Source organism: Miniopterus schreibersii (genome assembly GCF_964146895.1).
Source record: "Miniopterus schreibersii genome assembly, chromosome: 15".
Lineage (NCBI taxonomy): Eukaryota > Metazoa > Chordata > Mammalia > Chiroptera > Miniopteridae > Miniopterus > Miniopterus schreibersii.
The window spans coordinates 895,819-1,039,997 of NC_138115.1; the positions used below are offsets into that span (position 1 = coordinate 895,819).

The following is a 144,179-nucleotide window of genomic DNA, read 5'->3' on the forward strand; positions in this document are numbered from 1 at the left end:
AACTCCCAGATCTAAGCAGAGTGGTTTTTATTTTAAATTTTGTTTGTTTGTGTTAATATATTTTTCTGAATCCTAGTTAATATCCAAGATTCATGAAAAACTGGAGGTTGAAAAGTCTTTTGAGGTTATCCAGTCCACTGCCTGAGGAGATGACTTGCACCCCTTGTCCACTCATATTTAAAAACAGGAAATAAATGTTATTTCCTGGACTATTTTAGATATCAGTAATAACACGAAATAAGATGAGAGGAAATACACGTAGGCAAAGAGATTAATCGGAGAGGCACTGGGAGAGCATTAGGAGCATCGACTACAGGGGGAGGTACAAAGAAGAGAACGAAGGGAGACAGGACAGAGGGCCTCAAACCAGTCTAGGCTGGGACCTCAGGAGAGGGGACGGGGGCGCGGGGGCCCGCAGCGCGGGAGCGCGGGCGGCGCCGGGTCGTCACCGGGAGGCGCGGGTCGGCGCGGGGTCGTCACCGGGAGGCGCGGGTCGGCGCGGGGTCGCCGCGGGGTCGTCACCGGGAGGCGCGGGTCGGCGCGGGGTCGCCGCGGGGTCGTCACCGGGAGGCGCGGGTCGGCGCGGGTCGGCGCGGGGTCGTCACCGGGAGGCGCGGGTCGGCGCGGGTCGCCGCGGGGTCGTCACCGGGAGGCGCGGTCGCCGCGGGGTCGGCGCGGGGTCGTCACCGGAAGGCGCGGGTCGGCGCGGGTCGCCGCGGGGTCGTCACCGGGGGGCGCGGGTCGGCGCGGGGTCGCCGCGGGGTCGTCACCGGGAGGCGCGGTCGCCGCGGGGTCGCCGCGGGGTCGTCACCGGGGGGCGCGGGTCGGCGCGGGTCGGCGCGGGACGCGCTGCTTACCCCGAGTCGGTCCCCGCAGTTCACAGGGCGGGGTAAGGGATGAGTAGGACGCACTCTCGCAAACAAGAAGACTCTATTCAAATAAGGAGTTATAGGAGAAAGGCCAAAGGAGAGACGCGTGGAGGGGAGAAAGGGGGGGCAGAGCTGCTGCCCACAGGCCGGAGCCCAGGGGACGCGCAGAGGGAGGCGGCGGGTGCGCCGCGCCGAGCAGCGACGACCGGCCAGGCGCGTTCTCAGAGCTCCCCGCAATCCGAGGTGACCTCACAGCACCTCCAGCGTTAGCCTCACTTTCCAGAAAAGACGTGAGCGCAGAGAGGTTTTGGGACCTTCCCGCGTCTTACAGCGGGGAGGCGGCCGAGAAGAGATTCACACGCCGGCGTCCCCCGGGACGCCAATGCCGCCGACGGCGTCTCCCAGGCCCTCGCCGGAGCTGGGCGCGTCCGCGACCGACGCGGGCCCGGAGCCTCCCGGCCGCGCCCGGCCTCGCTCGCTGCTCCCGCTGCTCCCGAACAGCGTCCCGTCTCCAAGGAGACAGGGGTGGGCGGGACTTCCTCTCCGCGCACGAGCACTTCCGCCGTGAGGCGGAAGAGCAATGACTTACCGGAGGACTGCTGGCGCGTGGGGCGTCTTGGGGCGTCTGAGCGGTGGGACCGGCGACGATGCTGACCCCCGCGTTCGACCTCAGCCAGGACCCCGACTTCCTGACCCTGGCCATCCGCGTGCCCTACGCTCGAGTGTCCGAGTTCGACGTGTACTTCCAGGGGGTGGACTTCAGGTTCTACGCCAAGCCCTACTTCCTCAGGCGAGTCCCGCCCGGTCTGGCCGGGGAGCGGGTTTTGGGGTTCCCTCTCTCACCGAGCGTGTTTTGGGGTTCCTTCCGTCACCGAGCGGGTTTTAGGGTTCCTTCCCTCCCTGAGCGTGTTTTGGGGTTCCTTCCGTCACCGAGCGTGTTTTGGGGTTCCTTCCCTCCCTGAGCGGGTTTTGGGGTTTCTTCCCTCCCTGAGCGGGTTTTGGGGTTCTCACTCACCGAGCGGGTTTCGTGGCGGGGTAAAGCGTGGCCTTTGGACCCTGTCGCCTTCCCAGGTCCGCTGCCGGTCGCCTCGGGCGGGGGCGGGGGCGGGGCGCTCCCTAGGTGGCGCGGTCCGTCGCCTCCGGGTCGCCGAGCCCTCCCGGGACCCGCCTTCCTCGGCCCCTTCGCGCCCGGGAGCCGCGGCCTCCGGCCGCCTCGCCCTCGGCCCCCGGGCTGGCTCGGCCCCGGGCTGGCGCGCGGCCGGTGGGCGGGCTCCGGGGCGCCCGGGAGCCGCGTTCCGCGGATGGCGCGGCCCGGCCCTTCCGCCCGGTCGCCGGCGAGCCCTGGTTCTCCGCTTCGCAGGAGGGAAATCCCTCCCCTTACCGCCCCCCCAAGTTCAGGGCCCCCCCCCCCGCCCCGGTCTTCCCAGCGGCCTCCCCGTCGGTCGGGCTGTTCCCGCGGCCGGAGCCCCTTTGGTCCTAACAACACCGCGGAGGCGCCGCACTTCTCTTTTTTTGCTCATCTGTTTCTTTGATTTATTTATCAAGTGCATGGTATATACCAGGCTCTGTTTTCTTTTCTTTTTTCTTTTTAAAAAATATATCTTTATTGATTTCAGAGAGAGGAAAGGAGAGGGAGAGAGAGATAGAAACATCAATGATAAGAGAGTCATTGATCGGCTGCCTCCCGCAACCCGGGCATGTGCCCTGACCGGGAATCGAACCCCGATCGTCTGGATCCTAGGTCCACGCTTTGCCGCTGAGCCACGCCCGGCCGGGCCAGGCTCTGTTTTCAACATTGGGGATGTAGTGGTGCCTCATGGAGTTTACATTGTAGCGGGGAAAGAATAATAATTAAAAAATCAAGTGAACATAACTACAAATTGTAGGAAGAGCTCTGAAGGGAAATAAACTGCGCTGATAGAGAATAAAAGGGAGCCTGTGTTTATATAAAGTTGCCAAGGAAAGCCTTTCTGGACGGGTGATATTTAACACAGATGATGATGCTGTTAGCAAACGTTTGCTGAATTTTTACTCCAGGTTGGTGCTTTATATGAGTGATCCCATTTGATTTTAGGGAAGTCCTGCAAAGTAGGTTCTATTATTTACCCCTGGTACAGATGAGGGATCAGAGGCTCAGAGAAAAGTTCTTAAGTGAGATAGGATTATGAAATAAAATGAATACAGTAAAATAAAAATTTCAAAGTAAAAATCACTCATGCTTAAGCTGGGGAGTTTTGATGAAGACAAAATAAGAGGTAATGTGTGAAACAATCTAAAGATCCATTCCTTGGGTAGCGGAGGCTTGGAAGTTGGGCCCATCTGAGTCTCAGCACACTTAGAGCTCTGTGACTTTGGGCAAGCTATTCAGCCTCATTTTCCTAATTTGTAAAATGGAACTCATGTTTAGTGGTCTTAAAGAGTTGATATGAGGATTGAGATAATTCATTCATAGTCCTTATTACCATGCCTGCTATTTATCCATGTGTTAAATAATCAGGAGGTATTATTATTATTATTTTAAAATATATCTTTATTGATTTCAGAGAGAGGAAGGGAGAGGGAGAGAGAGAGAGAAACATCAATGGTGAGAGAATCATTGGTCAGCTGCCTCCCCCATGCCCCCGACTGGGGATGGAGCCTGCAACCCCAGCATGAGCCCTGACCAGAATCAACCCCTGATCTCCTGGATGCTAGGTCGATGCTCAACAGCTAAGCCTCGCCTGCCAGGCCTGGTGGTGTTATTATTAAGGGCCTGCTGTTCCAGTTATCTGTTGCTACATAACCAAGAAAACTTAATGGTGTAAAACAACAGTCACTAACTCCCTGTCTTGGTTTTTGTGTGTCAGGAACTTTGTGAGGGCTTGGCTGAGCTCTCCTGGCTTGCTGTTTTTAATTCAGTTGTGGCCATATGGTGGCTAGATCTGGAACAGCCGAAGCAACTGGAGACTGGTGGGGTGAGGTGGGGAGGATCTCTCTTCCTGTAGTCTCAGGGCCTCCCTGTGTGATCTTTTTGCATGGTCTATTTTGTGATTTCTTCAGGGAGTTGGGCTACTAACAGGGTAGCTGAAAGTTTTGAAAGTGAGTATTCCAGAGAGCAAGGCAGAATCCATACCATCTTTTATGACTTAATCTCCAAAATCAGTGTCACTTCTGCTTTATTGTATTGGTTAAAACAGTTCCAGAAGCCCACTTTTAAAGGGAGGGTACATAGGCCCCCCACTGTTGGGAGGAATGATGTGAGATGGGCCATCTTTAAAAATACAGTTTGCTACAGTATATCAAAGGTGAATAAAATCTCACCCCTCTCCTTGAGGAATTGAGAGTCTAGCAGAGGAGGCCGATCTGTGAACAAATATGATTTCACTATTACATAGTAAGAATTTATACTTACAAGGAGTCTAGGAGAAAGGAGCTGATAATAATAGTTCACATCTTTTAAATGCTTACTTACTGTACCAGCCATTAAGCTCTTTGTATTATCATTTCCTTCTCATAGTAACCCTGGGATAGATTCTGTTATTTTTACCTTTTTACAGATGAGAATATGAGCCTTGAAGTTAATTAACTCGTATAAAGAAAATTACAGAGCTGGTAAATAGCAGAGCTGGGATGCAATTCAGATTCTGATAGTAAAGTTAGTATTTGTAACAATTATAACTAATTTATCCATAAACTGACTCCTTATACTGGGTTTAGAAGGGATCTTGTCTTGGAAAGTTCATTGTAGCTCCAGGAAACCGTTGGGATCAATAGTAACTAAGTTGTGAAGCCCTGGGCCCTTTGGGGTCTGCCAAGTGTTATTATTATTACTGTTACTGTTATTGTTAGAATAGGACGCAAGGGAGGGGGGTGGGAATAAAGGGGCTCAGGTTTTAAGTTTGGAATGGAAGGGTGCTGGCTTGATGTGCCTTACTAGTGAGTTTAAGTTAATTCAGTTAGTGTCGGCAGTCAGAAACTTGTTCAAATAGAAAAGTGACAATCAGTGTTCTGTTTTAGAAAAATTCTTTTGGGGCCTCAGTGGAAGACTGAATCAGAGTAAAACTGGAAACAGGGAGATCAGTTCATTTCCTTTAGTGTGAAAGAAAGAGAAATCCCCACATATTAATTATGGGATTTGAGAAAAATACTCTTGCTTTCTGCTTTTTTTAAGTAGTAATTTGCCCAATACAATTTGTTTATTGTCTCCATCCCCCTTTTTGGAAGCCAGTTAATCTACTTTTATTGAGCCCCTGCTGTGTCAGGCACCAGGTATATAAATACTCATTAGGGAGATGGAAGTACTGTAACAGTAGTGATAATTAATATTTATTGTGGCTTTTCTTTTTAAGTATCTGTTTTGTTGGTGACTAGTGGGTATTCAGACAGCTGAGTCATCTCTGATTTCTTTTTTCTTAGCTAGGAAAGAAATATAAGTTACTTAGTTTGTAAAATGTTAAAGAAATGCTGAGGGATTGCCTTTTAAAATGGTTGATAGATTTCAATGTATACTGTCATTGATGGCCACTTACTATACTTTGTAATTTAAGGACTTCATGAGACCTTATATTAAATCTGCAGATTGACCCTTCCTGGAAGAATTGTAGAGAATGGGAGTGAACATGGGTCCTATGATGCAGATAAAGGTATTTACTTTGGAGATTTTGTTAGTTTTGTCCTTTGGATTCTTCATGTTAGAGTAACTATGTAAAAATCTTTCAAGATACTGTGAGGACCTTTTAGGTGTATTGCAAGTGCAGTCTGTTCCTGTCACTAAAGTTTTTCAGTTTCCAGTGCTGTTATCATGGATTTCTTAACAATGACAATTTAGTCTTTTAAAGTATTTCACAATATTCTTCACAGTAAAGTTAAACACTCTGGTTCTATTTACTTATAATAGTTTTTATTTCCTATTTCCTCTACATTTATTAAATGTTTAAAAGTAAAAGTTAGAATGTGTGAGGCAATAGAAGATACAGATGATTTTAGCTGTGAATCAAATCTTTCTTGTACAGTTTCCAACTTAAAATTTAATAATATGTGGATGAGAAAGAAGCTGTCCATAGGTGTCATTTAAAGGCTGATTAAATTTTCTTTTTGTGATTGATTAAGTCCTTCACTTCAGCTAGCCATAAAACTACTTATTTTCCCATTATAGAAACCCCTGTATTTTACTTTGTTACTGGATATGAATAAGAATATACTGTGTACTCTTATGTAATTTATTCAGTGAATATTTATTTATTTATTTTTAAAAATATAGCTATTGATTTCAGAGAGAGGAAAGGAGAGGGAGAGAGAGAGAGACAAACATCAATAATGAGAGAGTCATTGATCGGCTGCAGCCCATAACCCGGGCATGTGCCCTGACCGGGAATCAACCCCGATCGCCTGGATCCTAGGTCGATGCTCAACTGCTGAGCCACGCCCGGCCGGGCTTCAGTGAATATTTATTTATTTACCTTGATGAACTAGGGTAACGGAGGAAAGATGGGATGAAAATGTTAAATGACAAAGTTCTAACCAAAAGTGCAATGTAATTAATGTGATAAGGAAGTATAATGAAACTGCCTTCCTAGGTTGTAAATCTTCTTTTAATTGTAGATAAGTTGTTACTACATTTTAAAAAGACACAGGAGTTTAGGAAGGTTGCTGTATGTGGAAATATTTTGGGTTAAGTTGTATTTAATATATTAGGATAAGGTTCAGTACAGTGAAAGAGGTAAAATGTTTTAAAATGTAAGAGTATTAAATAATGTAATGAATTCATAGCAGAGCTGAGATGAAGTTTGATAAACCCAGTCAAGGAAAGAAAAGAAGTACATAGGTATAATTTGTGTGTGCTTTAGACAGACTTTAGGAATGTAGCTCTTGAGATAGTAAAGAACTTTATTAAGCCATAACTGCTTTTTTTGTATTTTTGAAATTGCTGTTATTCTCTATAGGATAATGTATCCTGATTTTTTGCCTTCCTAGTCCAGAAATAAATTTTATAAGTAGCTACTGGTTAATTCTAAGCTGTTACCTTCTCACACCACTGAGTTTTGGACATTTTGACTTAGACTTTTAATATTATTAATAATTAGTTAAGGTGATACCGCAAAGACTAAAGCATTCTTTAGCTTAAACAGATTAATTTATAGCAGTGACAGCTGAATCAGTGGTTCTGAAAAGCCTTCTTGGAACCTTTTCTATTTTGGTTTTTATTCACTATATGAAAGGCATAATTTTGGAGCTCTATAACAGAATTATACTTAAACAAGATATGTATTACATAGATATAGTTGTGAATTCTTTGAATATTTTAATCTTGCTAAGCATAAAACAAATTTATCTTTAAGGAATTTTTACCATTCAGTTGCCCAAAGAAACTCCTGGCCAGCATTTTGAGGGGTTGAACATGTTAACTGCGCTTCTGGCACCAAGAAAATCCAGGACTGCAAAACCACTTGTGGAGGAAATAGGTATGTTTATTGCAGTTGGAAGAAAATAAAGAAAAGCAGAATATTTATAATGCTGTCTGTTTCCAGGGGAGGGTGATTTAGCAAACAGGAGATTGGAGAAAATACTTCAGGTGACAAGATAAGGAGGTTATGTGAAAATAGCTCATTTGGTAACATATAATTTAAAGACATAAAGAACTCCCCTGAACCAGTTGGTCAGTCATATTTTTGGACCAATCGAAACAGCATCTTTGTCTTTAACAGAATATTGACCACTTGAACTAAGATTAGAAGTGTACAATTCAGTGAGTTACAGGAAGTGAACACCGCCTAAGTCAAGAAATGGAACATTTCCAACACCCTGGAATCCTACCTGTGTCTCTTCTCACTCACTTCTCCCTCTTCCTCTCCAGGATGCCCACTGTCCTCATTGCTGCCTGTTTTTGAATTCTGTGTATATGTATCTCACATAGTATGTGTTCTTTTTTGTCTGGCTTCTTTCACTTAACATTTTTGTGAGATTTATGCATGTATGGCTGAGGTCTCTGCTTTCATTGTACTTATTTTTTATTCATCCTATCATTGATGGACTCTGGGTTGGATCCATTCTTTTGGCTATTTAGAATATGCATATTCTTTTACTCTCTTTTGGTGCAACATAGGCAGTCATTTTTCCTCCCATTTTATTCTTCCCATGTTGTACCTAGGAAATCCAGTATTTAAAAAAATTAATATTTAACACATTTAGGTGCTTCTGAGGGAGGAGTAGAAGATGATGACGAAGACTTTGATTGGGAAATTGAACAGTCCCCCTATGAAGAGGTATCAGAAAGTGCTCTGAACCTGCAGAGCCGCTATGGATTTGGAGGCCTACGATCAGGAGTATTTCAGCGATTACAGGTATGCTGTCTTCCTGAAAGACCTGGGTACCTAGGGTTTTACCACATGGATAATGTAATCTCAGTTTTTCTCATACTGGGTGTTTGTTTGTGAACATTGCAGGAGGTGACCTATTTAGAGCACAAAGCTCAGCTCCTTGTACTCACACATGACAGAGGTGTTTGCTCCCTTTCATTGCATTGGCTGCTATGCTCAGTCCCAGTGCACTTACAGGTGGAAGACAGTCTTTCTTTTTTTGTTCTCTACTTCCGTCAGTGATCTAGACATTAGGTTTTTAAAATACAAAATGGCCCTCCCTCCTCATACTTCCTGGAAAGCTTTGTGTTTTATATAAAAGTCATGTCTCTTCTGTTTTATAGATAAATGTTCCTGGTGAGAGTGAGTTTGTGTTGTTTGGTCAAATTGTTTAGTTTCTGGTGTACAGTAGGCACATTTGTTTCTCTACTCTTGGTGGGGATTGAATGTATTCTCTTGTTGAAACCCGATTATATGTGTCAGTTAGGCTAAATAGGAATGATATCACTTTCTCAAATAATGTAGGAAATTCTACTTCATTTTAGGTTATCTAGGGAGATTGAAATAAATGAAATCGAGAGGAGAGATTTTGGATTACTTTGTAATGTTGTTTTGTAGAAAATGTATTCCTACAGAGAAACAGCAAGATGGCAGTGTAGGTAACAGGGGTACCTGCTGCCTTCCACAACCACCTCAAAATTAAAACTAAAATACAGAATGACCATCACTCAGATCCTCCCAAAATCTAGCCGAACAGAAGTCCTACAACTAGGGAACTGGAGAAGCACATCCAGACGGGTAGGAGGGGTTGAGACATGGGGCTGAATGGGGGAGACTTGGCCATGGGCCCACACCCAGGTGCGAGGTTTAAAACCAGGAGGGATATCTCAGCAGTAGAGGTTTCTCAGAGGAGTGAGGGGTCCTAGCCCCACAACAGGCCCCCCAGCCCAGGGTTCCAGGGCTGGGAAGAGACATCCCTATAACTTTGGGCTGTGAAAACCAGCGGGGACAGTGGCTAAGTGACATGGAGGCTGCGGGAGTCCCAGGGAGCTCTTGTTAAAGGGCCGTGCATGCACTCAGACACGCTCCCTCTGAGCTCCAGTGCTGGGCAGTGGCTTGAAAGGACTTGGGACATTAGGAGAGGAGTTAATGTGCCTGAAATTGGGGCAAGAGGTAAAGGGGCAGCTTTCTCCCAGACAGAAGAGCTGGCAGAGGTCATTGCTCCTTTGACGAGCCCTCTGCCCCACAGAGCCAGCAGGCAGGAGCCATGTTTGAATATTCAGCACCCGACTCACACCTTTGGCCCTGCCCAGGTGATTCCTGGAGACCCCGCCCCTCCCTACTTGTCAGCTCATCCAAGCCATTTCCAGTAGCTTTTCTATGCAAGTGACCTCTCTAGCCTTATGCTGAGGACTTCCCTAAAATTTCTCAAGCAAGCAGCAGCTGGCCTCAGTGTGACCCATACATCTTGATAAGTGGCCCCAGGCCTGGCACTAGTGGCAGCCTGCATTGATTCATAGCTTGGCCTCTCCTAGACACCTCCAAGCCCAGCACAAGTAGCAGCCAACGACAGTTTGCTATGTGTAGCTCATGCTGCGTTGCTCTGGGCAAGGCACAGGCAGAGGCTGACTTTGCACCTCCCGGGAAGCCCCAGAGACAGTGCACCTGGTGGTCAGACTTTACCATGCTGGTTTACAACCCTACCACATCCATGAGTGACACACTCAAGGGGCACACTTGGTGAACACCAAAACTCCACTGAAGTAAATCCTGCTCCATAGGGGTATCTCCAGCACAGCAGCTCTTTGGCTATAGTTGCAGCTGGGCCTCGCAGCCAGTTGGCCTGAGGGTCAATTCCTCCCAGTGACACCAACAACAACCAAGACTCAACTACAACAGGACAGTGCATGCAGCCTACACAGGGTAGCATCTAGAAGGCCCAGCTTAGGTGACTGGGGAGGCTGAGCCACTGGACCCTACAGGACACCTACTACACAAAGCCACTCTTCTAATTCCAGGAGACATAGCAGCTCTTCCTAATACATAGAAACAGATACCTGGAAGCAGCCAAAATGTGGAGGCAAAGAAACATGTCACAAAGGAAAAAACAGGAAAAAAATCTTCAGAAAAGTAACTAAATGAAATAGAGCCAAGCAAGCTACTAGATACAGAGTTCAGAATAATGGTTATAAGGATGCTCAAGGATATTAGTAAGACAATTAAGGAAACTAATGAGATCATCAGTGACATAATAAAGTACCAATTTGAAATGAAGGCTACATGAACTGAAATGAAGAATAATTTACAAGGAATCGACAGTAGAGTTGAGGGCACTGAGAATCAAATCAGCAATTTGGAGCATGAGGAAACAAAAAACACCCAACCAGAAGAGCAAAAAGAAAAAAGAATTCAGAAATATGAAGATAATATAAGGAACCTCTGGGACAACTTCAAGTGGCCCAACCTTCGCATTATGGGGTGCCAGAAGGAGAAGAAAGAGAGCAAGAAATTGAAAACCTATTTGAAAAAAATAATGACAGAAAACATCCCCTTCCTGATGAAAGAAGTGGAGTTACAAGTCCAGGAAGCACAAAGAGTTCCAAACAAGAGGAACCCAAAGAGACCCACAGCAAGACACATCATAATTAAAATGCCAAAGATTAAAGACAAAGAGAATCTTAAAAGCAGCAAGAGAAAAGCAGTTAGTTACCTACAAGGGAGCATCCATATGAACTTCAGCTGATTTCTCAATAGAAACTTTGCAGGCCAGAAGGGAGTGGCAAGAAATATTCAAAGTGATGAAAAACAAGGAACTACAACCAAGATTGCTCTACCCAGCTAAGCTATCATTTAGAACTGAGAGTCAGATAAAGAGTTTCACAGATAAAGAAAAACCTAAAGGAGTTTATCACCACCAGACCAGCACTACTGGAAATGTTGAAGGGTCTCCTTTAAGAAGAAGCTAATGAACAAAAGAATCTGACAAACAAAATAGACCCAGAGACATTGAAGCATGCAACAGACGGTCCTGTCTCAGAGGGAAGGGGGGTAGGAGGGTGGGAAGAGATTGACCAAGAAGTCATATGCATATATGCATAACCCAAAGACAGACAATAATGGGGTGAAGGCCTAGGGAGGGGGTGGGAGTGAGGTGGAAGGGGTCAATGGGGGGAAAAAAATGAGATACCTATAGTACTTTCAACAATAAAGATAAATTTAAAGAAAATTAAAAAAAGGAAAAAGAAAATGTATTCCTAGAATGCTGTATGCTGAAATTGTCGGTGAGCCACTAACTTAGGGTCTTAACTTTTTTAAAATGAGAGAAATAGCAATGAAGAGGTTTTTTTTAACTTCACCCGTCTGGGTAGAAGATGTTAAACCTGTTTCGAATTTGGTTTATTGCCTGCCTGGTGTGACTCAGTGGTTGAGCATCGACCTGTGATTCAGGAGATCGAGGTTTGATTCCTGGTCAGGGTGCATGCCTGGGTTTCCGGCTTGATCCCCAGCAGAGGTTGTGCAGGAGGCAGCTGATTAGTGACTCTCTCCCACTGTTGATGTTTTCATCTCTCTGTCCCTCTCCCTTCCACTCTCTGAAATCAATAAAAACATAAAAAAATAGTAGTAAAATAGAATGTGATTTATTATAATAAGACATTTGAGTCTACCAAGGAAAGGTAAATGACCTATGCTGTAGTCCCACTTCTACCTGTGTTTAGATTTGGGATACCAGACCAATTACTTGACTACAGGAAAGTTTCATCTCCTCTTAGTAAACTGGAGATAACTTTGTTCACCTTTTTATAAGGCCATCTAGAAAATCTAAGGAGATGCTACATTGTGTTAACTCTTTGAAAATAGCCATAAGATGCTAGAAACACCTCTGTCCTTGAAAAATACAAAATGCTTTCAAGATTCCTTAAAGGGAACAAAATTGGGGTTTACTTAGCAAATAATGCTGATGAACTGTATTTCTTCTAAAACCTGTAACAGACACTTTTCTGCTGAAGTATGATCTCTTTGTTCTCTCTTCCTAATTACATTCCCTTCTCATCTTTGAGGTAGTAAGAATGGAGTCAGTTTTGTCTACAGCAGAAAATACAATGAATGAACCTCAGTTGTTTGGCTGAGAGCTGGTTTGTGGTCTGTTTTGGGCTTGCCTGTCTAAACCTATTAATGAATGTACAAGTCACACAGGCTAAGTACAGATTTAAATTCAGATTGAAAGTGTTTTTTGAGGCCAGGGAACCTGTTTTTTTAATTGCTGCTGCTGTTGAGGGAAGACCTTTGAAAGGGATGTCTGCTGGAACGCCGAGAAGATGCAGGAATGCTGTAATATAAACCTCAACCAAGTCCCTGTTAAGTCCAAAGTTTTCGCGTCTATTAAAATGTTTACTAAATAAGTAATTTAGGTTGATTTAAGAAAAAAGTTGTTAGGAAATATTCTTTATATCTTTCTGAGTATCTTAACTAATGTACCAAATCTCTAGGTACCTATCACCCAACTTAAAAAATAAAACATTACCAGAATAGTTGAAGCCCCTGTGTGTCCCTTCCTGGTTATATCCCTCTGTTTTCGCACAGAAATGAATCATTGAATTTAATGTTTATTATTTCTAAGCATTTAGCTCGATTGTCTAAAATCATTAAACTGTTCTTCAGATTTTAATGGAATGAACATTGTTATTCTAAGCAGTTTGAATTAATAATTCCCCTCAATGTAGGGGGAAAAAAGCTGTGCATATGACAAAACTCTAAGGGGTGATACAATAGTAATGCCACTAGTCATAAAGATATATAACTCCATGTGTGTAATACTGGGATCACAAAAAATTCTGAAACAAAGTTTTTTTTATATTTAGGTTGGTGGTAAAACCTGGTATGAACTGATGAGTCTTTTAATAGTTTTTTCCCCCAACTTAGTGTTCATATTTAAAAAATTTGTTGTGGAAACAGTAATGAAATTGAATGTGGGGTGCTGACCCAGACTTCTTAGAGGGGTTTATATAAAATATGGCATGTATGTATACCATCTTGCTTTTCTAAACTCTTCAAAGAGTTGAACCCTAAAGCTCATTTTTTTCCAGGGGATTTGGGTCACAGACTTGCACCTCCAGTGTTTACACAGCAGTGGCTGACAGCTCTTAAGTCTGTCCCGGTGCCAGACACTGTGCTGGGCTGTTGTGCCTGTTCAGCTTTATGTTATTGTTCCATCATGGCATCATTGCTATGATAGCTGCACATTTTACCAGTGGACCCTCCAATAGATATAGGTAATCTTTAAAGAATATCATGTTTTCTTACACGAATTAAATTTGAAGACTTTTGTGTCCTTCATAACAATGAAGAAATGTCAGAACTTTAGAAAATCATGTGAACAGAGATGCCAAGAATTGAAGGCTGCCCTGTTTGCCCAACTGGTGTGGCTCAGTGGTTGAGTGTTGACCCATGAACCTAGAGGTGACAGTTTGATTCCTGGTCAGGGCACATGCCCAGGTTGGGAGCTTGATCCCTAGTAGGAGGCATGTAGGAGGCAGTCAATCGATGCTTCTCTCTCTTCTTTGTTGTTTCTATGTCTGCCTTACTCTCCCTTCCTCTCTCTGAAATCAAAGATATATTTAAAAAAAATAAAAGGCTACCCCCTTTGAGATATTCACATAGATGTGTTTTATAAGATAGTGCTACAAAAATCTTACATAATTGGTATTACTTACAGAGTTCTTTTGCATTTACAGGTGCTGTATTTGTGACATTTATACCATGTGATTAAATACTGAGTGATCATGTAAGATTAACCAAATGACCCTTTCCCTGTGACTCAAGTAGCTAAAAGAAACGATTACTGCCCTAGCTGGTTTGGCTCAGTGGTTAGAGTGTTGGCCCACAGAATGAAGGGTCCCGGGTTCTATTCCAGCCAAGGGCATGTACCTCAGTTGCAGGCTTGATCCCCAGCCCAGTCGATGTGTCTGTCTCACATCGATGTTTCCCTCTCTTCTTCTCTCTCCCCTTTCCACTCCCTGAAAAGCAATGGAGAAAATATCCTTGGGTGAGGATTAAAATAAAAAAATAAAAATTAAAAGAAAAACATTTACTGCATAAATAAGAGCGTTATGAGCGTCTGTTCTCATTTAAAATGATGTATTTAAGAAACATCATTTTCTCAAATAGTGATTTCTCTTAAGTTTAGAGTTTATGTAGCTCTACCTTTGGATGAGAAAAATCTGTAAAGTTTTGTTAACTACTCATATTTTACTAGTATTTTTAGTCTCTTTTTTTCCCTCTTAAATGAAAAATAGCTCTATTTTCTCTTATGGTAAAAGCAACGTGTAGCCCGGCCGGCATGGCTCAGTGGTTGACCTATGAATCAGGAGGTCACGGTTCGATTCGCAGTCAGGGCACATGCCTGGGTTGTGGGCTCGATCCCCAATAGGGGGTATTCAGGAGGCAGCCCATCAATGACTCTGTCATCATTACATTTCTTTCTCCCTTCTCCCTTCCTCTCTCTGAAATCAATTTAAAAAAACCATATTAATGCCTTAGCCTTTTTGGCCCAGTGATTAGAGCGTTGGCTTGGGGACTGAAGGGTCCTGAGTTCGATTCCGACCAAAGGCACGTATCTCAGTTGCAGGCTCGATCCTTGGACCTGGTCGGGTTGCCTGCGGGAGGCCACCATTTATGTGTCTCTCTCACATCTGTGTCTCTCTTCCTCTCCCCCTCTCTCTGAAAAGCAATGGAAAAAATATCCTTGGGTGAGGATTAAAAAATATATATATATTTTTTAAAAAGCAATGCAAAGGCATTATAAAAATATAATATAACAAAGAATATAAAACATACGTAATTCCAATACCAGGTATCTTCTGTTAATTGACAAATTAACTCTTTATGGTGGGTAGTATAATCTTCCATGTGTTGTTTTTTTTCTCCAACCATTTTCACAGGATTTGCTTGTGAACTTTTGTGTTTTACACTGATAAGAGGAAAATAAAAATATTTTTGCTGAAACAAATTCTTTCAGCATAACTCCCTTCTCTCCCCACATATATCCCCTTCTTCCTTTCCTTTCTGAAATTGCTCCCAGCCACCAGGGTACACAGCCTTTGGAAATCTTCCTTGGTTGCCCACAGTCAGGGCTTCACAGCTTCTGGCGGTGGCGGCTGCTAGCAGCAACAGCCCTGGAGTCTCTGGCACCCATCCAGTCATCACCAGGACTGCTGCTGGCAGCAGCTCCAGTTTGCTGGCCCTTTCCTTCCCTCAGCTGCACCAGGGACCTGAGGCCATTGTTTTCAGATCCACTGGTCAGATGTGCACACAGTTCTTCATTTTCTCTCTGGATAGTCTAGCATGATTTAAATCCTACATGATCTTTTCTTGGCAATGCCCATCTTTAAATACTTTTTTTTTTTTTTAAATCACGTTTGTCTTGCTGTAGTTTAACACTTCTCCTCTCTTCTTCCTTCCCTCTGGTTAATTGATGCTTCAGGTTTCTCTACCCCAAGCTAACTGCTTTTTAGCTTGTTCCAATTTTTCTTGAGGGTCTGCTTAGAGCAGCGCTACTGCATATGATTGTGCCTAGGACAAGCCTGGGCTGGGCTGGCGCTGCTGTGGACATTCACATTCTGTTGGGCATTCGTTGCATAGCTGTATGTGGAGGCCCTGAGTCCGGACGCAAGGGAAGAAGGAGAAAGGGAGCGAGGATGTCTGTTTCTTAACCATTTATCATCCCCGTGAGAACAAGGACCTTGTCTGTGTTTTTATTTCTAGATCTTCAGCACCCAGCATAGTGTGTAGCCCAGAGCAGGCCTTCATGCCTTATATGCTGCATGAATGATTTGATACTGAACACCAGGCAGAGTGCTGGGGATACCATGAGGAATGGGAGAGACCAGACCTCTGCCCTCATGGAACATTCTTTTGGGTAGCTAGACTGTCATTATGCAAACAACAAATAGACAAGATGATTTCAGAAAGTGCAAGTGAAGGAAAAGGGTGGTGTGGTGTGAGACGCTCGGGTGCTAAGTCGTTTGACCAGGGCGTCTAGGGATGGCCCCTTGGAGGACGTGGCATTTGCGCTGAGTCCTGAATGATGAGAAGGCTCCTTACTGTAAGTGCTTAGAGTTCCAGAAGTGGAAATAAGTCTGGTGTGTGGGAAGGTAGGAGGTGAGGTTGAAGAGCAAGATGGGCTTGATTATATAGAATTTTGAGCTGTGGTGAGAATCTGAGTTTGTTCTCAGTGTGGTTAGTGTTTAAAATGCCTGGGGTTACTTCAATCCATTTATCCTCCGAAGTGTAGAATCATCTACAAAGACTCAGATTATACACTATTTATGACCTTATATTTGGTCCAGGTGAAATAATGAAGTAGGACATTTTAATCCCAATTTTTTTCCTTTGGTAGTAGCAAGTGAGGAAACTGAAGGGGAGGGCATATTTATATGCTCAGTAGGAAGTCAGCCAGTAACTGGAACAGCAATGGAATAGGGAGACAAAGAGAAAAGAAACATTATTGAATGTATCAAGCCCTGTACTTGACTTCACTGAATCCTCATGATAACCTGTGGTAGAAAGAATGACACCCCCTACCCCCTAGATGTCCACATGCTAATCCCAGGAACATGTGAATGTGTATTGTGTTACCTTATGTGGCAAAAGGGGCTTTATAGATTTAAGTCAAGGGCCTTTAGATGGGGCGATTATCATGGGTTATCCTGGTGGACCCAATCTAATCACATGGTCCTCATAAGAGGGAGGCAAGAGTCAACGTGAACAAAGTGATGGCATGTGATGATGGAAGCTGAGGGAGGAAAGACATTGTGATACTGGGCAATGGGCCAAGGATGAGCACAGACTGCTTCTAACATGGGAAAGCAGAGAACAGATTCTCCCCTGGAACCTTTAGAAAGAACCAGGGTTTGGGTCTGGTCTTCAGCACTATTAGAGAAAAAATGTGTATTGTGTTAAACTACTAAGTTTGTGCTAATTTCTTAGAGCAGAAAGGAAACTAATACCCAGCCCCATAATGGAGTCACTAGACTCATTTTAACAGTAAGGAAGCTTAGAGGTTCGGAGAGGTTGTACAGTTAGACTGGAGCTGGGTTTTAAATTCAGGCTTATCTGTTTTGTGTGTTTGTTTTGTATTTTTAGATTCTACATATAAGTGAAACCATGTGTTATTTCTCATTTTCTGTCTGACTCATATAAACAGAGACCAAAGAGGTGATTACTAGAGGGGAAGGGGTAGAGAGATGGATAAAAAAGGTGAGGGCTTTATAGTCAGTAATACTGTTATAAGTTTGCTTGGTGACAGATGATTACGAGAAATAGTGGGATGATCACATTGTAAGATAAAATGTCGAATCACTGTATTGTACACCTGAAACTAATACAACCAGTAATATAAGATTGTATACCAACTATACTTACATAAAAAAGTAAAAAATAAAAAAAAATCCAGGTTTGTCTAACATCAAAGTCATGCTTTTTCTACTTCATCAGGTTGCTTTCAGGATGTGTGTGTGTGTGTATGCAGGGACCTTCTTGGGGCTACAAGGAATGAAAGCAGTGACTCAAGGATGTTGGGTAGAGGGACTTGGGGTCCATGGGCAGGAAATGGCTCTCAAAGTATTCATCTAGCTGAGGCAAGTCTTACAGGTACAGTATAACTCCTCCTTCAACACCTCCAGCAATGCTCTTTCCAGCTCTGTGGCTGGAGGAGCTAATTTTCAGCAGACAAGGAAGATTGGGAAGAGTGGAGGAAGAGTCTACGTTGCCCTGCTGAGGAAGAGATGCTTCTGGTGGATTAAACTCGAACTTTGAAAGTATTTCCCATGGTAACATTGCGAAGTGCTTATTAAATAATTTGTCTTAAGTACTCTGTGTTCAAGTTTATTATGAGTTGAATAAATTTGTGGGTTGCCCTGAGAATCTAACTACATTTATAATAGTATTTCTATAGGAAAATACATTCTAAGTGCCCAAAAAGTAAATTGCAAAAGAGCTTTTGGAATACACATTTTTATAAGTTTGGGACAGACAGATTTGTGGTTATTACTCAGAATGTTTATTTAGAAGTATTAAGATGTTCTGGATGTAACTTCCAAAAAGGTCTCTGGGCCCTTATATTGCATTTGAATGTGCTTAGATTAAATGTTGATACTACTTAAGCTAAATGGATTGTGGTAGGGATGAGAGAACTTTTTATTATGCAGACATTTTGGTTATGTGGGGATTCTGTACCCTAGTTTCTCCCTGGGTAATTCAGCATAGCTCATTTCATTGTAGGGATTTTGCATTACCATAGTGGACTTTAAGTCTGATTGTTAGGCACTATCCTGTATTCTACTTACAAAATCTGATTTAATAGTTTGCTGCACATCTCTTTACCAAATTATTTCCCTTGATTTCTTTTCAGCTAATATTCTTTAAGCTTTTTCTAATTTCTATACTTCTCACTTGGGGTTGGTAGTAGAAATGGGAGGTTGAAGAAAGAAAAAAGGTATAGTTTTAGAAATACTTTGTATGGTATAGGTTTCTTTACTTTGTAATTCTGATTAAAAGAAAAAAGACCATATGGTATCCTAGGCAGTTTTCCTAATATACCTATTTTCTATAGAATTTGCCTTAGGAAACATCCTACATATAAATATGTATGCATCTAGGTGAAGATGGTTATAGTAAAGTAAAATATTACTTAGAATTAGATTTTTAATTTTTCAGATGGGAAGTCCTATACATCAAAATTGCTCTTAAAAATTCTTTAATCTGCTCATAAAGCAGAATGTATAGTGTTGTGTGTTTTATATAGTGCTCCTCGAGACCAGCTGAGCTAGAAATAGGAAAAAAACGAGAGGAAAGTCTGTGTGTAGATAGATGACTGATACTCAGATCATTCTGTTTGTTAAAAAATGATTAAAGAAGACGATTTAGGTGTACGGACAATTTGCACACTTCCTGAAGCAGACAGTCTTCATTTGGAGAACTGCGAAGTGGGGTGGAACCTTTTATAGAAGGAGGATAAAGAACAAGGAGGAGGAAAGTAGAAAACACCTGATTGGGGAGGCACATAGTCACCCCTGCTTTGGACTGGAAGGAATAAGAATCTAAGGACAGTGCAGAGCTGGCTTGACATTTGGGGATTGGCTGACTGAGTGAATACAATGCATTCCTGGCCAAGCAGAGTGTTTACAGGGACACGAAAGCTGTCGCCTGAGTTTTGGTTCGCTCACGTGGCACCGGGGTAGGCGCTCCTCCATCTTGAGTCTACAGACTGACTTCAACTTGCTTCTAATGACTTTCAAACCCTGTCGGAGTAAATGGGGAGTAAAGGAGAATTGAATGTTCCTGCCAGCTTACAGGCTTTATTCTATTCTGTTTTTTATGTTAACCTTTTATAGCCTTAATAGATCTTAAAATGTTTGTCCCAAGGGTTAAATGAGATAATTGTTTCCTGGCAAGTAGTAGGTGTTGAACAAACATTTGCTAGATTTGAATCAAAATGTCACAGGTAGTATCACAGCTTACTGATCAATCAGATTCTTCCTGTGTTTTGGCATTTTGTGCAAAATAGATTTGTCAGTTCTAAAATAAGAGAGCAATTATTCTTTCTTGGTGTCCTTAGGAAGAATTCAGTGAAATCATTGATATTAAGGATCCAGATTTTACTCCTGCAGCTGCACGAAGGCAGAAACGCCTGGCTGCTGAGCTGGCCAAATTTGATCCTGATCATTATCTGTGAGTACTGAGTTTTTTGACGATTAAGTAATTTACTTGATATTTATTTATAAATTTTCAGTGTCTTTTTAACTATGCTAGACATGTGCTTTTTGGATTCTGGAAATTAGTGATGGCTTAGGGCCTAATTGACATTTGTATTAATTTACCACTCTAAAAACCTCTGTGATGTTTGTAGAATGTTGCTGCTTAGCAGTTCATTCCAGCAGAGAACTCTTTGTTTTTTCTCCAGCCTTAAAGATAGAACCCTGAATCTGAGCATGTTTGCACTTTAAGTAGGCTTTTTGTTGTGATTAACTGTCTTTATGAATTTGAATCTACATTTACTGCATTTCTTGGCTGATTCAGGGTTTTCCTAACAGTTTCATCTACAGCATCAGTAATCAAGTTTCAAATTAATAAATAATTAATTTTTGTAGTAGGATATAAGTAATCTAATTTTTGCTGTATTTATTACCCACCTGCATTAATTGTATCTTTAGCCATAGTGCATCTCTGTCAGGCTTAAATTTGCCCAAGGGACTTATCTAATAAATAGGTAGGTAAATAATCACTTGAGGAGAGACTGGATGTGTCTCATTGGCTATGAAAGCAACACTTCTTCCAAGGAAACTAGTGTCACCTGGCCTCTATGGATGCTGGGCTGTCCTATTGTAAGTTGACTTAGCCCTCAATTATTATTCTTCCTAAGCTCTGCCCAACAACTTCTAAACTGATATATATTCAGCTATATTCCCATATAGTTTTTATATTTCTTTAATTCTTTAAGCTTATCAAGTGCCCTCATGTGATTATTTCAGTTTTCACAACAGCTGGGGAAAGGAGGTAAAGGGACTTGCCCAAGATCACACCACTACTAAGTAGCTTGGCCAGGACTTGAAAAAGTGTCTTTCCATTTATAGTTTTGTATTTTTTTCATTTATACTGTTTCAGTTTAAATAGTCCCAACTGCTTTTGCTCTTATGATTAACATTGTATCTCCTGTGACATAGTTGGAGACCAATTGGAATGGCAGAAATATATCTTGTGATGTGCAAATGCATTGAGTGATGTGTCGTGATAAATGGTTGAACATTTCCACATCCTAAGGAAAACTGGTTAAGAGCAGAGTGTGTTATATTTTGGAGGACATCTGAGAGACTCAAACCCATTTACATTGCTGTTTCTAATTACCTTTTATCTCTCCAATTGTGGTCTTATAGGTCCACTGAAGAGTAATTTCAGGAAACCTGTTTAAATTTAGTCATGAACAAGCTTGAAGAGTGGGATCATCAGTTAAAGGCTCTTTGTGACTTTTCTGATAGCCATGAGACTTTAGCTATTGTGTTGCTCGTTTTTTAAATTAAACTTATTGGCATGACTTTTGTTAGTAAGATTATATGTTTCAAATGAACAATTCCGTGACACCTGTACTGCGCTGTGTTTACGGCCGAGTCCCAGCCCTCTCTGTCACGTGTGTCTACCCCTCTCCTCTCCCTCCTCCCCCTTCCTCTGGCAGCCACTACTGTCCTCTGTGCCTATTTTGTTTCTGTTCATTTGTTGCTTCCTGATTTATAACCCACGTGTGAGTGAAAGCATGTGGTTCTTTTCCTTTTTCGTTTGACCTGTATCACTTAGCGTAATGCTCTCAAGATCCATCTGTGTTGTCACAAAGAGGAATCTCATCCTTTCTTATGACTAAAATTTTTTTTTAAAAATATATCTATTGATTTCATAGAGAGGAAGGGAGACGGATAGAGAGACAGAAACATCAATGAGAGAGTCATTGATTGGCTGCCTCCTGCATGCCCCCAACTGGGGATGGAGCCCTCAATCCGGGCATGTGCCCTGACTGGGAATCGAACCCCGATGCCCTGGATCCTGGGTCGACGCTCAACCGCTGAGCCACGCCCGGCCGGGCATGACTAAAATTTCATTGTATACATGTCCCACATCTTCTTTATCCAGTCATACATCAGAGGACACCTAGGTGGTCTGCATGTCTTGGCCACTGTGAATAATGCTGCAACAAACATAGAGGTACATATATCTTTATGAATAAATGTTTTCAAATTTTTTGAATGAATACCCAGGAGAGGGCTTGCTGGGTCATATGGTAACCGCTGTCTTCTTATTTTTTTGAGAAGCCTCCATACTGTTTTCCATAGTGACTGTACCAGCCTGCATTCCTATCAGCAGTGAATGAGGGTTTCTTTTTCTGCACATCCTCTCCGACACTTGTCACGCCTTGTCCTGTTGATAACAGCCATTCTAACAGATGTGCGGTGGTATCTCATGGTGGTGGTGGTAGTTTTTTTGATCCTTACCTGAGGCTTTTTTTAAAATTGATTTTAGAGGGGAAGGGAGGGGGAGGAGAGAGAGAGAGAGAGAAAAACATCGATGTGAGAGAGAAACATCAATTGGTTGCCTCCCTTATACACCCTGAACCGGGATCAAACCCAAAACCTGGGTATGTGTGTGCTCATGGGAATTGAACCCTTGACCTTTCAGTGTACAGCACGTTGCTCTAACCAGCTGAGCTCCACTGGCCAGGGCCCATTGTGGTTTTGATTTGCATTTCCCTAATAGCTAGTGAAGCTGAACATCTTCTGTCTGTTGGCCATTTATATGTCTTTAGAGAAGGGTTTGTTCAGTTCCTCTGCCCATTTTTTAATTGGGATGTTTGTTTTTGTTGTTGTTGAGTTTTATGCATTCTTTATATATTTTAGATATTAGCCCCTATTGGTGGTATTATTGCAAATATCCCATTCAATTAGTTGCCTTTTGTTTTGTTAATGGTTTCTTTTGCTGTGCATACGCTTTTTAGTTTGATTTGCTCTCACTTCCTTTGCCTTTGGGGTCAAATTCATAATATTCTTTCTATGACTAAGGTCCATCAGTTTACTACCTATGTTTCCTTCTATGTAATTTATTGTTTCAGATCTTATATTTAGGTCTCTGATTATTTTGAGTTATTTTTTTTATATGGGAACAGACAGCAATCTGGTTTCATTCTTTTGCATGTGGCTTTCCAATTATGCCAGCACCATTTATTAAAGAGGCTTTTTTTTCTCTGTTGGGTGTTTTTGACTCTTTTGTCAAAAACTAATTGCCCAAATACATGTGGGTTTATTTCTGGGCTCTCAATTCCAGTTCATTGGTTTATGTGTCTGTTTGTTTGTTTTTTGCCAATACCATACTCTTTTGATTATTGTAACTTTGTAATATAATTGGAAGTCAGAGAATGTGATGCCTCCAGCTTTGGTCTTTTTTCTCAGGATTGCTTTTGCTATTTGAGGTCTTTCATGGTTCTATACACATTTGATGATTGTTTTTGTTCTATTTCTTTGAGAAATGCCATTGGGATTTTGATGGGGATTGCATTAAATCTGTATATTGCTTTGGCTAATATGGCCATTTTAACTGTGTTGATTTTTCCAATCCATGAACATGAAATATCTTTCCATTTCTTTGTGTGTCATCTTCAGTTTCTTTCAATAATGTCTTGTAGTTTTCAATGTATCGGTCCTTCACATTCTTTGCTAAGTTTATCCCTAGGTATTTTATTCTTTTTGTTGCAATTGCAAATGGATTTTTCCCCCCTGAAATTTTATTGTTAGTATATAGAAATACAATGGATTTTTGTGCATTGATTTTGTATCCTGTTACTTTATTTGTTTATTGTTTGTAATAGTTCTTCTGTGGAGTCTTTAGGTTTTTCTATGTAAAGAATCGTGTCATCTGCAAAAAGTGACAGTCTTACTTCTCCATTCCCAATTTGGGTGCATTTTTTTTTTTTTTTCTCATGCTGATTGCTCTGGCTAGGACCTCCAATACTATATTGAATAACAGTGGTGAGAGTGGACATCCTTGTCTTGTTCCCGACCTTAGAGAGAAAGCTTTCAGTTTTTCACCATAAATTATATTAGCTGAGGGTTTGTCATATATGACCTTCATTATGTTGAGGTACTTTCCTTCTACACCACTTTTATTGAGTGTTTTAATTATAAATGGATGTTGTATCTTGTCAGATGCTTTCTCTGTGTCTGTTGATAAGGTCATATAATTTTTATCTTTTATTTTCTTGATTTGCGTATGTTGAACCATCCTTGCTGTGCCCCTGGAATAAACCTACTTTATCTTCTTACTATAGTGTTGTATTAGATTTGCTACTATTTTGTTTAGAATTTGTGCATCTGTATTCATCAGAGATATTGGTCTTTAGTTTTTTTTGTGTTTGTTATCCTTGCCAGGTTTTACGTCATAAAATCAGAATATTGCCTCTTCAATTTTTTGGAAGAGTTTGAGAAGTATAGGTATTAAATCTTCTTCAGATGTTTGGTAGAATTTACTAGTGAAGCCGTCTCGTCCTGGACTTTTACTTCATGGGGGGGGTCTTTGATGACTGTTTCAATTTTCTCACTGTTGACTGGTCTATTTAGATTTTCCAGTTCTTCATGATTCAGTCTAGGAAGGTTATGTATTTCTACAGACCTGTCCATTTCTTCCCAGTTATGGAATTTGGTAGCACATAGCCTTTCATGGTGTTCTCATATAGTCCTTTGTATTTCTCTGTGGTCTGTGGTAACTTGTCCTCTCGTTTCTGATACTTTTTGAGTCTTTTCTCTTTTTTCCTTAGTGAGTCTAGCCAAAGGTTTGTAAATTTTATTAATCTTTAAGAACCAGCTCTTTGTTGCATTAATTTTTTTCAATTGTCTTTTTGTTTTCTATTTTATTTAAGTCCTCTCTAATGCTCATTATTTCCTTCCTTCTACTGAATTTGGGCCTTGTTTGTTCTTTTTATAGTTCTTTAAAGTGAAATGTTACATTGTTTATTTGAGATTTTTGTTGTTTCTTGAGGAAGGCCTGTAATGATAGGCCTGTAACTTCTGTCTTACTACTGCTTTTGTTGTAACCCCCAAATTTTGCTATATTGTATTGTTATTCTATATTTTCTCTATCTTTTGATCTTTATTTCTTCTTTGACCCAGTCCTTGTTTAGTAGCATGTTTTTTTTTCTTTAATCCTCACCCGAGGATATGCTTATTGATTTTAGAGAGAAGGGAAGGGAAAGAAAGAGGGAGAAGGGGGGGGAAGAGAGAGAAACATCGATGTGAGAGAGAACATCGATTGGTTGCCTTCTGTACATGCCCCAACCGAGGACTGAACCTGCAACCTAGGTATGTTCCCTGACCAGGAATTGGGTATATGGGCCAATGCTCCAACCAACTGAGCTCTACTGTCCAGGGCAATAGCATGTTGTTTAATCTTCACTTTTTTCTGTTTTTTCGTTGTGTTTTTTTTTCATTTTCTTCTTTCAATTTCTTATTTGAAAGCATTGTGGTTGGAGAATATGCTTGGTATGATTACAATCTTCTGGGGCTAGTTTTGTGCCCAACATATGGTCTGTCCTTGAGAGTGTTCCATGTGCACTAGAGAAGAGTATATAATCTGATGTTCTGGGATGAAAAGCTCTTAAATATCCATGATTTCCAGTTGATCTAATGTGTTATTTAAGGTCAATATTTCCTTATTAGTTTTCTGTTTGAATGATCTATCCATTGCTGTGAATGGGATATTTAGGTCCTCTACTGTAATTGTGTTTTTGTCAGTTTCTCCCATTAGTTTATTACTAGTTGCTTTATATATTTTGGTGCTTCTTGATTGGACCCTGCCACTCACCCACACCCACACCCACACCCACATACACACACACATAGAGAGAGAGAGACAGCGAGAGAGAGAGTGAGCAAGTGCTATGTCTTCTTGATGCATTGGCCCCATTCTATCATTATAAAATGTTCATCTTTTTCTCTTCTTACCTTTTTTTATCTTGAAATCTGTTTTGTCAGATATAAGTGTGGCTATACCCACTTTTCTTTGTATGCCATTTGCTTGGAGTATCATTTTATACCTCTTCACTTTGAGTCTCTGTTTGTCCTTGCAACTGACATGTGTCTCCTGAAGGCAGCATATAGTTGGGTTTTAGGCTTTGATCCAATCCACTACTTGTGCCTTTTAATTGATGAGTTAAGTCTTTTTGCATTAAAGGTGATTATTGATATGTAAGCATTTTCTATAGCCATTTTATCTTTTTTTTTTTTCTGATATCTTTATTCTTCCAGTTTTCTTGTGTTTCTGTCTTGTTTTAGTTTGGTGTTATTCTATGAGTTGTTTTTTTACGTTATGTGTCTCAGTTCTAGGTTTTATTCTGCGGTTGTAACTAGGTTTATGTAAAAGTTAGTGTCACACGTGCACTGGTCCTTTTCCTTCTGATTGCATCTTCCTTTCTCTGCAAATTCAGACCTTTACCTCCTTCCTTTTTATGTTTTTGTTGTCAGAATTATCCCTTTTTGTACTGTGAGTTCATTTCTAAATTGCAGTAGCTCTTGTCTTTTTTAAAAATGTTTTTACCTCTGTTAACCTGTATTTAAGTGTATATTATCATGTTCTGAACAAGGGTTGCTATTTCCTGCTTTTGTCTGTCTGTCTGTTATCTTACTCAGTTTTGTATTCTGTTGTCGTTTTGTTTTAGGTAGAATACCCTTCAGTATTTCCTGTAATGCAGGTCTTCTGGTGGTAAATTCCCTCAACTTCTGTATGTCCGGAAAAGTCCTTATTTCTCCTTTAGACTTAAAGAATATCTTTGCTGGATATATTATTCTTGGCCAGTAAATTTTCTTTTTCAGTAATTTGAATATTTGGTTCCAATCTTTTCTAGCTTGTAGGATTTTTACTAAAAAAACCAAAAACAATAATATTGTAATGGAATTTCCTTTATAGGTTACCAGCTTTTTCCTGGCTGCCTTGAGAATTTTTTGTCATTAATTTTTGACAGTTTTAATATGTTGTTCCATGGAAAGCCTAAAAAGGATTGAGATAATTAGGTGTTCTGTTTGCTTCTTGGACTTGAGAATCCAGTTTTTTCCATAGGTTTTAGAAGTTCTCATTGATGATTTGTTTGAACAGGCTCACTGTTCCCTTCTCCTCTTATCCTTTTGGTATATCCATTGTTCTTATATTGCTTTTCTGATGGAGTCAGATAGCTCTTGTAGAGCTCTTTCTTTTTTCAGTATTCTAAATTTTCTACTCATGTGTTTATTTTTCTTTGTTGGTGGAGTTAAGATTCTTTCCTTTGTTGTAACTTTACCAGATTCTGTGATACTTGCAAACCTAATACAATTGCTAGGCTTCAGTCCATTGTGTGTTCAGTTTCACTTCATCCCATGCCACTGTAGGGCAGGGGGTGGGACTTCAGGGTAAGACTGGTCTTCTCTGTACCTTCCATTTTAAGAGATCATTAATGTCAAATATCCTTTTAGTTAGTTGTTTACTTTTCATTTTATGATGATTGCTAACCACAAAGAAAGTAAATGTAGTGCTCAGTCTCTTTGAAATGAATTTTAGTTAATCTGTATTTCTAATGCAAATGAAAACCAGCCAAAGTCTGTATAACAAGCCCACCTGACATTGGGTGTTTTTTCCAGAGCCGACTTTTTTGAAGATGAGACAGTTGAACAGGTTTTGAAGTATAATCCTTGGTGGACTGATACACATTCAAAAATGATGACCTTTATGGGAAAGAGTCAGGAGCAAGAAAATCATGCTGCATTAGGTAAGAAACTAAAAAATAGGTTCATTTTTTTACCGCCTCATAGAGTGGAGATACTTTTTTGGTTTGGTAATTTTGGAAATGGGGTCTTCAACCTGGGCTGGAAAATGCCACTCAATATTAGACTTATTTGTCTAAATTCTTCTGAAGTATGTTTTACTTTTGAATCATTGGAGTCCTTTTAAAAATTTTTATTTGTTTATTTATTTAGTAAAATTAGGGGACTAGCACATAGGACATTTTTATGTCGTTGCTGAGGAATCTGCTTGAGGGATCTGAATATTCCTTTGTGGGAAGGGCATTTTAGTGTTAGCAATGGTGTGAGAAGACCCAGTTTTTATTCCCTTTTTTCTGTTGAATGAATTTGATATGTCCTCTCCAGTTTCTTTACAAATGGTTTTGTGTAGAAGTTGGAATAGTTACCCTCATACCTGCACCTTACAGAGAACAGGTGGACCAGTTTTTACCAATGAAAGCTGAGCTGGGGGGTCATGAGTCATAGGAGATGGCTATGCCATATTTAACATCAAGCCAATGTTATCCACAAAGAGTCCTTTCTTAGATGGTCATTTTATTACCACCCTCTCTAAGTGGGAGGTTGGTATATAAGGTCTATAAATTAGAATTATAACAGCTTCAGATAGATCAGGAGTAGATCAGGCCCATGTTTTCTGTCATACTAATTTGCCTTTTATTTATCTATTAAAAATAAAATTTCGCCCGGCCAGGCGTGGCTCAGCGGTTGAGCGTCCACCTAGGATCCAGGCGATCGGGGCTCGATTCCCGGTCAGGGCACATGCCCGGGTTGCGGGCTTGATCAATGACCCTCTCATCGTTGATGTTTCTCTCTCTCTCTCTCCCTCTCCTTTCCTCTCTCTGAAATCAATAAATATATATAAAAAAATAAAAAATAAAAAAATAAAATTTCAGTGTTTAAATAAAAGGAATACACACACACACACACACACAACACACACACACACACACACACACACATATTAAATGGAATATAGAGAATCTCCCCACTCCAAACTCCTCTTCTTGAAAGTAATTACTGTTAATAATTTTGGGGTATATTTTTAATGTATATACTCACATCTAAATAGTTGCTTTAAGAAATTGATATACATAAAATTCTCTTCTTACCTTGCTTTTCTCAAGTTTGTGGTTTATGTTGTATATCTTTTATATTAGCACTTACAATTCTATCTGATACTTTTAATGTCTGCCTAGAATTCTATTGTATATTTGTATCATGATTGATAGACATTTGGGCTGTTTATTACTGATGGAAATTTGGGTTGTTTATAGTTTTTTGGAGTGGCCTCCTTTGATTACTAAATCCGAAGTTGCTGTAGGGTCTCTGTTGTATGACAGTATTTTGATTTTCTGCATAGCAATACAATAGTCTGTTATTCTGTATTTAGTGTCTAGGGTAGTGCCTATTACATAATAGGTACTCAATGAATAGTTACAGAAAAAATAAATATTGTAGGAAATATTTTTGTAGTTAGGTTCTGTTAGAGTTTAGGTGATTTCTACCAGATTGAAAAATTGCTATTGTAATCTTTTAGAATTGACTCTACTGCACCACAGAAACTCATTTATAAATAATGACTCTTGTTACATTGTTTTGAAAAAATTCTTGGTTTTATATTTGATTTGGGTTTAAAAATCTTCCAGAAACTTCCCACATTGTATAGACATATTTTCAGGAATAAGATTGCTAGCACAATATAGGTAGTAACTGTATATGCCATGTAGATCTGCTCCGAAAGTTTGTCCAAACTTAGATCATCGAGGCTATCTACTAGTCTAAATCAGCTTCCCCAGTTTTAGTAGTGTTTTAATGAGGTGGTGGTTGCGCAGTTACGTTTTCTGCCCACAAGGGTGAGCTAGTTGCCCCTCAAAACAAGAGAAGGCATTAATACCTTTGATTTAAATTCTAATTTGCTCTACTTTGATCAGTGGTGGCTTGTTCTAGGTCCTCTTTTCTGTGTCAGCTGTGCTATGAGTTAGTTTTCTATGTGTAATTTTAACAGATTAATCCAGGCTCTTTATTTAACCACTGCCCTCCTGACCCTTCATCTTCATCTGACCCAGGGCACATATCCACTCTGGTGCTTCAAGAATAATCATAATCTGCTAAGCTAGTGTGGTGATTCATTCTAAAAGTCACCTTTAAAAATAGCAAGGGCTTGTGATCTAAGAAGAACTTGAGTTCTGTGTTGTATAGAAAACGCCTCTTCTAAATATGCCAAATACAGGATTAAGGATATACTGTAAACTAAATATAGGGCTTGAGGTTTAACACCTTGGTCCACCACAGGCTAGCTGTGCGGTCTTGCTGTGGAAATCCTCTACCTTCCTCACAGAGTTGTCTTCAGTGTTGAATAAGATGATGTATTTAAAATCCTTAGCATATTGTAATTGTTAGAAATTATTATAGAGTAAATTCAATGGCAGGAGAGCCAGGAATTGAATGGCTTCTCTGTGAAATTGCAGTTTTTGTACATTCACAAAGCTTTAAGAGGGAGTTCTTTGTTAATGAGATTTTTTCTTTGTTCAAGTATTTGAGCCCCCCCTGAATTGGAGGAATAAATTGAAGTATGCTAAACCAGAATAAAATATGGGAGAAAATAAATAAACCAAGAAATAAACTTTCAGGTTCTCAAGGGCCTGCTGCTGCTCCGGTTTTCCCTCCTCTTCCTCTTTTCTCTCCATCCCCAGCCTCCTTCCTCTTCTGTGCTCCCTCATCAGATGTTGCCAGGCAGATGTACCTAGTGTACCTGTGAGGGGACCTTTGACTCATCCTCATAAAATATTAAGCTACAGTTGTTTTGAATTCCAGATAAGCCTTTTGCCTCTGTTATCAGTCTCATCATTTTCATCACAGCCCTTAGTTACAATGTGGAGACTTTTATTAATATCTTCAGTTTTGTCATGATTCTGATCTTCCTCCCCAAAGGCTTGTAACTGGAAGTGTTAAATGCTATGCTCCCACTAACCTCCGGTTTCATGAGGATGGATTTTTCACATTTCCCATGTTGTCTTTCAGTGGTTAACTTCAGCCCAAGAATTTTTGCACATGGCTGCTCATTATGACACCACATAGCATTTAGAGTCAATGAACTTCCTAACAGGGACATCCTGTGAATGTCTGTAGAGCTGTCAGTCAACTGGAAAGTTGTAACCACTGCAGGCTAGCCATTTAGACTGGGGCTTCGAATGCATCACATTTTCTTCTGGTTCCCTTGATGTTTCCAGAAAATGTACAATTTAATAGATTTGCACTCCTCTGAGAGGAGCCAGATCATGGATGATTTAGTTGTTGGCCCACAGAAGACAAGGATATTTGGGAGCGGGATGTAGAAGTAACTAAACTAGAAAATATTTTACATGAAGTAAGAAGGCCACTTTCCATTTTGAGAGGAGCCTCTTTGCAATCATCAAAAATGTGGGTGGGGTTTTTAATGTTGGAAGGTGGTTTTGGGCCATTTGCTTCAATGCCAGGACACCAGTTTCTACCCTAAATGAATGGAGTTTTCAGCTTGCTTTTATATGCCTGTAGATTATTTATAGAAGTATAATTAATCGAAATGTCCTGAACTATATGCAAAGCTGCTTTGTAGTGTAGCTAAGTCATACAAATGCTTGACAAATGTTACTCATTGCTGCAATCATCCAAATATTGTTGGCACTGCATCTGTAGTTATTTTCCGTGCTGCTGCTCAGTTATACCTGATTGTGCAAACCTCCTCTTGTTCCCTTTGGTTGATATGATTTACAGTTCTAATAACATAGGCCTTGGGTTGCTCAGACTTTTGATTTCTGTAGTGATTTCCTGGTTTGTTGTTGTTATTATTTATCATCTCCTGTTTCTTTGCTTGAATTTCAGAATTTAAATGTGTCTGTGTATTATTAATGAAGCCCTTAGGCCAAAATGGAACTTGAAAACACTCAGAAAAGGTGGTGGTGTTTTAAGGAAAGGGTAGGGCTACCTAGCATCCAAGAATTGAGAGGAGTGCATTCAAGGGGACTTTTCTTATGTATAGAGCCATGGAAAGTGACGTGTGACATGGGAAACACTTGTGGTAATGTAACATCAAATCCTACAGTTCCCAGGTCAACCTTTACAATTCATTAAACATATACAGGTGTGATTATTTAATAACATGTAGATGAGTTGATGTGTTATTTAATGGTTCTGGGCACATTACTTTGTGATTCAGAACCATGTGGAAGAAGAAGTCATTATTGGTCAACTAAGATAGAAAGGCTTTCCCCACTGAGATACTGCCATCGGGAACACCTGGCATTTTCCTATTATTAGCTAAATTAATGAACATTACAAAACTTACACCTAAGGCCCGACCGGCGTGGCTCAGCGGTTGAACGTTGACCTAGGATCCAGGAGATAGAGGTTCAGTTCCTGGTCAGGGCACATGCCCGGGTTGCGGGCTCGATCCCCAGTCAGTTGCGTGCAGGAGGCTGCCGATCAATGACTCTCTCAAAGTTGATGTTTCTGTCTGTCTCCCTCTCCCTCTCCCTTTCTCTCTCTGAAAAATTAAAAAAAAATTATACCTAAGGTACCTGCTGGGCATGGCTCAGCGGTTGAATTTCAACCTATGAATCAGGAGATCATGATTTGATTCCTGGTCAGGGCATATTGCCCGGGTTGCGGGCTGGATCCCCATTCAGGGGCGTGCAGGAGGCAGACAGTCAATGACCCTCTCATCATTGATGTTTCTACCTCTCTCTCCCCCTCTCCCTTCCTCTCTCTGAAATCCATAAAGATATATTTTAAAAAAAATTTTTTTACCTAAGGGAATAACTGTCTCAGACCTTCTTGCTGAATACTGGGGTTCTTAAAATACTTTGTCAGGTGTACTTTCTTCATGCAGTATGTTTCTCCTTACAGTTTCCTTAAATCTGATAGTTTAAGTGAGCTGAGCTTCTGTTTAAATTAAGAGATCTTCATAACCTTATTTTGTTTTTAAATGTGTCTTGAAGAATGCTTCACCTGACACCTACCAGCGTAAAGTTTAAAAATATGCACCTTTTTTTATATTTCTGGCCAGCAAATTAAATAAATGCATTCTCAGTTATTTGTTATTTATGAAAGCAATGCTTGTGCAAATACATTTCTTTTTCTTTTTTAAACATAGGATTTCTAACATCATTGAAAAAAATAATTATAAAAGTATGTTTCAAAACCTTATTTTCACACTATGTGAATTTTAACAAGCAAAAGAGTTATTGCTTTTAGTAATTTCTAATAAGTATATTTAAGATTTTTTCCCCCAGAGGAGAGGCTGCAAACTTGCTGGAAGGAAGCCTTAAAACAAAAACAAGCAGTGTTAAGGTTGCTAAGAGAGGACAGAAGTGAGTTTGGAAAACTATATGTGAACAGGGGCCATCAGGTGTGAGTAATCACCTTCTCTTCCTCTGGCTTTGCCCAGTTGTGATGAGCAGAAGGGCTGTCTTTCGTTGAGCAGAGACAGAAAGGGGCTGGGTAGCTAGCTATCAGAAGAGTGGTTTGGAAATATTAAAAACAGAGTTTAGGCCCTGGCCAAAAAGCTCAGCTGGTTAGAGGGTCATCCGGATATACCAAGGTTGTGGGTTTGATTCCCGGTCAGGGCATGTACAAAAACTAATTAATAGCCCTGGCTGGTTTGGCTCAGTGGTTAGAGCATCAGCCCTCGGACTGAAGGGCCCCGGGTTTGATTCCGGCCAAGGGCATGTACCTCATTTGCAGGCTTAATCCTGGCCCTGGTTGGGGCACGTGCAGGGGCAGCCAATTGATGTGTCCCTCTCACATCGATGTTTCTCTTGCTCTCTCTCTCCCCCTTCTGCTCTCTGAAAACCGACAGAAAGCATATCCTTGGTGAGAGTCAGCGATGTGTGCAGAAGTAATTGGAGCAGCAAGTTGATGCTTTTCTCTTTCTCTCCCCCTTCCTCTCTAAAATGAATTTTTTAAAAAAAGACAGTTTAATAAATTTTGGTTTCCACAAAGGTGATAGAGATAGCCAGGTGTCTCCCCAAGAGCTCCCTGAGTTATTGCAGGGCACTTGAAGGCTCAGCTAGTGATTGCACTGCCTTCCTTGCCACTGGTGTGGTCATGTGATTAAGTTCTGGATGATGGGAAGTACTATGTACACTTTCTGGATCAAGTGTTTAGAAAGAAGGTGCTGGCCGTCCTCTTGTTGTTCTGCTTTCCCATTGGTTAGAAGATGGTAAAAACCTGGAGTTAGCTGTCTTGGACCCATAGCTGGAAGTTGAGTTATGGAGATGCGATGCCCCACAAGGCCTGGATCTTTCATATAGGATATCAGCATGAGAAGGAAACATCTCTTCTTTTATCCTGTCCTGTATTAAGTAATGGACAAGTCTAAAACCTGGAGAAAAAGGCTTGGAAGTTATTCTGGCATTACTTTGATTTGAAGCACTGCAACTGGAAGCTGAATGCTCCTCTTGGCTGGGTTTAAAAACAAGTGAATTTCAAAGTGATTGTCTGATAGGGCTTGGAAGGAAAATTAAGGATTACTTTTCAAGGTAGGAGATTGACAATACTTTTATTTAGAGGCAACATAATGTATCTAAACGCTTAAGTTTCTTAAAAAATCTAAGACAATTAGTAGGGCATGTTTTACTTATGTCAGCTAGGAACAGCACACGTGTCATTAGCTGTTATTCTTTCTGTAAATCTTGCTCTAAGACAAAGTATATTTTACTTTGTATGTATAGTAATGAGGAACCATTAATGCTCATGTTTTGTTCATGTTAGAAGATATATGCTTTGTGATAGCTTGCCTAAATTGTACGCATCAAAGGAAACTTAGAAGGAACTACAGTCTCATACTTTTCTTGCCTTACCAATGTAGATATAACATGGTTTTTTAAAAATCATTAGCATTTATTAAGTATTTTAGTTTGGTGAGGGTTTCTTTTGGTCTGTGTACCCAACATTTGGCAAGGTTCCTGATATGTAAAAAGAAATAGCTTTTCTCTTTTCTACCAATTGTATTTAATAATAGAAATAGAGAAAATATTGTATTTGCAAGTTACAAAAACTGAAAAAATGTTTTGAAGTAATTTTTAGCAAGAAAAGCAACAGACCTATTTCATAAAGTTGGTGTTTTCAATGGGAAAAATTGGATTACTGAACAAACTGCTTGCACAATTAACTGTTCATCTGGAAGTAACTGAAATATTAAAACATATGAAAAAATAACTTCCAGATGGATTAAAGACTTAAATTTAAGAAAGGAAACAGTAAATCTTAAAGAAAAGGAGATTTCTTATATACTTCAGGGCTTGGGACAACTTTATTGAAAGCTATAAATCCAGACTCTTGGTGTGTTGCTGTTGTTGTTTTAAATGATGGATGTATTAGGCCACACAAAAAACAAATAATTCAGTGGCACAGGATACCATACATAAAGTCAATAGATATGCTGTAGATTCGGAGAGATGATTAGGGTTCACATCTATAATAGACAAAGAGTTCTTAATTTGACAGACAAGCCATCCAATAAAAAAGTTGGGGCAAAACACAAATGTTTAGCAGGAGAGCAAAGCCAAAGCCAAATTGCCAGCAAATTTATGAAATAATGCTCAAAGTTCAGCAGTTAGAGAAATAGTAACTGAAGTAACAATATGTCACTATTAGTTTTCTCTTGCTGCATAACAAATTACCTCAAATTAGAAACAGTCCTAATATGATTTATTTTTTGTGGGTCAGGAGTCAGGTATCGCTTAGTTGGGACCTCTGCTCAGGGTCTTGCAAAGCTATTGACAAATATGCCATCTTTTCTTTCTTTCTTTTTCTTATTTTTAGTACGTGTTGGCAGCTATGTTCTCTGTGTCTTCTTCTGAATTCAAATGTTTGGCAGAATTTCATTTCTGAGGCTGTAGGACCAAGACCCCTCTGGTCCTGCTGGTTTGTCAGCGGGGACTGCTGTGAGATCTTAGACCCCCCACCTTGCCCTCTCAAGTTGCCCTCTCACACACGGCATCTTATTTCTTCTAAACTGGCATCTAGTCTCTGGCTCCAGTCTGCTAATAACAATATAATCATGACAGTGACTGTTTTACCACCTTTGTGGTATTCTTTTGGATAGAAGTCACAGGTTCTTTCCACACTCACATGTGACTCATTGGCAGTCATCTTAGGATTCCTCCTACCACAGTCACTGTATATTCATCAGACTGGAAATGATTATAAAAAGATGAAATGTGAATACTCATCAGTAGGGGGAGTGGTTGGACAGAACATGCTACACCACGAATGTTCTAGTCCTTTACAAAAATTAACCAACCTGCCAGTTGACTTGAAGAGATCGGGGAACATAATCTAATTATTTGTGTGGGGGATATAAGCTCCCATGTATATATGTATGTTTGTGTGTCTGTATGTGATTACATGGTTGTCAAGAAAATATGAAGCATATATACTAAATATATAACTTGGGGGAGGCTGTTGATGAAGATGAAAAGAGGGTGCCAAGCAGAAGAAAAGGGAGATGACTGTGTTGAAGAGAAACATCCTCTTTCCATAAGCCTCATGTGTGATAAGGTCATATTTGTGTATTTATGTATAACTTTGTTTCCATGTCTGCAGAATATTGCTACTATGCACTTAAATGGACTTATATATGAGAATATTCCTACTTTTTTTGTATAGAACTTTAAAAATGGAGAGTGAATATTTACAGAATGCTTTATGTAGCTATTAAATGTTTTCTGTTGTAAAAATATATTATCTTAACTTGAAAGTCAATAACTCTGACATTTAGATGCCTTGAATACAGAACAGTGTAACAAAAAAGGTGTGTGGGGGGAGGCGTCTGGAAATAAGGAATAGATATTGTTTAGACATTTCTCATTTAGCCCTACTAGAGTTCGAGAAAGTGCAAAACCCTTAATAAAACTGTGAATTCTAGTTTAAAAGTTATTTATATCGCTAGAGTTAAATAACTTTATTTCAGTTTCTATAATCAAAGTTCTAATTTTGACAAATCTTCCACATTTGGGGGTTCTACAAAACTGGACAGAACATCTAATTTTTAAATACGTTTTCTTCTAGTATCTTTTTCTGAAGAAGAGAAATATCAGCTGCGAAAATTTGTCCATAAATCTTACCTGCTGGACAAGAGAGCCCGCAGTGAAGTGTACTACAGCCTGATTGATATCCTTCTGGCGTATTGCTATGAAACTCGTGTCAGTGAAGGAGACAAGAACGTAAGTGCGTGTGTCTGCTTGTGGCCCAGACACTGCCCTGAGTAGACTGTCAGCTGCGCTCCTCTTGTTGAGAGTAAGACCTCTTGTGATCACTTACTTAGGGCACATGTGGGGCAGAGTTGCACATGTCTGTTGGTGATGGATATCAGCATGAAAGCATGATGCTTGCTTGGTTTCTTTCTCTCCTCCCTTGGCATCAGTCTTTACAAATAGCAAAGTGGGGAAGTAAAACTGAGGATAGAGAAAAAGGGTCTTTAGGAGGTAAATTGGCCAAATGAGAGGGCTGTTGCCACATGACACTTGACATTGGTAAGGGGTAAACTTTACCAAACCATTTATATTCTTTTTCCGAGCTGTCAGCAGATACTGGGGATAGGAATCTTTTAAAGAAATCCTATTATAAAAGTAAATCCTTTTGTAAAGTACATTAGTATTCTTAAGTTATATTCTTTTTTAAAAACATAGACTTTATTGTATCTCTTCTTTAAACCACATTTGATTTTGTAAATGAAGAGCTAAACTTTTTTCTCACCTACATGTAAAAAAAGTCTGGAAAACCAAAAAAAGTCCTTCTGGTTAATGTGCCCTGCAGCTGTTTACAGCTGTCCTCCCTCAGCGGGCTTTTCTGAGCTAGAACAGTGATAAAAAGCATATGCTTTTATTTTTATTTATTGAAATACACAAATACATTTTAAAGGGAAATAAACACATGAAGAAAATCATTAAAATTTCCCGTAATCTCAGCCACAGAAAAAGTCACTGTTATAAAGTGTTGCCTCTCTCTCACTCTTTCATTGTGCACATGTATGTATGTATGTGTATTTATTTTGGGTCGTAATGCATGTATTATTTAATCTGCCGTTCTCACTTAACATCATAGCATTAGCATAGTTTTAGGGTTAGAATTTTATATGTGCCAGATTTTTTGTTGTCATGATTCTTAAAATTTCAACAGTAACTCTTGAGATTTGCATTTTACTCCAAAGTGAATGTTAATGAGTGTATCAAGGGCTTAATGTAACTGAAAATGTTTTTTGTTTCCATTTATTTTTTAAAGATGCTACAGTTGGAAAAAATGTTTTATTTGGCAAAAAAGTGCTTCATATTATTGCTTGAGGAGATAAGTGAATGTTTAGTTTTACTCAGTAAAATTTATTCTTTATTCTTATATTTGCATATTCAAAATCATGAAGTCTTGAAGCTTCAAAACCTTCTTTAGAATAGACTTATTCTCATAAGCATTCTTTGAAAGGCCAAATTCTTTAGCAGCTCTTGTGCCACAGGCAGCACATTACAGTTATCTTTGTGTCCCTTGGCAGATTTTTTGTAGAATGTTTGGGAGGCAAGTAACTTAGTTGAGGACAGAAATTGAGCCCACATCGCTTTGCTTAAATTTCACCTTCAAAGTCCCTGCTTATTTGCTCTTGTGTCCTGGGGCTCTTATTAGTGGGAAAGCTTTACTTTATAAAATCCCAAGGAAAGTAGACAGAAACTTGCTTTTAATAATGTCTGCATTGAGTAAAGCAGTTTTGTTTTGTTTTCAATCTTAGACTCTTCTTAGTTCTTCTATATGTCAGCACTGAGTAGTGTTGACACATACTAGTTGAATAAATGGATATATTTGCTTTATTTTTATATGACTTTACCTCTAATGTGACAGTACTCTTTTCTCTAAAACAAATAAAGGTTGAATCTGCATGGAATATCAGAAAACTGAGTCCAACACTGTGCTGGTTTGAGGTACGATTTTTAATCACAATTATTTAAATTTATTTGTCCAGAAAGTTATTTTTTCGTTGTCATTAGTTCATTTTGAGTAATTCAAGCAATTCCTTGACTTTTTAAAAGTGGACGCTTTATTGTACATGTTTATTTTCCATCTTTTTAATAAAATTCTGATTCCATATATTAGGCTTATTCTAATTATAGATGGGGTATTTTGGAAATCAGGAGAGGGAGAACACACTTTGGAGAAAGAATAGGTATGTGGTCTGTTGGGAGAGACCGTGGGATGGAGTTTGAGGAATGTTTGTGAGTTGGCATATACTGGGCTCAGAGTTCAAAGTGGGACTCAAACCCAGGTGCCATTGACCACCAGGGACTGTGATAAGCATTTTACATGTATTAACTCACTGATTCCTTTCAGTAAGTCTGTGAAAACTATTATTAATATTTTAGAGACCAGAAGACTTAGGTCATACAGTTTAAATAACTTTGCTTAGGTCCTATAATTAGTATGGTTAGATCTGATGATAAATCTTTTAATATAGTAATAATTGTTTTTACATATATTTTCTAGGAAATAGTTGTGTAGGTCTTACCAAAAATATCAAAGGGTGGTATCTTTAAATTTACCTGTTTTGGACAAACTATTGTACATCAAAAACAGTAATTAAAAATAGGAGCTTTAGCCTGGCCAACGTGACTCAGCAGTTGAGCATTGACCTATGATCCAGGAGATCGTGGTTTGATTCCTGGTCAGGGCACATGCCTAGGTTGCAGGCTCGATCCCCTGTAGGGGGCGTACAAGAGGCAGCCAACCAATGGCTCATCACTGATGTTTCTAGATCTCTCCCTCTCCCTCCCTCTCTCTGAAATCAATCAAGATAGAGTAAAAAAAAAAAAAGAGAAGCTTTAAAAAGTGTCAATTTAAATATTTGATAATTGTATCATCAATTAAGACAAATAGATTTTTTCCCCCAGTTAAAATCCTACATATAGTGCATTTTAAGTTGTAAAATCAAAGTTGTTTCGTGGCATCATTTGGTTGAAGTAAAAAGTAAGATGTAAACAGGAACTGAAACATTTAACTTTATCAGAGAGTCTTGCTACTCCAAGAATGGGTCCATGGACCAAAAGCTTGACCAGCATCCTTAGCAGGGAGCTTGTTAGCAGGACAGAATATCAGTCCATACACACTGAGTCAAGAGTCTGCAACTAGATCTCTAGGGATTTATGTGTATATTAAAGATAGAGAAGTGCTGTTCTCTAGACTTCATTTAGGTTCTACATATTGCCATGATCGGCATATAATGGAGAAACTGGTTTTTGTAGCAGTTGCATTAAAGTTGGTGATTAATTTTATAGTTCAGTTATTAAAATCTACATGAATAACTTCACCTATTTATGATTTTAATTTGAAAGTTTTATTGTTTTTGAGAAAACTTAGAATTTCCAGACATGTTAATAACTATCAAACTTTTATAAGTATTTCATTTTTTTGCTAGAATTTTTAAAAAGTTTGTAACTCTTATTAGATATAAACTATTATTTATCAGATACTCAATATGCTTAATCAGATTTCTCATTTATTAAGGATTAATGTACATGGAAATTATGCCGCTCCCTTAGTTTTAACTTTATATTTTAAGTTTTAAATATGAGTAACATTTTTTATCAAAATTCAATTTAAAAACAGTTTTGTAGAACATTACCTTTGTCTAGTGATTTCAGTAAGTTTTAAATTGCTAATGATATCAGTTCAGTTTAATACTATTCACAATAAAACACTTTTTTTCAGAAATTGCTAGTTTTCTCTTTGATGAGTAAAAATAAATTACTGACGTAAATACCATGTATTACTCATGCCCAAAGTTAAAAAGAGAGAGAAAGAGACTGAGCACAGGTCACTGAAAAGTTCTGCACCTTTCATCTACATTCTCTTGAATGGTCCTAAAAGACAAAGGCTTGAAACATAGATTATTGAGAAATGTCTTTTATGTGCATATGCATTTGGTTAGTGCCATGTGTTTTAGATTCATGTTTGTAATTCTTAAGAGACTTTTAAAAACTTTTCTACTACATATGTGATTTTTAAAGAGCATTTCTGATTTGTTGATAAAATATAAGAAATTAGAAAGACTAATAAGATTAAATAATTTATTGTAAGGTGTACAAAAAGTCTCAGTTTGTGGTTTTATATTTCTCTTCTACTTGGTTTCGCAGTGGTCCAGACTTTTAATTCTTAATGGACAGTATTTCATTATGTGCTTTAGTTTGTATAATATAGAAGTGGTTACTTACTTCACTGACACCTTGCAGACTTGGACTAATGTTCGTGAAGTCCTCGTGTCTTTTGGAAGAAGAGTTTTGTGCTACCCACTTTACCGCCATTTCAAGCTGGTGGTGGAAGCCTGCAGAGACACTATAAAGATCCTGCAACTAGGTGAGAGATTACTGTGCTTACAGGCTTCAGAATGAAAAGTTCTCTAAGTTTTTAGTCTGAGGAAATAATCATGATTTTTGCTTCTTTTCTATACATAAATAATGAAAATCATTCATCCAACCACTTCTCCTTGCAAGTATGTATAAAGTAATAGTCCCTCTATACAGATGTATATTCACACAAATCATGCAGAGGCATGGCGCTCTTCCTGAAAGGATGAGAAGGTAAACAGAGAAGGCACACACCATATGCCAAGCTACTTTGTGTTCTAGTAGACGGCATCATTCAGTATTTCTTGGGTGCCTATAATTTCTAGGTACTATGCTAGGACTGTGGGTATAATAAATAAGATAAATTTCCTGCTGCTATGAAGTTCACAGTTTTACCTGGATGACAAATGATAAATGATAAAGAATTCCAGTACAGAGTGAAATGCACTTTCCTGGGGGAAATACAGTGATTCACAAGGAAGAGGCATGGAACCTGGACTTGGGAGGTCAAGTAAGGCTTTCTAGACAAAAGCACAGCTATTCTGAGGATTTTTTTTTCTATTGATCTTAGAGAGAGTGAAGGGAAGGAGAAAGAGAAACATCGCGGCCGCCTCCCGCATGCACCCTCACTTGGGATCTAACCACAACCTGGGCATGTGCCCTGACTGGGAATTGAACCAACCACCCTTTGGTGTGCGAGACAACACTCCAACCAGCTGAGCCATGCCAGCCATAGCTCTTCTCAGGACTTTTGACTAATGCTTAATCCAACCTAAAAAGATAACTATTTGCTAGTTTTAAGGATGGGGAAAATTTTAATCTCCGAAACAAATTCCAAAGTGCTTATAACAGCATCATTGGATTAAGTATATAATTTCCAAGGTAATGAGTTTGATAGGGATGATGTCCATTTCTGTGTACAGTATTAGTTCTGGCACACTGATTTAAAAGTTGCCTTCTGTACTTTATCGTCATTTCTTATGTTCTCTCCTTGGGAGTCTCATCATTCCTTGTCCTTAGATATAAGTGCTTGGGGCTTACTTTTCACACTTCAGAATAAAAAAGGGAAAGGAAGAAAAATCTTCCCTTTATATTCAGGTGACTTTGTGGCTCAGAGGGAAAAATTACATCTAATGCTTGTCTCTCCTAGAGCTGCACCTGGGTTTTTCTCTGACTTGTGTAACCTGTGGTCTTCTTGCCCTGGGGAAAATCATGCTTGAAGCAGGTTCTGTGAGTTGGCTGAGCGTTGTCCCCTGCACCGAAAGGTTGCTGATTCAGTTCTTGGTCAGGGCACATACCTGGATTGGTGGTTTGATCCCCAGTTGGGGAGGGTATGAAAGGCAATTGATTGATGCTTCTCTCTCTCTGTCTTTCTCCCTTCCTCTCTCTAAGCACGTCCTCGGGTGAGGATTAAAAAAATAATAAAGTAGACAGTAATTGTAAAAATGAAACAGTTAAGTGAAAGATGCCTTTTTATCTATCCCATTGGTTTAGACTAGCTGTATTTTATTTTGAAGGATTGTTGATTATAGAACAGCAGAGCCACTACTTTTGAGAACTCTACCTTTAATTTAAATCTATCTTCTTTAATTTAACAGTGGGAAACAAATAGCTTTGTTTTTTCATGTTAGTTATTCTTGCCTCCCATGCAAAATATTTCTTGAATTGTAAAAATTACCGTGAAAAATCAATCTGCTATAAATGACTGTCGAGCTGGAGTTATTACACATCACAGTTAATTTCTTGTTTGTTATGCTAGAGTGTGCATTCTAATGTTTCCATAGTTGAAAGTAATAAGTAATTATTTTCCCACAAGAAATACTGATCTTAAATGGAATAGGCTTCCAGAACCAATGTAGGAAGGCTTCAGAATCTACAGAATATTTTATTATAACTAATAGACTAAGCCCTGAGTTTTTAAAGAGTCATGCATTTGTTTTACCTGACTTTACTGCAGCTTTTACAACATCCTTTACTGAGACTTGGAGTGTTTTTAATTTTGTATTTTTTCTCCCACTCCTTTCCCACTTTGAAAAGACTGTATGTTTATCTCTCACTGTTGCTGTATGTCTAATTCAAATTCCTATAAGGTCAGAAATCCTACTTTGTCCCTTTAGTACTGTTTTAGTGCTTAATACTGGACCTTGCACTTGAAATTGCTCTCCCTGAATAAATTATCTTCTGGCACATGATCATCCCCCCTTTTTTCCTCTGTTCCTGTCTTCAGCAATGTCACTTCCTTCTCCTGTTCCATTCTTTTGGGAAAAGTGGGTAGAGTCTTCACGGAGGCACCGCTTAGCTGCTGTTCCTCATTGAAGATAAAGGAAAAGGGATCAAAAGACAGAAGCTTTTCTGACATGTCTTCAGAAATGGTATTCTGTTAGAAGTGACATAGTTTAATAATTTTCTATACATTATTCATACAGCTTACTATTTGTACTAATATCTACATTGCATAAATTTTATAATCTGTGTAAAGGTATTTCTCATTCTTCTGTACTCTTGAGCAACTGTTGAACATGTCCTGTAACAATTATTGAAAGGGCTGATCATCGTGGTTTGGAAAGGAAACAACTACTTAATTTTTTTCTCCCATTTCCCTTTGTTCTCATTCTGTCTAATTTTTGTTTGTTTGTTTGTTTCTGGATGGTATATCCTGTAAGTATCATGTCACACATATACAGGCATCTATCTTATAAGACACAGTAAATATTCTGTAACTTTTTCTCACTTTAGATTATAAGACGAGTCTCATTACAGTACTTAAAATGTACCCATTGAACTTGATTAAAAGGAAGAAATCTTCCCTTTTCCAGCTATGGCCTGATTGGGAAGCCAGCAGTGGGGAGGAGGCTTCTTTCACTATTGCAGGAAGTACCCCTTGCTTCCAAAGCAGGCTGCTGCTTCTTGCTTCTCGATGGGGGGAATCTTAGCAGGTATGGGTCAGACATTAGTCTTTGTACCCCACAATTTCCAGGGGAGGCAGGTTACACTCTCCAGGGGCCCCTCTTAAAACCCCCTTTTTCTTGGTTTGGGATAATAGGAAAGCACCTCCTCCCTTCTCCCATGGAGGGTGTTAGAAACCCCACAGCACTCCAACAACTTTATCCAGAGATTTTCTGGACCTCTACCCTTAAAATCCTGGAGGGGAATATTGATCTAACAGGTCACAAATCAGTTTTTTGTTAGTTTCTTTACCAGGTTAGCATAGAGAGTTTAGTGTCTCTTTTTAACATGGGAATACTTTATATCTATTATATCCTTTGTGAGCTTCATTGGAAATGAGTCAGAAAGAGTCCTGCCTTAATAAGCTGGTACAGTAATAATGACACCTGCTCAATGAACTGCTTTGTGTGTGTCAGTTCTTTAGATACCTATCTCATTTTATCCATACTGTCATCCTGAGAAGCAGTGATTACTATCCTCATTTTGCAAATAGAAGACAGGCTCAGAGAAGTTCAATCACTTGCCCAGGGGTACACAGCTAGTAATTGGTAGACCCTGGATTTAATGCCAGGTCTGTTTGACTCAAAGTCTGTGCCCTTTGTAGTGTTGAAATAGGTATCAGCCAGCTGGGGTGGCTCAGTGGTGGAGTGTTGACCTATGAACCAGGAGATCACGGTTCGATTCCCAATCAAGGCACATGCCTGGGTTTGTGGGCTCGATCCCTACTGGGGGGCATGCAGGAAGCAGCCGATCAGTGACACTCTCTCATCATTGATGTTTCTGTCTCTCTCCCTCTCCCTTCCTCTCTCTGAAATCAATAAAAATATATTTTTTAAAGAAGTTATTTTTTAAACTCTGGACTCCTAATCACTATGCTTCTATGTTTCAAATTTAAAACTATTCACCATTTTGTGGAAATACTGTAATTTTTGTTGTATAACGTTTTTGTGTGTGTGTTTTTTGGTTTTTTTGTGGGATTTTTTTTTTTGCTAATAACACAGTTGAAATTAGTTTTTTTGGTTCTGTTTTGTTTGTACGGCTAACAGAAACCTACCTTTCTATAAACATTTGAGGTCTGAATACTAATAGCTACATGGCAGGCTATAACCCAATAAACAGTCTTCAGGAGATTAGTTATTTTTTACCAATTAAAATCTGGTTTTACTTCATATAAATCATATCCCTTGCATATTAGTCATCACTGGGCGCAGTAATCAATTTTTCAGAAATGACCGCTTTACTCACCTCCTTGGTAGAAATATGTAATAACATAGCCACGTGAAAGGAAGGAATAGCCACAGTACAGGCCTGGAGCTGACCTTTTTCCTTAAGGAAAGGGGTTCAAGAAATTGAGGTGTGGCAAGTATATCGTGTGAGCACTGGATTCCAATGCAGCCTTGAAGGTGAATTTGTTTTTATCAGTTAAATCTGTTTTCCAAAGTCCAAGTGCTTCTTTTTATTGAATTATAAAGATTACTCCAAACTTGAAAACTAAAAGATGAAATCACTAGGATTTTCCATTGTTGACATTTATCTGTATTTAAATTTTATGAATTCCCAGTTATGGATATTTCAAAGCATTGTTAGGCTTTTTAATTTTACTCCTTACGTACATTAGGTAGCATTATTTTAATTTTAATTTTATTTTTTAAATTCTTACTTGATATTTTTTCCATTGCTTTTCAGAGAAAGTGGAAGGGAGGAAGGGAGGAAAAAGGAGGAGGAGGGAGAGAGAGAAACATCGATGTGAGAGACACATCGATAGGTAGCCTCCCTCATGCCCCCCAACCAGGGCCAGGGATCTAGCCTGCAACTGAGGCACATGCCCTTGGCTGGAATCAAACCCAGGACCCTTCAGTTCATGGGACAACACTTTAACCACTGAGCCAAACCGGCCAGGGCCAGTAGCATTATTTTTAGTGATTATACAAGTATATGTTGAGCACTTCCTATGGTCTGGAGATACAGTAGTGAACAGGAGGGATTTGACTTATGCTCTCATGGAGCTTAAAATTTTAAGGGGAGTGGGTAGACATGGAATAGCACAGCTACCAGGTTGTTATAAAATGGCATTTTTAATAGGAGCTCAAAAGAGAAATACAGTGGGTACAAATACAAAGCCAGGGAAACTGGCTTACCTTGAAGTCACTTAGACACATGACCTCCTACAGAGGGAGCTCTGCCTGGCTTGTCTTCTGATTCTCAGCTCCAACGACAGTTTCCTGTTCTTCTAAGGTACTTGTTTATTGGTGGATGACTTCATCTGTTAACTTACTCATTCAACAGGTATTTTGTTAGTACTTACTAAAAAGACATTTATTATGTGCACAGTACCCTTAAATATGAAGAGCAGCAGAAATGAGATTGCTGTACTGCATTTGGGGGAGCATGCGTCTTAGCAGGAGAGCCAAGGTGTCCGTCAAGACAGTACAGCCTGGCGGGGTTCTCGGTGGGTGGAGCATCGGCCACACACCAAAGGGCCTGCCCCGGGTCCTGGTCACGGGCACATTCCAGGGTCATGGGCTGATCCCCAGCCCTGGTCGAGGTGTGGCAGGCAACCAGTTGGTGTGTTTCGCATATTGATCTCCCTCCCTCCCTCCCTCCCTCTTTATCTGAAAGAATCGATGGAAAAAATATCTTCGGAGGAGGATTAACCAGACACGTGACGCACGGTAGACAGTGGAGTTGCCTTTGTTAAAGGGGCAGAGGGGCGCAAAAAGGGGCAGGGGGGCGTTTCACTGGGGACCAGAGAAAGCCTAATCGAGGGCATGAGATTTGACCTGGGCCCAAAAGGATGGGTAGTATTTAGACAGTGAAGGGTGGAGGGAGGTGTCCTAAATATTGTGAGTGAGCAGCATGAGGAAGGTCGCGGAATAGCATAGTTTTGTTAACTGAGGGAAGCGGGCCTCGTCTCCCCCGGTTGTTGTGGGGGTGTAATTCTTGGGATAGCCCAAAAAAAGAATTTGAGACTCGCACAGGAGGATGAGTGATTTTTATTTGTGTGGAATTACGTCCCTGGGTTTCCAAAGTTCCATCTCCCTTAGTCCAGTATAGAAGAAGTGTAGCTGGGGTTTCCGCAGAGCTAAAATCAGAGCCAGTGTCCAGAGTTTCCGTTCCATGTTGCAGCTGGGTCCACCTCACCATCAGGCTAGCTTAGCTTGTGTTTCCCGCCGCAACCCATTAGTCCACTGCATGTGGGGTCTGCAGGGCCGCAGCCCATTAGTCCACTGCATGTGGGGTCTGCAGGGCCGCAGCCAATTAGTCCACTGCATGTGGGGCCTGCAGGGCCGCAGTCCATTAGTCCACTGCAAGTGGGGCCTGCAGGGCCATGGGCCATAGGAGCAAATGCAAGGAAGCAGGAGCAGAAGAGCCCCACAAGTCAAGAGTCAAGCACAAGAGCAGGGAGCACCAAGAGAGAGAATTCCTTTGTTTGGAGGATTATGTATTCCCAAATTTTGGCATACTTGCAGGAGCCACGCCCGCTCTGGCAATTATGTCTGTGCCCGGGTGTGATTGACAGGCAAGTGCCTTCCCTGTGCCATCCGTCTTTACTGGGCATGCCTCTATCTTCCCTTTCTTGGATCCTTTCTCCCAGTGTTTTGCAGGGAATAGACTGGTGGTTCCCTGGGGACTACAGAGTTGCAGCTTCCTGGTGAAGCTGCCCAGATGACATGCCTGTAACGTGTGGCTTCCCCCTTTGCTTCTTTCCTGTTATTAATAACTAGCTAATTACAACACTATCAGTTTCATTAATGGAAATGTGGAGTTGATGTGCTGGGTGACCCTGAGATTTGCCCTACAGCCTCTAAAACTAGTTGATAGTTCCTTTCCTGCCTGAGTTAACTGGTCAGAATTGATTTCTTTACTTCTTTAATATTATCACTGAATTCCCCGCTCCCCACCCAGGAGATGATAATTCTTACTCTCTTTTCTCCCTCATTCTAAACTGTTCTTGATCATTTTGCTTCTTAGTCAGGTCCCCATTGCAATTAAAATGTTTCTAAGGATGGAAAAATCATAGTGATTTCAGGAAATTTAAATAGCATTGAATTCAAATCAAATATACCTGCTTTTGCTTACCACTTCCTTGCATAACAAGTAATCTAAGAAAGAGGGGATGTCAGAGCGCTGGAATCAGCTCCAGCTGAACTCTGATGGGGAGGAGAGACTCTGCTGGGAGGCAATGACAAACCAACCCTTAGCTTCACTCTCCCTACAGGAATTTTTCTTCCACAAGGCAAAGAAATTTCTTTTACTCTCATCTCTTCCTCAGAGCCCAAATCTGTATTCCCATACTCTTAAATTGGCATATTTTTCTTATTTATCTATATTATTTATCCTCAGAACATTTGTGGGTTTATACATACACTTCTGTATATACGGATATGGTATATGAGCATAAATATTAAAGAGTAAAAAATCAGATTCCAGTTGTCTCTCTAGAATTCTTTTTCCTCTAACCTGTTAATCACTGAAATTTTTTAAATTGCTCTTGTAAAAATTTCTAGGTTACATTTATATACAGCATTCTTTGTTCTCTTAAAATACATTGTAGGGGGCAGCATTTCTTATGTGGTTTACAAATAATAAATTGCCTTTTAATTGCCACACACAGAGCTTATGATTATTCTGATGCAAAAAAAAGAAAAAAGAATTACTTCAGGTATCTTAGAGTATTATGTTCTTTGGAAAGCTGAGTTATATCGCAATGCTTACTGGTGAGTAACTGCTCAAAATCTGCTGATCTCTTAAATACTTATACATACAGTTGACCCTTGAACAATGCAAGGGTTAGGGATGCACAGTAGAAAATGTGCATATAACTTTGACTCCCCCAGAACTTAACTATTAATAGTATACTGTTGACTGAAAGCCATACTGCTAACATAAATAGTCCATTAACACATATGTTATATGGATTATATGCTGTATTATTATTATTATTTTTTAAATATATCTTTATTGATTTCAGAGAGAGGGAAGGAGAGGGAGAGAGAGAGATAGAAACATCGATGAGAGAGTCATTGATCGGCTGCAGCCCACAACCCGGGCATGTGCCCTGACCGGGAATCGAACCCTGATCGCCTGGATCCTAGGTCGACGCTCAACTGCTGAGCCACACCCAGCTGGGCGATATATGCTATATTCTTATAATAAAGTAAGCTAGAAAAAAGAAAATGTTAAGAAAATCATAAGGAAAATACATTTACAGTACTGTATTATATTTATTGATACCATAAGTTTACCTCAGCTGTTTATAAGATGAATTGTCAGTCAGTCCCTACATTAGTATTGTCTTATATATAATACAAGACACTGTAGATGTTAGGTTACTAATATTAGATATCAAAAATGAAGAGATAATGCAAAAAAATATTTATTTACATCTGTGAGTTTTTGAAATTGTGGTAAATCCAAAAAATTTTCCAATATATTTATTGAAAACAATTCATGTATAAGTGGACCCACGCAGTTCAAACTCATGTGTTCAACGGTCAACTGTATATCCACTTTAAATCTACGTTGTATTTCCTGTACTATTTATTTAAAATAAGTTTTGTTACCGGCCGGGTGTGGCTCAGCGGTTGATCCGGGAGATCGCGGGTTCGATTCCCAGTAAGGGCACATGCCCGGGTTCCAGGCTCGATCCCCAGTCGGAGACATGCAGGAGACAGCTGATCAATGATGACTCTCTCATCATTGAGAGACTGATGTTTCTGTCTCTCTCTCTCTCTTAGAAAAATATATCAATAAAGATATTTTTTTTAAAAAATAAGTTTTGTTAATTTCTGCAGTTTCTGAGCTGAGCAATGTAAAAAAAACCCAAGTGGTTAGTTTCATGGTTTGAAAATTATGGCTTTTAAAAGTTTTTTGGCTTTTTAAAAAATATATCTTTATTGATTTCAGAGAGAAGGGAGAGGGAGAGAGAGAAACATCAATGATGAGAGTCACTGATCGGCTGCCTCCTTCACGCCCCCTACAGGGATAGAGCCCGCAACCCGGGCATGTGCCCTGACCAGGAATCAAACCAAGATCTGGATCCTAGGTTGACGCTCAACCGCTGAGCCACGCCACCTGGGCTAAAGTCAGTTTCGAGATAATTGCGTACTGTTCTGAGTAGCGTGATGAAATCTCTCTCTGTCCTGGTAAACTCGACTCATTCCTTTGTCTTGTGTATGCTCCCTGCCCATTAGTCACTTAATAGCCCTCTAGGTCATCAGATCAGCTGTTCAAGCCTTATTTTAATTAATAATGGCCCCTAAGTGCAAGAGTAGTGATGCTGGAATTCAGGTGTGCCAAAGAGAAGCTGTAAAGTGCTTCCTTTGAGTTAAAAGGTGAAAAGAACTTCTCAGTAAGGAAAGAAAAAAATATGCTAAGGTTGCTAAGATTTTACTGTAAAAACGAATCTTCTCTTCATGAAATTGCCTAGTTTATAAATTAAACTTTATCATAGGTATTTATTTACAGGAAAAACATAGTATATATAGGGTTCATTACTATCTGCAGTTTCAGGAATCCACTGGGGTCTTGTAACATATTCCTCATGGATAGGGGGAAATATATAACAGAATGAGCAAAAGAGTTATAAGGATGTGTATGACTTGGTCTTAGTTCTTAAGAAGGTTATTATGTAACAGGAATGATAAGACAAAAGATAAGATACAAAATATGTAAATATAAGATGCAAAAGAGAAAGTCTCTTGAGAAAATACCTTATTTGCCCCCCCATGGGTCAAATCCATTCTATATAGCATGTGAGCTAAAAATGCTGTTTTAAATCTTTAAATGTTGAAAAAAATAAAAGTAGTATTTCATGACATAAATTATATGAAACTCGGATTTTAATGCCCACAACTCCAGCTTTATTGTGAGGCAGGCTTGTTCGTTACATAATGTCTGTGGCTGCTTTGGTGATATAATGGCAGAGTTACAACAGATTTTGTGACCTACAAAGCCAAAATATTTACTTTCTGGCTCTTTTATAGAAAAAAATGTGCCTAGACTTGCTCTAGGTGTCTATACAATGTTGGAAGGGAGCCCTTTTGGAGGGAGCTTTGGCTGCCTTCGATCCTAAATAACAGCCAGTGTTGAAGGGGATCATTTCAGCTGCTTTCACCTCCTCACTGGGTGGGATGTGGCTGATCTAATTGGTTTCCATTAGAGTGGGTCTCTTAACATTAGGAGAAGCAAACTGAGATGCCTACTTGGCCGAGTGAGTGAGTGACTGAGTGAGTGAAGATGGCAGGCTTTGAGAAACTCGGGGGTAGTGAGGCCTGTTTGAACTGGAGACATACATGCCCTGTCTGTAGCTGCTTGTTGTCATATGGATATGTAGAATTGCTAAGTTGTGGAACTTAAAAAGAAGTAGAAAGCAATGATCTTTAATACAAAGTTTTTCAAAAGTTTAAATATGAAAGGCACTGTAAAGATTGAAAATAATACTTCATGAGCCATGGGAATTCTGTGAGCCTAAGTCAGCCTCTGTGGGTCATTAGTTTTTATTTCTACTCTACAAAAAGCTAAGTGCCCGCTGTTTCTCATGCCCTCTTGGACTTGCTCATTTCCAGCTGCGTTGAGGGCTTGCACCAGGTCCAAGCTCCTTCAACCCTACCTGGAGACTGAGTCTCAGCCCTGTGTGGGTTCCCAGATTAGGCTGTGGAAGGAGGTAGGAGATGTCCTGCATTCTCTCAGAAACCTGAAAAACAAAAAAACTAAACAAAACAAAAGATCCCTTACTTCTCTTTCCACTCACTTCCTACTTCCTATTACTGTTGTCAGCCAGAGCCTGTCAGGGTGGAGAGTGCATCGTGGGATTCCAGTAGCACACTTCACTCTGACTTCATTGGGTGCTTTTGAGTATGGGTGTAGGGACGGGCTTGGCAAGGAAGAAGCAAACAGCATAGGCCTAATGAGTGAGGTGCAGTGGTAGTTACTACTTAAGGAATGTGTAGGATTTAGAAAAGAGGAGTGGAAGTAGGTATTCCCTGAGAAAGTGGGAGGTAAAGAAGATCAGAGAGAGGGAAATAAAAGTCATATATGTCTAAGAAATGGCAAATATTCTGATTTGTTTGGAGGCCTGGGATGTGAAAGGGAATTGTAGGGAAGGGGTGGAAGTGGTGCGTGTTGGAGCAGGGTTGTGGACAGCTTGCAGTGGCTGGTGGACAGATTTGGTCTGATTCAGGGAGTGACCAGTGGAGAGTTTGGTGGTGTGGTCTGTGAAATCCCATTTGCCTGGCAGTAACACCAAGGATCGCATCATTGAAAGGGGTGAGACTAGTGGGGTATAGAGAAGAGAGGAGACCACTGTTCTTGCCTGAAACCAAGTAGTTTGGGGACAGGTAATGTCTGAACTAGAGCACCAGTTAGTGGTGTGGAGGAAGAAGGGTGTGGGGAGGGAGACCCAGGGCCCTTGATCCTGTGTGAGCTTTTGTCCTTCCCTTTATCATCTACAGCTTGTTTACCTGTTGATCTCATCTAATCCCATGGCAGTTCTGAAGCATCCCTCAGTTCACCTATGTGGAAACAGGTTCAGATTAACTACCGAACAGCTAAGACCTGTCAACAAGAGCAAACAGATCCTTGGCTTAATATCATTTTTACTTTATAGAGAAATTAGCTAAGACCTGCACAAGATTATTTATGCTTAGCTTTTTAATGATCTTTTTTTAGCCTTTTAGAATTTGGGAATCTTTTTTGGTTAATTCTTACCTGAGGCTATTTTTTCATTGATTTTATTAGAGTGGAAGGGAGAGATGGGGGAGGAGAGGGAGAGGCAGACACAGCAATTGGTTGCCTCCACACTCACCACAACTGGGGCCAGGGAGCGAACCTGCAACCCAGGTATGTGCCCTTGACTGGGACTCAAACCCATGTTCTTTCAGTCCTCGGGCCAACTCTCTAACCACCGAGCCACACTGGCCAGGGCGGGACTAGAATCTTAAGATCTAATTTCATAATCAAAATTGTCGTGTAACCTTTTAATATAAATTAATCATTTTTACTAATTTACCACGCATTGATTAAAATGTAGAGAAGCATGATTCAGTGCTACCAGTATGCCAGCCATTCAGCAGTGAGCGAGCCCTCGCTGTCACAGTGAGGGCGTCAAAGAGTTTACCTCCTTTCCTTCGACCGTTTTATACTGATAAGTATTTCAGATCAGTCTGATCTCACTGTGTTTATTTCCATTCACGAACCTTCTGAAGAATCTAGTTGTCTTTCTTTCTGTATATTTCTTCCTTCTGATTTCGTGCACAGTTTTAGTTTTTCCAATTCAAAACTAAGATAATTCCAAAAAATAAGTCAAACTTTTAATATTAATATCTATAGGGAAAATGGTTACTAGTCTTAATTAAAGCAACAATAAAAATAATTTATTTTAAATTGAGCTACCACCAAGCATTGAGCAACATGCTGTAGCCATAAGGTAGAATAGTTGACATAAAATTACAGCCACAGGATTAGGAAGTTGTAGATGCATATGGAGTTTTTAAAATCCAGGTTTAGATAGCAGCTGTTTCCACAGTTTTTTTTTCCATGCATGTTCAACTCCTTAACCTTTCTCCTTTTGTACTTACTGTACGGATGGGCTTGTTTTAATGTTCTGCCTTGAGCTGGGATGCCTCACTCTTAACTGTCTGTAAAGAAACTGAAATTAGTCATGCCACCATTATGTAGTTTTAATGATATCAGCCATGTATTCTTTATATATGTATATATATATTTTTCAATTACAGTTTACATTCAATATTATTTTGTTTTAGTTTAAGATGTACAGAATAGTGGTTAGATAATCATATACTTTACAAAGTGTTTTCCCCAGTATTTCCAGTCCCCACCTGGCACCATGTATAGTTACTACAGTATTAATGACTATTCCCTGTGCTGCACTTCACATCCCCATGACTGTTTTGTGACTACCAATCTGTACCTCTCAATCCCTTCACCTTTTCTACCTGTCCCCCAACTCCTTCCTTCTGGCAGCCATCAGTGTGTTCTATGTATCTATGAGTCTGTTTCTGTTTTGTTTGTTTGTTTATATTGTTCTTTAGATTCCACATGTAAGTGAAATCATATAGTTTTTGTCTTTGACTTATTTTTTTCTCTTAGCATAATACTCTCTAGGTTCATCCATGCTGTCCCAAATGGTCAGATTTTATTCTTTTTTATGGCTGACTAGTATTCCATTGTATACATGCACCACAGATTTTTAATCTACTCATCTATTGATGGGCACTTGGATTGCTCCATACCTTGGCTATTGTAAATAATGCTGCAATGAACATAGGGGTGCATATATTCTTTTGAATTAGTGTTTTAGGTTTGTTCAGATATAGTCCCAGAAGTGGAATTGCTAGGTCATAAGGCAGCTCCATTTTCAATTTCTTGACGACCCTCTACACCATTTTCATAGTGGCTGCACCAGTCTGCATTCCCACCAACAGTGCACGAGGGTTCTCTTTTCTAACACATTGTCACCAACACTCGTTTGTTGATTTCTTGATGATAGCCGTTCTGACAGGAGTGAGGTGATATCTCATGGCTTTAATTTGCATTTCCCTGATGATTAGTGAGGCTGAGCAGCTTTTCATGTGTCTATAGACCATCCGTATGTCCTCTTTGGAGAAGTGTCTATTTAGGTCCTCTGCCTATTTTTTAATTGGATTTTATTTTGGGGGTGGGTTCAGTTGTATGAGTTCTTTATAAATTTTGGATATTAACTCATTATCGGGTGTATCATTGGTGAATATCTTCTCCCTTTCAGCGGATTATTTTTGTTTTGTTGATAGTTTCCTTTGCTGTCAAAAACATTTTAGTTTGATGTAGTAACATTTATTTTTTCCTTTGTTTCCCTTGCCTGAGGAGAAATATGAGACAATATTACTAAGAGAAATGTCATAGATTTTAGTGCCTCTGTTTTCTTTTAGGAGTTTTATGGTTTCGAGTTTTACATTTAAGTCTAACACATTTTGAGTTTATTCTTGTACATGGTATAAGAAGGGGGTCTAGTTTCATTTTCATAGCATGTATTTGTCCAATTTTCCCATCACTGTTTATTGAATAGACTGTCTTCACCCCATTGTAAGTTCTTCCTTTGTCAAATATTAATTGAACACATAGGCACGGGTTTCTTTCTGGACTCTATTCTGTTCTATTGATCTATATGTCTCTTTTTATGCCGGTACCATGAATTTTTTATTACTATCACCTTGTTATATAGTGTGATATCAGGTAGCATGATACCACTAACTTTTTTCTTCTTTCTCAAGATTGCTGTGTCTATTTGGGGTCTTTTGTTGTTCCATATAAATTTTTGGATTTACTTGTCCTTAGTCTGTGAAATATGCCATTGGTATTTTAATAGGAATTGCATGGAATCTATAGATTGCTTTGAGTAGTATGGACATTTTAATGATGTTAATTCTTCCAATCCATAAACACAGTACATGCTTCCATTTATTTCTGGTTTTTTTAGTTTCTTTTGTCAGTGTCTTACAGTTTCCCAAGTACAGGTCTTTTACCTCCTTGGTTAAATTTATTCCTAGGTATTTCTTTTTTTTTTTGATGCAGTTGTAAATGGGAGTGTTTTTTAGTTTCCCTTTCTAATAGTTCATTATTGGTATATAAAAATGCCACCAATTTATAAATATTAATTTTGTATCCTGCTACTTTTTTGAGTTCATTTATCAATTATAGTAGCTTTTTGTTGAAGTCTTTAGGGTTCTCTATATATAGTATCATGTCATCAAAAATGACAGTTTTACTTCGTCCTTTCCAATTTAGATGCCTTTTATTTCTTGTGTGATCGTTGTGGACAGTACTTTTAGTACTTTGTTGAATAAGAAAGTGAAAGCGGACATTCTTGTCTTGTTCCTGACCTTAAGGGAAATGCTTTTAGTTTTTGCCTGTCAGGTATGATGTTACTTGTGGGTTTATCATATCTGACCTTTATTATATTGAGGTATGTTCTCTGTATTCCCACTTTGCTGAGAGTTTTTATCATAAGTGGGTGCTGGATTATTTTTTTAATATATTTTTATTGATTTCAGAGAGAGGAAGGGAGAGAGAGAGACATCAATGATGAGAGAGAGTCATTGACCGGCCACCTCCTGCATGCCCTCTGTTGGGGTTCGAGCCCAAAACCTGACTGGGAATTGAACCTCCATCTCCTGGATCCTAGGTCAATGCTCAACTGCTGAGCCACACTGGCTGGACTGGGTGCTAGAGTTTGTCAAATGCTTTTCCTGCATCTGTTGATTAGTCATGTGATTAGATTCTTCATTTTGTTCATGTGGTGTATTCTCACATAATTGATTTTAGGGTATTGTGCCAACCTTGCATACTAGGAAAAAATCCCACTTGATTATGGTTATGATCTTTTAAAGGTATTGCTGAATTCATTTTGTTAATATTTTGTTGAGGATTTTTGCATCTATGTTCATCAGGAATATTGGCGTGTAATTTTATTTTTTTTATTGTAGCATCTGTCTGGTTTTGGAACTAGGATAATGCTGGCCTTGTAAAATGAGCTTGGGAGTCATTTCTCCTTTTGAATTTTTTGGAATAATTTGAAAAGGACAGGTGTTAGTTCTTCTCTGAAAGTTTGGTGAAATTCACTTGTGAAGCCTTTTGGTCCAGAATTTTGTTTTGCTGCGAGTTTATTTATCACTACTTCAATTTAGTTAATTGTGATCGGCCTTTTCATATTTTCTGTTTCTTCTATATTCGTTTTGGAAGATTGTGTGATTACAGGAATTTATTCATTTCTTCCAGATTGTCCAATTTGTTAGCATATAGTTGATAATATTTTCTTAAAATGTTTTGTATTTCTATAGTGTCAGTTGTTGCTTCTCCTCTTTTATTTCTGATTTTATTTGTTTGTATCGTCTTGTTTTCTTGATGAGTCTGGTTAAAGGTTTATCTTTCTGAGAAACCAGCTCCTAGTTTCATTGATCTTTTGTATTGTTTTGTTAGACTCTATTTTGTTTATTTCTGCTCTGATCTTTATTATTTCTTTCCTTCTACTCACTTTGGGCTTTGTTTGTTGTTCTTCTTCCAGTATTTTAGGTATAAAGTTAGATTGTTTATTTGAGATTTTTCTTGCTTCTTGAGGTTGGTCTGTATTGCTGTGAATTTCCCTCTTAGGACTGCTTTCACTGTGTCCTCCAGATTTTGGGTTGTTGTGTGTTCATTTTCATTTGTCTCAAGGCAACATTTGATTTCTTTCTTGATCTCATTGCTAATCCATTCATTGTTTAGGAACATGTTATTTAGCTTCTATGTGCTGTGTGTTTTTTAGTTTCTTTCTCATAATTGATTTCTAGTTTCATACCATTATGGTTGGAAAAAATGCTTGACATAATTTCAACCTTCTTAAATTTATTGAGACTTGTTTTGTGTCCTAACATGTGGTCTACCCTATAAAGTGTTCTATGTGCACTTGAAAAGAATGTATGTTCTGCTGCTTTGGGCTGAAATGCTCTGAAAATATCAATTCATTCCATCTGGTCTGGTGAGGCATTTAAGGCCGCTGATTCCTTGTTGATTTTCTGTCTGGAAGGTTTATCTTTTGATGTCAATAGGGTGTTAAAATCCCCTACTATGACTATTACTGTCAACCCCTCTCTTTATGTTCATCAGTATTTGTTCTGTATATTTAGGTGTGCCTGTGTTGGGTGCACAAATGTTTACAAGGGTTATATCCTCTTGTTAAATGGATCCTTTTTTAATTATGTAGTGCCCTTCTTTCTCTCTTATTATAGCCTTTGTTTTAAAGCCTGTTTTGTCTGATATAAGTATTGCTACCCCAGCTTTTTGTTTGTTTCTATTTGTATGAAATATCTTTTACTATCCCTTTACTTTCAGTCTGTATGAATCTTTCATTCTGAGGTGGGGCTCTTGTAGACAGAATATTTATGGGACTTGTTTTCATATCTATTCAGTCACCCTATGTCTTTTGATTAGCATATTTAATCCATTTACTTCTACATGATCTTTTATACGTACGTATTTATTGCCATGTTATTCTTTATAACTATATGTTTCTCCTTTTTTCCTTCTTTAAGAAGTTCTTTTAACTTTTCTTACCATACTGGTATGGCGGTAATGAACTCTTGCTTTTTCTTATCTGGGAAGCTCTTTATTTCTCCAGTTTTACGTATCAGTGCTCAGTAGAGTAATCTTGGGTGTAGGTTTTCGCTTTTCATCTCATTCATTATTCCCTGCCACTCCCTTCTGGCCTGAAATGTTTCTGTGGAGAAATAAGCTGACAGTCTTATCGGGCCTCCTTTGTAGGCAACTTGCTTTCTCTTGCTGCTTTTAGGATTCTCTTTTTGTCTTTAACCTTTGTCATTTTAATTATGATGTTTCTTGGTGTGGGCTTCTTTGGGTTCAAATTGTTTGGGACTCTTTGCACTTCCTATACCTATTTCCTTCACCAGGTTAGGGAAATTTTCAGTCATTATTTTTTCAAATAGATTCTCAATCTCTTGCACTCTCTCTTCTACCTCTGTTACCCCTATGAAGCAGATGGAGTTACGCTTGATGTTGTCCAAGAGTTCCTTTAAACTCTCCTCACTAAAAAAATTTCTTTTCTTTTTGCTGTTCTGATTGGATGTTTACTGCTTCCTTGTCTTCTAAATCACTCATTTGATTCTTCTAGTGTATTCTTCATTTCAGATATTGTGTTCTTCCTTTCTGCCTGTTTTTTTTTTTTTTAATGGTTCCTATGTCTTTTTTTATGCTTGCTGCCTCTTTGTTGACAATCTCACTAAGTTCCTTGAGCATCCTCTTAACCGTTGTTTTGAACTCTGTATCTTGTAGATTGCTTGCCTTCATTTCATTCAGTTCTTTTGGGGGGGATTTCTCCTGTTTTTTCATTTGGGGCATGCTTCTTTGTCTCCTCATTTTGGCTGCCTCTCTTGCATTTGTTTTTGTGTATTTGGTAGATCTGCATGCCTCCCAGTCTTGGTATTATAGCCTTATGTAGGTTAGTATCTTGGTGGGGCTCAGTTACTACTCCCCGATCCCCTGAGCTAGGTGCTTTAGGAATGTCCCTTGTGTGGATTACGTTAGCCCTCCTGTTGTAGTTGACTCCTGATAGCTGTTGGCCTGTCCATGGGTGCAGTTGACCCTCAGGCTGGCTGACTGTGAGGCTCTACTCCAACCACACTGTACAGAGGTCTGGTGCCTGCTGTGATTTCCATTTGGGGGGATGCCACATTTGGAGTTTGTTAGCTCGTGCTCTGATGTGGGCTAAATCCTGCTACCAGGTGTCTTGGTTCTGGGACCTCTTGGGAGGGACTCTGGTGCAGGTGCTGCATGTGACCAGCCTGGCCTACCTCTTTGGAGCTACAAAGTGATCCACTGTTTGTGGCTGCCTCTGCTGGGCCTGGGCACATACGGGAGGGTCTAAGCTGTGCACCAAGCCAGCTTCCACCAAAACCGGGCTGGGGACAGATCAGCAAAGGCCCAATGCACCCCAAGATGTGCCTCTGCCTGTTGGTTCAGCCACCGAAAGAGCCTCTGGTGTATGTGAGTAGGTTCTCAGGGAGTCACCTGGTAGGGGCGAGTGGTGTTCACTAGATTGCTAAATATTCAAACTTGGTACACTAGTGCTGGGTCGGAGGCACTCAGCAAAGGTTCCGGGGCGTACCGTAGCCAGCCTTCATCCCTCTGGGGGCCTGTCGACCATTGCAGTCAGTGGGGCCTCAACTGGTCGTGCATTTCTAAACTAGCACAACCACTTCTTAAAGGCGAATGTAGGGGAGCGTAGAGGAAGCGTCAGGACATCCTTTCAACCAGGACCTCTAACAGGGACTTGCTAGGGCAGAAGAGGCCAAAAACAGCCTTGGGTAAAATTCTTCATTGAACTTTCAATGGTAGAGTGATGTCAGAAAGAAAGTTGGCACACCTGCACCCTTTTCTTGTCAGGGAATAGCTATGAGGAGGAAATGCACAAACAGATTGTGTGCTCTGTATTTGTCACCATACAGTAACTTAAATCTGTAGGTCACAAAGATGTTAGAGCTGGTACGTGTTCACTGAGCAGTTGCCAGGTGATTTTAAACTGAGGCTCATGTACTCCAGACTACATCAACAACCAGCCGTTATTGAATAGGATCATGCAACTTGCTAGACATCATTCTAGACCAGGAAAGAAAATTGAAAAGCCATAGTCTTTCTCGTCAAGGAGTTTGCCACACAAGGTGGTCAGTACTGACACTGTATCTGTTGCATAGTGGCTGACTTTCCAATCTTTGAACTCAGGTTCCTCATTTGTGAAATAAGCAAGAAAGTACCTAACGTAGTAGGATTAAATGATGCAACGTAGAAGGTACTTGGTGTAGAGCAAGTGGGTAACCACTAGCTTCGTAATAGATTAGACTGTTGTGCCAGGAATTGTGAAGCACCTAAACCAGTCGGGGGAGAGTTGGATCCTGGTTCCTAGAGGAAGTAATGTCCAGTTTGCAACATCAAGTAAATGAAGGTTGGATTTGAGGCTGTGCATCCAGGCAATGGGAACAGTCACAGAGTATATGTTGTTTTGTGTTAATCTTGTTTGTGGCTATGCAGATAATATATGTAATTTTAATAACAAAATAATTTAAAAATTGATATAGGACTATAAATTTGTGCTCAAAATAACAACTATTATTGCTCCAAGTGTGTGTGTTTCTTATTACAACTCAGAAATGTAAGAACTTAAATTGCATCTGAGAAAATTGCATCTGAGGATAAAAAAATTAAATGAACTAAGAAGCTTTTATAATAGTAAATTTAACATATGTTTGTGTTGTTAGGGGCTTGGCTTTATGTTACTTCCTAACAGGGCAGGTGTTAAAGCAAATTACTGCATTTTCATTCTCTTAATTTTGGTTATTTTGACACAGTTCATCTGTTATCCTGTTTTATGGTGTAATGATCAATAAAAATTAATGTTAAAAAATTCATAAATTATCCCTTTTCATAATGTAGTCTCATCAAAATCCCAGAATTCTAACCAGGTATCTACTAAGTTATACATTGTAAAATGATAGCAGTGTTTGTTTGTTTTCTTTTTATTCTTTTTTTGCTTTTATTCTGAGATGATTTTACAAATAAAGACCAAGCAGTTCTTTTCTTTAGGTATTTTGAATAACCACGTCTTTTTATTTTACTCTTTTTGGCTTTTTGGCTTGGGTAGTTAAAAACTTTAAAGGAGAGAACTAGATACCCAGACAACTACAGCCACATAGCAGCTATAATGTACCAATAGATTGAAAAAATTCTAGCTCTTACTGTATAGAGTTAGCTATTTATATTATTTTACCTATGCTGAGTTTTAGCTGGGAAGAACATTTACTATTCTGATAATCTCCTAGAGTTGGGAGGCATTTCTTAAGGGCCTCCAACCATGACCTGGTCTGTCAGTGATAGATTATTGTGAGGTCTGGTCTGCTCATAGGGGGATTTCAAATAGCCATTGGGTTCTCATTTAGAACAGCTTGATCTTGTCTCTGTTTCAGGATCTATTAACCTGAGATGCCACATCTGTCCAGAACAGGAAAGCACGTTGCTTAGTTTACCTTCCCTGTATTTAAAGGAACGCTGGAGGGTGCGTAGCCAGATAATGTGTTAAATGAGGTCTGCTGCCCACCTGCTTGTCACTATCCTCCATGTTTATGTTGTCATGTTTCCCTTTTATTAGAGAGTCATTTTCCCTGGGGTAAAATATTCATCGCACTTGTCCTTTATAGACCAGGATACTAGTTTTAAACCACTTCCACTAGTTTTAAACTCTCATTAAGAGAGCTTGAACCCAGAAGCCTTTCTGCATGGACCGGCTTGGCTTAAGCAAGGAACCAGTTGATCCTAACTCTCTGGAGATCGAACGTCCTGGAGAGGCACTTCAGTGCTGCAGCGAAAGTAGTTACTGTGGTTACTGTGCCAGGTACCTTCTTTTTCCTGCTTCCTTGCAGTGTCTTTGAGTAGAAATAATTCTGTTGGATTTAGACCTGAGCAGTTTTTTATGCCCATAAGATGTGTGATGAGCCCAGGACTGGACATAGGAGTCAGGTACTTTGAATCCCCAAAGGCTTCTGTCCACTGGCCATGTGACAGCCTGGAGGAGGGCCAGTTTTCTCCTTGCTGATAGCTGTTAGATAAGTTGTTGACAACCTGAGAGAAAAGAACAGTCAGTACAAAAGAAAAAAAGCAGGACGGAGATCCAATCTGCAGCCCAGGTACGTCCCCTTGGCCAGGAACTGAACCCTTGACCCTTCCGTGCATGAGCTGACATTCTAAACACTAAGCTATGCCAGCCAGGGCCTATTTGTCACACAGCATCCTGCGAAATAGTTTGAAAAGGACTTAAAGTTAAAACATAGCTTTTGAAGAGTGTATCACTTTCCTTTTCAAAACTGCTTTCCATATAATGTAATTTTCTAAAACACCTAATCTAAATATTGCTTCTCAGTTGTACAAAAACACATTTTAAAGAAAATGTTCAAGTATGAATTAAAATTTTTAGCATTTTTTTTTCAGTATTTTAAGGATTGTTTATATAACCAAGTATGTCTACCTTTTTGTTGAACAAATAAATGTTTATTGTGGAGAATTTGGAAAATAGGGGAAGTAAAAAGAATAAACAAGTGTAATTCCTCATGTAAAACAACGTTGGGCATACATCAGGTACACACGTATTTGTTCAATTACTAGAGACAAACGTGTGTGTGTGTGTATGTATATGTGTATGTATATATATAGAAAGAGAGAGATAACTTTTTTCCATGTGTATTTGTCTTGTTTTAAAGAAAATAGGGATAAAAATATGCAAATACAGCCCTACCCGGTTTGGCTCAGTGGTTAAAGTGTCAGCCTGCGGACTAAAGGGTCCTGGGTTCTATTCTAGCCAAGGGCACATACTTCGGTTGTAGGCTCGATCCCTGGCCTGCCTGGGGTGCGTACGGAGGCAACTGATCAATGTGTTTCTCTCTCATCGATGTTTCTTTCTCCCCCACTCTCTCTGAAAAGCAATGGAAAAAATATCCTCAGGTGAGGGTAAGTTAAAAAAATGCAAATACAATGTAACTTCTCTTTAAATTAAAAAAATGGAATACTTTTGACATTTCTTTTATTATTATTCTTTTGTGATAATAAATTTGCCTGTGGCCCTTAGCAAAGGGGCAACCTCACTTTTGGTATGTCTGTTAAATGAAGCTATATAATTTCATTAGGTAATGGTGGTTATGGATTCTCATTAAATACTCAGCCTTAATTCCACTCCTTTCTTGATAAAAATCTCTAGAGTTGGGACTTTTATTCCTACTGGGGACGCCTGCATTTAGGCCTTCTCACCGGTCCTGTCCGATTGCATCGGTCTCCTCATCACAGTTTGACTTCCGCCAAACTCATCTATTTACTCCCCCGTTTCCCTACCTGAACCATCTGCTCCAGCTAAATAAGTTTTTTTTCTGTTAATTCACTAAACCAACCCCATTTTAAGTCCCACGTCTACTCCTCCAAGCTGGCACACCTACCCCCTTTTCTTCACTCACTGAATTATTTGCAGGGAGGCCCAGCTCCAAATCCTGCATTTTCTGTTAACCTGACAGTATTAGCAAGCTGTGTGATTGTGAGAGGCAGTATGCTGGGGTGTCGCACTGTAGAGGTGCTTATGCAAGTTGCACGTGAATAGGTTTGTTGTTTTTTTTTTTCTTGTAAAGACTTATTGTTGACTTTTAAAGCATTAACTTGGTAGTTATAAAAATAAACTTCCCCTTACCCTGCCCCCCAAAAGAGAGAGAGAGAGAAAGAGAGAGAGATTGGCATATGCTTGCCCTGGTATTTTCTTCTCTATGGCAATTAAAACTGTTCAGAAAATTCTTACAGTTAGTTCTCCCTTGATTTTTTTCCGTTTGAATAACACAGCTTATTTGGTTTCATCACTTCTGTGAGTTTTGATTGTACAGTAAGTCCTCACTTAATGTCATCATCTGTAACTTGAAGTGAAAGACACACAGCGGTGCCTCGGTTTTCAAATGTGACCTGTTCCGGGACCGTTCCAGCTCTGAAACGTCCGGAAACCGAGGGACCCACAGCCAACAGCCGGGCCTCAGGATTTCGCCCTCAGCGGGGGCCGCGGGGCATGTTCAACTCCAAGGCGTGTTGAAAACTGAGGCATTTCCTTCCGGGTTTACGGCGTTCATAACCCGAAATGTTCATTAAGGGAGACGTTGGAAAACCAAGGTGCCACTGTATAAGAAAACCAGTTTCACCATAGGCTAGTTGACATAAGCGTTAAGTCCCTACAAAGCGATGTTGAAGTTAAACCAAAGGGAGCCTTTGAGAGCATGCTGTGCTCCGTCCTCGCGTCTTCAAACTCTGCCTTCATGGTACCCACTTTGTGATTGAAAGGGGCCTGCAGTGGGCCTGGCGGTGGAGGGGGTCCAGTCATTCGATATAGTTATCCTGGGCCACTTTGATAAGCTAGAGCTCTGACCTTGACTTAACTAAATGTAGTTTTAGGCTTTCTAAGCACAGTCATGCACCCAAGAATGATGTTTCCAGAACGGATGGAGATCCTGTAAGATTGTAATGGAGCTGAAAAATCCCTATAGGCCAGTGATCTCGAACCCATGGTCATCTTGCAGCACAGTGCACTGCTCACATGCCTGTGGTGCTGCTGCTGGAAACAAGCAGACTGCGCCGCCCGTGGTGTGAAAGGGTAGTGCACAGCTATGTACAGGACCAGGACTGAGGATGCTCGTAAGTGACTGTTACTGGTTATGTATTTACTATACTTTTTATTGCTATTTTAGAGTATACTTTTTCTACTCATTAAAAAATTACTGTAAAACAGTATGACTTGTTAAGCTGGCAGTAGCCGCATACATTTCATGCTCACCACTACTATGGATTGAGACAGGCCAATAAACCAGGACAAGTGGAACAGGAAAACAGACAGATTGTTAAACGGCAGTTTGCAGCCACCTAGTAAATCCTATCTTCCCTAAACCAAGGGCACTTCAGAGTAAATGGTTTGTGTTAGATGGACCAGGTACAGAAACTCATCAGGGCAGGAAGCATGGGGTACTTAGCAAGGGGCAAAACTGGGAAAACAAGAGCCTTGCCCCCAGGGTAACCTGTCCTCCCCCAGCATATCATTGGTCACGCGGTTTAGACCCCTGAATGTTTCCTCCCTAAAGATAACATCTAGGCCTCAGTTGTATTTCAGCTCCAGGCCCAGAAAAGCAGCAAAACCAGGCACATGGTGCCTTGGCTGCCTCAGGACCAGCTACACTGACTAATGATCCCCTGCCCTGGGACCAACCAATCGGTGGAGACCAGGACCCTGAAAGAGCACCCCTGGAAAGCTGATGAGTATTCTACTGAGACCCTTCCCTGAGACCTCCCTTAAGATTCCTGCCTTCAAGAAAGAAATGAAAGCCTCAGCCAAAGGACCCAGTGTGCTCTCCCTTTGGGGAGCACACCCCCCCTCCCCCAAAGCCACCATTCCTCTCCCTTCTTCCTGCACAGGCCCGCATCTCCTAAACTCTAAGGGACCCCACGAGACTTGCAACCAGGGGAGAAATGGGCAGAAGCAGCTCGTTGCAGGCTAGTCCCCTGAACCTGACCCCAAGGCTTCCTTTTCTCTGACTTCTCAGAGAGCCGGGGCAGCCCAGCCTAGGCTCTCCTGTTGCTTCTTCTATGCTAAGCCCTTTCTTATTTTACTGTCCCCAGTTTTAATAAATGTTCCCTCATCGTCATCTGGACTCGTGTTGTGAAAGTTTTCCTGCACAAAGTCAAGAACCCACATACTATCCCTGGCTGGCCCTAGGCAGAGCCGCCAAGGGCCAGGTCCCCTTTCCGGTAATACGGATTGCATCATTTTCTCTCGCACTTGATTTAATCTTGTGTTGTACAGTTACATGCTGCAGAAGCTTGTAGCCCAGGAACAATAGGCTGTAGCATGTAGCCTAGGCATTGTAGTAGGCGAGACCATCCAGGTTTGTGTGTGTAGATGCAATCTGTGATCGCCACATGATGACAGAATCCCCTCGCTGCATTTCTCAGTGTGTCCCTGTTAAGCAGTGCATTGCTGTTTATTTCTCTTAACCAACTGAGCAATGAAGCTTTTATTGGCATTCTTTCCAGCTGCATATGAGGAAGCCATATAAATAAAATTTTTGAAAAAGGCATGGCTCCTGCTTTGAACTTATTGCCTAATTAACTCTTGAATAATAAAAAATGTTGTGATATAGACTGAATGGGCCAAGAACATGTGGGTAGCATAGCATCGTGGCTGAGCCTCTGGAGCCAGTAAGGCCAGAATTTGGATCCTGAGCCCTTAACACAGTCACACTGTGAGTATCTTACTGTTCTTGAGCCTCAGGTTCTGCTTCTGTGAGATGAGCAGGTGAGGTTATGGGGAGGATCAGCTGAATTTCCCTTCCACTTATTCCCTTTGCAGGGGCTAGTAAAGAGCTCTGATGGCTGAGACTCCACTAGGGCAGTGGAGAAGAAAAGGCATTCTAGGTGTGGGGACCAATTTGCAAAAAAGACTCTGAGCAAGTCCAGAGAGCCTTGAAAGTATGTGCAGGGGGGGATTTGTGGAAGCAATGCATAAAAATGTGTCAGGACTAAAAGGGAGAGCATCTGTAATATGAGGAAGGAGGAAGAAGAGTTTGTAATCGAGGCATGAGATAATGAGATTATTAGTGAGGTAGGTGGTCAGGGAGTGGTGGAGAAGGGCAGCTACAAGGGGCATTTTGAAGGAACAATCATTAGGACTTGGGGTGTGGGGCTATGGGATAAAAGAAACAATGGGCTTGCCCGGCCAGGTGTGGCTCAGTGGTTGAGCATCGACCTAGGACTCAGGAGATGGAGGTTTGATTCCTGGTCAGGGCACATGCCCGGGTTACAGGCTGGATCCCCAGTCAGGGGCATGCAGGAGGCAGCCGATAAATGACTCTCATCATTGATATTTCCGTCTCTCTCTCTCCTTCTCCCTTCCTCTCTCTGAAATCAATAAAGATATTTTTTTTTTTTCCAAAAGAAAAGAAACAGTGGGTTTAAGTGGGCAGTTACTATGTCATTCATTCATTCATTCATTCATTCATTCATTCATTCTTAAATTTTGAAATTGAAAACTGCTGCTGCAAGGTTCTGTTGTAGGTATTGGAGATTCTATACTAAATAAAACAGAAGTCCCTGCTCTTTTGAAACTTACTTTCTAATGTTAACTATTAAAAATATAGCGGCAACAATTTGGCATCCTGAAATTTCATTTAGCTCATGATTCTTTTATTGGGTCTAAAAGTTAGGTGGGGAACGTTGACGGCAACACATCTAGTGTCTTCATGAAATCAATATACCGTGTTTTCATGTTTTAGGACCGTAAAGATAAGAGTGAAACAGTTAAACTGAAAATGTTGTATTTACAGATCAGAGAAAGTGGTAGCACTATACATTTAGTAATTTGCCTGATGGTTAATAAATTTCAGGGAATGTCATGAAATTTGAAACACCTTGGAAATTGTTGTTGTGAAAGGGTTTTTTGTAGGCTTTGGTTGGGATTCAAATTAGGTTCATTTAACAACCAGGAGGAAGTAATGAGAATAAACAAGAGTGTGGTACTTGGTGGCTTTCTTCCAGGTGGTTTTGTTGCCTTGTTTTTGAAGTAGTGCTATGATATTTTAGTTTTCAGTCTGGCTTTTCTTCACTCTTTAAGGTGAAAAAATTTTAGTACTAGATAATTCCTTGACCAAAAATGTGCTGACATAAGAAATAAAGAAGTTGAAAACTAAAATATAATTTCCAATGGCATTTTGAAAGTTTGAATTAGAAGAACATTATCTAATTGAAGTTATGATGCATTTAAGTATTCATTTCGTTTGGATTACTTCTTTTTGTTTAATGTACTTAGTTGTGTTTCATAGCTTTTGTTTTTGTAACCACAGTTAATTAGCTGTAGCAATAGAGTATAACGCTTACTCATAATTCTTAAGGAAAAAATAATGAGCTTTGGACCTAACAGTACTGATATAATTTTATGCAATAAAGGAATATTAAAAATATTCTAAAGGATGATTAAAAATCGGAACCTCTGTAAATGTATTACCTCTCAGTGTCTGAGTTTCTCAGTTTAAAAAAATCAGATATATTTTCTTAAGGATGATTTTTTTTTTTTAATTTCCTTTAGGTAAAAGTGCAGTTTTAAAGTGTCTACTGGATATTCACAAAATTTTTCAGGAAAGCGACCCAGCTTACATCTTAAATGATCTCTATATCTCAGACTACTGTGTGTGGATTCAGAAAGCCAAGTAAGTTTTGAATTACTTATGAATTTTGTATGTTTCCATTTCCAGAATACCTACTTACCCCAGAGGAAGAAAATGAAATAATCTGGGAGATAAGTTTTAATGCAAGAGAAGCCCCATTTAGCTACCAAACACTTTAAGAAGTAACCGGATCAACATGGGTAGCATAGGGAATTTGCTTATGGAGGAGTTGCAGATGTTGAAAAGTTAATTTCACTAAATAAATAAATAAATGTTAGAACAGGCAGTTATAAGTATTTAGTGCTATACTATTGACTATGCAATATGAAATATCAAGACTAGGTATTGGAACCTGTTGATAGTTTACTTACAGGGTGAGTGTGCATGTGTGTGCGCACACACAAATCATTGCTAATCACAGAACTGTGCGTTCGTTGGCTAACCACTGGCTTACAGAACCCATTATTCAGAGTAAAAAAAATACAACCTTCAGAGCCAAATCACATGATTCTTGGTAACATACCTGAACACAAGTGGAAGATAAACTTTAAAAAAGAGTTTCCTATCACCTCACTCAAAGAACCACACTAAGTTTAAAAATGCAGTGAATTTTCCATTGTGAAGGGGTTCTATAGACCTGATTCCTGTCACACATGCCCAGGTATCCATTTCAGAATCAAGAAACTATTAATTGAGAACACACAGAGAGAGCTCTTGATTGGAATGATTCTTAGGTGTTGTAGAAAAGGTGGCACAATATCATTTGTGACTTAGAAGAAAAATGACTATGATATTTTTACTATTACTGTGATTGGTTAATTAATGCTCTAGTATGGCTTTAATGCCTGTTTCAAGTGAGCCATTATATGGAATTTATTTTTTATTTCTGTTCGTGGGGAAGCAATGATATTGCAGAGTGAAATAAAACATCTTGAAGCTATTACCTGTTGTAAAGAAAATGCTTAGGGACTGCTCAAGATAACCCCTAATAATATTCAGCAGGTGGTGTCAGCATTTGTGTTGGAAATTTAGATTTTTCCAGATGGGAGATTGAATCTTCAACCCCTGAGGTCATGATGGCCAATCATCACTCCATTAAATCCTTCAGCTAATCGAGCTCATCAAGTGCTCTGCTGCCATTTCCCATTGATTTCATAATAAAATTAAATTGAAATAGTCTGTGTGGGTTTAGATCTTTCTCTTTTCTTTGAGGGTGAGGATTTTGTAAGCATGTAATGAACGTTGAAACTTGTGCTAGGATCCCATTTCTTTGAGTTGCACTTCTTAACGAGAAAGAAGGTCATATCTCATTAAGTAGAAGGGTGCCCTCAGGTTGATATGGGAAGTGTTAGACTTTCTCTTAAACATTTTTTCCCTTTGATTTTAAGTTGCAGGAAATGATTGAAATTCTTAGGTTCTAATAATTGTTATAATAGTAATTTTTTAAAAGGGATAATGTGAGATAGGAAAGGGGAAGTGAGATAGGAAAAAGTTTATCAGGAAGTCTTCAGATTATTTTGGAAAAATTTTTTTCAGCTTTACCAACTTGGACATAACTTTCCTTTCCCTGAATAGGCAGGTTGTTTTCACTTTGTGTGCTTTTATGTAGTTTTCACTCTAGTCTAACTTGGCTGTTTTTTCTCTTCCTTGAAGTAAGATATTTGTTCATCTACCTAATTTTTATTAAATTTTCTAATTTCATTCTTAATTTTTCAAGTACAACATAATTGGGCTTTTCAGTATCATTGTTGCTGTGAACTTTCTTAATTATACTGCAGTGAATGTCCATGATTTTCATAACTAATTTCTTTCTCACCTTTCACCTTCTGGTTTATTTCTTTTCCATATAGTTTATCAGTGAAAGCTAGCATATTATTTTAAAATAATTCTGTATTTTACTTAGTCTCTATTTGTTTTTCATTATAATAAAGACTGTAAATTTTTATTTGAAATACCAGACAAATGCTAAATTCTGACTAGTACAAAGAACATCATTCCATTTTTACAGTCAGGCATTTACTTTGGCAAAAAACTAATTGGAATGTGGATGGAAGAGTCATTCTCATATTGAATTAAAGAAGTTAGGGCAACAGTTATAAGTTTGCTTTAGTACTACTAGGTTATTTTTCTTTGTGTTATCTGTATCTCATAGAGCATATTTGCAGATCTTAAAAACTGATGCTCCTGTATTCTTTTTTTTTTTTTTACGCTCCTGTATTCTTATTCTGAGTTATACACTTTGCAAATTATTTTTCTGAAAAAGAATGCTCCCCACCATTTCTCACTGTAAGCTTCATTAAGTGGGGTGGCCACTGCAGCAAACCATTTGCTTGAGGTCATATAGCTTGTGGTAGTCTCAGGACTTCTGGGTCTGGATTTCATAGTTTTCCAGATGCCATCTAGACGACTGGTTGTCTTTACCCGTGGTACAAGGGGGAAGAGAAAAAGGAAAGCTCCTCCCGTTAGAGAGCTTTTCCTACAGGAAGAGGAATTGAGGCTTCATTGATCTCCCTCCCGGATACTCCCATAGCACTTGGTGTGGACATGATTTGGACATATCTCACGCCTGCCTTATAGTGTGGTAATTTAGGTGCATATCTCTTCTGCCCTCTAAAATTGTAAAGTCTGTGTGAAGGAGCACCTACCTGGGCCCGTCATAGACTCTTACGAGCACAGTACATTTTAGTTGAGTTGAATGGTGCCAGTTGAGGGAGAATTTCTCATTTTTTAAAAAGAAAAAGTATAGCAGCTTCATTCAATATAAGATTTAACCCTTCCCTGATGTCTCTGCTGGTGGGCTGCATTTATCAGTAACAGTGATGGTTTTGACCTTCTGAAAGTTTACCATTTATACCCTTTTATATTAGCTGGGATGGAAAAGCATGAACTGGGAAACATGTTCCAGCTCTACCTTTCAATGGCTATAGGACCTTAGCAAGCCACTTCTTTATTTCATCTTACGCAGCTGAGATTAGTATTCTAGCATTTCTAGTTATTTTGTAGTGAATTTTTAAGCCAGTGAAAATAATTGCTTTAAAATATGGCTGGGCATGGCTCAGCGGTTGATCATTGACCTAGGATCCAGGCGATCAGGGTTCAATTCCCGGTCAGGGCACATGCCCGGGTTGTGGGCTCGATCAATGACTCTTATCATTGATGTTTCTATCTCTCTCTCCTTCTCCTTTCCTCTCTCTGAAATCAATAAAGATATATTTAAAAATAAAAAATACGTATCATTTTATGAGTTGTTTTATACTTATAATAGTATAAATCATTTTTTGGTAACATAATATCCATAGCATAGTGGTGTGTGTTTTTTAAATAGCTAATTTTTCCTCATTATAAAAGGAGCATATACCCACTGAAGAAAATCTGATACTATACGGTTTTAATACATGGTGTGTTTGAAATGACGGGATCAAGAAGGGTATTATTTTGTTTTTGCTACATGGAAAATTGCTTTTTTTTCTAAACAAAATTAAAATCTAAAATCCTAACAGGCTTCAGTACAGACCTGAGCTTGTGAAGGTTTCAGATCACACTTTGTTCACTGGTATAGCTTCTCAAGGTGGGTAGTGTGAGGGGAAGAAAAAAAAATGTCTTTGAAATTCTGAAACTTTTTACATTGAAGTAATAAATACTTTACTTTGATTAATTCTCTTAGTTCATTTATTATTTTCACTGCTTTTTAGCATACATTTCCCCCAATAAAAAATCTTATTCTCTGACCGTTTGGACACTAATGTGGAAGTTTGTAGAGGAAAATAGTTTCATCACTGAAGCGTTTTCTCTCACCTGGTAAACCCTAGACTACAGCTTCCTCAATGGTAAAAAACCCTAAGCCATTTCGGCACTGAAATCTTAACATTTTAGAAAACCTGGGACCTTCTTATTGCTTCATACTGCTTCATGTGCTTCCTCTGTGTCTACTTGGTAGAGGGTATGCTCCTGAGAACAGCACAGGTCTCTTCCTTTGGCTCTCTCTTGTTCCTGGTATCTCCCAAACACTGGGGGAGTGGGGGTAACTCAGATTCATCAGCACTGAATATGAAAGTAGAATTATTTATTTTTTCAGCCACTAATTATGGAGCCCAAAATTATTGAGCCACTAATTACCATTCTGAGTGAGAATGGTAATGGGGATACTCTGGTGAGTGAGAGCTGACCTCGTGGGGAGTGCGGATGTCGGGAACAGGATGCTGAGGCTTGCCAGCAGCTACAGTGGGGACGTGTGGGTGCTGTGAAAGCACCACGGAGGCCACACACTGTGCTCCTGGCGTCTGGGAACAGCCTCTGGAAGCAAGAGGGCGCTGAGAGTGGAAAGAGAGTAAGGGCTGGCCAGCTGCAGCTGGGGAGTCAGAGGTGAAGGGGATTTCAGACAATAGGGACAGAAGAATGGGCCCTTTAAAGAACTCAGCTTAGGATGGATGGACCATAGTACAGGAGTGGGAGAAAAGAAATAAGGCCAGAAATTTCAAGTAGGGCCTTGGCCACATAAAAAAGATGTTTGTACTCTGTCCTGGGAGTTCGTGGAGCAACTGAAGAGTTTAAGCTATAGTGTATCTGAATGAGCCACTTAATGAGATACAGTTTCTGGGAAGATCCATTAGGTCACATTGTGGAGAATGAATTGGCCAGGGGCAGAGATCAGACTCAAGACTGAAAGGCTAGTTAGGAGACCACATGATCCAGGCAAAAGGCAGTTGTAATCTGAGCTAGTGTACTGAGATTGGGGAAGGAGACTAGTGGTCAAATTTGAGAAGCAGATGAGACAGGATTTAGTAATTGATTGGCTATGGGTGTGGCAGGTGAGAGGAGGGGGGAATCAAAGGTGTGATCCACCTTTTGACTTGGCCAGTTAACTGTGCTGTTGGAGGTGCATTTACTAAAATTAAATCATATTGGAGTGTGAGAGGTTGGAAGAGAAGTGAGAGCGAGGGAAGATGTGGAGTTCAGTTTTAGAAATGTTGATTTGAGGTCTCTAAGGAATATCCGTAAAGAAATAGTTAAGGCCCTAGCCAGTTTGGCTCAGTGGCTAGAGAGTCGGCCTGTGGACTGAAGGTCCTGGGTTTCATTCTGGCCAAGGGCACGTACCTCGGTTGCAGGCTCCATCCCTGGCCCTGCTCAGGCATGTGCAGGAGGCAACCAGTTGATGTGTGTCTCTCACATCGATGTTTCTCTCTCTCTCTTCTCTCCCTTCCACTCTTTCTGAAAAGCAGTGGAAAAAATATCCTCAGGTGAGGATTAAAAAAGAAAAAAGGAACATTTGGGTCACAGCTGGAAAAGATACGTGGAGGAGTTTGGACAAAGAAAGCATATGAGTTAATAGCATAACATAAAAATGGTATCTGGTTGCATAGCTACACATCTGAATATAATAATTATTGGGAGTGTGGATGCATTCCAGGGTGGGGAAGTAGCATCATGCAGAGGAGCAGATAGTAAAACACGTAGTGGCATGGCGAGCAGATCTCCGGGCTGGTTGTAACGAGGATGTGTGGGAAGAATGGGAGTGGGGCTTTTTTGCACTTGGTTCACAGTTTCATCTCACTTTGTATTGTTACTTTATTATTAAATAGGGGAGCCTACTGTTAGCCTGGGTCACAGTGTTTTAGTAACAGGGCTAAATATGAAATCCTTATTTCTTCATTCCGTGTGCTGGATACTCTATGTATTCTTGACTTAGAAATCAGTTGGTTACATAAGAGAAACCCACTGAGACTTTTAGAGTCAAAATGGGGACTTTATTAGGAGGCTACAGGTCATCTTCTTGATCTCATGTTGCTTCTTTCTGCAGATTACTGCCACTCTTCTTTCTTGAGGCATATGGAAAATGGTATTCCATAGCCTTACATGTTCCTAGTTTCAGGAGAGATGGACTCCACTCCCCTGATTGAAATTCCAGGGGTGCCTGGCCTGGCGTGGCTCAGCAGTTGAGTGTCGACCTAGGATCCAAGCGATCGGGGTTCTATTCCCTGTCAGGGCACATGCCCGGGTTGTGGTCTCGATCAATGACTCTCTCATCATTGATGTTTCTATCTCTCTCTCCCCCTCTCCTTTCCTCTCTCTGAAATCAATAAAGATATGTTTAAGAAAAAAAAAAAAAAATTCCAGGGGTGGAGAAGATGGTTGGACCAGCATGGGTCAGTCTCTTTTCCTGACCCAGTTGCGTTGGTAACAGTGAGCTTGAGGTCCCCCAGAGTGGTACACACATGACCCAGGGCCCACTTTGTCACTAGTGAGTGGCATTTCTCGGAGAAGTGTGCATGTGGGATATGTAGACACTGTAAGAGGTATAATTCCATGGCACTGTTTTGAGCCATAGCTGAAGGCGAGCACTGACACCTACCATTGCTCACGTCGCTGATGTTCATAATAAAAATACAGTACTGAAGGTGATTTCAGGGCTCTGTAAAATTCAGGCCTACCAAGTGATCATCAGACACTGTAGGACTAGGTGGTTTTACTTTTGTATGGGAAGTTCTCTAACAAATGATAAAATGTTATGTTACATTAGCTGCTAATGATTAGCATATAGAAATTTCAAGAAACAATTGTACATAACTTCAAGCTAAGCCTCCTTGGAATTGAAATCATTCTTGGTAAGGTACTTTTTCTGACGTATCAGGCTATTCTTTATTTTTTACTGTTTATTTTAATCCACAAATTCATTCTGGATGGGAGGGGGTTTTATCTCTATAAAAAAAAAGTTAGTACATGCCAATATCCACTCACTTGATCCCTTCCCTGTGGTTTTGTGTACAAAGGATTTACTTGGTGGTTCTGTACCTGACCACTGGGAGTCTGGCAGTGCCCGCTGGGGACTGTTGCTCTTCAGTAGACTTCTCTCTCAAGAAATGTGCCAGTAGCCTGGCCAGTGTGACTCAACAGTTGAGTATCGACCTAGGATCCAGGAGATCTCAAGTTGATTTCCAGGCAGGGCGCACACCTGGATTGTGGGCTCGATCCCCAGTGGCAGCCTTGCAGGAGGCAACCGATCAATGACTCTCTCATCACTGATGTTTCTATCTCTCTCTATCTCTCTCTCCCTTCCTCTCTCTGAAATCAATAAAGATATATTTTTTTAAAAAAGAAAAAAGAAATATGCCAGTAAATCGTAGGGCTATGAGTGTTCCTACAGATTTCAGAGGAAACTAACCCTTTGTGAAGATATGAGTGCTCCCTGTAACTATGCATATTGAGAAAACTAGCCCTAGAATTATATATCTGAATGTTCAAGTTTTGTGGAGTTTTTTGGTTGGTCTTTTTGCTAGTTTTTTTAAATTTGTAATTTCAATCTTACTTTTTCTTAAGGTAAACTTTGTATTTTAGATTTTGGAGAAAAAATGTGAAGATGATACAGAGAATTCCCAGATACCTCACACTCAGTCTTCCTTATTACTAACATCATGTTTGTGTGGTACATTTGTCACAATTCATGAACCACTATTAATACATTATTAACTGAAGTCCATAATTTATTAAGGTTGTCCTGGTTTTTTCCTGATGTTCTTTTCCTAATCCAGGATATCATATTTTGTTTTGTTTTGTTTTGTTTTTACGAAGAACTGGAACTCAAATGCCCAGTTTCTTGCACATTTTGGTTATCCAAGAGCTTAAGTGCTATTGGAAGGTAGTGAAATATTATTGGGATATTAAGAAAAGCTTAATACACACATCCTAATCATTGTGAATCCAAACTTTGAAAAAATAGGTTTGTATAGTTGAGAATTTTTAGAAATTTGGAAATGTAATCATTTATCATGTTTACTTCTGCATGTACTTTGGGCATCATTGATTATATTATATTAATAAAAATAGAGGCTTAAAAAAATAAAGTGGGCAAGGCTTTATATATATATATATATTATATATATATATTTAAATATCTTTATTAATTTCATGGAGAGGAAGAGAGAGAGAGATAGAAACGTCAATGATGAGAGAGTCGTCATTGGTCATCTGCCTTCTGCACACCCCCAACTGGGGATCGAGCCCGAAACCCAGGCATGTGCCCTGACTGGGAATCGAACCCCAATCTCCTGGATCCTAGGTCGATGCTCAATCGCTTAGCCAGACCCGGCTGGGCTCTGTTTATTTTTTAAGAAAGAAATTGGGCTTCGCTGTTAGTGGCAGAGTGGGACCTCGGTTCTTGAGTTTGGATAAGAAAAAATTCAGAGCCAAGAACTCAGCTCAAGAAGTTTATTTAGAAAGTCACAGAGGTATAAGAGAGCCAGCTGGGCTGTGTGGACTCAGGAAACAAGTTGCAGAAGCAAAAGAAGGGCCCTTGGAGCTCAGTCAGCAGAAAGAAAGCAAAGATCACATGCCTGAGGGAAAAGGAGGGGAGAGGGGCTTGTGCTCTAGAGAGGGAGTGTGCTCTGGGTCCCTTGCCATAGGGTTTTTATCTGTTTTATAAAAGAAGGAATTTTAGGAGAGGTCTCAGAGGGAGGATCTTAATAGAATATTCTTCAGTCTTTCCTGGTGTGTCCTTTCAGGGTTGTGGTCTCTACTGATTGGTCAGCATCAGGGCAGGGGGTCATTAATCAATGTAGCTGTTCCTGATCTCAGCCGTGGTTACCCCACCTGGTTTTGCTGCTTTTCTGGGCTTGGAGCCGAAACATAACTGAGGCCTATATGTTATCTCTGCTTTGTGGTCAACACACCTGAGACTTTGTTCTTTAGATTATTTGATGCGGGTCAGAAGCTCATTTTCCTGAGGGCTTAATGCTTAAGGGAGTGGTAGTGCAAGGACTTGTATACGAGGCTTCTGAGGCCATTCTCCAGTCCCCTTGTTTCATTTCTAAGGGAGTTTAAACTGCTTGACTAGCGATATGAAAGGTCAGGGGGTCTAACCCGCATGACTAGCAACATGGTTGGATAGGAAAGGTCACCCTGGAGGTGAGGCCCTAGCCTATGATAGTTGTTTTCTCTAGTTTTGCCCCTTGCTGAGCACCCTGGACTTTTTGCCCTGGTGACCTTCTATACCTGTCCTATCGTTCTGCTCTGCTCATGCCTCACTGTCTCTATCAGACTGATGGCAAAAATCATGCTTTGTGAGTATCAACCATTTTTTTAGTGATAGGATATTTGATCAGAAGTTTGGAGAAACAACCATCCTTTATTCCCAAAGAGAAGCACATTTATTCTCAAAGCCTGAATTTGAGTTGTCTCACCTAGGAAATTAGAGTTGGGGTTCAGGACTCTAATTAGTCTCTGCCAGTTGCTTGAACTAAGTTAAACTCATCTGCTGGAGCTTGAGATTTTATGCCAGATGCAAAATACTCGCTCCATGCCTCGGTTTATGCCCCATTGGCCTGGGGAAGAGACAGAGCCTGACTTGTGCATGTCTGGGCACCAACAACTTGGCCTTAGTCTTTGCTTTAGCATTCCTGTGTGTGAATGTAAAATATTAAAGAACAAAAAGCCAACTATCATTTTAAGAAAAAAAGAAAGAAATTTGAAATCAACATTCATATCTGGCGGTGGGGTGTGACATAGGTTTAATCTCAAGGTGTATGATTCCCTGAGGAATGATTTTGTGATTTCACTGTTAGTGATCCAAGGAAAAAGAGCCAAAAGAAGTCTGGACTGTGAATGTCCTAAAGGTCAGCTTGGTACCTCAAACCTAACAAAATGTCCAGCATTTTTTTTTTTTTTTTAATATATCTATATTGATTTCAGAGAGAGGAAAGGAGAGGGAGAGAGTGATAGAAACGTCAATGATGAGAGAGTCATTGATCGGCTGCCTCCTGCACGCCCCCCACTGGGGATTGAGCCCGAAACCTGAGCATGTGCCCTGACCAGGAATTGAACCTCCATCTCTTGGATCCTAGGTTGATGCTCAACTGCTGAGCCACGCTGGACCGGGCTAAGTCAGACACTTTTTAATGACACCTGGCAAATGCTCATAGAATTGAAAATTTTTTAATTCAGTACAAAGCTTCAATGAAAACAAGTAGTTTTACCCTCACTTTACACAATACTAAACCTCTCCGATGTCTGTTCTACTCTTCATATCCTAGTCTCAAAACAAGGATATATGCATTTACCTATACTGGTGTTATGTATTCAGATAAATGTAAAAGGAAACATAACTCTCTGCAAATGCTTACTTAGTTAGGCCTGGGAAAGTCAGAATGGGGTGGAGGTGTACCGGGGAGAGAGAGAGTGGTGTGGGGATGTTTGGATGGTCAGGTGAGTGGATGTTCAGATCACTTGCATGTTACCTACTTATTGTTGAGCAGCTTTGCTCAGAGTGTGGTGTTGGAATGCATGCAGCTTCCCCGAGGAGTCAAGCCCAATAATTGACTATCCCAGGGTCTGCAGCTGTGTGCTTTCCCCATATCTAGAGACAGAAAGTATGGGCCAGTTGAGAAGGATAAGGGTACTCCAACCTTTAATTCCAGGACCTTCTCCAAATTATGCACCTGAGCAGGAGACAGATTGAGTGATCTGCAGTGTAGCTGAAGGGTATTATGTGTAGCCATTCAGTCAAACTGTTTGCTGTATAGGGAGATACCTGTGAATAACAGAGCTCTTCTAGATCATTTATACTTTAGTTCATAATTCTAGGTAGTGGTTAGTTTTCTTTCTGTCCCTCTGTTATTGTTGTCTTTATTATTTAAAGGAAATATTGGGCTGTTATCTATTGAAGATTGCCTTTTATCTGCCTTTTTTGTATGTTTATAGAGTTATTTTCTTGAAATATTTTCTTACGAAATACAGGAATATATAAAATATAGATGTATTAATATTAAGAAATATTAATAAACTGAACATGCATGTACCTACAAGCAATCTTAAGGAAAACAGCATGACCAGTTTTCTGAAGCAGTCCCAGTCGTAGTCCTGCCCCACCCCTGCCCCGTAACAACCCTGAACTTTGTGCTAATCGTTGCCTTGCTTTTCCTTGCGGTTGTGCCGTCTGTGTACTCATCCCAGGTTAGCTTTACTGTGGCTGCTTCTGAACGTTCTGTAAGTGGAGTCTTCTGGATGTGTTTTTCTGTTACTTGCTGCTTTCATGTAATTTTTTTTTTTTAGATCTATCCTTGATAACACACAGGTGTTTCTGCTGTGTACTACCTGAATATATTGCAGTTTGTTTATCTGTTGTTCTGTAGAGTGTATTGTTGATAAAGGATTTCTAGTTTGGGTTATTTTAGGAAAACACTACTCAGAGCAGCGTTGCCATGCTTCATGGTGCACTTGTGTGCAACTTCTTGACTAAGTACTCTATACCTAGAAATGGGATTGCTAGGGTTTGGGAGTGGCTATAGTTTAGGCTTTACTGGGTAATGCCAAACTGTTTTCCAATAAGTCTACCAATTTATTTCAACTATATTCCCACCAGCAGTGTATGAGAATTTCCCTGGTTCAGCCTTCATGCCAACACTTGTTCAGATTCAAAGATCTGACAATCTGCAAGGGTGTGAAAGTATAATTTTCACTTTCATTTTCTTGATAACTAATGAATGGATCATGCATTTATGAGCCATTCGTGTTCCTTGTCTCTGAAACTCCTGTCATACTGCCTATTTTTTTTTATTAGTGATGTCTTTTTTCTTTTTGACTTTTGGATTTTTCTGGTATTCTGGATACGAGTCCTTTATTGGTTAAATATGTTGCAAACATTCTTCCCCAGTTCACAGTTTATCTTTCAGTCTCCTGTAATGTCTTCGTAAACAGGAGTTTTTAATTTTAATGTTGTAGAATTTGTCAGTGTTTCTTTATGGGTGTTTTTTGTTTCTTATTTAAAAAGAATTTTGATTTAGATGTCATGAAGATATTCTCATATAGTATCTTCTTAAAAAATGTTTCTGTGTTAAACATCTAAAGTCTTTTTGACCACCTGGGACCGATTTTTGTGTATTTATGAGATAGGGGAACCAGTTTTATTTTTTCCCATCCATATAACCTCATCCCAGCTTCATTTATTTAGTAGTTGTCCTTTCCCCGCGCATCCTGCCGTACTCACTCTGTCATACGCCAGGTTTATAGAGATGCCTGGATCTGGTTCTGGGCTGTGTGTTCAGTTCCGCTGATCTACTTGTCTACCATGTGCCAATGCCATACTTTCTTAATTACTGTAGTTTTTAATCTTAGAATCAACCTGTCAAGTTCCATGACAAACATTCTGATTAGAATTGCTTTGAATCTATCATTAATCAATTTGGGGAGGCTAAGACATTTAGTCTCTTTCCAATAACATGGTATGACTCTCTATTTAGGTTTTCTTTGATGTCTTTCAATAAAAATTTATAACATTTCCCATAAAAATGTTGTATATCTTTTGTTAGATTTATCATTTTGTATTTTGTGTTACAATTGTAAATAGTATTTAAAAAGAAAAACTATTTTCAAACTACAATTTTAAGGTATATAGAAATGCAATTCACTTTTTATATTGATTTTTGTATCCAGCTACCCTGCTAACACTCTATTGTGAACTCATATGTATAAATTCTCTCCGGTTTTCTATATAGGCAATAGCAATGCAAATAGTAACGGTTGGTTGGGTTTCTTCTTTGCCAGTTGTTACATCCTTTATTTCTTTCTTCTTTTTCTTTCTTCTTTATTTTATTGTACTAGCTAGATCTTCCACACGGCGTTGAATAGATAGGGTGGTATTGTGTTTCCCTATCTTGCTCTTTATCTTTAGAAAATGCTTTTAACAGTTCACCATTAAGCCCAGCTGGGCGTGGCTCAGCGGGTGAGCATCGACCTAGGACCCATGCGATTGGGGTTCGATTCCCAGTCAGGGCACATGCTTGGGTTGTGGGCTCGATCCCCAGTCGGGGGCGTGCAAGTGGCAGTCGATCAGTGACTCTCTCATTGTTAATGTTTCTATCTCTCTCTCTCCCTCTCCTTCCCTCTCTCTAAAATCAATAAAGATATATTTTAAAAAAAAACACAACAAAAACAGTTCACCATTAAATATGATGTTTGCTACAGGCTTTTGTAGATGGCTTTTATCAAAAAAAAGCTTTTCATTGTGTTTAGTTTGCAAAGAGCTTTTATCCCAAATGATCATTGAATTTTATTGCATACATTTCTTCATCTTTTGAGATGATTTTTAATGTTTTTCTCCTTTAATTTGTTAATGTAATGAATGGCACTTATAAAATTCTAACTTAAATTAGACCTTGCATTCCTGGGATAAACCCATCTTGATTAAAATATATGATACAAATATGATGCTGAATTTGTTTGGGGGCGTGTGTGTGTTTATCCACATGCTCCACGAGGGAGAAACGGTGACAGAGGAGGGAAGGGAAGGAGGAAGAAACTGAAGGGAAGGAGGTTGACCTATGATTTTGCATTGTACTGTCCTTTTCTAGGTTGTTATCAAGGTGTGCCAGCCTGATGAAATGAACTGGGGTGAGGGTGGCCTTTTCTATTCTCTGAAATAGTTTTATGTAAAATTGAATTGACCTCATCCTTGATCTCATCAGTAAAATTCACCAAAAAAGCCATCTTGACTTTTTTCTCTGTGAGATAATTTTTAAACTATTCACTCAAAAATGTCAGTTGGTATAGGACTATTCTAGTTCTTTATTTCTCCTTGAGTCAGTTTTGGTAAGTTATGTTTCTCTAGAAATTTGTTTATTTCATTTAACTTTTCAAAACTTTCTGGCATAAAGGTGTTCTTATTTCCTCTTTCCTGTTTTTGCCTGTATGGCATATATAATGTCTTATTTTACATTCCTTATATTTGTGCTTTCTCTTTTTTAAAAAGTTTTTTTTTTTTTGCTTTTTATTGTAATATCATTGTTATTGATTTCAATATGTTGAGATTAATTTTATGCCTAGCATGCAGTCATTTTCTTAAATTTTAAAACTTGAAAGTAATGTGTATTCTTTAATTGTTAGCTGCTGTGTTGTTTTTCCATTGATGAACTTATCAGTTGGGCTATTTAATTTTTTTATATGCCTACTGGCTTAGCTGTTTCATCTATCAGTTTTTAGATTCAAAGGGGTGTGTGAAAATCTCCAGAATGTTGGTGATCATGTCATTCTCTTCCTGTGGACCTGTAGTCAATTTTTACTTTATATTTTGAGGCATATTATTTGATGTTTTAGTTTATAATTGTTATATTTCCCTGGCAAGTTGCAGTGTTTATTATGTAGTGACCTTTTTTATCACTAATAATTCTTTTTTGCCTTATACTCTCCTTTGCCTACTATCAATAGAGATCCTCGCTTCCTTTTGGTTCGTATTTGCTTGATGTATCTTCTTTCTGTCCTTGGAGGAGTTAAATTATGTGAATGTTGCTTCAGTAAACTTTTGAATTTGGTGACTGGTTTCAAATTTAAAGATAACTATAAAATCATTTTTTTGTATGTGGAAAGTATACTATGAACATATGATATAAAGCCATGATGAATCAGTAGTTTGGGAGTAGTTATTAATTAGATAATTTGGGGGTTTGGGTCTTATTATTAGGCAGGTTGGCGTGTCTGGGTCCCCTGATTCAAGTTTATCTGTCTTTGATTCTCTGATCCACACTGATTCAGTCACCAATCCTTTTCATTCTTCCTATATAACCTTTTTCATTTAAATTTCTCTCTTTGATCTTACTCTGTTTCCTTAATTTGGCCTCATATCCTGCCGTAGTGTCCTCTCTGTTTTCCTCACCACCAGAGCCTCATCTCCCTCTTGGTTTTCCTAGGACAGTCCAGTCTGATCCTTCTGAAATGCCACTTTGGTCCTGGCTTCCCTGCTCAGAAGTTCTTGATGATTTTTCCTTGCCAACAGGATAAAAGCCTAATTGCCTCACTGGGTTCAACACCCTCTTCAGCCTTCCTCATCTTTTACGCTGTATCCCTGCTTCTGCTGATTGGGCACCCTCCCTCTCTCCTGCTAAACAGATAGATTCACCATTTCCCAAATTTGCCATAAACTTCAGCTTTTCATTGCCTCTGTGCATTGCATGTTCTCTACCAGAAATGTTACATTTTGGCTGAAGCTTTTAATGACCCCAGCAAAGTCATATCTCCATTATAGGGCTTGAAGCTAACATTGGCATCAGTTTTCTTGGTGGTGATCATCTGTTAAGTCAGTCATAAAACTGAAATGTCTGGCAAACTCTTTTCCTTTGCAAGTCTTGACTATGCGGATCATTCCCTGTGCACTGTCAGCACTATGTGGTTGCTGACCCTTATCATAAAGGACTCCCGTGCCTGGAAACTGGCTAATGAATGAGGGACCTATTCTGCCTGAAGCACCTTAGATTGTTTAAAAGTTCTCCTTTAAATTGGATTGAAATCTACTTTCTTCACATTAGTTTTCATTTTCAGTCCACACACATAAGTCCATTCTCTCTTTAAATATCGGTTTTGAACTATCTAGAGAATTGCTGTTATATTCTTTCTGAGTCTTCCAGATCAACCTGTTCTGCCTTTAAGTTATTCTCGTAGGTCAAAATTTCCCATTATTTGCCTTTCCTCCTGGTCTCTTTTTAGGCAAACTGTACTTTGTCAGTGCCTTCAATCTCCCCTCCCCCATTTTTTATCAGTGCCCTTTTAAAATATTCTTCAGGTTAAGTATAATAGTCCAGGTTTGTCCAGAAAGAGAGGGGTGTTACTTTCAGTTTTGGGTGAACACTGCTGTGTTCGTGTAGTCAAGGAGCTCATTTTCTTATCATTGGAAACCTTATTCTTAGTTCGCCATTAGCCAAAACCCTTAAAATCTTTGTCTCAGTCGTTGTTTAACTGTAATTATTCTTCTGTATTAGCTGTTGAAAAACTTTCTGTTTATCCCTGTTTACTTTCACTGTATTGGACTAGGTTTATCCCGTTCACCTGTTTTAATTTTTTGGAACTGGAATATGTCATCCCAGCTATTTCCTGATCTTTTCATCTTTGCGATACTATTTGTAAACTTGACTCCTGAAATCAATCAGTAATTGTTTTTGGAGCACTTTCTGTATGTCAAGCACAAGGCAAGGCATGGGAATTGAGGAATTATATAAGGCTTCTGCCCTGAAGGAACTGGAACAAACACTCTATTTTCATCGAAGACAGTGAATATAATGTTGAATGAGGATGTCTTACGTCAGAACTCTGTACTTCTCCACTGCATACCCTCCTTCAGGTTGAACTCTTTCTCACCTGTAAGTCAAATGTGAGTCCAGTGAGCTTTATAATCATGCGCTGCATTTTCTATATTTTGCTTATAATAAGCCACAGAAGACTGTCATGTGTCTTCTTAAAACCCAGGCACAGCCTTTGCACACAGCTCCCAGATTCAGGCCAAATCCCAGGGGAATAGCATCAGTTTTCATGAACCCACGGCACCTCCTGGAGATCACCACTTCATCTCTTAACTGCCTGTGGTTCTTGGATTTGGAGTTCGTGGTCTGTGATTTCATCACTCTCCTTCTATGCCTTTTTGGAAGTTAAGCAAGATACATTTGCCTTTTATCTTCTGTGTGGATGTTGTAGGCTAGAAACGTTCTGATTCCCTCTCCAGTTATTTTTTTCTCTGATCAGCAAAATGCCTTTTCTCTCATGTCAGTTTTTGCCTTTCATAATAATAGCTATAACTTATGGTTCTTTATGGGAATTTTTCTCTTTTCCTCATCGTTCTCAGTTAACAAATTGGCAGCCCTTGGTCAAACTGACAGAGAAGCAAAATTCGTCTTAGATCTTCTAAGATACAGTCTGGCCCGAGCCCCTGGTCATTCTAACATCTTGAACCACTGTCCACAAAGTCAGATCCTGCTTTTGATTTGGGAAAGGTGAGGTCAGAAGGTTGTCCCTTACATTAGAAATGTAGGGAGACCATAGAGTGTCATGGTTAAGAGTATGGGAGCTGACAAATGTTTTTAAACTCTCTGCTGCAGCTGTTCGTACAATGGGGAGAATCAGGAAAGTTAGGTGAGTTAACTGTACGGTGTATTGAGAGCATATTGACATAGAGTAAGTAGGGAATAAATGGTCTGCACACAGCAACGCTCCAGTGATGCGCTTGCTGCCTGCTCAACAATAACCTTGGCTGAATCAGGCACTCGGCCCATAATAATAACTTACTGCACTGCGCTGTGGACATTGCGCTTTACATTAATCACCTCTCTCAATCTCACAGGCTCCATGTGAATTTGGGTTATGTCCCTGTTTTATTAAAGCCTCAGCTTGCAAATATGGAAACTCAGAGAGATAGGTAACCCAGGCCTGTTTGTCCTTAGAGCCTGAGCGCTTAGGTCCTTTGCTGTGGTCATTCAGTCCCCTGTCATTTTCCATAGCATACCCGCCCACCCCCAATTGACACTGCACTCTATTGATGAAGTTCCAGCATGGTGTCTGTTATTGAGCATTTAGTCTGGTTGGTGAGATAGGATATGCAGATGGCAGAATTAGAGGACTGTGGAGTGAACCCCCTGCCTCATTGCCAGTGATACGATCCTAAGAAAGATAATGATTCAGAGAAGGGGGAGCTTGGGGTGATCTGCACAGCTTCGTGCAGTAGCTGTCTTGAACTTGAAGCTAAAGATGGGTGGGATATGACCAGGCACAAAAAGAAAGGACAGAGATATGGGAGGCAGATCCCGCAAGTCAAAACAGTTGTGCTGTGGGTGGGAGCAGTAAGGATACTGGTGAAGCAGGGTTGTGCTGGGAATATAGACTATGTTAGAGAATTGGGGAGGTGAAGCTGAATCTGCAGAATGCACAAGTTGCAGGCCAGTGGCCCCTTGAGTCACATTTGACTCTCATGAGTTTTCAGAAACTTTGAATTGGTTGTCAGCACTTAAAATTTGGAAGATTTTATGTAAAAATCCAGATTTACAGCTGCTTTTGAAATAAGGGAAGTTCTGGCAGTTGCTGGGCCCACATCCCAACATGGTAACAAATGACTAGAGCTGAGACCAGCTGTCTCCATTATGCAGGACAAGTGCCCTCCACTCAGTCACAGACCCCTCCACCACCGTCCACTAGACTCAGTCTGCATGACTTGTGAGGGCAGCAGGGGTTTGTGACCTCAGCCTAAAGGGTGAGAAGATCCTGGCCTCTCTTCCTGACAAACTGTAGGCTCCACGCAGCAGGAACCATGCTTGCTTTGTGCACTGCTTGCCTGCTGGGGCAGCAGAGTGCCCAGCAAGTATTGGGCCCTTGATAAATGTGGCACCTGGTGGCAGCAGTGCCTGAATTCTAGTGGGATCAATTTCCAAAGCTGCAGCAGCCTCTAGAATGCTTAGGAGAAACAGGCTTGGGAGGCACACTCTCTGTGTAAGGCAAAGTGTGGATGACCATTAAGCAGGAAATAGACTGCTGATGGAGTGGAGAACAGTCTTCCTGTGTCAAGGAAGAAACTGCTGATCATTTGCTCCTCTGTTTCCAGCTCCCCCGCCAGACATGGACAGCTACCCTGCTCTTTCTTCTTCAGATACACACTACACAGTAGGAATAGAGAATGCATAGGTAAGATTTGTGGCACATATTATTTGCCTCGCTCAGCAGGACAACGGTGTGACAAAGATCACAGCTGGGGCTCAGGACTCTGGTTTAGCTAAATCCTGTAAGGCCTAGTTGCTTTTAAGGAGGGATATGACCTTTCTTCCTGGCTGCTGGTGGCAGCTCTGCCGTAGGTTAGCCTGTGTTCTTGTTTTGATTATTTCCTTTCTTCTGCACGTGGTATTCTCTGAGTTCCCTCTGAATGCACCTTGTCATCGAGAACACTAGGAAAGAAGAAAGCCAGACGCTTCTTCCCTCGGGCTCAGGCTCTGGAAAATCAAAGCCAGGCAGAAGCCACGCTTTGCCTGCAGCAGAGTCAGCGACTTGTGTAACATTTTCCGTGTCAGCTTATCTCAGCTGATTTCTTGTGTTTGGGAGCAGGGGGGTCACTGCTGCTGTCTTTTTCAGCAGGCGGGAACTGCACTGTGAGCAAAGCTGCTTCCTCCTGCCCATAGCAGCCCTGCGTTTGGGGCTAGGCCTGTCTCTGTAAAATGAGGCGGCTCCAAGAAAAAGCCCATCCAGACAGACACTTCGACAAGGAATGGAAGGAGAAGAGCACTTGTATCTCTTGTCCTGTGAAGAAGCCTTTTTGATAACATCATTGGAATCAAACCATAACTAGGCTTTTGCATCTAGTTCTTGTAGGAGCATGAACTGCTGTTCAGCCAATCAGCTTGGTTCTAACAGCTGCTAACTGGAGGTGTAAGTTGCACTGTGCATTCCTGTATTTAGTCAAATAATATTTTGAGGACTTTTTCATTCTTATTTTTAGTGATCAGCAATTTTTATAGGTAGTAATTTGGATCTGATTGAGACATTTTGGCAATTCTTCAGCTCTTGTTATAGAGAACTTTTTGCTTGTACGTTTTGATGATAAAGTGAATGTAGGATTTTAAAGAGATGTCCAGCAAACTAGTTGAGTCCTAATTTTTGAAAATCACAGTTACTACCTTAATATATGGAGTAAATTGTAGTTCCCATCCTGATAAAACTATCCTAGGAAACTTAATTTGCGTAAACATTTTGTCAGGGATTGGATTCCACAACATAGGGAAGATTCTTCAGTGTTTCACTGGCAAGTGTCATTCTCCAGTACCTTGTATCGTGTAGTTAACTATGATCACCCAGATGGCGTGACTATTCAGTGTGAGCCAGCACATAGTGGGTTGGCATGTCAGAAGCTGTGGTCTTCCCTGGGGTTAACCCTCTGGCAATAGGCAGTTGTTTCCCTCTGAGCATTGGTGAAATATGGAGAGTCATACATACCTGCTTAGCTGATGAGGCTGAGAAAAGGTCAGATTGGGCTCATGCCGATGCCAGTGTGGAGTATTAACACTTAAGGTTGTGGCTAGTCCTGTGGTCTTAGCTATGTATCGGCCTCATCTTTGTCACAGAAAATTAGGGCTTTAGATTAAATCTGTGTGGTCTAATTTTGTGCTCACAGCCACATAAAGCTGTTTTAATTTAAATTAATTAAAATTAAATAAAATTTAAGGTAGAGTTTTTCAGTTGTGCTGGTGCCATTTCAAGCACTCAATAGCCACATGTGGTTAGTGGCTACCACATTGGACAGCACAGATAGAGAACATGTCTGTCATGGTGTGAAGCTCTACTGGACGACCCTGGACTCAGTATCAGGTTTTTTCCAGTCTGAGGTTGTGTAGGCTTCAACAGAGTGTCTTGCTTGGTCCTAAAAGAAGAATTAATTTGGCCTTTTAACACTATCCACCACCACCCACACCAGGGACTTGGATGTGCAGAAATCTTTACTTCTTGTTTTCCTGGTAACTGCACATGAGGCCTTCCTGTGGTATCTTTTACGATCAGTTTCTTGGAAGAGATAAGTTAGTTATAGAGTGATACATTCTGGCGCACTCTCCCCCACATTCCCCAAGGGGAGCATGCTAGTGCCATCAGCTTCTCCCCTCCAAGGGGACCCCACGAGACCTGCAACCAGGGGAGCAATAGGCAGTGGCAGCTCCTCCCAGGCTAACCCCCTGAACCTGTCCCCAAGGCCCCCTTCTCTCCTTCTGACTTCTCAGTGACCCAGAGCAGCCCAGCCTGGGCTCACCTGTTGCTTCGTCTATGCTCCTTCCTTGTTTCACTATCCTAAGTATATTTTTGCTGCAGTCAATAAATACTTGCTTGCTTTTCTACAAAAAAAAGAGTGATACATTCTGCAGCCCTCAAATAGTTTATCTCATTTATATTTATAATATAAAATTCTGCCACGCTAGAATTTTTCTCTTATTTAAGCCTCTTTTCAGAAAGAAGGTAACAAGTTGTCCTCTTCTGTGGACATGAGACAGCATAGGTTAGGTGTCAGCCCAGGTGGATAGAGATGCAAGAAGTTTCTAGGCATAGACATGTGGTCTGGAGAGCAGGAACAGCCACGTGGGGATTGACAGCCGATGTCTGTTAGGACTGGGAGCAGGGGGTGGATGTGAGTGTTGTACTAGGCTTAATAGACTGGAGATTCAATCCAGGAAGAAATGAAATAGGTAAAAAGCAAGAACAAAGTTAGATCCCCCAGTTGAAAATATTCAAATATAATTTGGTCCGTATATCACATTTCAGTGATGCCATCCTGAAACATTCATAAAAAATTGAGTACTCCCTTCCCCCAGTACTCACAGGCCCCTTTGAGCTCTGTATTTTCGCAAAGCACTTACACTATCTGGCACACTATATTTACTGAGTCTTTGATTATTGTTTGCCTTTTCCTGCACAAGAGTATAAATTCCATGAGCACAAGGATTCTTATCAGTTTTGTCATTTAAGGATGTTCTGATAGACAAATGCTTTCACTTTAGTTGAAATTGTTTTCAGAGCATAAGAAAGTATTAAGAAAATTGGACTTTCCCAATTTGGATTTTCTATAGTTGAACACTTGTCAGCACTCTTGTCAAGCCTGACCTTCAATTTCAAGGCTTCCTAAGGCAGTCAATAAATACTCCGGTTCTTAGTGGACTTTTACATTGATTACTTACATGCAAGAGGTTTCTTGTGCCCAGTAAGGCGGGCTGTGTATGTACTGAGCCACTGACCAAACTGGTCTTATCAGGGGCCTGGACTGTGGTTAGAAGTCTGTTCTTGGGGTTCGGAGAAGCTAGCAGGCTCACCATGCTTTTAAAAAATTACTCTCCTGGAAGATTTAATGAGGTAAAAAAGGAATTTGTGTTCTGATAGTCAAGGTCTGGCATAAATAGGCGATCTTTTGTGCATGTCTCCTTCCTGCCACATTCCATGGTAGAGTAGTTAATCCTGTGGAATGCAGCCACGCTGTCCTGCCGTCCGAGGAGGCAGCCATGGGCCGAGCAGTGCCGTTTGCCTCACACTATGATGCCACAGTTCCCATATCACTAAAACCTCCCCACTCTCCTCTCCTAGACAGCTCTTCATGGGCCTTAAGAAAGTTTCCGTTTAAGTTACTCTTTCTATAGGAAACCTGCTCCACCCTCTTCTCCCCACCATTCCAAACCTGGAGTGGTTGCCCACGCCCTGTGGTCTCATGGCCAGTACTGAATTACAGTCAGTCTTCATTATTTACAGTAGTTGTGTTCTATAAAGTTCCTGCAAACACTGAATCATTGCTCCTACAGAAACATAGGGTTAGGTTCCTGCGAGCCTCTAGTCACAACATCTTCATCAAACAATCAATACAAGACCCCTTACTTAGTATATATTGTTGTTTGGTTGACAGTGAATTCCTAGCCAACAGCATTATAATTCATGCCTGAACAAAGCTTATCTAACACGTATTTTCCCCACACTTCCTAGCCTTTGTGCACTTAAGAACATTAGGCGCAATTCAGCACAAAGCTTGGGAGCAATTTTAAACAGTGAAATCATCAACAAAAAGCCTGCAGATACAAAACCATGGACCTGAACTGACCATGAAAGGACCCTGTTAACAGTATGAGAGCTGAGACAAGAAGCGGAGTGCCATCTTGCTAGACCTCAGCTGCACACTGGAACGTGTGCATATATGTGCATGACCACAAAAGTGCTGAGCAGTATTGATTTTGAGGTTACAAATAAATTTTGGCAAGTAGATGAATTCACAAATATGGGCTCCTCGAATAATGGGGATCGACTGTAGCTTTTAGACAGATTACACATTGGAACTTGTACCAGCACAGTAGGGCAAAAAAATAAATGTTGGTATTTGAAATTTCAACCTGGGCAGAATTAGGACTTTGGTGGCCTTCTTACCCTCAATTTAAAGTATGAAATGGTTTTCATGTTAAATTATATGGGGGAGAAGACTATCTCCTCAAGAGCCCTGGGTTTCCAAAGCTCCTGAGCTGCAGGTACCTGGCGCACCTATGCTGATTTTTCTCAGACTTACTTCACTGTGGCCTGAGGCTTGTTCTTCCCGACACACCCTGAGATGATCTGTTCTTCAGATTAGAGACTGTTTTCTAGTCACCATTGTGTATACCAAATCCACCACATACTAGGTGGTCAATAAATGTTTGTCAAAAGGCTGACCTTGCACCCGGGTGCTTGATCTGTAAGGCAGCAGCTCATTCTAATTGCTTCTGGTCCATATCCTCTTATTCACAATTCTAAATCCAGAAAGTTTTAAAAGCATGAGACTTTTCAAAGCAATTGGCAGCAAAACCTGACTGATCTGGACTCATCTGATGACATGAAACTATTTTCTATCTTTATCTCACTTGGAGTGACCAACCGTACATTTTGCTACAGAAATATTAGTGTATTGTCGTATTTGATAACAGGTTGCTACTGGGGATATTAGGTAATATATGCTAATAATATATATTCCGAATCACCTTTCTGAAATGCAAAACAAAACAATTGGAATTTTGAAACTCCTCTAGGTCCAGGGGTTTTAGGTAAGGCATTGCTGACCTTAAGTAGAATTGGGGGATTTTTTTGGTAGAATTTTACTTGAGAAAATTAACAATTTATTTAGAAAGGAGTTATCCAGAGGCATGAGTGGTTCCAGTCCAATGAGAGGAAACTAAAGTGACATAATGTGATGGTGTGACTCCTGGGGGATAGCACGTAAGGTCCTGGTAGGTTTGAGGAGTGCCGAGAGTCATTCATTTTGTGAATAGGAAGCTTAGATAATAAAAACGAAGGAGCTGATTAACGACTTTGTCATAAATATTAAAAATATTTGAGTCTTGAATTGCAGAATTTATTTGAAAAGTGTGACTATAATATTAAAATCAATCATTTCACAGAGAAATGTGTTAGTAAAACATACTCTTCTGTTAAAAAAAAAAATAGAAGTGTTAAAAGTGAAGCAAAAAAGTCTCAAATTACTGAGGTCAACCAAAAAAAGTTTTCCCCATCTAGTTATCTAATAATAATAGTTAATAATGACCTGGAGATTTGATCTAGCTGTCTTTTCCCCCTGAGGGGAAAGGTTTCTTCTTTGTTACTGTGTGGATTTTCATTGGAATTACAAATATAGAATGGAGTCTTATACATCTTTATGCTCATTTTTAAAAAACAATCTGTTTTGAGAAAGTAAGCTTTATTCTGTAGTACACAAATTAGATAAAATTGCTCACTTTGAGTAAAGTATTCACACAAGTGGTATAAAGACATCGGATGCTCATTTTCAGGTTTTGATAGGGAAGAGGCTTGGAACAGAATTAAAAGGAAAAATAATAGAAATTCTTATTTTATACTTAGTTCAGAAAAGTCTAGGGTTGGTCTGCAGATCAGGTGTCCCAGGCAAGAGCATTGCGTTGCAGTCCTGGCAGGCTGCCTGGAGGAAGTCCGAGCAGTCCTGTGGTCCTGTGCACGGGCACAGTCCTCTCTTTTCCAGAGCAAATGTTCCAAAGCCCAAGACTTCTTCTCTAGGACTCATGTTTGTCAGGTTTCATGTTTTTTTTAAAGCTAATCTTTGTTGAAGTATGCACAGATTGTAAGTGTACAAATAATGAATTCTGATAAAGTGAAACACCTGTGTAACTACCACCCAAATCAACAACTGTTCCTGTTTTAGAACTTTGTAGAACTGAAATAATACAGTGCATACTTTTGTGTGTGGCTTCATTCATTCAGCTTTAGTTTTGTGAGGATTTTAAGTCAGTATCAACTTTTAAAGGTCTTTTTGGGGCACCTTTAAAAAAATCTTCTGGCAGGTTGCCTGAGAGCATTAAATCCTAAAAAGGAACACAATCAGTAATGTAGCTGATATAAAGGGATATAAAGTGGGGAAATTGGGGAGGTTGGATGCTGAGTAGATTGTAGGTGGACATATTTTTGGAGCACTTTCCTGTTTGCTGACCAGTCCAGACACACACATCAGTCTCCCTGCCAGCAGAGCTGCCCTGGTCTAACAGGAACAAACCCAGTAAATCGGCAGCCAAGAAGGATCTGAATGCTTGGGCTCCTAGGCCTGGCTCCCCCACGGAGTGGAGGCAAAGTGAATAGCTGCCCTTATTCTCCCCGTGAGCTGTCCTGATTATTCAGTGTGGAGTTGTCTTGTGTAAGAATACAGGAAGGCACAGTGGGCCTGGCCCTGGAATTGGCCTTGTGAGGAGCTATCTGCCCCGATATGTCAGATGTTTAGTAACACTGCTGCCATCCGCTTTACGGAATGGGATTGTCACTAAGAAACCACAGAACAGCTCTGCTTTAACTGACTCGTGCATTGTAGTACGCACGTAAGAAGACATATTTCACTGTGCATCTTACCAGTGAGTGGATAAATATTCTGAGTTTTCAAAATTTTTGAGTTCCATTATAATTTGGAGAGCAGCGTGCTTCTGCGATGCATGTGATAAACAGATAAGCAGTTGAGTGCTTTTCTGTCTCAGTATTGTGAAAGCAGCACAGCTCGCAAGCTTTCTATTTTGTAACCAAGGAAAATTTTAGCATTAGGAACAAACATATAAGGAAATAAACATGTGTAATCACTTACTCAGTCTTTCTTTCTGAGTATGCCAGGAAATTTGGAAGCAGTCATTTTCATTCTGCTTTCAAGATGGGAAAGTGGAGAAAAAAGGGACATACTTGAAAATTTAGCCAAAATTTCCACTTCTTTAGATCATCATAGCAAGTTTCAGTCCCAGCCAGCGGTCCTTGGCATCACAGGTGGTTTCAGGGCAATGGAGGTATTGCACCATCAGCCTTCAGGATGGCAGGTAGGATGTGGGCCAGTCTGCTCAGTTCACCCCTGTGCCCTGCCAGGCGAATACTGTTTCCTGTGTGTTTCTGACATGATACAGCTTGGAAAGCATTGCTTTAAATAGATGATTCTTGTATAGTTCTCTGAGGTTGCCTTTTAGCTGAGTACTAAATGAGTAGGTGCCAGCATAGGAAGACTTGGGGGAAGACTGTTCCAGAAAGAGGGAACAAGTGCAAAGGTCTTGAGGTGAGAATGCATTATTGTGTCCGTGGGATGGAGAAAGGGCAGTGGGTAGAGCCGGAACACAGTGACCTGGACACAAATGGAGGGTGACCCCACTGAGAAGGACATGGCCCAGGAGCCTGTGGGAGAGTTTGTATTTTATCCTAGGTGTTCTGGGAAGTCTTTGCAGGTTTTTAAACATGGAAACATTATGATCATAATGTAAAAGTGCTGTTGATATTTTTGGTGGTGTCATTTTTTTCGATTGTAAAGTCAGGAATTTGAATGAGATATTTTGTAGTTTAACTCTAAAGATCTTGATCCCTGTGTTTCCACCCCTTTCTGTTAGTGTCCTTGGGCTGCTGTAACAAAAGACCAAAAACTGGGGGCTTCAAACATTAGAAATGTATTTTCTCCCAGTTCTGGAGGCCAGAAGTTCAAAATCAAGGTGTCAGTAGGGTTGGTTCCTTCTGGAGGTTGGAAGCAGAATCTGTTCCACGCCTCTGTCGCAGCTTCTGCTGGTTGCTGGCATCCTTGACATTCCTTGGCTGTAGACGTGTCACTCTAATTTCTGCCTCTCTCATCATATGGCTTTGGCTCTGTCTCTGTGTCTTCTTCACATGGTAATTTTTTTTTTTTTAAGACTGATACAACTTTTAATTTTCCTTTCTTGCTTATTCACAATCTACAGCATTTTTATGTTAAAATAACTTAAAATTTATAAATAAAAACAAGGTATTTACATTTTAAATTATTCCTTAACATAAAACACCAGTCATTTAATTTTCAACATCAAATACAGCTTAATATTGAGATCATTGGGAATAAAAATTTTTATTTACAAGATACTTTTATAAGGACATTGGTTCCCCTGAGTCATTGAATTTACGGTCCATCCTAACCCAGTATAACCTCAACTTGCTTGTATCTGCAAAGACCCTATTTCCAACTAAGATCCCATGGTGAGGTTCTGGGAGTTAGGACTTGAACACATCTTTGTGGGGGACACAGTTCCACCCAGATACCTTCCTTCTGCTCCCATCCAGTAATGCCTCCTTCATCTTGTTGATTTGCCTCCACTTTGTTTAATGGAATCCAAATAGCCATGTCATCTGAACAGTTAATAGGTCAAAATACTGCAGCTCTGTCACTAAACAGCACTGCCTGCCCTTTCACACAGGTGACTTGTAGAAACGGTGTCAGAACCGTTCACACCTCACCCATCCAAATGCTGTGCTTTATGGGATAATTTTAGAGAAGAAAATGGATTGAAAAGATTTTGTCTGTCTCAGCCTTGGACTTTAAGAAGTCCCCAATTTCCCGTGTCCTTTTTACCCTACAAAAGTTTTTGTTTTTACTTAACCAGCTATTTTTCATTCATTTGGCTTATTTAAATGAATTTAAAACCATAAATTGTTTAAAGGGTGTGTGTGTGTGTGTGTGTGTGTGTGTGTGTGTGTGTAAAACAGATGACATGATTAAAGGTCATGTTGAAGACCTAAAGGTAAGAGAAGTGGGGGGAAAGGAGCAACAGAATGCAAAGGGAGGCGCTCCAGGCGTTCATCGGGCCAGGTAGGTCACAGATTTGAATCTCCTCACAGCCAGTAGGCAAAGGGGGACCTTTGAGTAGCCAATTCCAGGAGTTTCTTGGGGCTGGTTTGGGGGTTAAAACCAAGCACATTTCAGCAAAAGCATTTCTGCTGGGGAGGAGGGGGAGTCAATAGAAATGTGTCAAATCTGTGATACCCACATTTCCATTTTTGCTAATTTGGCTCAGTCTGTCAAATGCAAAACATTTTCAAGGACCGGCAGATTGCATTTCTTTCAGGCAGTTCTTCATGAACATCGTAGTTTTCTCAACCTATTTATCACTTACCCTTTCACTTCTTAGATGGAGGTCGTGATACGACAGAATGAACAATTCTGTAGATTCGGGTAAACATTCACCACGAGAGGCAAACTCTTCAGTATGTAGGATATTCATAGAAATTTTTTTTAGCAAATTCATTTACTTAGCTCTGAAAGTAAATTTGATAACGGACTATACATTTTAAAAAGGGGGTAATAGTGTGAGGGTGATGACTGCACCTGGAGCTCCTCCCTTTTCGTTTTGTTGCTACTTCTCCCCCCGTCTCTTACCCCCCACCTTTAATCAAAGTCTGTTATGGGGGGGGGGCTGTGTGTGTTCATGGGTGTTATGTGCTCACGGAGTAACTGCTGGAGCCAGAGCTCCTTTCCTTGCCCGTAACTCTGCTGCCTTCACCCTGATGTGCAGGAGAGGAGCTTTTCTTCTGTGAAGTTTTAAACATGTGGCCAGCAGTTTATCATTTGAAGTTTAACATAAGTGATTATATAATTGTGAACTGGGAGAAAAATGTGAGTTTACAAATGTATCAGTGTATGAAAAATAAGCATTCTTCCTGGGGGCCTTTGGAGTTGTCTGTCTGTGTTAATTTGAAAACTTCTCTGTGCCTCCGTGGGTCAGTTTCCTCACTTGACCAGTGGGATGAAACTGGTCCCTGCCTCAGAGGGTTGCTGTGAGTCCTGGATGAGATGACCGTACCACGTGAGATACTTAGGAATGAGCCTGCCACCAGGTCACTGCTTGGGAAGTGCGGGCTGCTTCTGTTAACTGATGCTGACAAGGAATCTCTGCCTGTACGTAGCACCCAAGAAGTCTTTGTAATAGTTGGAGGCTATAATAATTTGACTCTGTCATTCAAAGACATTTAAAGATTTTATTCCCCCCCTTTTTTTTTTACCTGTAGTTTGTGTATGAAGTATGTATTAGTGACCTAATGAGCATTTACCTTTTCTCTACTTAAAGACTAGAATCCATAAACTTAAAAAAAAGGCAGTGGTATAATTAGAAAATTGTTGAATTATCCTTCTAAGAGCATATATTAATGTAATTACAGGCTACTTATAATTACCTAAATTTTCATAAAAGGATATAGATCTATTTTGTGATTTAAAAAAAATTATCTTGAAATACTTTACAACATTTCAAGACAAAAGTTATTTTCTGCTAGGGACTTCTGGGACATGGTCACTATGTCCTTAAAGAATGGTTTGATACTGAGTATTTTCTCACTTTACTCACCTCACATTGTATTTTTCCGAAACCTATTATATCACAGTGAAATTGACTTCTCAATGGGAATTAAGTAGCATTGACGTTTTCAACTATCTTTTTCAAAGATTAAGTAATTCTATTATTGTCATAACTGTTCTGGTAAGCAGTTGAAAACATATAGCCCTTCAAAATTGGGAACTTTGGGATTCAGATCTAGTCGCAGCTTTTCCTATATAAGTCCCTCAAACATAGAAGCTGCATCAAAACAGCCAACCATACCAGCTTCACTTACAAGTGGAAGGGTTGGGATAGCTGATGTCTGTGCTCCCTGCAAACATAAACTGTTAGAGGATCTGTTTTAGCCACCTCTATATGCCATGAAGGGAGGGTGTCCTTATTTCTGAATATTCATTATTTGAGTTTCTGTACTTAGAAAGTTACAAAGAGAAGTGATAGTAGTCAAAACACAAACATACTCACTAATGATTAAACCACTTAATATAGTTAGCCTCAGTTCTAACATACAACTTTCTTCCTAGCATCTTTCTCACCCATCCTGCCAGTATTTTTGTTATTTGACCAATTGTTGGTATTTTACAGTGCAAAAAAATTGCAAATTGAGCAAAAGGTCAAGGATCTCACAAGGCGGTGGAAGGAATATGGGAGCTGTGTTTGAACCACACACAGAAACATTGACAATGAGGCTTGGAGGTGTGGGACTAATTAATAGTTGAAGAAAACTCTACAGTAATAGTGACATTAGTGGAAGTCTTTATTTTGAAGATCAAAGGACTCTCTTCAGGCTCATGTGATTGAGACCCTTGAGGAAACTGATGATGCTTGTCTGTGAAAATTCCTTTATGATTCTGCTGTAAAAGACCAACCTGAAGTGATGACTATCGTATGATGCTGTTAACGTAATTTTGTTACAGCAATCACAGTTATAAATACAGTTAGTGTTTGGTTCATTCTTTGTTTATCTTTAGAATTAGTGCATAGTTGCAGTTATAATCTACATATTAACATTATCAAGTATTTTATAAACTTATTTCTGTACTTTGTCAGTTTTTTTCAAAGTGAAATCTTTTTTTAAATATATCTTTATTGATTTCAGAGAGAGGAAAGGAGAGGGAGAGAGAGAGAGAGAAACACCAATGATGAGAGAGTCATTGATTGAGCCCACGACCTGGGCATGTGCCCTGACTGGGAATCGAACCCCGATTGCCTGGATCCTAGGTCGACGCTCAACCGCTGAGCTGCGCCTGGCCAGGCTCAAAGTGAAATCTTCACCTTTTAATCATGTTCACTATTAGATTTTGGCTTCTGCTGTATGGTCTTGATTGTCCCCTGTGAATGAGCATCTTTACTATCTAATCTCAGCTGCAGGCGGCTTTCTGTGTTGGAGTATCCTCCCCAAACTTATGTGCTTCCCAGAACCTCAGAATATGACCTTATTTGGAAATAGGGTTGTTATAAAGGTCATTAGTTGTAAAGATGAGGTCCTACTAGAGTAGGATGACCCCTTAATCCTTATGACTGATGTCCTTATAGGGAGAGGCACACACCCAGAGGGAAGAGCAGAGAACCTGCCTTGTTGCAGCAGAGGCAGATCCGGCTGGATGGTGAGACACCCAAAACACAGAGGCTGGAACCATTCCCAGGGCCTTAGAAGGAACCAGCTGTCAGTTCCTTGATCTTGGACTTCTAGCCTCCAGACTGTGAGGGAATAAATGTCTGTTGCTTTAAGCCACCAGTTTCTGGTAGTTTGTTCTGGCAGCTCTAGGAAACTAATACAGGAGTTTTCAGAAAATTATTCTACTGATTCATGGACTAGATGTTATTTTTTATAGTCAAGTTGGAAATGGGTGAAAAGTTATCCCATTAGCCCAAACTCAGTATAGCTTAAATAACTCTTAATCTTGCAATATTTTCTATATTAAATTAGTAGCTTATTGTTCAAAGAGATTGGTTGTTTCTATTAAAGACAGAGCTGGAAGTGGTTTTCACTTTTAGAGTGTTCATCTGCACATCAGCTGCTGTGTCCTTCTCATGGCAGCTGTCAGAGGCGAGTTTGACTAGCAGCTTCTACTTAAAGCTGGTGGATCACGTTTTAGGTCAGGCTACATCATTGTGTTGGGCAGGGGATTTTGGCGTTTGGAACTGATTCTTTTCAATAGAGAGGAGTTATGATTATACATCATTTTCATCAATTCCCTTTAAAAAGAAAGATGGTGAACTGTTTGTTCCCAGATGGAACCTGAGATTGTGTGTGTGTGTGTGTGTGTGTGTGTGTGTGTCCTTTGAAACTAAAAGGCCAGGTCAGTGTATTCCATCATCCAGCATGAAATGCTTCCTGAATCGCATCACCAGTGTCCTGTGCTACATTATCAGTTGCTCTCTCTAGTGTCAGTTTGTCATGCCCAGCAGGTTAGCAGGTTTGGGCAGAGGAAATGAAACCTAGTCAGTTACTACGAGATTTATAGTAGACCTGATACTGCAGGAAGTAGTGAAAAGTCGATTGATAGTTTAAGACAAAGCTCAGCAGCAAGAAACAGAATGTATGCTTTCTATTTATACCCAGTTTTCTTTTTTCCTAAATTTCAGGGCTCTGTTTGCACTTTGTTTTTGGCTGTTTCATAAGGCCATGGATCCTTTTTTTCTCCCCCTAAACTTGGTCACCAAATATGAAATAATCGAGGAGATTTTATGTGAACTCAGCCATGGTAAAGGCGTATACTTTTAGCTCTTGCTTGTTCATGGTAGTTGTATTTACTGTAACTTGTCAGAAAGCAGTCTTTAATTAAAACGTTTTTCTAAATAGAATATTATTTCACATATACAAACAAAATGAAACTTTTTTGAAGTTACATGGTAGGATTACATGTCCTAAAACTTTCTAAGAAAAACCTGTTTTTAGTACAATTTTATTAAAATATGACAGTATGATTCATTTATCTCTTTTAAATGCTAAATCTCTTTGTTCTTGTTCTGCAATAAATACATTCTTATAGGTAGATGTTTTTACTTAGATATAAAATATATACTGTAAGTACAGCTAGTAACTAACTCAGCATGTGTGCTTATTGAGATGCGTCAGCATGTGCCTGGTGTTTGTAAGTGCTGTGGTTAACTGATAATGTCATTCAACAAGGCTTTTTGACGTGAACTATTCTGGTCTGAGTGTGACAGTGAAAAGCCGCTAACTACATTAAGTGAGATGCTTTCTGAAGTGGAAAGGCACTACAGAGGCAGACTCTCAAATTTACAAGGAGTGGCAGACTTAGAACCACCTTTAATTTAATTGTACGTGGTTGAAAGGACAAAAGCTGCTCTTTCATGGCTTAATTTTTTTCTCCAAAGGAATAATGTAATTTTTTTTTTTTTCAGCAAACAGTGATTGCTAAGTTATCTGTGGAAAAGAATCGAATAGAAACAAACCCAACTTTCATTCTTCAGACTATTAGAACACATTCTACACCAGTGCTATTTTGAATTTTTTTTTTTTAATATATCTTTATTGATTTCAGAGAGAGGAAAGGAGAAGGAGAGAGAGAGAGACAGAAACATCAACGATGAGAGAGTCATTGATCGAGCACACAACCCGGGCATGTGCCCTGACCGGGAATCGAACCCCAATCGCCTGGATCCTAGGCTGACGCTCAACCGCTGAGCCACGCCCGGCCGGGCTTATTTTGAAATTTTTAATCACTTTTTTCCTAGCGTTCTTTAGGGAGAGGGTTCAGAATGCCTTTTTATAAACTTCATGTTCCTATCAGAACCTTAACATTCATTTCGGAAACTAGCCAGCTTGAAGTAGTCAGAGTAGGATAAGAAATAGAGAAGAATCAGCATGGTAAAGAGCCAAAAATGAACATGTAGATCATTTTTTACGTATCTTCTGTCAGTGGGTCACCTTAAACATAGTGTAGTGCGAAGTGAGAAACAGACTTCTTTCTGAAGGATAAAAATTCAGGCAACTGGTAATAGGCATGAGCTTCTGAGTGGGCCCAGGGCTCGTCCTCAACACTTCTCTGCCTGTGAGAGTTGACGCTTTTTAGTCCCAACATATGTGGGGTATGCAAGGAGCCAGGGTTTCAGGTGAGGGACTGTGAAATTCCAGATTGATACTGTTATAAATGACAGATGTAACATTTTTATGATAGATAATAACAAGGATCAAAATAATTTTAACTTGAGGTGACTTATTGTTAGGATTTTGACCAGTGACACCGGGCTGTGAGAGATTTCACAACTAAAAGAAGAGATACAAGGAGAAAGTTTATTTTACTTTCCCTGAGAAGGGAAGGGGCCCATGTGTGCTAATCAATACAAGGGCAAGAAACAAAGCGCCAGCCTGCTCTTTTATGCAGGTATGTTGCTAGGCAACAAGGAACGGGGCGGTTGGGTTGTCTTGAAGTTGAGCAGATACCAGGGGCTGTCTTGAAAAGTTATAATTTGTTTGCTTTCCAGGAGATAATCCGGCAGATGTCCTAGGGACGTGTCTTACCAGTATTTTCCCAGGCCTGTAAAACATGTTCAGAGCAAAAGTGATGAAGAGGTCAAAGAAGGCTTGTTTGAAGGGGACTTTCTGCTAACTAGAGACTCCTTGGTGGGAATTATCCCTGAGCTGTGACGACAGCAAGAGGGAGGGATGCAGCAGTGTAGCCTTGAGAGTAGCTTAGCTTGTGTGCAGTTTGAACAGAGGGGCTGTTTGAATCAGAGGAGCCAGCAATCTTGGGGCTTAATCAGCAGGTGCTTCGCATAAGTTGTGGACGACCACAGCAAAGAGAGCAGCCTTTTTTCTGTCCTTACACTTACCTACTATTGTATGTACTAATATCCACCAAAATAATTCAGTTTTTTTCTCTTATTCTAAACCTCTGTAGTCAAAGCTTAGGTGTATATACTTCAAGGAGTGGCAGACTTAGAACCAACTCTAAGAGTGCTAAGTAAAAGGTATCAGCCATCGCTTTGGAGAATTCTGGGCCTGTGCAAGTCAGAACTTGCTTATTTGGAAGATGTTGACTTGAGCTCTAATTGGGAAGGTGAAGAATGTGCCCTAGGAGGCAAAACTTCAGAGCCTGGGTACCATGCGCCAGTGGGCTTCCGCCCTGGCCGCCCCTGTTAGCTGGGGACGCCCACCAGGTCTCTCAGCCCCTCCCAGCGTCTGCTTCGCCATCTGTACTGTGGGGGCCGTGCGGTGAAACACTCTCCTTCATGTATTGTTGGAAGTATTTGTCATGAGTATTAAAAATGTGAGATGTATGGTCTCACATTTACTAAAGTAAAAGCTTTTATTTGAAAATTTTTATTTCTAATATTAAAAAGTTTTATTTCTAATATAACAGATTAATAAGAGGCATTGTCTTCTTTCCCACTGCTTTTTCATTGCTCTTTATTTCTTAAAGCTGTGTCACTTTGCAGACAAGGCTTCTTCAGTGGGAAGGAGGCTGTGAGCTCGCTCTCAGGCTGGCAGAGCCTGGAAAGGGATTTCAGACTGGTCCACAAGCTCTGGCTGATCTCTTCAGCACTGGTAGTTAAGGTTTCAGTGTATGTGTCTGGTGGACAGCATCTGTAACGGTCTTGAACATGGATGGGAATTACATTGCCGCTATCTTACTCCATCAGTATGCTTTTAAAGCTGCCTCGCTGGCCAGAGTTGATGCAGTTTATCGCCCTTTGGTGAGTTAGTTACTGGCTCCTGTAGATCTCACCCAGTCTCTGCTTTACCCTGCCACCTTTCCTTTCCTCGGCTCTGGAAATTCCAGCGCTGAGACTCAGGGCTTGCCTCACATAGGAGAGAGTTGCCCATCAGCCGTGGCCGTTGCCCTTACCCCGTCTCCAGGCTGCCGTGGAGCCCTGGGCATGACTTCACTTGTGGAGAGGTGGTGGGGGCCATGCCTGCACAAACTCATTACTGGACTAAATATTTTGAGACAAAGGGTCTCAAATATATTTGGCACTTAGATAAAAATTACCACCTCTGTTCAGTAGTTCCCACTGCAGGATCCATTCTCTTCGGCTCTATTGAAATGAAGCCCCGTTCTCCATAGGAGATGGACTGCACTTTTATAAGTGAGTTTCTCTTGTGAACTCACCCTCATCCCATTTGCCTCAGAGCCACTAAATGTTTTACACACTTACTTAATCTTTGGAGTTAGGGAAACATAGAAGCCACGACCATTTTCACTCACTGCCTCCTTTTCTCAGTAGTCCCATCAGATTATCCTCTCTAAAATAGTAAAGACAGGTTTTGGAGAACTGCAGTATGCTTTGTGTTGCTTCTTTCAAAGCAAAAAACAACTCAGTACTTGCAAGTTAATGAAAAAGTTTAATCAATATAACGTAATGTGATAAATTTAGAAAAATATCCTCTGAAATAACATGAAATGGTTTTCTGACAAAAATAAAAAACACTATGCTACTCTCTTAATACTGCCTTTTTCCCCCTTTTTTGTGCATTTAAAACTATTGAATAGGTATTGCATTCACAGATGCTTAAAGATAAACAGTCTGTCTTGGTTAGCCCATGGAGTGCCCCCCCCCTTCCTTCTGCAGCTGTGGACTTTCCTTTGTATGGATGTGCCGTAATGACCCAGCTGGTCCCATATTCATGGACATTTGATCGTTTCCCACTTGGGGTATTATAAACAGTTTGTAGTAAAAACCTTGGGCCTGTGTTGTGTAGCATATGTACTTAATTTCCAGAGGTGGTTTTGCTGGGTCAGAAGTATGGACATTTTCGATTTTGAAAGCTGTTGCCAAGTGCTCCTTCATAGGGTTGTGCCTGCTTCATCTCTTACCACCAGGGTATGGAGGCACCTTTTCCCCCACAGCCTTAGCATGTTATCAAATATTTAGATTTTTGCCAGTTTAATAAGTGAAAACTATATCTCAGTGTGACTTCAGATTGTATTTCTCTTATTTGACTGAAGTTAAGAGGCTTTTGTATTTCCTTTTGTGAGAATTACATCTTTTGTCCATTTTACTGATGGGTTATGGAAATTAGCCTTTGCTCTGTGATTGGAGTTGCAGGTATTTGTCTCAATTTTGCATTAGCCTTTTGACTTTAGTTATGATGGCTTTTTTGCCCTGAAGAAGTTGTTGGTTTCTACTGGTTGAATTTATTCACCTTTTCTTTTCTTTTGTGGCTTCTGGCTTTTGAGTCCTGGCTAGAAAGACCTTCTTTATTCTAGGATCATCAGGAAATCTCCCATGGTTCCTTGTAATACTTGACTAGCCTCGGTTTACAGTTACATCTTTGATATGTTGGGGGATGTATCCTGGCAAGTCATGTAAAGTATGGATCCAGCTTTACTTTGTCATTACTTTATGCAATGTATCCTGTTTTCCACAGGCCGATTAATGAATAATCTTAGTATCTCTTCTTCAAATGGTTTTCAAGGTCCAAAAAGTTGGCAACTCTTGCAGAAGCCTTGAAAGAAGTATCCCTGACGAAGGCCCAGCTGGGATTAGAAGTGGAAGAGCTGGAAGCAGCAGCTCTTCTCGTTCAGGAGGAAGAAGCTGCATTGAAAGCAATCCGTTCCGTTCCCAGGCAGCGGATACCTTCCTCCAGCTCTGAGGCAAGTGGTTCACAGGAGTCGGACAGCAGCACATCACCTGAGACTGCAGACTCAGGCTCAGAGGCTGAGGAGCTCAAAGACAGTGAATCTGAGAGAGTCAGTTCCTTGCAAGGTCCCTGCCTTGACGAAAGCAGTGCCCTGTTCATTGATGGCGGAGGGCTGTGCAGAAGTTCAGCTGTCCTGAGGGCTAGCGTTGGTCAGGGAGAGCCACTGCCCTCTTCCCGGGCTCCTGGAGCAGCTAGGCCTCTGATAGAGGAGCTCGGAGGACAACTGAAGACTACCCTTCAGATTCCCAGACCCGAGGGCTCCGCTGCTGGGAGCCACAGCAGCGCCCAGAGCAGAGACGACTGCCAGGCTCCAAATGGTGGACTCTGAGTGGTGTTATTCGTTGTTGAGAATTATGTTAGATTTGGTTTTATTTACTGACTGAGAATTCTTCATTTTTACTTTGTACTTAGTGTATACAACATTGTTTTTCAGTGAGCTAATGTTGATAACTTTTAGTTTTCTTCCTGCAACTTTAAAAATAAAGTTCTAAAGTACTTTTACCAAAGTGTAATTAATATTTGAAGATGAAACCAATTGTTCTCCCAGAATCCCTAGAATGTAGAGCCCATTAATATTTTAATAGCTTTGCCATGGTATACTTGACATGCAATAAACTGCACATACTTACAGTGTACAACGTCATCAGCATGATGCAGACGTAGGCACCCAGTCGAATCATCCTGGTGATGGAAACACTGTGATTACCATCATCTCCAAGTGTCCCCCTCCCACTGCCCACCCAAATAAACCTGTTACGAATATTTCTGTGCAAGCTTTTGTACGGATGTTAGCTTTTATTTCTCTTAGGTAAGTAAGAGTGGGATGGCTGAGCCATTGAAGCAGGTGTATGTTTAACAATTTAAAAAAACTGCTCCCCAAAGTGGCTACGCCATTTTACGTTCCCACCAGCCATGCATAGGAGCTCTAGTTCTTTCACATTCGTGTCATCACTTGGTAGGTCAACTTTTTAAGATTTTATCATTTTAGTAGGTAAGCTGTATCTCATTGTGGTTTTAATTTGCATATTTTAAGACTTATATTGTTGAGCATTTTTTATGTGCATATTTGTCATTCACGTATCTTTGGTGAAATGTCTGTTCAAATCTCTTGCCAGTTTTATTTTAAGCTGGGTGGTTTTCTAATTTTTGAGTTTTGGGAAGATTTTTAAAATAAATTCTGGATACAAATCCTCAGTATAAGTCATCTTTGCATACCTTATAATCTTCAATTAGAATGCAGACATTGTGAATTTTATCTTGTTGGGTACTGGGTCTGTCTTACAAATATTCTTTACTTTTGTGTTGGGATACAGTTAAGTTACTTGGAAATAGTTCGATTTCTGTGGGTCTGTCTTTTGTAATTTATTAGGCAGGCCTGAAAGAGGGCTCAGTCTGGGACAAACTATTTCACAATACTAAGGAAAGGTTTTCCCATGCCCCATGAATTACGAGCTTTCTAATCTAGCTAATGGAAATAGGTACCTGTGTGAGTGCTGAGTGCTATTCCCTTTAATCCTTTCCAATGGTTATTTCTCCAGCCTCATTTCATATTCTCATCAGTAGGTACTCTCTTGAGTACTAGAGGGGAACCCTCTCTAGATATCAGGTTCTCTGCAGCGCTCTCCTCTCTGGTGCTCTGTTCTGCAAACTCCAGCTGCCTTGCTCTCCCTGAGCCCTCACCTCTATCTCCTGAGCTCCAGTGTCCACTGGGTTCTGCCGGGATTTCCCCTCTCTGTGCAGCCTGGACAGTCTTTCAGGGCAGTGGGTGAGGCAGTCATATGGCTCACCGTGTTTATTTTCCATCTCACAGGATCACTGTCTTTTATTGCCTGATGTCCAGTATCTTGAAAACCATTGTTTTGTATATTATTTCCGTTTTTCTTTTTCAGTTATTTCAGATGGGAGAGTAAATCTGCTCCCTGCTACCCCATCTTGATTGGGAGTGGAAGTGTTCATTAATATCTTCTCACTTGAGTGTCAGCATCTAGGGAGTAGGGTCTATGTCATGTCTTGTTACCACTGAATCATCAGTGCCCATGTTCTCAGTGCTCCATGAATATCTGTTGAATGAATGAACAAATTAAATAAACCAATTGCTCTTTGGGATGGAAATGATAAGCATTAATATCTTTAGCATTTTTATTTCAAGAAAGGGTATGATCCTTTTACCCTGGGTTTATATAGGTTGAGAGTATTTGTATTTCCAATATAAACTTTAGTTTGTCTTAACAAGATAGTTGGGTGATTGTGCCATTTGATATGTGTGTTAACTCCTTGACACTGTAACAGCTTTGTCAGAATGTGTTCAAGACTTTTCTCAGGCGCCCTAGAGAGCTTCAAAATCTTTGTGACCATCACACATGCATCACTTCTCAGGAGCACGTGCCCTGAAGCTAGTTTGAAAACACATTATTCGACTCCCTTCATTTCCTTCTACTGACATCAAGTTGAGCAAATCCACTCTTGTCCAAACATTTAAAGCCATGGAAATTCTTCTTTCCATCAGCTTCTGTCCTTACTTAGGACTCTACAAAGGATCTACTTTGGTGAGGCTTGCTTGTCTTTGGTAGAAAAACATATTACTTCCCTCCTCCAAGAATTAGCAAACATAATCTTCCCGGACATTCTCGAAGTAGAGGAGCTAATTCCACAACTGTGGCGAGTGTTAGACCCAGGAGAGCGTGCTGCTGTTGCACTTGTCTCTCTCCTGCCCTCTGTCGTGTATGTCACTCTCTGTTTAGGTCAGTGAAGAACACTGTCCGTGTCTACAGTCCGAAACAAGTCCAGGGGTACTGCTTTTGTTTTTAACTAGACAACCTCCCAGTTAACTATAGGGATCTCTTAAAAACCCTTTTGAGTTTCCCAAAAATTCTGGGTCATGGGAGAAAAAAATAAGTTGGGGAAAGAACAGGGAGGACACCTCGGTGACTCCCTAGTTGCAGCTCAGTGAGAACCAAGGCCTTGGGATTGGCAAGATAGCTCAGGTTGACCAAGCCCGCAAGGGGGTGTACCAGCCTCCAAATCTCTCCATCTTGAAAATGGGGGTAGAACTACTTTTGTTTACCTTACAGAGTGATGAAATATGTTCAAAATATTTTGTAAACTAGAAAGTATTAAACCAACATAAGGGTTTATTATTGTCTGACTTCCCAGAGCTGAGCAGGGCTCTCTGTTCAGCTACTTGACAGCAGATTGCTGGGGGAGCTGCCCCGCTGAAATGAGTTAGCCTTGTCCATCACGTCAGAGGCATGCTAGTTGTAAAAGTCTACACAGTTCAGCAGGTTAAATAGAAATATTGCATCGGGGAGTCGCAGCACTGGGTTCCCATTATCATCGACCCAGCTTCTATGTCCTGTCTCTTCTCCCATTACCCTTGAACAACGTGGGGCCTTGCTGTGGGCACAATCGGTTTAAGTGCCAGTAACTAGGTTGATTCCATCTTTCAGTGGCATAGGACTCATTTACAAATGAGACAGGGCTGCTGCATGCCACATTCTAAGTTGGGTTGGACAGCAGGGGGGGACGTTTTCACACATGCTAGTGAAAAATTCACTTTGGTTCTATAGATCAAATTACATTACCAAGAATTGGGGAAAGGAGAGAGAGGGTGAAGTTAGCTCAGTTGTAAGACTGTAAAATTATTTGAAATCAAAGGGGCTTCTGGGTATCTATTTTGTTATAAAGAGATTTTTATTATATATCTTGTAACGAAATCAATCTATATAGTCAATGGTGACAGACACCTCTAAAAGAAATAGAAATGAAGTAAAGACAATGTGGAAAAAAACCTCTAGGCAACTGTAGAGTTGCTCCTCTATTAAAAAATACCAAATCTTTAGAATGTATTAATTGTGAGACCTTTAAAGATACAGGAATCTGCTGGGCTGGACGTGGCTCAGCGGTTGAGCATCGACCTAGGATCCAGGCGATCGGGGTTCGATTCCCAGTCAGGGCACATGCCCGGGTTGCGGGCTGCAGCCGATCAATGACTCTCTCATCATTGATGTTTCTATATCTCTTTCTCCATCTCCTTTCCTCTCTCTGAAATCAATAAAGATATATTTATTAAAAAAAAATAATACAGGAATTATTTTTTTAAAAATAATCTGTCACTGCATGTCAGGTAAGTGGAAGGTAAATTTCATAAATGCATATTTCTGATTGCTTGGTCAGGCATCTCCCATTTGTTCCCGATGGAATTGTTTGTGATCTTCCTCTCCGGGGTTTCGGAGTGTGTCACGTATAGTTTCAGGCCACACCAAGTGAAGGGGGCATTATTTGACTTGATTTGAGGCAGCAAGTGATCTGTGCAGCTGGAAGCTGAGTAACGGCTCATCACCCACGGAGGCACCGCCTTGCACAGGTGACTCTAGTCTCAAGGCTGGAGAACGCGGACGTGTCTAACATACACGAAGTGCTGCTCTGAGCAACCCGTGGAGGCCACTTGCTCCCAGACAGGAATTTTAGAAAAGTAAGTTTAGAGGGAAAGGATGAACGTGGGGCGGACGCCTAAGCGCTTGGAAAAAACAATCAGGGTTTTTCTCCAGGAACCTGGCTGCGGGACCTGCGCTCCTTTCACCGCAGACACGGGAAGCAGCGGTTTGGCCACACGTGCCCCAGACCCAGCTCTGACCCCAGTCCTCCAAGTGTTTACAGTGGGACGCTGCCTTTTAAGCTGTTACTAGGGAGACTCCTCAGCTGCTCATGCTGGAGTGCTCATTTAGGGGAAGCAGCAGCAGGGATGGCTGAGTACGAGACCTGCAGCATACAGTTGTCTGGCCTGAAGTTCCTGCAGTTTGACACAGCCTAGAAACTCCCAGAAAACAATAGCCCCATTGCAACCAGTGCCTCTGGTGGACAGCTTGGCCGTACTGCTTGGTTAAATTCTATATTCCTGTTTCCCATACTGCTTTGTGTTTTCCCACCTCAGCATGTTTGCTCATTTATTGCTTTCACTTCCCCTTGTTAATTTGCACAGCTTTACATTTCACCCATCAGTCAAGGCCCCACCCAAATGTCACCTCCTCCAGGAGGTTACACTGATTTTTCCTGGATGGAAATAAATTCCCTCCTCTAAACTCCCATTGAATCAGGGCCAGGTCCTGCTGCAAGAACTTTGAATCCAAGGAAAGCCAAAGGAAGTGGAGCGAGGAAGAGATTCCTAAGTCTTTTCCCTAGAGCAGTGGGTTCCAGAGTTCTGTATTCAGACTTCTGTAAAATTAAGGAAAACAAAACAAAACAGGGTGGGGTGCACAGGGCTGCTGACATAGGCTGTCAATGTTTAATTTTGCAAATACATCTATACAGCTAGTGTTCTACTAAAACCATTCCTTCATAAAAGCATGTTAACATCAAAAAAATAAAAGGACATGTCAGAATAAGTCCTCTAAATTGAAAATATTTTATTTAGCCTCAAGAAAAACTCTGACCTTAGAATCAGTTACCTTTCTGATGTCTCTATTTCCAGGCTTTTTTCCTTTGTACATATGTAAATACATATCCACATTTTAAAAAACAAAACAAAATTAGATTCATGCACTACATAAATTTTATCACTTTGTTAACATGAGGTCATGAATATTTCCCCATGTCATTGAACAACCTCCTAAAATAGGACTTTCACAGCCGTATTGACACAGCCTTATTGCAGCGGAAGGAAGAAATGACTCCCAATGTTACTAGGACTCACTGGAGCCTCGCTGCCGTGGCCGTTTGCCAGGCCTGGACGCCAGCTCTCTAGGGGCTTCCTCGGCGTGGGCAGCAGCAGCCTGCTGTGCTCTGAAGACAGTGTACCTTTGACTTAGAGATGAGATGGGATTTTAATACAACTGTCACTTGTTAAGCCACAGCTTTGTGCAGACTCTGTGCTGGGCTTGTCTTAAGCATGTCAAGCAGGGCCTGTGTCCCCTTGGGTCCTATAGGCAGAGGCCCCACCAGTGGAGGAGGCTTGGGGCATGTTCAGACCATGTGGCTCTGCTCTTAACTGACTTGATCGGGGTGGAACTTGACCCAGGCAGGCTGGGGGTCTGCTTACCTGGAACGCTACACTAAGCCAGGGGCTCTCGACTCTGGAAGCACACTTGGACCATCTGAGAAACTTTGAAGAAATACAGATACCTCCCTCCTCTGTTGGCAGTGGAGTCGGAATCTCCAGGGCATGTAAGCAGGTAAGAGCTGGGATAATCACGTCGGTGCCCTCACAAATTCAAATCGGGACTGCAGAGAGGATCAGGCCCTTGGCAGCAGATGCTGAGAGAGCGATGCACTGAGAAAAGCCACAAAGTGGATCTGGAGTCAGTCTTGCAAACTCAAGTCGGAAAGAGAAGAAATGAGTTAGATCTCTGCAGTGGAGAAAATGTACAAAGGAGAGGGTAAAGACACCAGTGGGGCCTGGACAAAACTGGGGGGGCGCAGAGGGACGCAGACACGTGGAGTTAAGTCACTTTAGCCTCTAACTAGAGATGCGGACATTTATGCCCTGAGGCCCCAGTAGTCTTGGATGCCCACACCACCTTCCACCAACCACCACTCCATTCAGCGTGGCTCGGCCTGTGCTTATTTGTGGTCAGAGGGCACTGGGTTCCCTTGCTGCTGGTCAAATCGGAGGCCTTTCTTATCAGTAACAGGAAAACTCCTGCACCCTGGGTTATCAGCGGGCGAGCTGAGGGCGCGGTGGAGAGCGCGTCCCCGGAGAGGCTCCCCGGGGCTGCGCGGGGTGGCCGGAGCCCTGGCCCTTGTGGTTCCTCGGGGTGACTCTACCCGATGCGAACACGTCTCTGTCCAAAGCGGCCGCCAGCAGCCCCCGGATCTACCTCCTAGTGAACAGGCACGGGGAACGAGGGGACCTGTGTTCCGGCGCCCCAGCGCGTCCTCGGAGGCCGGTTCCGCGGGCCCGGAATCGCCCCCAGCGGGCCGACAGCGCGGAGCCTGCCGGGCGGCTGCGTCCGAGCCCTGCGGCCGCCGGGGCACCGCCGGGAGAGCGGGCCGGGCGCCCGGCTGCCACCCGCCCGGGACGCGCGGGCGCCGGGGCTGCAGGCTCGCGACCGCCCGTCACCGCGCAAGGGCAGCCCCGCACCCGAGCCGCCGACCGTCTGCGGGACGCCGAGGCCCAGCACGTGTCCACCGGGCTCCTCGAAGCGTTCACGCCGGGGCGGGGCCGGGGCCGTGGGGGCCCCTCCTCGCCGTCCGTCCCGCCCCCGGCGACCGGGAGACGACGGGGCCGCGTCCACGCGGGGCGTCCGCAGCTCGTGACGCCTCCCGCGTGGTGCTTAAGGGGAGGCCAGTGGGACGCCGCTGGAGGGGCCCGGGGGCGGGGGGGCGCCCGCGCTTTCCGCAAGCCGACGGCCCTCGGGGCTGCCGTCCGCGCCGCGCTGCCCACCGCGCGTCTCGTTCCGTGTCGTGGAGCAGGGGCTGCGGGGCGCCGCGCGCGTCCCTCGGGGCTGGCGGGGCGGGGCCGCGGACGCTCCTCGACAAGGGCCCGGGGCGGCGCAGGTGCCCCCGGCGGCTGAGCTTCGCCTCCCGGCCGCGGGGGCGGCGCTGTCGGGTGGGGGCAGCGGCCCGCGCCTCGCTGAGGGGGGACACGCGGCGCGGTTTGCGAAGCGCTCTCTCCGGTCCGCCGCCTTCCCCATGGGCGGCCCACGGGGCGGGGCGCTGAAGGCGGCCCAGGAAGGCAGGGCCGGAGTGGGCGGGGCGCGTCCCGGGTGGGGGGGCGGGGGGCGGGGGGCGGGGGGCGGGGGCGCGTCCCGGGTGGGGGGGCGGGGGGCGGGGGCGCGTCCCGGGTGGGTGGGCGGGGGGCGGGGGCGGGGGCGCGTCCCGGGGGGGGGGGGCGGGGGGCGGGGGCGGGGGCGCGTCCCGGGTGGGGGGGCGGGGGGCGGGGGCGGGGGCGCGTCCCGGGTGGGGGGGCGGGGGGCGGGGGCGGGGGCGCGTCCCGGGTGGGGGGGCGGGGGGCGGGGGCGGGGGCGCGTCCCGGGTGGGGGGGCGGGGGGCGGGGGCGCGTCCCGGGTGGGGGGGCGGGGGGCGGGGGCGGGGGCGGGGGCGCGTCCCGGGGGGGGGCGGGGGGCGGGGGCGGGGGCGCGTCCCGGGTGGGGGGGCGGGGGGCGGGGGCGGGGGCGCGTCCCGGGTGGGGGGGCGGGGGGCGGGGGCGGGGGCGCGTCCCGGGTGGGGGGGCGGGGGGCGGGGGCGGGGGCGCGTCCCGGGTGGGGGGGCGGGGGGCGGGGGGCGGGGGCGCGTCCCGGGTGGGGGGGCGGGGGCGGGGGCGCGTCCCGGGTGGGTGGGCGGGGGGCGGGGGGCGGGGGCGCGTCCCGGGGGGGGGGCGGGGGGCGGGGGCGGGGGCGCGTCCCGGGTGGGGGGCCGCGGGGGCTGCAGGGCTGGAAGCAGCTTCAGAAGCGCGTTCCCTCGTGGCGCGGACTCGGCGCTGCCACAGAGAGGCGAGCTCGGTGTCCGCCGTGGCCGAGCAGCAGTCCCGTCCTTACTGTCGCCCCGGCGAGCCGCACTTGAGGCACAGCGACCACTGTGGGCGTCTCCCCCCGCTTCTCACCCTCACGCCCCTGAGCGCCTCACAGTCACTTGTGGGAATTGCCCCCCCGTTACGTTAGTAGCTACGCGACAGTGCTGACTTTGCTTCTTGGTCCCTTAAGTCTCAGGTATGTTATCATTCGGCTCTTACAGAAGCGGGCGCTCGGCCTGGCTTCGGAAAGGTCCCGCCGGGCGCTCCCTGCCCGGGGGCGCCGGCCGTCGGGAGGCGGGGTGACCCTGCGCGTCTGCGGCCGTGGGGAGCCGGGGTGACCCTGCCCGGGGGCGCCGGCCGTGGGGAGCCGGGTGACCCTGCCCGGGGGCGCCGGCCGTGGGGAGCCGGGTGACCCTGCCCGGGGGCGCCGGCCGTGGGGAGCCGGGGTGACCCTGCCCGTCTGCGGCCGTGGGGAGCCGGGGTGACCCTGCCCGTCTGCGGCCGTGGGGAGCCGGGTGACCCTGCCCGTCTGCGGCCGTCGGGAGCCGGGTGACCCTGCCCGTCTGCGGCCGTGGGGAGCCGGGGTGACCCTGCCCGTCTGCGGCCGTCGGGAGCCGGGGTGACCCTGCCCGTCTGCGGCCGTCGGGAGCCGGGGTGACCCTGCCCGTCTGCGGCCGTCGGGAGCCGGGGTGACCCTGCCCGTCTGCGGCCGTGGGGAGCCGGGTGACCCTGCCCGTCTGCGGCCGTCGGGAGCCGGGTGACCCTGCCCGTCTGCGGCCGTCGGGAGCCGGGTGACCCTGCCCGTCTGCGGCCGTGGGGAGCCGGGTGACCCTGCCCGTCTGCGGCCGGCGGGAGCCGGGGTGACCCTGCCCGTCTGCGGCCGTGGGGAGCCGGGTGACCCTGCCCGTCTGCGGCCGTGGGGAGCCGGGTGACCCTGCCCGTCTGCGGCCGGCGGGAGCCGGGGTGACCCTGCCCGTCTGCGGCCGTGGGGAGCCGGGGTGACCCTGCCCGTCTGCGGCCGTGGGGAGCCGGGTGACCCTGCCCGTCTGCGGCCGTGGGGAGCCGGGTGACCCTGCCCGTCTGCGGCCGGCGGGAGCCGGGGTGACCCTGCCCGTCTGCGGCCGTGGGGAGCCGGGGTGACCCTGCCCGTCTGCGGCCGTGGGGAGCCGGGTGACCCTGCCCGTCTGCGGCCGTGGGGAGCCGGGTGACCCTGCCCGTCTGCGGCCGTGGGGAGCCGGGTGACCCTGCCCGTCTGCGGCCGGCGGGAGCCGGGTGACCCTGCCCGTCTGCGGCCGGCGGGAGCCGGGTGACCCTGCCCGTCTGCCCCGCGCGCTGTTCTCCGAGGGCGCGGTGGCTCCGGGCCCTCCGCACAGGCTGGAGCCCGCTCGTGGTTGCGCGGTAACCGGGGGTGTGGAGGACAGCGGGCGGGCAGGCACCGGGAGAGCCACAGTCCAGAGACGGTGGCCGGCAGGTCAGGCTTCTCAGTGGAGTATTTTTTTCCGGAGAGAGGAAGGCAGAGGGAGAGAGCGCAGCATCCATGCGGAGTCATCAGCCGGCTGCCTCCCGCCCACTCCCTTCTGGGACTTGAGCCCCCAGCCTGGGCATGTGCCCTGAGCCGGCATCAGACCTCCTGGTCCACAGGTCGAAGCTCAGCCGCTGAGTCACGCCAGCAATGGAGTATGTTCTTGACCAAGAAGTAAATAACCCACTAGGGCCCTGGACAGTGGTTAGAGGAGCGTCGGCTTGTGCACTGCGGAGTCATGGGTTCGATTCCCAGTCCAAGAGCCCACGAGAAATGCCTTCCTGGAGCGTGAGGCACACACAGCTGCACAACACAGCCTTCTGCTTTGGTCTCTTCTCCTACGTGCGGTTAATGCCCCTATTGCCTTTTATCCTGGGAGGCCTTCTCCTGGCTTCTTTTTTGAGCCTTTTGAAAAGCTTGTCATCCTAAACATCTTCCCATAATCACCTGAGTGCCTGGGCAATAGTGGGCAGGCCTGTTGTCCTAGACACATCCTCAGGGAAAGCATCCCTGTCCCACTCGAGTATGACCCTGGGTATCTTAAGGGCTGATATTACCCTCTAATCGCACCACAGGGGTGGACCCGCGGCCCAGGGCTGGCCAGTCAGAGTATCCCATTGTAGCCACAGTGATCAGTTCAGCCCTGGGCGGACACCCCAAGCCCAGCCAGTGAAATTCCTCCTCAGAACATTAGCCAGAGCTACTAGAAATAGTGCTTTTTCTTCCCGAGTTAGTAATCTGAAAGTACGCTATTTGTGAGCAGATAATGATTATCTTTGTAACCACGTGGGGAAAACCTTCCTGGGAAAGGAGGCTCAATATAAGAAAACAGAAATGGAGGGAAAGGAAGCAGAGGAAAAGAGAGAGACAGAGAGGGAGGGGGACCTGACAGCATCTGGTGGGGCTCTCACCAGCCGCCCTGGAAGCGAGCTCCACCTGGACCAATTACCGCCCCCAAGCCAGTAAGTTGCTTCCCGCCCCCCCTTAAGCTAATCTGGGTAGGGTTCTGTAACTTGGATCCAAATACATCCTGACCAGTATAGGGGTTTTACCGGCTACCTTGGCACATTGGGTCTGTCCCCTTGGTCCCCAGAGCCTGTTGCTACAAAATCCTCAGTGTTTTCCCACTGTGACTTTGGACTTAGAGCAACTTGCTTTGGCCCCTGGGACTCTTGCACGTGTGATGCAGGCTCCGTGGGGCTTGGCCTCCCTCTCGCAGCTCTTGGAGCCCGCCTGCTGCCACACGACGAAGTTCAGTCTAGCCTGCGGGAAGCGGGGCACACCGAGCCTGGCGGACTGTCTTGACCGAGGCTCCAGGATCGACCAGCTCGAGTTTCTCTGGACGCTGTCTGTAGTCACAGAACGAGCCCAGCTGAGGCCAGTCCGGCTTGGCAGCCCACAGAACTTTGAGCTGAATGGATGATAGATGTTTTAAACTTTTGGGGTGGTTTGTTAGGCAGCAAAAACTGATACGTAGGCAAGAGGAGAAAAAAGGTCTTATGAAAGTACTAAAAGAATGTAGCTTATCACCTGGTGGCTCCTTTAATAGCTGAAGAAAATAAAGGGCTGTGATATTGAAATATTGCCTGAGCTTAAAACAACCCCAGCTCCATTTAAGGAGCTCACGACACTGACTCCTGAGCGTAGCCCCGAGAAGCCAGTGCCAGCAGTATTCAAGGCAGTGGCGTGGCGGGCACGGATCTGTTCCGGATCAGGGGCCAGGTGCGCAGCGGCGATTTGGAACAGCTGGTGCTGTGCCACCCGGTGGGGTCCAGAGGTAGCAGTGCACTGAACACAGCTGGATTCACAGTGTGGCAGAGACCAAGCTCTACAGACCTGACTCACGGACTTTTAGTGAGTCTCTCTGACTTAGTACAGTTTTGTTCTGTGTGTTTTTTTCATATGTTTTTATTGATTTTAGAGAGAGAGGCAGGTGAGGGAGAGAAAGAAACATGGATGATGACAGTCATTGATCGGCTGCCTCCTGTATGCCCCCTACTGGGGATCGAGCCCGCAACCCCGGCACGTGCCCTGACCGGGAATCGAACCTCTTGGTGCGTGGGTCAACACTCAACCACTGAGCCGCACCGGCTGGGCGCAGTTTTGTTTCTTTATTAGGGGTGATTTGCTAGATGTAATTTACCATTTTATCCTTATATGAGGTTGTTCATATCAAACATTAAAATATTACTATTAAAACAAAGTCCAGGATGGTGATGCATTGGAGGGCACTCGGACACATGCCTGCACACAGAGCAGCCCCTCCTGAGCAGCTTCTGAACAGCAACGAGAGACACCAAACAGAGAAGACCGGGAAATGCTATGGCCACTAATCATGGTCACATTCATTGAACGCTCTGGACAATCCTGTCCTCACCCCAGCTTGGGAGATGAGTGCCATCAATCCCATTTCACAGATGAGAAAATAGAATCACTTGACCAGGCGCACAAAGTTATTAAATGTTGGGGTGAGCAACTGAACTGGTTCTTTTTCACAGGGAGGTGAGTGCTCTGCACCAGAGAAAGGGGGAGCCTGGATGAAAGACATCCCATCTGCGTTAAAGACAGCTGGGGTTTACCCCTCCTTGCTCGGTGACCTGGAGCATCTCACTACACTTCCATGGGCCTCAATTTCTTCATCTGTAGAGTGGAGTTGATAATTTCGTCTTTCCAGGTGGCTGGGGAGAGAATGAGAAATATAAACGTAGCGCAGCATCCAGCCCACAGCTGCCGCCCAGTTCCTTTCACTTTCCCTTTTGTTGGAGCAGACTTGATCACATTGACCAGTGGAATGTAAACTCCATGAGAATCTGGGATTTTAGTTATTCTGTTTACTCTGTATCCCCTGCACCAGGGCAGGGCCTGGCACATCGCGTGCACTCAGGACATGCTTTTTTAATTGAGTTCTGTATTTCTGTGAGCAAAGCTTTGCCAGGAAGAGGTGAGAGGTCCACTCCCACTCTGCCAGGAGCCCTCCAGCGCAGGAGAGCCCCCAGCGCAGGAGAGCGGCTTGGGAGTTGCTTGGATGTGGGTGGAGTGTCCCAGAGGCAGCCAGTGAGCCCAGCTGCAGCCCTGCACTGGCCCTCAAGGCAGGTCGCAGCCTCTGCCCCGGAGCCCCCAGCCGTCTGTGCAGCAGCCAGGCTCAGGAAGAATCCTTCCTTGATGCCAAGAATCAGCAGGGCTCTCTGAGGGTATGAATTGTTCATCAACAAGCCCCGCACCCATCTGTCTCCAGTCAGTGCTGCTGGCATCTCCCTGGACCCAGAAGCTGCTCAAGGCACCTCCAACTCAGACCTGACTGTGGTTTCCTTGTAATGAAGACCTGGCTGCTCTAAGCCTCTTGCCTTAACGGGAGGCTTTCAAGTGTATATTTGAAATCAGTTTGCTCCTTGAAGTGGCGTGAAAACAAGTCTAAGGCATGCTTGCTGTGGGGATTCCCTGGGGCCGCCAGCTCAGCTCAAGACCTGCAGCGAATGGCCTCCTCGCACCTTCCACTCCAAAGAGGTTGGCAGAAGTGGTGATGGGGTGGAGAGGGCTTTCTGGGGAACATGGCCTTTCAGAGGTGGCTTCACCCACAAGGCACAGCCTCTGGGAGTCAGGGTTAAAAAGATGGGGGTGGTTGCAATAGCTGGCACATTTGAAGTGGCCACTCAGGGAGGACTGGTGTGTTCCCCAGGCCCCTTAGGGGACAGCAGGAAGATTTGAGAGATTTTAAAAAGAGGTTGACTTGGTTGGTGTGACTCAGATGGTTGGAGCGTCATCCTGTACACAGAAAGGTTGCTGGTTCGATTCCTGATCAGGGCACATACCTGGGTTGTGGGTTTGATTCCCAGTCGATCCCCAGTCAGAGGTGTGTACAAGAGGTGACCAATTGATGTTTCTCTCTCACATCTCTCTCTCTCTCTCTCTCTCTCCAAAATCATTAAACATATCTTCCAGTGAGGATTTTTTTTTAATGTATAGTTATTGATTTCAGAGAGAGGAAGTGAGAAGGAGAGAGAGATAAAAATATCAATGATGAGAAAGCCATTCATCGGCTGCCTCCTGCATGCCCCTGACTAGGGATTGAGCTCCCAACACGGGCACGTGCCCTGACCAGAATCGAACCGCGATCTCCTGGATCCTAGGTCAGTGCTCAACTGCTGAGCCACACTGGCTGGGCCCAGTGAGAATTTTTAAAAAAAAGCTTAAGTTGCCCCTGAACCCATCCAGCTTCCTGGAATCTCTGGAGGATGTGGCAGCTCATCTGCAGGACAAGAGGCCAGAGGATGGCACGTGATGGAACCTCAGCCTCGAACATAATTTGTTCCGAAAGGCTGTTCGGGAAGTGATTTGTTTGAAAACCGAATCATTTTTCCCATGAAAAATACGTAAATTGAATTAACACGCTCCAGACCCCCACATGATTCGCTGTTTCAGCCTCTCTCAGTTGCCCGCGATCGTTGCCTCGCGAGCCCCTTCACACCCTTAGCAACATCGGCGCTCTCGAGGCCTCCTTATGCTCTAAGCTCGTGCTGAGCGCCGAGGCCGCCAGGCCGCACTCGGGCAGGTCAGACACACCAACGCCTCTGTCCTACTTTGCGGTTACTTCTTTTTCAAGCTCCATCATTGTTCTCACAACTTCCCTTCTCTTTCGCTGCTGTCACTAACCTTCTTAGGAGCCGCGGGGACCCACCATCCATATTTAATAAGGAGCAGCAACAAAAGCAAAAAAAATCATGAAAATAGTCACAGCACAGTTTCCTGAGATGCTAGCAGCTCGAGGTTTAGAGGTAAACAGATTCACACTCACATATTCTCCCGTGTTTGTCGGGTGAGAGATGCGTGACTGACCACACAGGCGTCAGCGTCAAAGGGCTGTCGGGTCGGGACCGGACTGTTTGAGATGGGAGATGTTTGAGAACGAAGTTTGACTTTATATGGGCTGCTGCTCATAGAGCCTCTAATTCTAAGGGACAAAATGCCATTTTCCTACCTGGAAGTAATAAACCAGGAATTATTTGTGTGCATTTTTAGTGGCAGTGACTGACTTTCTAATCAGCATCTCTAGGGGGAAAATCCCACAGGAGGGTGTGTACCCTAGGAAGGAGTTCTCCAAGAACCAATAACAATTGCAACTGTTGCCATAAAGCAGATCATTTAAAGATGTTCTTAAGCCCTATAACTCTTATTTTTAGAATCTCACCCTATATTATATATTATATTAAATATAATGCACCCATATCATGTGTACATGTTATATATAAGTATATATAAACATATGCTATAAAATACATGTAATGTATATTTTAAAGAAACTTTAGGGTTTTGCTTTTTTTTTTTTTAAATATATCTTTATTGATTTCAGAGAGAGGAAAGGAGAGGGGGAGAGAGAGATAGAAACATCAATGATGAGAGAGTCATTGATTGAGCCCACGACCTGGGCATGTGCCCTGACCGGGAATCGAACCCTGATCGCCTGGATCCTAGGTCGATGCTCAACCGCTGAGCCACACCCGGCCGGGCAGGGTTTTGCTTTTGAACTTACTTGGCTATGAGTAGTGACTCGTGTAACTTACTGTGACTGTACTTTCTGAGTTCCTCAAAGCAAAGTAACTGACTCACAGTTGTTTTCAAATATAATAAAATCTTTGTGAAAACTAAACATGACATTGAACAATTAGGTTCACTTGGACCTAATGTTTGTAAATATTTAATGAACAGTTTATTCCTTTTGATTTTGTATACTTTTCTTTAACTATTCTGAGCCAATACCTTTATTTTCTGCTGGTCTCCAACACGTCAATGAGGCCTGGAATGTGGCATGTCCCAGAGGGTAAACCAGGTGTGCTGGGCGGGGCGGGGAGACAGGAGCTGGAGGAGGGCTCTCCAGTTCTCAGGTTCTCAGGCTTCCAGTCTTATTTCTCATATGTCTTATCGACTGATTCCCTTGACTGAAATAATATGCTTGGCGGGGAATGTGCTTAGGTAAGGACGCCTGCAAATCAGATTCAAATCAGCACCACCCATGAGGAAAACCTGGGGAGGTGCCAAACACAGTAGGCCCTGCTAAAAAATCTAGTAACTACTGTGAGTAGCGCTCTCCTGGCACAAGAGTCCAGAAATCAGGAGGGGAGGCTCGGCCCTTCACCCGGCATGGGAACTCTCGGGGCCGTCTGTTCACACATCACTTTACTCAGCAAAGGGATAGTTGAGAAACTGTTTTCATAACCAGTCTGAAGCAGATGGAGGGGAAGGACAGATGGGACCTGAGCTTTGTCACCATCACGTGATCAGGGGCTCCCTTTCCATTCATACTTTATATCGTGGACTCAACAGCAGTGAGCATTCAACACTAGCATGGGGCCGACCAGGTTCTCTGTGTCAGGGGACTTCAGCGAATCATGCCCAGGGGTCCCAGTCTGGCTCGACTGTTGTGATGCCAGCTGGCTGCTCGGGGTAGGGGACAGAGGCATGAGGCGGATTGACACTGGAGGAGCACCTCCTGACTGCCAGGCACTGCACCTGCATTTGGTATTTGCTCCTGAACTTCGTTGCTCAAGCAGTTGTGTGTCCTTTCTCAGCCGAGGAAATGGAAGCTGCAGCTAGCTGAGCCAATCTACCCAACGTCACACAGCTAGGTGGGGGCCGAGGTGGAATCTGAACTCGGAAAGGCCACAGTCCATGTTTCTTCCACACCTGCTCACTCATTGAGTCCCCAGGATTGGTGGGGTGTCTGGTATGCCTCAAAAACAGGTTAGCTGTCCCTTCTAGGTAAACTGTTCCTTCCCCACAGCCCAAGGAGAGGAGTGGCAGAGGGGCTGATGCTGGCGGGGCCCCTGCACAGGGAGGGCAAAGATGCCCCACGGAGGAAGCAAGTGGGGGCTTTTCATCGATGTCACCTGCCTGTCAGTCATCACCTGCCTGGTGTTTGCCTTTGTCAGACTAAAGAAGGGTTGCTTGCCAAGTCCTACACCCTGAAGACCACATCTGCCCAGACGGTGCCTTTTTAATAAATTGCACAAAGGCACTGCATTGGTTTGAGTTTTCCTGGATGCCGACCTGAAGACAAGCACTGGAGCGCACGTCTTTGTCGGACGTGATCCCCAGGAAGCACTGGCGGGAAGCAGGGAAGTCAGACAAGGAAGGCGTGTGTCAGGAAGGCCATCGCTGCGCACAGCCAGGGCCCAGCCCCCCTGGGAGCCCCGGGAAGAGCGGGCGGCATTTCCCTGCAGCATCTCCATCCCTGCTCCCCATCTGTCCTCGCGGAGGACAGTGTCCAAGGCCCTGGGCAGCAGGAAGCCCCTCTGCAGGGTCCCAGCTCTTCCTGAGGGGCTGCCCGGGTGGCAGGTGTGTGGAGGGCATCTGGGCGGGAGGGGCAGTGTCCCCAGGCACCGTCGGGGCTAGCCTGACACCACGCTCCCATCCCCGGCCTCCACGGCACGGGGACTGCCCGCGCACGCCTGTGACGGTTCCCCCACTGTCTACTGGGGTTCATTCCTTCTGGAAGAAACCGCGGCTGGGCAGTGCAGCCAAGGCAGGAAGCTCGGCTCACAGCCCCGCTTGGGGCCTGCGCCTGGCTGCTGGTCTGCACTGCCTTCCGGCCCCTCTCTCCCCCTCCTGCGCCCTGGAGCCAATAAGGAATCCAGGTTTCCTGGCACCCGCTTCCCGTTGTTCTGTGGACCACAGAGGAGTGTTGGCAGGTGCGGCAGGTGACTGCGCAAAGCCCAGGGGCGAGGCCTTGAGGGACAGAGGTTTAGCTGGGGCCTTGTCTCGAAGCTGTGTGTGTCTCGAGACCCACTGCTTCCTTTTACACTGTTCGCTCACTGGGGGTGCCCATGAAAATTATGGGGAGGCATCACCCCCAGCAGAGCTGAATTCCTGCCTCTGCTGACTCCCCAGGCCCTAGAACTCAGCCCCTCCTCACAGCCCTCCGCAGAGCGCCCAGTTCTGTGGCTGTGCTTGCTCTTGGGCTGAATCGCCGACCTTGCAAGATCTGAAGCAGGACTTTGGCAGAAGTGTAAAGACCGGATTCAAATCAGAAACCCCCAAGTGCAAACTTGTTGTGACAAGTTTCAGTTTCTTCCAGCTCTGTTCTTTGCTGGAGGCTTTTGATTCCAGTTGCCCTTTGCAGTTTTTGCTTAAAACAGAAACGTTTCCTAAGGAGGGATGGCTGGACCCTGCTGCTTCACCTGACACATCCCTCTGAGGAGGTACAGTTCCACAGCTGCTGGGGGGCAGCCGCGTGGTAATCTCCACCGTTTGTGTGATCAGAGAAACACTTGGGCATCCCTGGTCCCCAGTGGCCATCTGTCATAATCCTCATCAGGGAGCTTTACCCTGAGTGTGTGCTGGGATGAATATGGCACTTTTTTGGATTCTGCTCAAAAGACCCAAATAAGTGTGAGCTGGACCCAACGCGGAAAGACATGGACCACCCTACAGGAGCAGGGACACGTTTCTCTCAGTCACCTGGAAGGCAGACTGGCCGAAGGTCACAGGCTGTGCTCAAAGCTGGACTCCTTGAGCCTGAGTCCTCCCTCTGACCCTTATTGATAGGCTGGTGACCTTAGGAAAGGGACACCACCCCTGGTCTTCAGTGTGCTTATCTGTGGGTAACGGGGGTGATAAGCAGGTTACATTTCTCACACTGTTGGCAGGAGGGTTCAATGAGTGACTGTTTATAAAGTGCTTAGAAACTTACCTGGCACCTAGTGTTGGTCACATAAGAAAATGCTCTTATTTTTTTTGCCTGCTCCAAAAAGGCTCTGGAAGGTCTACCTGGGAAGACACACCAAGACCAATAAAATAAAGACCAGACCAAGGAACTCAAGAACCACAAAGGGAAAGGGGTAAGGAGAAGGTCCCACCTAATATATTAACTAGGACTCTTTGGGCTGCAAGGAACACTCATCCAAGGACTGTGAAATGAGCGCCTGCTATGACCGGGGTGGCGTGCCCATTGCCGGGCTCCCAGCAGTGACCTAATGGAGCCCACATTCGTGGGTGCACACAAAGCACAAGTAAACAAGCAAATAGGTGTGACAGTTTCAGAGTAAGAAGAGAATGTAGATGAGCAGGTGGCGGTAAAGGGCCGCGGGTGGGTGGTCAGGAAAGGCCTCCCCGAGAAGGCAGAGTGATGAGAGAGCAGCCATGCAGATCTCTGGGAAGACAAGTTTCCACTCAGAGGGAGCAGCCTGTGCAAAGGTCCTGAGGTGCGCCGGAGGCTGGAGAGTTCTTGGAAGAACATCAAGAAGCTTTTGGGGCTGGAGCAAAATGAGGGAAGGAAAGAGTGGAGAGACCCATCTGCTGGTGGGTTGCATGAGGCACAGCAGAGGGTTCAACTTTCATTTTAAGGAACTTTGGGGGCTTGAAGCATGGCAAAGGCATATAATTTTAAAATGTTTAGAAACACAACTCGAGGTTGCTTAATCAAAAGGACAAATTTATTAAAGACTCTGGGGATGTCTCAGCGAAGCTGTGCAGGAACAGAACTGGGCTTGAGCACTGGAGGGCGTTCTCTCCGCCCTGCTCACTGCACTGCAGTCCATGTGGAAGAGCCCGGCAGCCGACTGCTCCTGGGGCATATGAACTGCACTCCACAGTTGGCATCTTGGAGCAATGCATCTCTCAGTTCCAACATGACTCAGCTAAGAACAGGGTGGCAGGGGGTGCTGGGTTGAGCCAGGAGTCCAGTCAGCTATGGCCAGAGTGAGGCATATCACACTCGACATCCTGGTAGCTTCTCAGTAAGGATGGGGTCAGGTCCAGGGGAACAATTCTCTAGAAGAGAGGTGGGGGTGCAGGGCAGAGTAAGCAAAGTGTTCAAGTTGCCTGAAAACCAGAAGTTAAAGAATGTACCTGGAAGCAAGCTCAGAATTTAGCTCTGAACTTTCTGGCAGCCAAAGCTAAAAAGAGGCCTGACTGGACATTAGAGTTCTCATTGGCTAATAAAACAGGTGGAGCAGATCTTTGGAAAAGAAAAGCATTTTCTTCCACTAAAGATAAGAGGACATTCTTTTTTAAATTTTTATTTTTTTATTTGAAATATTATAAATGTCCCTTTATCTCCCCAATGACCCATTCCACCCCGTCCCACTCCCCTCCCCAGTCCCTCTCCTCACCATTGTCCATATCCCTGGGTTGTGCATATCTGCATATGAATTCTTTGGTTACTCTCTCCCCCTCCACCTGCCCTGCTCCATCCCTCTGACATTCGTCAGTCTCGTCTATGCTTCCATGTCATTGAATCTATTCTGTTCATCAGTTTATTAAGTTCTTTAGATTCCACATATAAGTGAGATCATGTGATGTTTGTCTTTCTCTGCCTGGCTTATTTCACTCAGCATAATATTCTCCAGGTCCATCCATACTGTCCCAAAGGGTACGAGATTCTTCTTCTTTACAGCTGCGTAGTATCCATGGTGTGAATGTCCCACAGCTTTTTTATCCACTCATCTAGTGATGGGCACGTGGGCTGTTTCCAGATCTTAGCTATTGTAAACTGCGCTGCTATGAACATCGGGATACATATGTCCTTTCTGATTAGTGTTTCGGGATTCTTAGGATATATTCCTAGAAGTGGGATCACTGGGTCAAAAGGCAGCTCCATTTTTAATTTTTTGAGGAACCACCACACTGTTTTCCACAGTGGCTGCCCCAGTCTGCATTCCCACCATCAGTGCACTAGGGCTCCCCTTTCTCCACATCCTCACCAGCACAAGTCGCTTGGTGATTTGTTGATGGAGCCATTCTGACAGGTGTGAGGTGAGACCTCAGTGTGGTTTTAATTTGCATCTCTAATGATTAGCGATGCTGAGCATTTTCTCCTGTGTCTCTTGGCCATCTGTGTGTCCTCTTTGGAGAAGTGTCTATTCAGGTCCTTTGCCCATTTCTTAATTGGGTTGTTTGTCTTCCTCTTGCTGAGTGCTATGTGTTCTTTGTACACTTTGGAAATTAGCCCCTTATCTGATACATCCTTGGCAAATATGTTTTCCCAGACCCTGGGGTTTCTTTGTATGTTGAGGCTGTTTTCTTTTGCTGTGCAGAAGCTTTTTAGTTTGATGTAGTCCCATATGTTTATTTTTTCCTTTCTCTTGCCCTAGGAGATGTATCAGTGAAAAGTCCACTACGTGGGATGTCTGTGACTTTACTGCCTATGTTTTCTTCCAGGATTTTTATGGTTTCATGACTTATGTTTAAGTCTTTTATCCATTTTGAGTTTATTTCTGTGTATGGTGAAAGTTGGTGGTCGAGTTTCATTCTTTTGCATGTATCTGTCCAATTTTCCCAGCACCACTTATTGAGGAGACGGTCCTTACTCCATTGGATACACTTGCCTCCTTTGTCAAATATTAACTGACCATAATGTCGTGGGTCTATTTCTGGGGCTTCTGTTCTGTTCCATTGATCTATATGCCTGTTGTTGTACCAATACCAGGCTGTTTTGATTACAATGGCTTTGTAATACAGTTTGATATCCAGTAAAATGATCCCTCCCACTCTGTTCTTCTTTCTCATGATGGCTGCAGCTATTTGGGGTCTTTTTTGTTCCATATAAATTTTCGAAATGTTTGTTCTAGGTCTGTGAAATATGCTGTTGGTATTTTAATAGGAAGTGCATTGAATTTACAAATTGCTTTGGGTAGTATGGACATTTTAATGATATTAATTCTCCCAATCCATGAGCATGGTATATTCTTCCACTTGTTTATATCTTCCTCTATTTCTTTTTTCAGTGTCACGTAGTTTTCCAAGTACAGGTCTTTTATATCCTTGGTTAAGTTTATTCCTAGTTATCTTATTTTTTTAGTTGCAATGATAAATGGTATTGCTCTTTTAGTTTCTCTCTCTGAAAGTTCATTGTTGGTGTATAAGAATGCCTTGATTTCTGGATGTTAATTTTGTATCCAGGTACCTTGCCAAATTCATATATCAAATCTAGTAGTACTTTGATGGCGTCTTTAGGGTTTTCTACGTACAATATCATGTCATCTGCAAATAATGACAGTTTTACTTCCTCTTTTCGGATTTGGATCCTTTTATGTTTTCTTCCTGTCTGATGGCTATGGCGAGGACTTACAGTACTATGTTGAATAAGAGGGTGAAAGTGGACATTCCTGTCTTGTTCTTGTTTTAAGGGAAATGGTTTTAGTTTTTGACTATTGAGTATGATGGGCTGTAGGTCTGTCATATAAGGCCTTTATTATGTTGAAGTATGTTCCCTCTGTTGCCACTTTGCTGAGAGTTTTTATCAGAAATGGGTGCTGGATTTTATCGAATGCTTTTTCTGCGTCTATTGATATGATCATATGATTTCTGTCCTTCATTTTGTTTATGTGATATATCATGTTTATTGACTTGCGGGTTGTTATACCAGCCTTGCATCCCCAGAATAAATTCCACTTGGTCATGATGTATGATCTCTTTAATGTATTGCTGGATCCGGTTTGCTAGTATTTTAGTGAGGATTTTAGCATCTATGTTCATCAGGGATATTGGCCTGTAATTGTCTTTCTTTGTAGTATCTTTATCTGGTTTTGGGATTAGGATGATGCTGGCCTCCTAAAAAGAGTTTGGGAATTTTCCCTCCTCTTGAATCTTCTGCAATAGTTTGAATAGAATAAGTGTTAATTCTTCGTTGAATGTTTGGTAAAACTTGCCTGTAAATCCATGTGGTCCAGGACTTTTGTTTGCTGGGAGTTTTTTGATTACTGCTTCAACTTCATTAGTTGTTATCAGCCTATTCAGGTTTCCTGCCTCTTCCTGATTCAGCTTTGGAAGGTTGTATACTTCTCGGAATTTGTCCATTTCCCCCATGCTGTCCAGTTTATTGGCATATAGTTGCTCATAGTATTTTCATATAATCGTTTCTATTTCTGTTGGGTCAGATGTTATATCGCCTCATTCATTTCTGATTTTATTTATTTGGGTCCTATCTCTTTGTTTCTTGGTGAGTCTGGCTAAAGGTGCATCAATCTTATTTATCTTTTCAAAGAACTGGCCCTTGGTTTCATTGATTTTTTGTATTGATCTTTAGTTTCTACGTCATTAATTTCTGCTCTGATCTTTATTATTTCCTTCCTTCTACTTCCTCGGGGCTTTTCTTGCTGTTCTTGTTCTAGTTCTTTTAGTTGTTGTGTTAGATGGTTCATTAGATCTTTTTCTTGTTTCTTGAGATAGGCCTGTAATGGCCTTTCCTCTCACGACTGCATTCAGTGTGTCCCATAGATTATGGGTTGTTGTCTGTTCATTTTTCTTTCTTTCCATGAAGTGTTTGATTTCTTCCTTGATCTCATTGGTAACCCATTCATTGTTTAATAACAAGCTATTTAGCCTCCATGTGTTTGAATATTTTTGGGTTTTTTTTTTATAGTGGTTGATTTCTAGTTTCATGGCATTGTGATCCAAGAAGATGCTTGATATGATTTCAGTCTTCTTGAATTTGTAGAGACTTGCTTTGTGATTAACATGTGGTCTATTTTTGAGAATGTTGCATGTGCACTTGAGAAGAATGTGTATTCTGCTGCTTTGGGGTGAAATGTTCTGTAAATGTCAATTAAATCCATTAGGTCTAGTGAGTCATTTAAGGTCTTTGTTTCCCCCCCCTTTTTTTTGTCTTGATGATCTGTCCAATGCTGACAGTGGGGTGTTAAAGTCCCCCACTATGATTGTGTTTCTGTCAATCTCCCCCTTAAAATCCACCAAGAAATTTTTATATATTTAGGTGCTCCTATATTGGGTGCATAAATGTTTATAAGAGTTATTTCCTCCTGTTGGGTTGATCCCTTTAGTATTATGTAGTGACCATCTGTCTCTTGTTATGGTCTTTATTTTGAAATCTATTTTGTTAGAAATAAGAATTGCTGCTTCAGCTTTCTTTTCCTTTCCATTTGCATGGAATATTTTACTCCACCCCTTCACTTTTAGCCTGTGTGAGGCTTTTGCTTTCAGGTGGGTCTCTTGTAGACAGCATATATTTGGGTCCTATTCTCTTACCCATTCAGCTACCCTATGTCTTTTGATTGGACCATTTATTCTGTTTACATTTAAGGTTACTATTGATATACTTTTTTAATGCCATTTTTCCCCTTTATGCTGATGTACCTTTCTCTCACTATTCTTTCTTTTTCTTAGAGCAGTCCTTTTAGCATTTCTTGCAATGCTGGTTTGGTGGTACTGAACTCCTTTAGCCTTTTTTTTGTCTGGGAAGCTCTTTATTTCACCTTCAATTTTAAATGACAGCCTTACTGGATAAAGCAATCTTGGTTGTATGTTCTTGCTTTTCATTACTTGGAGAACTTCATGCCACTCCCTTCTGGCCTAAAGAGTTTCTGTTGAGAAATCAGCTGTCAGCCTTATGGGGGTTCCCTTGTAGGTCACTGCTTGTCTCTCTCTTGCAGCCCTTAATATTTTCTCTTTGTCCTTGACATTTGCCATTTTAATTATGATGTGTCTTGGAGTGGGTCTCTTTGAGTTCCTCTTGTTTGGAACCCTCTGTGCTTCCTGGACTTGTGTGGCTTTCTCATTTGCCAGCCTAGGGAAATTTCTTATCATTATTTCCTCCACCAATTTCTCTATCCCTTGCTCTCTTTCCTCCCCCTCTGGCACTCCTATAATGCGAATGTTGTTTCACTTTATGTTGTCCCAAAGCTCTCTTAGACTGTCCTCGTGCTTTTTAAGTGTTTTTTCTTTTTGCTGCTCTGATTGAGTGATTTTTTTCTACCTTGTCTTCTAAGTCACTTATGCTACTCTCTGCTTCATTGAGCCTGCTTTTAATTCCTTCCAGTGCATTCTTGATATCAGAGACAGCATTCTTTATCTCTGTCTGAGTTTTATTTATGGTATGTATCTCTTTTTTCATGTTTTCACTAAGGTCCTCGATATTATCATCTAGTGTCTTCTTAAGTTCCTTGAACATCTTCATCATCAATGCTCTGAACTCTGTTTCTAATAACTTGCTTAACTCCATCTCATCAAAGTCTTTTTCTGGCGATTTTTCCTTTTCTTTGATTTGGGGGTTGTTTCTTTATCTCCCCATTTTGGTAGATTTTAGTGTTTGTATCTATATATTAGGTATATTTGCTGTCTCCCAATCTTGTGGGATGGGATTTTGTATTGTGAGACCAGTGGAGCCCAGAAGTGTGTTTTCCTTATACTTTTGAGCTCTTTGCTCTAAGCGTGTCCCTTTTGTGGGTGCCCATTTTGTGGGTTCTTTGGGTTCTCCTGTTGTGGTTGGGTCTAGAGTATTGCTGACCAGTCCTTAGGAGGACTCTCCTCTCAGGTTGGCTAGCTCTGTGTTTCTGCCCCAACCTCGTCGTGTAAGCTGTTGTACGGGTGCTGGCAAGGCAGGACAATACCCAGCTAACCTTCCAGGAAACAAGGGGTGTCTTACAGAATATCCTGACAGTCACAATGAAGACAACCTAAGTGAAAATAGAACTGGGAGAGTGAAGGGAGAAAAAAAAAATAGCTTAAACAAAGAAAGATAAAGAAAAGTTAAGCTTAGAGGGAGAGAAGTATTTTGTTGTTAATAGTGACTAAAATTTAAAAAATAATAATAATAAACTAAAATGTAAAAAATAGAGAAGCTATTGGGAGATAATAGAGGCAGAGAAAAGATTCTGAAAGAAGGGCCAGCAAACAAGGGAGAGAATAGGAATAGGATAATAGTTGAAAATGAAAAACTAAAAATACATTAAATAGAATAAGAGAAACTAACAATCGAACAAAGAGTCAGGAAGACAGAAGGGAGGAAAACAAAAGGAAGAAAGAAAAGAAAAATAAAAAAAAATAAAAAAATTGTTATGCCAATGGATCGAGAGGAGAGAGAGAGATGAAGCCCAGGCAGGGAGGGAGTCTGATAAGAGATTTGGTGGAAACTATAGAGAAAAGCAGTAAACTTGGTTATAATGACAAAGTCCCAGTCATTAAGCAGGGATATCAAGAAAGTCTTGTATTAGAAGCAAGGATAAAACAAAACAAAGCAACAAAACAAAACAAAAGAGAGAAACAAAACAAAAAACAAGTTAAGCAAAAGGAAATTCTTTGAAAAGATAAAATAAAATAAGAAAAAAATTATTTAAAAAATTAAAAATTAAAAAAAAAATTATTATAAAGTTTAAAAAGAAGAAAAAACAAATGATTTGTTCCCCTTTCTCTTCTTCCTAAGGGAAAACAAGAAGAAGAGAAAAAAAGACAGTCAACCAGGTGGGTTTCTTCTGGGCAGCTTGTTGTCTGAGGCTCACTGTTTTGTGGGCTGATTTCCGTTCTCCTGGGAGGTGCTTGTGTATCACCCAATGTGAGGGGCGTCCAGGTTTGGCTCTGGTGTCCTTAGGTAGATGGTTGATCTGAGGCTCTCCCTGGACCACCTCCCCTTGTCAGCTATTTTGCAGCCTTGTGGTTGCCTGGTCTTGCTCCAGAGTCTCCTGTAGAGTCTTCAGGGTGCAGGGTGGCTAGTGTAGCTCAGGGTGTCACTCCCCTTGAGGTGTCGCTGTCAGGCGCTCACTCTGCAGGAGTTAGTCTCTGCTCCACCGCCAGCTCCTCAGTCCCTACCCTGTCCTCTGGTTCTAGTTCCCCAGGCTCTGAGCTGCTGCAGCTTCAGATTGATTTCAGCCTGTCGCCTTTTCTGTCTGGGCCGATTCAGCAGCCTGGGCTCCGTGGGTTCGATTAAAGAACATTCTGGTGAGCCCTTTGCCTGCCCAGCCCCCAGGAGGGGTTTCAGCGTTTCCTCCAGCTCCCAAAGGACAGTCCCTGAGAGTCTTATTCCTGTAAAGTCCTCCTGTGAGCTGCTCTCCTTCCCCTCAGGACTGTGTCCTGCGGGGTGTCTGGGGCCTGGTGAGCGGGACCCGCCCCTTTCCTGTTGGGGGCGGTGCTCCCGGCTGCGGGAGAGGCTGGCGGGCTCCGCCCCTCCCTGCTCAGCTCTGGTTGGCTGGTCGCACCAGGCCCGCCCCTCAGACGGTCCACTGTGCAGACCCCAACCCCAGCCTCCGCTGGTCTGTCCCCCAGTGCATGCCGGGAAGGTGGGAGCCGGTTCTGCACAAACTGGCAACGCACAGAGCAACACACAGGCAGAGAGTCCGCCCTGCAAGGTCCCAGCGGGAGGGGACCCAAAGTGTAGCTCCCCGCACCGCTGGTCTCAGCAAAGCTGGGGCAGCTTCACACACCAGCAAGGCACCCCTCAGGGCTGGTCACAAATTTCAGCCTCTGGGCACTGGGAGCTCAGGGCAGGAGGGCACCCCAGGGCTGGTACAGATCCCAGACGCTCCCCACCAGGAGCTCAGCACCACCACAGCGCCCCTCAGGGCTGGTCACCGATCGCAGATTCTCCCCAGCAGGAGCTCAGAGCAGGAGGACACCCTCAGGGCTGGTCACAGATCCCAGCCTCTTGGCACCAGGAGCTCAGGGCGGGAGGGCTCCTCCCCTCCCCCACACCGCGCAGATTCAGCGCTTTCTGGGGCTCAACACAGTGCCCCACAGGGAGGCAGAGGGTCCCGGTGTGCGGCTGCTCAGTCTCAACCTTTGGTCCCTTACTACTCGGGTGCCACACACCTTGGGACAGCCCTTCCTATGGTCGGCACCCTGAGCATTAGACACTGGTCACATCCTCTGCTAGAAGCTTTGTTTCCTAGGAAGGCGCCATCCCCTTCTCGGGGACTCACCGCTCCCCTGGGTCCCTCTGCTCTCTGGCGGGGCGCCCCTTCCCCTCTAAGCCGCTCTAGGTGTGGGATCCCCGCTTTTGGATGCAGGCCCGCACTCCCAAGGGGAGGGAGCTTTGCAGCCTCCAACCTTTGGGCTCGGAGCTTCAGGGGGACTCCCCCTTCCTATGCCCCCCCTCTCTTACCAGACTCCGTGATGTCTCTTCAGTGCTCCCCACTCGCACTCCATCCACTCAGATATGTTTCCCTGGGTTTTCCAAGCTGGCTCCCTAGGATTTTAGGAGTAAATGGAGTCCGTGGCTGGGAGCGGGGGCCTCTGCTGCTTCTCACAGCGCCGCCAGCTTCCTTCTACCAAGGGGACATTCTTGAGAGGTTCTATATGGAAGGCGAACAGGGAAATGCAATGGAGGATTCATCAGCAACTACTAATTCAGATTTCTCAGGTGATTTAGTTTTTTGAAATGTGTGGAGATTTCCTCCTGCTGAGTTTTGGAGATAGAGAGCACACTGTGGCGTCTCAGCAACGTGCGACAGGTGGACATGTCTACGGGGACCCCAAGTCACGGCCCGTTGTGTTTCTTCCTGACAACTGACTGGATCTTGGAAACTCCCACCCGCGTGTTGAAAACGCAGGGTCCCCACTCTGCGGCCCAGGGAGGTGAAGTGGGCTGAGTGCACAGGAAAACCACCGAGACGGGCAGCTGGTGCTCCAGCTCTGCCGGCAGGGAGACCAGGAAAAGCTAGCTGCTCCTCAGCTCCGCCAAGGGGCCTCTTGCACCTCGTGATTTTCCAAGAGGAACTGGGAATTTTGGATTGTTAAAACATGGTGATAAGTAATCTAAATACATTGTGAAGCAAAATGGGTGTAAGTGGTGAATGTAGCCGGCAGCTCTGGGTGTGTGGCCTCTGGTGTTCCTTGTGGCCAGTTAGCCTGTCTTCACAGGTGCTCCCTTGAACCCAATGACTCAGCCAGGCTTCGGGAGAGCTGAGCACAGTGAGACCCCGAGCACACAGACTGGTCCTGTGCAGAGCCGGCCCGCACCCTGCCCACCTCGCTCCTTGCTCTGCGCTTCAGTCTGGGACAGACCCACCTACTCCCAGAGAGTTTACATTCCAGTCAGGGAGCCAGACTTTCACAACTGCGCAGTGAGGGATTTAACCACCGCTGTGCCAAAAGGGAGCCTACAGGAGGCTGCCTGAGGTGTTTGCCAGGATCTGGCCTAGTCCAGGGTTTAGAGAAACTCCCTTGAGTGACTTTCACTGCAACTCTAAGGAGAGTAGGAGAAGGGAAGGGGAGAATTGTCATTCCAGGCACAGGTCAGTTGTGGTGGCCCAGAGAGGAAGGGACCTGGCACAAGAGGACAGCATTACAGATGAGGCTGGGCAGAGGAAGGAGCTGATTTTGTAGGCCATGAAGACAGAACTGTTCAGAAAAAATGATGCAAAAATTAGAAATAGGGCAAAATAGATTCTTTCAATATCAGATGAGAGCATTATTTGCTATGCAAGGAGTACTTAGTTGTTGCTGAGATTGTTCCTTGTTTGATTTTGATGTTCACAGATTGGGTCTGACCTCTGTGTGGACGCAAAGGGGCCACGTGCTAACCTGACAGCTCAGGGAGGCCTGTGTGGTGGCCTTGCAAACTCAGAGACCTATGTAACCACAAAGGATGGTCTGGAGTTAAAACTTTTTAAACTAAAAAGCAGTTTATGGTGGGTAGTCACATCCTAGGCCAGTATCTTCCCTGACAAAGGTCAGTTTTCACCTTAACTGAGCCTGTCTGTTGTCTTTTTGCATCTACAGTAACATATTGTTGGAATGTCAAAGTAGTTTTCCTTTTTCTGGGCCCCTCAAAGCACAGGCACTGCTCTGCAGAGACCACAGATCCCCTCATTGTTATTGAGTTAATTGTTGACTGTTAACTATCCTGCACCTGAGTAAAAGAAGTGTGTGCCCATCATTTTACTTTTTATCCAATCCCAGAGGTTTCCCCGCTTTGCTTTCTCCCTCCTCCCTCATCTGTCACCCGTGGATTTCATGTAACCCACATACGTCTCCTCCATTGATTATAATGCATAAAACAAGGTGCAAAGCTGCCATTCTCCGGAGCGTTATCACAATCCATTGAGATTCTGCTTCCCGGCATTGTTGAGAGTTTGCTCAAATAAACTCACAGAAATTCTTCACAGGTTGGAATGTCTCTGACATTGGCATCTGTGTAGTTACAGGTACATTTGTAGATGTGGCTCTCCTGCAGGGAAGCCAGTGATTTCTGTCAGGTAGAGGAGATAACCCTAAAGGTATCACTTTATTGGCCTGAAGGATTTTAGTCCGTTTTGTTTCTAACTTAAAAAATGAACAAATAAATAAAAACTTTCTTCTGCGCATCTTTCCTGAGGGCGTAGACACCCTGCCGTCAGGTGCTTTGAACCAGCTCCACCACTCGCTGGTTCTCTCATCAACAATTCAAACACACACTTCACACGTGTGTCCTAGATCAGTGTAAGAGCTGGGTTTTCAGAAATAACTGTGTCAGGAGACCTGCACCCCCATGCGCACAGTAGCCAAGACAGGGAAACAACCTGAGTGCCTGTACACAGATCAATGGAGAGAATGAAATCCTGACATTTGCCACAACATGGATGGACCTGGAGAGTATTATGCTAAGTGAAATAAGTCAGACAGAGAAAGACAAATACCATGTGGTTTCACTTACATGTGGAATCTAAAAAGCCAAACTAATAGATACGTAGGCTAGGTTGGTGGTTGCAGAGGTGAGGGCTGGGAGCCGACAAAACCGGTGAAAGGGTCAAAAGGTACAAACTTCGGGTTGTAAAATAAACAAGTCGTGGGATGTAAAGCACAGCATGGGGACTAGAGTTAACAATATTAGATATTTTAAAGTTGCTAAGAGAGTACATCTTAAAAGTTCTCATCATAAGAAAAAAATCTGTAGCCATGTGAGGTGATGGATATTAACTCGACTTACTGTGGTTATTTCCCATATGCGCAAATATCAAATCATTGTGGTGCACGCCTGAAGCTAATACACTGGTGTATGCCAATTATATCTCAATACAAGTAGGGGAAAGAGCTGGGTTTTTATCTTCTAAACATTATTCTTTGGCAGAACTTTCTCAAATCGTGATGGAAGCTGTGGAGGGTCTTAAGCAGAGACTGCCATGATCAACTTGCCTCTGGACTCAATGTTACTGTTCTTCGCAGAAAATTAAGAGAACCCAGGCTCCTATTTTGACTGTCAGATGGAGGGCTTTCCCTCTTGGGACAAATAGTTGGTGTGGTTGAGGACCAATCTGCTGGTGTTACCATCAAGTGTAGGTTTATCATAGGTCTGTCTTCAGACGTGGGAGACCTGAATCATTGCAGTGTCCATGTTGTTAAGATTTGAAGCAGCAAATAATAATTTAGTGGAACGGCATCTAAATGAATAAGCTCCAGTTAAAATTAAACTGTTTTAGAAAAGCTTTCTCCTCTCTGGGGTCTCCCCAGGAAGCCCAGTTACCACAGAAGTGGAACCACTCTGTCGCCGGCAGAATGCTCGTCCACTGGGCCCTCTCTTTAAAGTGCTAGAAAAAGAGCGGGGAGGGGAAAATAGCAGCATCCATTTCCATAAATTATTGAATATGAATTGAAAATCATCTAGTTGGAGAAGTGTTCAAATTGCACAGGCCAACTGGAAAGTCAGGGAAACAGTGCTGGGACTGCCAAAATCTGACTGGCAATGCAACTCTGGAGCCTTTCGTCGTCAGGAGAGGGGGCCTGCAAACTGGGCACCACATATCCAGTGGGGTCCCAGCTGAAAAGGCACCAGGGATTACGTGAAGCCTTGCCGTGTGAACTCCTTTCGTCCTCAGAGCACTCTTAGGTGGCCATCACCAACTTGCCTCAAATAGAACATTAAGGCTCTGCGAGGCTGACTGGCTGGCCAGAGGCCAGATATGGCTAGTAGGTGGCTAGTAGGTGGCCAGTAGGTGGCCAGTAGGTGGCTCAGGTAACTTTTGAATGGAGTCATACAGCAAGTGCTCAGCGTGATTGTTGGCCATTCGTTCCTTTTGCTGCATCCGCAGCTCACTCCTACTTTTAGTGTGAGCCGCACTCTGTCACATGGGGACCTCGGGTCTTTATTCGTTTCCTGTTGATGGACACGTGGATTGTTTCTAGTTTTTGCCTATCAGAAATAAAGCTGCTGTGAATATTCATGCACAAGCTTTGTGTGGACACTGTTTCATTTCTCTTGGGTGCACACCTAGGAGTGGAGCTGGGACACTGTATGCTCACTCTAGTCTTAGCTTTGGGAGAAATGGCCCCTTTCCCAAAGTGTCTGCACCGCTTTGCATTCCCACCAGCAGTACCTGGGCATTCCGATGGTTCCTTCTACACCCTCACTGACCTTTAGTGTGGTTGGTCTTCTTAAATTTCAGCATTGAACTAGGTGTCCAGCACTGTCTCCTTGTGACGTAACTTTTCATTTCCCAAATGACTATTGATGTTGATCATTTTCATGTGCTTATTGGCCAATAGTATATCTTTTTTGGTGAAGTATTTGTTCAAATATTTTGCCCATTTTTAATTGGATTGTTTTTCTTTAAATTACTGAGATTAAAGAATTCTTTATATATACTAAGCTTTTGCATGTATATTTAATATGGACGTTTCCTTCCCCAGTGCGTGGCTTGTCTTTTCATTTCTTTAATGGTGCCCTAGAACTGTTTTTGAACCAAGGTCTTCATTTCTTTCTATTGTTCCGAGAAAGGTCCATCTGTAGGAACACCACCCTCAAGGGGTAAGAAAATAATGAAAAATAACAAATCTCAGAGGAAAAACAAAATCCTGGCCTGTGCAGGGTTTAGAAACCTCATATCTGTATCCAGCCAAAAGTTGCAAATGACACATGAATGTGGTTCCAACATGAATATTGGCTGATACTTTGCTTATGTTAAAGAGCAGGGTGAAAGTGAGGCACTAGAGGCGTGTGCCAGAATGCCGTGCACGCATCTGGGCTGAGTGCTTTCTGTGCTGAAGTGGATGACAGTGTTTCAATATTGGAAAAATATCTTCTTGATTTTTGTGCTATTTGCAATGTAATGGTGAGATTAACCGCTGACATTTTCTCCATCATTTTCTTAAGATGATAAAACAATAGATCCAGCTGTGATCGGTAGTGTTTGCCAATGTCTGTGGCGTAAATACTCCTACCTTGACCTATTTTCAGCTGCCCATATGATGTCACTGAGTGTGGCTTTGGGCAGCAATGTGCAGTTTTATACCATTCTATGTATATTATATACATAGGAACAGCAGAAGTAACCTCAGAAGCAAACATAACAGTAAAATGCAGTAAAATACTGGTTTTGAGTATTGATTGCCTTTATTTTTGATATAATTTATTTAATAAAACTTTATGCAATTTAATTTTTTAAATGGTTGTGTTTAATAACCAGCTTCAAAAATTCTTGAAGGTTTTGCACTCAACTCTCGGGTACAGAGCCGCTGCACGCCTTGCTGGTGTGACGCCCACGGTCGGACAGGTCTCCGAGAAGGGCCTGTGTTCCAGACCTTCCCTGCCCGAGTCCGTCTCTCCCAGCCAGGGCCAGGCTTGCTCCCTCTCTCAGACGAGCAGGTGTGGGAGCCCGGAACAGCATACTACAGGTGAGGCGGCTTAACCAGCAGACACCCATTCCTCACGGCTCGGAGGCTGGCTGCTCAAGGCAGGTGCCGGCAGCGCTGGTTTCTGGGGAGGCCTCTTTTCCTGGCGGGCGGACAGCGCCTTCTCGCTGCGTCCTCACGTGGCCCTTCCTCTGGGCACCACGCTCCTGGAGTCTCTTTCTCTTCCTGCGGCACCACCAGTCTTATTAGATCAAGATCCCACCCTTATGACCTCATTTAGCCTAATTTCCTCTTTAAATGACCTATCTCCAAACATAGTCACATTGGAGGTTAGGGATTCAACATACCAATTTGAGGGGACACAATTCCATCCATAATAAGCAGTGTGGTGCTTCTGCTCTACAGGGAGGGAAGAGAAACAGAGAGGAGACAAGGCAGTACTTGATGCCAGAGGCAGGGCTGGGGTCCTTTACTACAAGCTCCAGACTGTGGTCAGGGCCAGGCAGAGAGCAAGGGGAGGGGGAAGTGTGAAGACCGAGATTCTGCAGGCCTACGGGCCCAAGCCAGGCAAGGGGAGAAGACAGTGTCCTCGGCTCTCACACCTCTAGAAAGAACAGGACCCTCACCACAGGAGCAGTGTCACCCTGAACAGACAGAGGAGCACAACAGTCAGGTTGACATTGCAGAGCTGGGCTTCCTGGTCTTCTAGTCCCAGCTGCACCATTTACCGGCTAGATGACCTTGGGCAAGTTACTGATCCTCTCTGTGCATTAGTGTTCTCATCTTAAGAGTGCAGATAATGCTAGTATCTTCCTTAAGTGTGGTTGTGAAGGTCAAATCAATATATTATATACAACTGTGTGTATTTATTTGCCTTTAATTAGAATATAAATGGCTCTGAGGTCCTGGCACACTGTGTATGATGGGTGAGTGTGAGTTATTGCAGCTGCAGTGACAGTCTGGTTCCTTCTCTAAAGTGTCTGTCTTTCAACCCCAGCCCCTTGCATTGTATCTGGACCTTAATAGATGAGCAATAAATGTGTTGAATTGAAAACAAATGCCAAAGGGTATTGTAGTGATTATACAGCCAAGGAACAAGAACATGTATTTATTCATACATGGAATCATTCAATTTCTTATTCACTCATTTAATGAATAATTTTAACAGCTTTATTAAAAAATAATTCACATAGCATACAATCTACCCATTTAAAGTGTACAATTCAATGGTTTTTTAGCACATTCATAGAGTTGTGAAACAATTACCATAATCAACTTTAGAATATTTCACTGCCCTGAAAAGAAATGCCATACCTATTAGTAGTGATTCTCTACCTCCCTCCAAACCCTCCAGCACTGGACTCCCTGATCTGATTCTGTGTCTATAGAGTTTCCTCTTCTGGGCATTTTGTATAAGTAGGACCATGTCATTGTTTGGCTTCTGTCACTTAGCATAATGTTTTCAGTGATCATCCATATTGTTTTCAGTGATCATCCATAATTTTTAAACATCTGCTGAACATTGTGAATAAATCAGAGAACCTGCCACAGAAGTCTTATTGTCTAGAAGACATAAGTTCACATGAAGAACCGCACATGTCTCTTCATAGCAGCTTATTCATAATAAACAAAAACTGGAAACAGCTCTAACATCATCAGCTGTGAGCAGCTGAACTAACTGGTCCATCTATACAACAGAATGCTGCTCAGTGATGTATAGCAACAGGAAATTAAGACAACGTACATGAATTTCAAAATTACTTTGCTAAGCGCAAGAAGTCAAACACGAGAGACAGAAGACACTATATGATTCCATTTATATGAAATTCTAAAAAAAGACGAAGCTGTAGAGTGACAGAAAGCAGATTAGCAGTTGCCTGGGGCTGGAGGCCCCAGGAGCTCAGCCACAGGGGCCACAAGGGCCACAGGGGCCACAGGGTTTCTGTGGCGAAGGCGCTGCTCGGAATCTCCATTGTGGTGGACTGATGCCAAGGTGCAGTGTTACCAAACTTCAGAGAACTCTGTACTTACAATAGGTGAATTTTATTGTACCTCAAATTTAAAAAGCCAAAACATATAGTCTAGAAACTACTATTTATTACTTGGTACTTTGGGGGACAAGTACTACTGGAACTTTAAAGCATTGCCTCTTAGCTCTCACATTACCTGAATGGGGTACATGCTCTGCTAGGGGCTGAATTGTGCCCCCTCATTCTCACACTGAAGCCCTAGCCCCAAACCTGATGATATTTGGAGACGGGCCTTTGGGAGGTAAAGTCAGGAGTTTGGGAAACTCATGATGAGATTCGGGCTTTATTGGCAAAGGAAGAGACCTGAGGTCTCCCTGCCTGTGCATGCGGGCACACAGAGAAAAGACAGATGAGGACACCGTGAGCAGGGGCACCCGCCAGCCGGGGGAGCTCCCCGGAACCCGACCCTGCCCACCCGCCCGGCCCAGCCTCCCCGCCTCCAGGACTGGGAAGAAGTAGATTTCTGTGGTTTAAGCCACCCAGTGCGTGGTGTTTGTTAATGCATTTCAAGCCAACTGAGACACTATCTTAATGCCCATTTTACAGAAGTGGAAATTGAGGTACAGCACTCTTTGGCAATCATATGTGGAATCTATTCAGACTTCTGATAACTTCTAATTTCCCTTGGAAACCACCCCATCCCCACTGTCAGACATGTGGTTAGGAGCTGGTTCTATCCCCAGCTCAGACCTAAAGCTCATGGCCTGGCCCAAGCCAGTCAGCTCATGATGATCCTCTGACCCCAAGCACTGGCTCAGGGCTGGGCAGTGAATCATCAGAGCCACTGACACATAACACAACTTCCACTGTCACTGCTGGGACCCAGGCACTGTTGTTTTTTTAAATATGTTTTTATTTATTCCAGAGAGAGGAAGGGAGAGGGAGTGAGAAATGGAGAAATCGATGATGAGAGAGTCACTGGTCGGCTGCCTCCTGCGCGCCCCCTGCTGGGGTTCAGCCTGCCATGGACCTGGGGCTCTCCTGGGGAACCGTGAGGTCGGCTGGGAGGCTGTCTGTCATAGGGGGTCCTGGGGACTTTGAACAGACAAGCCACGGTCCTCCTTGGCCACGAGGCCAGCAGGTTCGAGAACCTGGAGGCAGTGCCTGCGGGCTCCTGTTGTTGGGAGGGACCTTCTTTCTTGGGGTCGCAGGTGGAGCCCGGGGTAAGGACGAGGCCTGGCCTTGCAGCCCGCCTCTGCCACTGCCAAGTTTTATGACACGTTAATCTAGTGCTCTCGGCCCTGATTTTCTCAGTGACGGGCAGGGAGACACTCCGAGCAACTTCAGGAGCTGGGTTAACTGTGAAACGAGGCCTGTGGCCTGCGGTTCCCTCCCCGCAGCCTCCCCCTTCCTCCCCTTTCTGCTCCCTGCAGTGTGCGCCCCAGACCGCAGCAGCCCAGGGGCCAGGGCGAGACCCTCCCGGCTCTCTGGTGCCCCAAGCCTGGCTGGGCAAGAGGGTGCTGATGCCACCGGGTGTGACAGCGGAGAGGGGCAGTGGGCATGGCAGCAGGGCGGGCGGGGGGTGGCGGCGGGGGTGGTGGTGGGGGTGAGAGTGGGGGTGAGAGGGGCTGTGGCGGCGGGGGTGAGAGTGGGGGTGGCGGGGGGGGTGAGAGTGGGGGTGAGAGTGGGGGTGGCGGCGGGGGTGAGAGGGGCTGTGGCGGGGGTGAGAGTGGGGGTGAGAGTGGGGGTGGCGGCGGGGGTGAGAGGGGCTGTGGCGGGGGTGAGAGTGGGGGTGAGAGTGGGGGTGAGAGTGGGGGTGAGGGTGGGGGTGGGGGTGAGAGTGGGGGTGGGGGTGAGAGTGGGGGTGGGGGTGGGGGTGAGAGTGGGGGTGGGGGTGGGGGTGAGAGGGGCTGTGGCGGCGGGGGTGAGAGTGGGGGTGAGAGTGGGGGTGGCGGCGGGGGTGAGAGTGGGGGTGAGAGTGGGGGTGGGGGTGGGGGTGAGAGTGGGGGTGGGGGTGGGGGTGAGAGTGGGGGTGGGGGTGGGGGTGAGAGTGGGGGTGGCGGCGGGGGTGAGAGTGGGGGTGGGGGTGGGGGTGAGAGTGGGGGTGGGGGTGAGAGTGGGGGTGGGGGTGGGGGTGAGAGTGGGGGTGGGGGTGGGGGTGAGAGTGGGGGTGGGGGTGGGGGTGAGAGTGGGGGTGGCGGCGGGGGTGAGAGTGGGGGTGAGAGTGGGGGTGAGAGTGGGGGTGAGAGTGGGGGTGGCGGCGGGGGTGAGAGTGGGGGTGGCAGCGGGGGTGAGAGTGGGGGTGGCGGCGGGGGTGAGAGGGGCTGTGGCGGGGGTGAGAGTGGGGGTGAGAGTGGGGGTGGCGGCGGGGGTGAGAGTGGGGGTGGCGGCGGGGGTGAGAGTGGGGGTGGCGGGGGGGTGAGAGTGGGGGTGGCGGCGGGGGTGAGAGTGGGGGTGGCGGCGGGGGTGAGAGTGGGGGTGAGAGTGGGGGTGGCGGCGGGGGTGAGAGTGGGGGTGAGAGTGGGGGTGAGAGTGGGGGTGAGAGTGGGGGTGGGGGTGGGGGTGAGAGTGGGGGTGGGGGTGAGAGTGGGGGTGGGGGTGGGGGTGAGAGTGGGGGTGGCGGCGGGGGTGAGAGTGGGGGTGGCGGGGGGGGTGAGAGTGGGGGTGAGAGTGGGGGGGGTGAGAGTGGGGGTGAGAGTGGGGGTGAGAGTGGGGGTGGGGGTGAGAGTGGGGGTGGGGGTGGGGGTGAGAGTGGGGGTGGGGGTGAGAGTGGGGGTGGGGGCGGGGGTGAGAGTGGGGGTGAGAGTGGGGGTGGGGGTGGGGGTGAGAGTGGGGGTGGGGGTGGGGGTGAGAGTGGGGGTGGGGGTGGGGGTGAGAGAGGGGCTGTGGCGGCGGGGGTGAGAGTGGGGGTGAGAGTGGGGGTGGGGGTGGGGGTGAGAGTGGGGGTGAGAGTGGGGGTGGGGGTGGGGGTGAGAGTGGGGGTGGGGGTGGGGGTGAGAGAGGGGCTGTGGCGGCGGGGGTGAGAGTGGGGGTGAGAGTGGGGGTGGCGGCGGGGGTGAGAGTGGGGGTGGCGGCGGGGGTGAGAGTGGGGGTGGCGGCGGGGGTGAGAGGGGCTGTGGCGGGGGTGAGAGTGGGGGTGAGAGTGGGGGTGGCGGCGGGGGTGAGAGTGGGGGTGGCGGCGGGGGTGAGAGGGGCTGTGGCGGGGGTGAGAGTGGGGGTGAGAGTGGGGGTGGCGGCGGGGGTGAGAGTGGGGGTGGCGGCGGGGGTGAGAGTGGGGGTGGCGGGGGGGTGAGAGTGGGGGTGGCGGCGGGGGTGAGAGTGGGGGTGAGAGTGGGGGTGGCGGCGGGGGTGAGAGTGGGGGTGAGAGTGGGGGTGAGAGTGGGGGTGGCGGCGGGGGTGAGAGTGGGGGTGGCGGCGGGGGTGAGAGTGGGGGTGAGAGTGGGGGTGAGAGTGGGGGTGAGAGTGGGGGTGAGAGTGGGGGTGGCGGCGGGGGTGAGAGTGGGGGTGAGAGTGGGGGTGAGAGTGGGGGTGGCGGCGGGGGTGAGAGTGGGGGTGAGAGTGGGGGTGAGAGTGGGGGTGAGAGTGGGGGTGAGAGTGGGGGTGGCGGCGGGGGTGAGAGTGGGGGTGAGAGTGGGGGTGAGAGTGGGGGTGGCGGCGGGGGTGAGAGTGGGGGTGAGAGTGGGGGTGAGAGTGGGGGTGGCGGCGGGGGTGAGAGTGGGGGTGGCGGCGGGGGTGAGAGTGGGGGTGGCGGGGGGGGTGAGAGTGGGGGTGGCGGCGGGGGTGAGAGTGGGGGTGAGAGTGGGGGTGAGAGTGGGGGTGGCGGGGGGGGTGAGAGTGGGGGTGGCGGCGGGGGTGAGAGTGGGGGTGGCGGCGGGGGTGAGAGTGGGGGTGGCGGCGGGGGTGAGAGGGGCTGTGGCGGGGGTGAGAGTGGGGGTGAGAGTGGGGGTGGCGGCGGGGGTGAGAGTGGGGGTGAGAGTGGGGGTGGCGGCGGGGGTGAGAGGGGCTGTGGCGGGGGTGAGAGTGGGGGTGAGAGTGGGGGTGGCGGCGGGGGTGAGAGTGGGGGTGGCGGCGGGGGTGAGAGGGGCTGTGGCGGGGGTGAGAGTGGGGGTGAGAGTGGGGGTGGCGGCGGGGGTGAGAGTGGGGGTGGCGGCGGGGGTGAGAGTGGGGGTGAGAGTGGGGGTGAGAGTGGGGGTGAGAGTGGGGGTGGCGGCGGGGGTGAGAGTGGGGGTGGCGGCGGGGGTGAGAGTGGGGGTGAGAGTGGGGGTGAGAGTGGGGGTGAGAGTGGGGGTGAGAGTGGGGGTGGCGGCGGGGGTGAGAGTGGGGGTGAGAGTGGGGGTGAGAGTGGGGGTGGCG

General features: G+C 43.2%; 1 protein-coding gene across 2 annotated transcripts; it reads left to right on the forward strand.

The window, feature by feature from the left end:
- Positions 1-1,420: 1,420 nt before the first annotated feature.
- Positions 1,421-106,725, forward strand: SHQ1 (SHQ1, H/ACA ribonucleoprotein assembly factor). Of its 2 annotated transcripts, none has more exons than XM_081159068.1 (11): positions 1,421-1,659; positions 5,427-5,491; positions 7,187-7,309; positions 8,037-8,188; positions 19,818-19,930; positions 27,397-27,524; positions 36,610-36,764; positions 38,451-38,504; positions 40,806-40,929; positions 68,050-68,170; positions 104,399-106,725. In XM_081159068.1, the coding sequence occupies exons 1-11, from the start codon at positions 1,517-1,519 to the stop codon at positions 104,949-104,951; spliced, it is 1,731 nt and encodes a 576-aa protein (XP_081015194.1). In that variant the 5' UTR covers positions 1,421-1,516; the 3' UTR covers positions 104,952-106,725. The 2 variants fall into 2 exon arrangements, with proteins under 2 accessions (XP_081015194.1, XP_081015195.1); XM_081159069.1 differs by having other exon boundaries at positions 1,436-1,659; positions 7,204-7,309.
- Positions 106,726-144,179: the final 37,454 nt, after the last annotated feature.

Excerpts from the sequence above, each read along its gene's own strand:
- SHQ1 (XM_081159068.1), top strand. The coding sequence starts at position 1,517 with ATGCTGACCCCCGCGTTCGACCTCAGCCAGGACCCCGACTTCCTGACC. Across the intron at positions 36,765-38,450 it reads TCAGTGAAGGAGACAAGAAC|GTTGAATCTGCATGGAATAT; the intron begins GTAAGTGCGTGT and ends AAACAAATAAAG. Across the intron at positions 40,930-68,049 it reads TATAAAGATCCTGCAACTAG|GTAAAAGTGCAGTTTTAAAG; the intron begins GTGAGAGATTAC and ends AATTTCCTTTAG.